This window comes from Enhydra lutris, unplaced genomic scaffold (assembly GCF_002288905.1).
Source record: "Enhydra lutris kenyoni isolate GAN:26980312 unplaced genomic scaffold, ASM228890v2 scaffoldscaffold22, whole genome shotgun sequence".
NCBI classification, from domain to species: domain Eukaryota; kingdom Metazoa; phylum Chordata; class Mammalia; order Carnivora; family Mustelidae; genus Enhydra; species Enhydra lutris.
The window spans coordinates 33,865,062-34,009,240 of NW_019154106.1; the positions used below are offsets into that span (position 1 = coordinate 33,865,062).

General features: G+C 38.3%; 2 protein-coding genes across 2 annotated transcripts; both read right to left on the reverse strand.

Moving 5' to 3' along the window:
* Nucleotides 1-26,134: 26,134 nt before the first annotated feature.
* Nucleotides 26,135-86,193, reverse strand: LOC111150087 (gamma-butyrobetaine hydroxylase 1). The gene is made up of 8 exons (XM_022507428.1): nucleotides 86,007-86,193; nucleotides 78,068-78,495; nucleotides 76,696-76,810; nucleotides 59,680-59,878; nucleotides 39,757-39,862; nucleotides 35,491-35,687; nucleotides 28,334-28,500; nucleotides 26,135-26,625 (listed from the first exon to the last, which is right to left on the reverse strand). The coding sequence occupies exons 2-8, from the start codon at nucleotides 78,284-78,286 to the stop codon at nucleotides 26,465-26,467; spliced, it is 1,164 nt and encodes a 387-aa protein (XP_022363136.1). The 5' UTR covers nucleotides 78,287-78,495; nucleotides 86,007-86,193; the 3' UTR covers nucleotides 26,135-26,464.
* A 43,506-nt stretch (nucleotides 86,194-129,699) lies between these two features.
* LOC111150248 (fin bud initiation factor homolog (zebrafish)) lies at nucleotides 129,700-131,818 on the reverse strand. Its single transcript, XM_022507676.1, has one exon. The coding sequence runs from the start codon at nucleotides 131,329-131,331 to the stop codon at nucleotides 130,696-130,698; it is 636 nt and encodes a 211-aa protein (XP_022363384.1). The 5' UTR covers nucleotides 131,332-131,818; the 3' UTR covers nucleotides 129,700-130,695.
* Between the last annotated feature and the right edge of the window lie 12,361 nt (nucleotides 131,819-144,179).

Here is a 144,179-nt window from a genome sequence, read left to right on the forward strand (position 1 = left end):
GAGGGCTGAGTGAGGGGGACATAATAGAAAGGTGTTTCTAAGAGGATGAGGTAGAAACAGAGCAGTTGGTGGTCTTAAGTTACCTGGAGATAAAAGTAGGAAGTCAGGGCCTGCCAAAGGACTAAATACTTCAAATAAAAGACAAAGCACAGGAGGAAGTAAATAATGCTTGGACTAGGGGCACCTGGGTGGCTCAGTGGGTTAAGGCCTCTGCCTTCGGCTCGGGTCGTGATCCCGGGGTCCTGGGATCGAGCCCCGCGTCGGGCTCTCTGCTCCGCAGGGAGCCTGCTTCCTCCTCTCTCTCTCTCTCTGCCTGCCTCTCTGCCTACTTGTGATCTCTGTCTGTCAAATGAATAAATAAAATCTTAAAAAAAAATAATGCTTGGACTATCTCTATTGCAGAGAAGGGTCTTTTGATGGGACTTCTAATTTGAATTGGGTATGGTTATATTCTATTCTAAAATGGAGTGAAAACAAGAAGGCCAACAATTTTGTAGTATCTAAATCTGGTGACATATTTCAAAGAATTATACAATTTTTCGATCACTGTTGCCTTCTAATAAAATACTTATTAAATCAAGATATTTTAAATAAGAGCAAAAAGGGAGTATCTTTGGACACATTTGGCTGAATTTTTGTCCATTTAATCAAAAAATATAGAAAAAAGCTAATATCTTCTATTCAGCAGATTTTGTTCCGAGTTTTCTAGGAAACTCAGCACCTGTAGAGAAAGTATTTTTTAATTCAATGTATGAGTCTACTGAGAAAAGTCAATTAAAGTTGCCAAGTTATTAACTACAAAATGCAATTGTGAAGTTTCCAGACAATTTTATGAAAAAAATTAAAGATAACATTATGTAACACAAGGCATTCAGTAGCACTCCAGTAACACGGTATTAGACACAGGTATATGTTCCAAAAATATTCTGCTCATTTTTCTAATATTCATATTGTCAACTTAAGGAAGCATTAAAAATTACTCAATATACATGGACATATGTCATCTTAACTTTTTAAAATGAATTAAAAATAGTTTTAAAACGAATCTATTCTATAGAGCCAGTAATGCAATAAAAGCAGTTTGTTGATCAGTAAATAACTATTGAAATAAATAATCAGACCCACTTTTGCCAAGGGGCTGTCAGGCTCAGCGTGCTCTTTGTGGACTCTGAGCTCCCCAGCAGCATCTCTGAGGGGAGGACAGAGCCTCTCACCCCCTACTTCCCTTAATACATCCTTAGGGACACTTTATCTTCCTGGTAGGAGGGCTTAAACCCCTATTTCTCATTGAGACTCTATATTGTACTTCATGTTCATTCTTCACCCTGACAGCAGACTGCTGATAGTTCTTCTTAAAGTTTCAGAAATTACCCATAGAACAAATTGGTTGGTCCCCTGAGGAGAAAATACTGTATTCTTTCTTGCTTGGATTATAGGTTATTCCTGCAGATGACATCCTTATGCTTTCCAATTATATGTTAGATAACCAGAACAGATAAACAAATAAAATAACTCCAGGTAGGAAACAAAAAAGAATGTGAAAGCATGAAAATTATAACAAAAACAGCGAGGATCAAACAATCAAATAAAATAAAACCATGATCAGGCCCTAAAAAGAATGAAGACAAGAAAGCTGTATAAATAATAACAAAAACACAGAGTAGACCAAGGACCATGAAAATACGGTAAAGAGTAAAAATGAAAGGAACAAAAGATTCAAAGGATAAATCAAGCCAAAAAAGAGAGGAAAGTAAGTTCAGGTTTTGATTTATAAAAACGAAATCAGTTGAAGACTGGGTGAGGACTCGGCCTCATTAAGAGCTCTTTGTCTCACCCTGTCACGTGAAAATAATCTTGGCCTTACTGGCTAAACCAGACCTGGAAATTCTAGAGCAAAACTGCAGATAGAATACTAATGCAGAGGGCCTTCAGTGCTACGGGGCGAATTCCAGAATGCAGCTTAAATCTATAAAGAGAAACCTCTGAAGTTTCCATCAAAAGAGACATAGGGGACCTTTCTTGGCAATACCGTCTGATTAGCTAGCCTGTCCAATAGAAGATCCTACTCTCAGCACCCTTTCAAATAATCCTTTTTCTTGCATCTGAAATTTTTGGAATTGACACAAGTTTGCTTGATATGCCTGATGGTCCATCAGCCTACTTGACATCCATTCCCTGGGCTGACTAGATTTGTGGGAGGGAGCTGAGCTGCAGAGCTGAGATGTGTCCAAGAACAGTGGTTTCCCATCAAGGGCACAGAAAGCCCTGCTGGCCTTGGTGAGTCAAGGCTGATGCAGAGGAAGGGGGTAGAGGAGGATAGCCCTGCAGAAGCCTTGGCTGGATTTGGTGGAGCAGATGGAGAAAGCTTGGAAAAGGGGAAAAGGTTGCAGAGAAGACTATGATCCTGGGCCAGCCCCAGCTTGGCTCAGCCACCGCTGCCTCTGGTTAAGGGGCCCCAAGCACAGACCCGGTGGGGTCAGAACATCTACGGTAAGACCCCGCTCTTACTTGCGCCGGTTCTGGAGTGAGGGGCTGTATTCATTCCCTATTACTGCTGCGACAAATCACCACACACTGAGTGGCTTAAGACAACACAAATTTGTGCTCTTACAGTTCTGGAGGTCACAAGTGTGAAATGAATGTTATGGGTCTAAATTCAAGGTGTTGGCAGGGTGAATTCCTTTTGGAGATTCTAGGGGAAAATATGTTTTTTGCCTTTTCTAGCTTCTAGAGACTGCCTGCTTTTCTTGGTTTCTGGCTCTGTTCTCCATCTTCCAGGAAGGTCATGTCTTCAAAGCGCCCCTCAACAGGTTCCCCTGCTTCTCCTTTTCCATTTCCCATGAGGACTTCCTACTCTACCCCCCCTACTTTGCTCTTATAAAGGCCTTGGTGATTACACTGGGCCAACTTGGACAATCCAGAATAATCTCCTTAACTCAAAATCCTTAATTTATCAGAGCTAAATCTGGAAAATCCCCTTTGACATGCAAGATAACACATGCACAGAGTCAGGGGTTTAAGATGTGGACGTTTTTGGGGAGTCATTCAATCTATCACGAGAGCTTCTATCCCTCATCATGTCAGGAGATGGCACGGAGTCCTTGCAGAAACGCCCACATTGAAGATGCCTGGTGGTCAGCTCCTGGTCCTCACCACTCTCCTGGTGGGAGCTGAAAGCAGACAGTGCTTCAAGACTTGAGTAAATGGTAAGTGATTGAGCCAGCTGTTTAAGTCCTAGCCTAGGACTCCACTTTCTCTTGCAGTTCTCTGCAGCTTAGGGCTCTGGTTGTTTAGGAGAACAGAGCTAAAAGTTGGCTGCAAAACTTTTTAGTACCAGACACATTCATTGAGCAAGTCTATACTCAGTCCTTATTGGGTACTGAACAGTAGGCTAGAGAACAGAACTGGTGAATAAGACCAATTGCTCTCAGATTTTATTGATTTTGCTTATTGTCTCCACACATGCTAGAATCTAAGCTACAATAGGGCACAAATTTTGTATTATTTACTACTAAATGCTGATGCCAACTTTTCAGGGGTTTTGATGGCAAATTCTCAACAAATTTTTGCTAAATTAAGGAAAGATGTGATTTTGACCTTAGTGAATGTATAATTCAATATACTGGACAAGGGGCGCCTGGGTGGCTCAGTGCGTTAAGCCACTGCCTTCGGCTCAGGTCATGATCTCGGGGTCCTGTGATCGAGTCCCGCATCGGGCTCTCTGCTCAGCGGAGAGCCTGCTTCCCTCTCTCTCTCTCTCTGCCTGCCTCTGCCTACTTGTGATCTCTCTCTGTAAAAAAATTAAATAAAATCTTTAAAAAATATATATACTGGACAAGAGGTTGGCAAGTTCTGGCCCTTGGGCCAAATCTCATCTACTACTTCTGTTTGTAAATAAGATTTTATTGAATCACTGCCATACGCATTTATTCAGATATTGTCTTTGACTGTTTTGCGCTACAATGGTGGAGTTGAAAGGCTACAACAGACTGCATAGTTTGCAACTTGGGGCTAAAATATTTACTAACTTGCCCTCTACAAATCAAGTTTGCCATCCCCTGGGCTGGTAAATGGTAACTGTGTTGAGTATAAGATCCATGATGGGAAATATACTATAGGATGCCTTTGGTTATTTTGGAGTGTCTCATGTTCCCAAGGTTGTGTCTTTAGAGAGGCCCTTTAGGGTATCAGTCATCTGTCCACAGTGGTTGTCATGAAAAACCCATTGCTTCAGTCTTCATGGTCCCTGCGGGTTTGTGATTTCATTACTCATGAGAATCTTTGTTGAGGTGGGAACCCTAACACTTAGAATCTAGATTCCCTGGATAGGCCATTCTCCCTTCCTGTCCAAGGTCTCTCCACCTTCCTGCTAGAAGGTGAGGGAGTAGGGCTTGGATTATTACTGTTCACAAACTTCTCCCTTCCCTGAAATGTCTTAGGATTTTTTTGCTATGACCTCATCATTTCTCTCCCTTACCTTCCAGACAGTCTAACATAATCTAATGTCTTCAAAAGGTTTAGATATTTACAGAAAACTTAAGCTTCTCATTTTTTTCTCATCAGAATTCCCAAGGCAAGAAATTGCAAAGTTTGGTTACTGGCCTGGAAAAGGTATTAGGTGGATATGGTGATAACAAACAAATACTGCTATTTTGCGGAATTATCCTGCCTTATTTGCATTGCTAAGTGGTTGGACTATACCCTGAAGGCAATACATTTTAAAGAGAATCAAAAGAGAATGGTTTTAAGGAAGAGAGTGACAGATGAGCAAAGGGCATGATGCTCAATATTTAACACGTAGTGTATGTAATAACTATTCCCACAACTGTTATGGCAAGGTGGGTACATAATGGCTGAGGATCAGCTGGATTTGTATGTTGGAAATTGATTTAGCTGTCAAAGGCAGAATAGATGAGCGGCATCCCTCCAAGATTAGAGGGAGGCTAGGGAGGACTGTATTACAGTAGTGTAGGAAGCAGGTGATGAGGCTTCTACTTGGAGAGTTGCAATGGGAATGGAGGGGGAGTGTACAGCATCTAACTTGATTTTAAATGTGGAAGCAAGGGGCTTAGGTGAGATAGATGCTGAGACTGAGGGAGGGGGAAAGGCATGGATTGCTCATAGGGCTTGGGTGAGGGGGCAGGTGATGGAGGGGAATATGTGAACATACCCTATATGTAGGACTCAGGGTAGAGAAGCAAGTGTGAACAGAAGGGAAGATGTGAAATTAACTTGCCTGGGGGATCGCACCTTCTGGCTGACCTCTGGAGTCCTTCCTTTAAATGCTTAGTGAATGACTTAGGCATCCCAGGAAAGAGAAGACCCCTTATGCAGGAATGGCAGACATCTCTGCATCAAGGGAACCATTTGTTCTGGGCAAGCCCAGGCCAGGGGGCTGGAAGGGGAACATAAATGTTTACTAAGTCATTTTTTTTTTTTTTTTTTGCCATCCTGCCAGAATTTCTGTATATAGAGTTTATTTTATTAAATATGGAGTCCTCCAGTCTGATCTCTTTCTTCTCTATTTTAGGTCCAGATAGTGCTATGTAGCATTTCAGATCACATGAAATCACACACACACACACAAAACCCTTTTCATTCTGATTCTATTAGGAACTATATTTCCTTTATTTTTTCCCCCCTTCTAAATAAGTTTTGCAAACCCCATAAAGTACAACACACAATACAAAATGGTTTCATTTACTGTGATTCTACAGAAAGATCTCCTGGCAGGATAATGCAGATAAGGCACATAGCAAAATTGACATTTGGCCTGTCTTTTATTCTAAACCTAAACATCATGAATAATCTCTCCCATAAGAGAGTATCTGACAATAGTAAAATGGCCGTTTTTAGGCTATCAAAGTATGATCTGCTGTAGAAGCAGAGGGCAAAGTAATAAAAAGGGAATATTTAAAAGTACTTTCTCCTCCCTCAGTTCTCCCACTTCTCCATTCTGTCCTTCTCTTCCTCCCTCTGTTCCTCCTCCTCCTCCTCTTCCTTATTCTCATAGGAGTAAGCACTGATGATCATACGGTAGCCTAAACACCCTTCTTGGCCTACCGTTCCCAAAATAGAAAATAAGGAGAGGTTAAGGGTTGCATTTACAATGGAAACTATTCAAAAATTTTCCAAGTAAAATTTAGTTTTTCATTCAGTCCAAATTCTTTTTCACTTAAGTGGTTGGATCCAACTTAGGATCTCTTCAGAGAGTAAAGTAAAATATTAAAAAGTAAAATACTTCTGGTGATTTAGCAATACTAGAGCCTGCTGTCTTTGTCTTTCTATTAGATCCATAGCCAGTGGATAGATGTGCTGAATGTGTAAATGTGCTTATTTTATAATGTGGTCTTTTATAATAAGACCACTTATTTTCATTTTTTATTTTTTAAATTAATAGCCTAATTTTTTAAAAAGATGTTTTAGGTTCACAGAAAAATGGAGCTGAAAGTACATAGAATTACTGTCATGCCACATACTTACACGTGAACAACCTCTGATACCATGAGTGGTACATTTGTTATAATCCATGAATTGACATGGACTCATAATCCCCCAAAATCTGTAACAGATTCCAGGAGCATTCACTCCTGGTGTTATACATTCTGTGGGTCTGACAAATGTATAAGGACGTGTATCCACCACTGGACTATCACACAGAAAATTTTGCTGCTGCGAAAATCCTCTTCCAGAAACACCTTCACAAACTCACCTAGAAATAATATTTTACGAGTTGTCTGGACATTCTGAGCCCAGTCAAGTTGAGAAATAAAATCTATGATCACAACAATATTTGCTTTAAACATTTATGTGTTTTAAAGACATTAAGAAAAGAAGCTTATTTTTTAGTTTACTCTTTTTACAATTTTGGGTACTTTTTGCTCATTCTTAAACACCTGTATTTACCTATGCTACAAAATCCTTCAGTCAGAAGAACTTTAGTATTCTTTGTATAGATTTGCTGGCAATCAATTCCCTCTATCTTTTTTTTTTTTTTATGTTCAGTTAGCGAGCATATAGTAGTACATCATAAGTTTCTGTTGTAGTGTTCAACGATTCATTAGTTGTGTATAACCCCCAGTGCTCATTCCAACACGTACCTTCCTTAGTACCTATCACCCCTCCCTTCCATAACCCTAAGTTTGTTTCCTGAAGTCCAGAGTCTCTCATGGTTTGACTCCCTCTCTGATTTCTTTCCATTCAGTTTTCCCTCCCTTCCCCTGTGGTACTCCACACTAAGTGAAATAAGTCAGGCAATCTATTCTCTTAGTTTATTTTACATGAAAGCGGCTTTTTTCACTTTCATTCTTGAAGATAAGTTCAGTGTATCTGAACTATGTTCAGCTATAGTGTTCTAGATTGATGGTTTAAGCAATTGAAAGATGTGATTCTACTGTTTTTTTGGTCCCTATAATTCTTGATAAGAAGTTCATGGTTATTTGAGTCCTCGTTTCCTTCTGTGTAATATGTTTATCTCTGGTTGCTTTCAGTGTTTTCATCTTTGGTTTCTGCAGTTTGATTATAGTATGCCAAGATATTATTTTTATTCATGCTTTTCCTGTTCAGTGTTTGCTGAGGTTCTTCAGCCTGTGGATCAATCGATCTATATCTATCTATCTATCTATCTCCTCTACTATATTTAGGAATTTTTCAGTATTCTTTCTCCAAATAGATCTTTCTTTCCATTCTCTCGTTTTTCCTTTTGGACTTAAAGGACCCATATGCTCTCCATTTCCTTGTTCTTCACATTTGAATGATTTTGGATTGTGAGTTTATGTTTCAGGACTCTGTATACTGTTTTAATGCTCCAAAGAGTGTTGATATTTTTGTTCTAGTGGGCAGCTACCTTGGCGAAACTCAAACTGGAAAGTCTGTCTTAACTGTGGTGGAAGTTTAAATCTCAGACTAATTCTCTTGGTTATAGGTGAGTTGTCTGAATGTGTCCAGCACATAAAGTTCAGCGTTTTTATGCAAAACTTGGGGCCCCTCTTTCTTTAGACTTCTCCCATCTGAGATCTCCTCTTCCCTTTCTAGTGCCTGTGGTTTCTCTGGGCTCCACTACTCAGTTTGTCTAGGGAGCAGGATAGAGGGGTTTCTATGAGTGGGCTAGTCACCCTGCATCATGTTGTGACTGCAGCTGGTCCACAGGCCAAAGAAGCAAAAATGGAAACACTCATCCTATTCCAGTCTCTCCTCCCAGGCTCTGATATCCCTTCAAAATTTGCCTGTCTTTTTCCTTCTGCAGACATCTCCGGTAGGTTTTCTTTCTTTCTTCCTTTCTTTCTTTCTTTTTAAAGATTTTATTTATTTATTTGACAGAGAGAGATCACAGGTAGGCAGAGAGGCAGGCAGAGAGAGAGGGGGAAGCAGGTTCCCCACTGAGCAGAGAGCCTGATGTGGGACTCAATCCCAGGACCCTGAGATCATGACCTGAGTGGAAGGCAGAGGCTGAACCCACTGAGCCACTCAGGCGCCCTGTTTTCTTTTTGACTCCTGTGTTTTCCCATGTTTATGGTCATCTGTTAGAGAACTGTTTTATTAGGGGTTTACTCTACCAAAGAGAAATGTCTCTTCCCTCCATTTGACTACATTATGTTTTTCATTTCTTCAAGGATTCACTAAATCCTGTAGCAGTTACTTAGAGCACCAAGAATCAAAAGGCATAGGAATTAAAATACAGACTTCGGAGTAGAAAGACTAGATTTGTACAGTGACTCTCCACCTTAGTCACCAGTGACCTTGGGCAAGATATTTACCATCTGTTTCTTAACCACATTTTCCATTAATAATTTCCATTCCAAATAATTTCCATTAATAATGGAAAAACGGTGTGAAATGCTAAGCAGTGCCTTTCACATTGGAGGTACTCAGTAAATACTAATGTTTCTCAGTTTGGGTAACTTCATCAACTAGAGGAGATTAAGTATATCAGATAAATATAATGCAAAGTGAAATAACTTTTGATAGAGGGCTGTATAGAGGAGCTATATAGGGGACCATCTCCCACAGCATGAAAAGAAATGGGAGAGCTTTCTGAAGCTAAGTTATAATTTAAAAACTAATTTGTAGCTTTTCATTTTTTCTCTGTAATATCATTTGTTAAATATTTTTACAAATATTTTCTTTCAGTCCATCATTTACTTTTTTGTCTTTATTTATGTTGGTGTTTGTTGTATAGAAGTTTTACATTTTTGTGAGGTCCAGTCCTCCCCTTATCTTCTAGGCTTTATATCTTGTCTATGAAGTCTTCCCTACTCCTTGATTATAAAACATTCTCTGATAGTTCTTATTTGTACATATATAATAACTCCAAAATCTGTTTGAAGGGCTTTTCTGAGTGTGTGTGTGTGTGTGTGTGTGTGTGTGTAGAGAGAGTGAGGTCTTGTGATAGAGATGGTCTGAATTTAATGCTTTCAAAATGGATGGCCAATAGTTTTCCAATATTGGAAAGAACATCTTTCTGTACTGACATAAAATATCACTTTTATAATAAATAAAACTGTGGATATGTTTCTGGACTCTACATTATACCATGAAGGAGTCTTCTATTCTTGTGCCAACATCATGGTTTCTGTTATTACAACATAGTTCTCTTTGACATCTGGTAGGGTAGAAGACCCTTGTTCTTCCTTTACTCTGTTTTTAATGTTCTTTGTTATTCTTACACATTTTATCTTTTATGTGAATTTTAGAATAGCTTGTCAGAGTTCATAAACGATCCAGATGGAGGGGCACCTGGGTGGCTCAAGTTGGTTAAGGGTCTGCCTGTGGCTCAGTGCCTGTTCCCAGGGTCCTGGGATCAGCCCTGCATGGGGCTCCCTGCTCAGCAGGGAGTCTGCTTTTCCCATCTCTCTCCTTCTGCCCCACCCTCCTGCTCATGTGCGTGCTCTCTCTCAAATAAATAAATAAAACAAATAAAAATGAATTATGGAATTATGGCTCTAACTTCATTTTATTATGAATTAATTAACTGAAACAGAACTGACGTGTTTACCACATGGAACTTTTATACCAAAGACCATGGTTTATCTCTATACTCTTTAGGTCTTTCAAAGTATGTTAGTAAGGTTAACATTGCTTTTTGTTTGAATCTTTTACATTTGTTGCTAGATTTATTTATTCCTATATATTCCAGGTTTCCTTTTAAATTGCTTCCTCTAATCAGTATTGCCAATCTTGTTTTGGCAAGATTTTATTTGTCTCAGAGAAACTGATTTGAGTCATATAAGATTCTGTTATGTTGAATAATATGGTAATATTAATTCTAACTAGAAAAAAATGTACTAGATTTACAATCACAAAAAGCGGGATTGTGCCCCACTATTTATTATATATAAATCATTGAACATTTTTATTGTTCTCTGTTCTCATATGTAAAATGGAAGTAAACATTTTAACTTCATACAGGGTGATCATAAGAATCCAATAAGTATCCATTTGGGAACATGCTTTATAGTCAATGTAGGTTATCAGTAGAATTCTTACTTTTACTAAAATCCTAAGATAAAAGGTAAGAGTCAACACATTTATGGATTTAAGAAGCTCTGGGAGATTCCTATAACTGAAATATCCCTACATGCTATAATATCCTTGTAAGTTAAAGAGAAATAAAAAATTGTCTGAAAACTTTTTCAAAAAACCCATTAGAACCACTGCAGAGATATATTTTGAGAGCTCTAGGTTGTGAATAGCTCTCCTTTACTGGACACCTTCTATGCTTGAGTTACAGCCCTAAATGCTTTACACATATTATTTAAATCTATAAGGTAGACATTATTACCTCCATTTTAAAGATTCTTTCCTTTCTCCTTTAAACTTACTGAAAAGTTGCAAGAATAATAAAAAGGATTTTTATATAATCTTAACTCAGATTCTCTAAAAGTTAAAATTATATATTTATATAAATATTTTATTTATTATATTTGCCTTTTCATTCTTCCCCTCCACATACTTAACCTATAATTGTTATGATTGTATTATTATTTCTCAAACTTTAGAGAAAGAACAAACTGAAGATAAAATGCCTTATCGCTCTTTAGAACTTGAAGAACCCTCTCCTGCAAAATCACTGGACAGCTGTTAGAGGCAAATAATATCGATATAATACCATTTTTCAAACCCAGAGCCCACTTAAATTTTGGCCCATTGTCTCAATAATGTCCTTGTAAACATATCCATTTCTTTTTCTCTAGGATCTAGGATCACCTGTTGCATTAAATTGTCATATCTTTTTAGTCTCCTTAAATCAGGAAGAGTTTTTCATTTTTTTCTCTTTGTTGTTCATGACCTTGACATTTTTGAAAAGTACAGGCAAGTTGCTTTGTAGAATGTTCTTCAGTTTGGGTTATCTGATGTTTTCTCATGTTTGAATTAATGTTATACACTTTCTTCCTTTGGCAAGAATAGCATGATGATACTGTGTTCTTCCTAGTTCTTCTTAAGGAAGCAGATGGTGTCTATTTGAAACATCACTTCGGATGCTGACTTTCATTAGTTAGTTAAGATGGTGTCTGCAAGATTTCTCTACATTAAAGTCCACTTACTGTGTTTTGTACTTTTGTACTCGTTAATACATAATTATGTTAATAAGTAATTAATAAGTTTTATGGGCAACTACTTTGAGACTATGCAAATATTCTTTTCCTCAACAAATTTTCACCTACTAGTTTCTTTCTGTTTTTGTTTTTGTTTTTGTTTTAAGATTTTATTTATTTATTTGACAGAGAGAGAGAGATCACAAGTAGGCAGAGAGGCAGGCAGAGACAGAGGAAGAAAGCAGGCTCCCTGCTGAGCAGAGAGCCTGATGCAGGGCTCCATCCTAGGACCCTGGGATCATACCTGAGCTGAAGGCAGAGGCTTTAACCTCCTGAGCCACCCAGGCGCCCCTATCATGGCATTTTAATTCCATTATCTCTTCCACACGATTAATGGGCATTCTACTGAAAGGTGGAGCTTTTCATTCACCTCCATCCATTTATTTATCTTAGTATGGACTCTGTGCTTTTTGCAATCTGTAGCCATAGTAATTTATTTGAGGTTCAAATTGTCCCACCTTTGGCCAGTCGAATACCTTCAAGGTGGCTCTCATTTATTTATAGAATGTCAGTTATACTGGGATTATTTTTGCCATCCTAATTTATTAAAAAAATTTACTCTATTGTCTTTTTAGCTTGCTCTAATCTCCCTAATGATGAATTTCCTAATCCATTCTTAGCTGAACTCATCCTGCTATTTGTCTCATATATTTTACTCTTTATTTCAACATTTTTTATATGTTATTTTCCCTAACCTTTTAAATAAATATTTATTGTTGCTTCATATTACTATTGTCTTTTCTTATCTCCTTAACAATATGTTTTCATGTTTATTCTAAGTTATTGGCCCCTCTGTTCTGGCTGGTTCTTTAGTTGTTTCTTTGCTTCTCTTTCACAGTGGTCATATCCTTAGGTGAATTGTTATTTTGTCTTGTGAGATCACATTGCCCTAAAGGTAACAATTACTCTGGAAATGAGTGTTAATTAAGGGCCAAGGCCAGGCTTTCATCTTTGTCTACCTCAGTGAGTTTGAGGAGGAAAGAATGAGGACTTTTACCACTTTTAACTCTTAGGAAAAAATAGCATCGTGAAGAGGTGAAGGCTATAGGTTGTAATATTGCCAGTCTTGGGGATTTTGGAAGTAGAGGGTAGGATCTGGGCAGTGGTACCCATTTTCAATTATTCTTCACCTTGTTAAGGCTTTTGAGCTGACGCCTGTTGCTCTGGCTATCGTTGATTTGGGTGCTGAAGGAACAAGCCATGATTTCCCCAGGGTTAACAAGGCTGAGACAAGAAGAAAATTAAAAATGATTTTCCCCAATGGATCTCCTCACTGCCTTCCAGACCATCAGTGCATGCTGCATTTACCCATTTCCTACCCAACCCTGGTCAAGATAATCATTTTTCTCTCCAGGGCTTCTTGCATTTTCTTGATGGTTTTGGGAACCCATATTTCCCCACTTATGTCTATGGTTTCATCAGGATTGACATTTGGCAGGGAGCCAGCAGCAGCCCCTGCTGGTTTGTACTCAGACAAAAAAGTTGCAAAAATTTGTTCCATATAGTCTAATGGTTATAATTTCTATTTTACAACTTCAAATTTTCAATGTAGATTGTACATGCATCTCCTAGGTATATCTTCAGGATTTTATTCTTTTAAAAAAAATAGAAGTCATTCATCTCTCTATAAGTTATTTTTGTGGATGGTGTAAGGTTGGGATGGGGAAATTTCTTTTTCTTTTCTGGGATGGGGAAACTTCTGTTTATTTTTCCAGAAAGATAGCCTGCTATGTCATTCTTAATAAATAACCCATCCTTTTACTTAAGAATTGAACTACAGTATTTGTCAATACAATAAGTTCTTTTACATGGTAGGTTTCATTTCTGGATTCCCTATTACATTTCACTGATCAGTTTGGCTATTTCAGTACCAATACCATAACGAATAGATTAAAGAGGATTTGTTATTAAGGTCTTGAACCACTAGTGGTGCAACTGTAGTTACTTTCAGGACTCATTCTGTCACAAAGAATGAGACACATACCCAGAGTCACCAATGATGGCTATGGCTCCCTATCTTAATTGGAAATATTTGTTGAATCACTTTTTGTGTGTGCCAAAATATAGAGGGTAAAATTTGCCAAAAATTAGCACTCAGTGTAGGGGCTGTCTGGTTTGGTTGGTTTATTAAATAAGTAAATCATGCTTTTTCCTATTTTTTTGTAAATACCACACCGTTTTTCAAATTTATTTTAAAAGGCTACGTAACTGGTGGTTGCTGCTTAAGGAAAGCAAATGGCATCTTAGTCTTCCTTATGAGGCTTCCACTTGGATCTTGGTTCAGTTTCTTCAGCAGATAATGCCAGGGGGAAACAATTTGGTGGTGGTTTCAGATGTAGTCTTCAGACTTGAGATCAGGTCTTCCTTTGGTTCCTGGGAAAAAGGTACATTATTCCTCACCAATACTTCCCATTGTGCCCAAGAAAAAATACAAGACTTTCGGTGGATTGTTAAATGTTAGCTTTCACCAGAGTTTCATTTGAATTTTTGTTGAATCCAGCATTTCAAAGACATTGCTTAAAATTTAAAAGCAAATTATATAGGGGAAAAATAGAAACCACTAAATGAGATTACTTTAATATGCATTGCTATATTCATTGCTTCTTTTTTTTCCCCCATCTGGTCCTGCCCCACCACTGGTCCAAGAATTAGGTCTCTCTCTGCATGACTTAACTCAAAACAACTAGGATTGCAATTTTGCCCCAGTGTATTAGAAAGGAAATGCTGTGATTTATGTCTCACAATAAAACCACATATTTATATGCATTGCATCTTCTTTACCCTGCTTCCCCACCACTAGCCAAAGGATTAGGTCTCTCCATGTATGATTTAACCCAGGACAACTCTGGTGGTAAGATCTGTAATTTTGCATAAATGTATTAAAAGGGAAACCTTGTGATTTATGTCTTTAAATATATAATGGACACTATGCAGCTTGGTCAGCATTCTGATATTTCTTGGAGAGAAATCATAGCAGTGTTTGGGTTTATCAAGCATCATTGACAGTGATTGTTTCCATATGGCTTCCTGAGAATGTAAAGCTCAGGCAGGGCCACTACTTACATCATACAAAAATAAGCCAAAAACACCCTTTATGCACTCAGTGTAAGTGTTTTCTCATTATATTCATTTCAGTAATTTGAGAACATTTACCACCAGCATCTTCCTGGGCACATTACAGTATGACCATTGGAAAAGCCACTTGCTCCAAAAATAAAAGGAAGGAAAACATTTCTTCTCTTCTACCAAATGTAAAATTTGAATTATTTTCAAAAGAAAAAAAAAAATCTATGCCCAAAGGTGATACTTTGCCTCTTTAATCAGCAACTATTCATGGAGTATGTCCTGCCTCCCAAATGTACTGCATATTGTGAATCTAACAATGTCCAGGGCAAAGAAGAGACCCTGGTTAATTAATTACCCAAAAAACCCTTTGATTTCAGTTTGTAGGGATGTTGGTGACCCCTAATAATATACAGTAGTGTAAGGAGACCGTCTCTAGGATGTCTCCCTTTGCTACTCCTGTACCAAAGGAAAAGAAAGGATGTCTTGAGCAAGGAGAACAGAGCAAGTTTAGACAATACGTGGCTTAAAGATTCCAGAGGCTTTTTTGGTCAGGACTGGAATGCTTCTTTGGGATCATGTGATCAGAACACTGTTTCTGAAAGTGTGGTCCATAGGCCACCTACATCCCTATCCCTGGGATACCTGTTAAATGTCAAGATTTGTAGACTGAGCCTACTGGAACCAAAGGGAGCTATATCGGGAGTCTACATTTTAAACAAGCTTCCAATGTTCTTCTTCTGCACTCCATAATTTGATCACTTTTGCACTGATTTAGATCCTCATGTTTATTAAATCCTCAAATGACCTTTGTCACTTTTGTCTCTGAATCATTTCTGGGATGACTTCAGAGGGTCAGAAATTTAGAAATACCAAATAGACAACCCAATTCCACAGGAAATTGAAATACTCATAGTGTAGAAAAGTGGAAAGAGGACTGAACTGGAAATCCATACTTGTGTTTGAATTGTTCATATAACAATATATGAACAATAAAACATGTTGTTATATATGATCATGAAAAGTAATTTCTCTTCTCCATTCTGCTTGCTTGTTCATAAAATGATCAGCATTTTCCAAACTTTGGCCAATGTGCTACCACCTTCAAAATAGTACCACCTATAATATTAGAAATATTTTTCTTTTAATAGTTACTTAAGGTTCATTTTCTAAAAACTTTTTCCTATTGCCACAAATGGGAGTCAATCATCACTTACTACAATTAGAAAGTCATAACTATAAAATATAGAACAATTAAAGAATTTTAAAAGTCTATCCCTGAAGCTCTAAAACAATTTACCTAGTGTTAATGATATTGTCATGATACTTTGGGAAACAATGAATTAAATACTATTTAAGACTAGTTTCTGCTTTATAAATCTACATGTTTATTAGACTATCATGCAAATGATTATTTCATTATTTCTGGGAGAAAAGAAGTCCAAATTTATAAAGCAACCTCTGAAAAATCAACCATAGGTGATTATCGGACAAAAATTCTATAATAAAAGCTGAGAAAAGATTATCTTTCTTCCTCAAAAGAAATGGCACTTAATGTTACTCAAATATTTAATTAAATGATTATATCAGGTACATAGTATTTAAGCAAGAATATTACATTTGCTAATTCCATCTGTTTCTTTTTTCAAATCATTAAAACTATAATGGAGTTATAAAAAATATTATACTTTAAGCAGAAATGAAATTCCAAATCTGTTCATGGTATACTTATAGTATATCATTTTTTCTCAACTTTATTGAGATATAATTGACATATAGCATTGTACAAATTTAAGATATTCGATGTTTTGATTTCTTGCATTTATATTTTATAATATGATTACTACCGTACTATTAACTAACACTTTTATAATGTCACATAATTACTATTTCTTTTTGTGGTGAGAATATTTAAGATATAATCTCCTAACAAATTTCATGTATACAGTATAGTATTATTATCTCTAACATACAGTGTTTGTCTTTCTTTTCTGACTTATTTCACTTAGCATAATGCCCTCAAGGCCCCTTCATGCTGTTGCAAATAGCCTTCTTTCTCAAGGCTAAATAATATTCTGTTGTATATATACAAATAATACAGATATATATATAGCATATATGTAGATATATGTTATATGAATGCAATTGAATATTATCTGTATTATTGTTTTTATACATTACTATATATTATGTATGTGTGTTTATATCTATATATCTATATCTATATAAAATCATCTTTATCTGTTCATCCATTGATGGACTTATGTTGTTTCCATATCTTGGCTATTATGAATAATGCTGTAATAGACATGGGGGTGGAGATGTATCTTTGATATCCTGCTTTTATTTTCTTTGTATATATACCCACAAGTGGAATTATTGAACCATATGGTATTTTAATTTTTAATTTTTTGAGGAACCTCCACACTGTTTTCCATAGTGGCTGCACCAGTTTGCATTTCTACCAACAGTGCACAAAGGGTCCCTTTTTTCCATGTCCTTGCCAAAACTTATCTCTTGTCTTTGAGTGATAGCTATTCTAAGATGTGAGCTTATATCTCATTGTGGTTTGATTGCATTTCCCTGATAATTAATGATGAGCATCTATTCATGGACCTGTCAATCATTTTCATATGTCTTCTCTAGAAAAATATCTATTTAGTTCCTCTGCCCATTTTTCAAATGGATTGGTGGTAGTGGTGGTTATTGAGTTGTCTGAGTTTTTTATATATTTTGGATATGAACCCCTTATATGAATCACAGCACCTAGATACACTAAGCAGATACTAAAAGCTCTAAAACAAGAGATAGACAATAATACAATAACAGTAGGGGGCTTCAATATCCTACTTCTAGCAGTGCATAGGCCATCTAGATAGAAAATCAAATCAATTATATTCAAGTTATAGCTGTCCCACAGTCCTTAGATGCTCTGGTCTATTTTTTTTTTTCTTTTCAGTTTTAGAAATTTCTACTTTCATATCCTCAAGTTCAGATATTCTCTCCTCATCCAGGTCTACTTCACTTATGAGCCCATCAAAGATTTTCTTCATTTCTGATGAGTTTTTTTGATCTCTAACATTTCTTTTTGATTATTTCTTAGAATTTCCACCTCCCTGATTATACTACCCATGTGTTATTGTGTGTTGTCTATTTTTCTATTAAATATCTTAGCAAATTAATTATAGTTTTTTTGTTTTGTTTTGTTTTGTTTTGTTTTAGAATTACTGGTCTGATAATTCCAACATGCCTACCATATCTGACTCTGATTCTGAGATTTATTCAGTCTCTTCAAGCTCTGTTTTTTTTTTAATCTTTTAGTAAGCCTTATAATTTTTTTGTTGAAAGGTGGACATGATATATGAGGTAAAAGGATTGGTGATAAGTAGTCCTTTATAAGGTAGTGATAAGATGTAATTGGGGACGGGAAGTGCTCTGTAATCCTATGTTTAAGTTTCAGTCTTTTGGTGAGCCTGTGCTTCTGGACGATGAACTTCAATGCTTCTCAATTTCTTCCCCTCTAAAGAAGTCTAGAATTGTGTATTTTATATCTTCTAGGTAGGTTAAGCTCTGATATAGTCTGATAGGTTTTTTCTCTTAGATTTGTCCATATTGAGCCTTCAGCAGTTTACCAATTATAATTCAGGTCTTCCTACCCTAGCACTGGTTCCTATTGAAGTTTCTATTCAGGTATGTTGTGATTCTGTTTGCCTTCTGTCTGTGCAATTTTCAGGGCAGTGATTTCCCCTATAACCTCACTTATCTGACAGAGCTAAGAGTTGTTGATTTTTCAGTGTGTTCAGCTTTTTTACTTGCTGTAAGGATGGAGCAAGGACTGGAAACTGGAAACTATCCGAGTATTTTAAATTAGTGAATGGACTGATTCTGGGAAAGAGTGGGAGAAATTGGGAAAGCTTTTGAGGCTAAAATTCGGTATGTGCATAGATAAAATGTGTTACCCAGTGGAGGCAGGGAAAGAAACGAGGTCCCGTCTGGCACAAAATATTGAGACATTTTTTGGATGAGATCCTGAGGATGGAACTTGATTTCATTGATGATGTAAAATAGAGAAATCCAAGAAACAAACACCTTAGTTCCTCTCATTAATGCCACAAACATTTAAGTACTAGAGAGACACAAATGAAAATATCTCTGCCTAAAGAGTTCACAATATATTAGAGACTGTTGGTTGCCTACCTGGCTTCTGGACTTACGGCCTTCCTTTATTTCTTCAGGGCACCATGCTGCCTTCCATATCAGAGTCCTTACTCTGTTCTCGCTGGCATGCTCTCCCTGCCTGCTTCCCCTTCCTCTAGACAAGTCTCTCCTAACTAGCACACACACTGGTGATTGCCCACATGCCATCTAACCTTCATGTTCAGCCCAACTTTTTAGTTATTCACTCCTTCTCCACACAACCTTGTGTACTAGAGATAGAAACCATCTCCTCAGCCCAAGGGCAGGCCCTGGCTTGTTTAAGTTTGTCATGGAAATCCCATTTCCTTCTACCAGTAGTTAGTTTAGGAGAGTGTATTTGACCTAACTCTGGTTGAGAAGGCATGAGGAGAAGTCTGTCAGAGGGGTTCTGGGAAAGTTTTTTATGCTTCAAAGAAGGAGACATAAGAAAAGTCTGTTTCTTTCTTTTTCTTTCCGCAGTTGTGTCTGAATGTGAGACCTGGAACTTCAGTAGCCCTTTTGCCAGCTTTACCAGAGGATGAAGCACACTCTTGAAGTAAGATAGAGCCAAGATAGCTACACAGAGGTGGGAATGGAGATATACAGTATGGGGAAGTTTCTGGACTTCATGTTTTGTAAGGTAAGAATTTCCTTACTGGGGCATCTGTGTGGCTCAAATGGTGAAACATCTGACTCTTGATTTCAGCTCAGGTCAGGACTCAGGGTTGTGAGATTGAGCCCCGTGTTGTGTTCTGAGCTCAGTGGGTAGTCTGCTTGAGATTCTCTCTATCCCTCTGTCCCTTCCCCCACTTGCTCTCTCTCTCTAAATAAACAAATAAAATCTTTTTAAAAAATTTTCCTTATTGTTAGGTTTAGAGATTCTGCTAATTGAGGCAAAGCATCATCATTGTATATCATTCTTCATCAAACAGCTCAAAAGCTGCTTCCTCAGGGAAGACTTTCCTCAGGTCCACTTTCTTTTTATTAGTCCTATCCTCTTATTCTATGCTCCTGTAGCTTCTTGGGCTTTCCATCCATAGCATTTGCCATAATTCAAAATTATTAATTTCTGTGATCATTTGATCAATGCCTGATATTCCCACTAGACCACTAGCTCTAAGAGAGCCCTTATGTCTGCCTTGCTCATCATGGTATTACCAGTGCACCAAACATTGTCTGGTACACAGTACATCATGCTCAAGAATATTGCTAGAATGAATGGATAGATATACAAACATGTATGTAAGGCTCAATGGAAGCCAGAGGAGAGGGGATACTTAAGCCATACTAGCAAAATAAGGAAGGGTCTCACAGGGGAGGTGAAACTTAAACTGAATTTTGAAGGAGGAAGGAGAACTTTCTAGGCTTAAAAGATAGTAGGGAAGAGTATTCCAGGCAGCTGTGCAGAGACAGAGAGGTATGTTCCAAGCCATTAAGTCCAACCAAATCACATTTTCTTTGCAAGAGATTTCAGTTCAAATGTGTCCTCAAGGGGCGCCTGGGTGGCTCAGTGGGTTAATGCCGCTGCCTTCGGCTCAGGTCATGATCCCAGGGTTCTGGGATCGAGCCCCACATCGGGCTCTCTGCTCAGCAGGGAGCCTGCTTCTTCCTCTCTCTCTCTGCCTGCCTCTCTGCCTACTTGTGATCTCTGTCTGTCAAATAAATAAATAAAATATTAAAAAAAATGTGTCCTCAAAATAATATTTAACATAAAGGGGTACTTTTGTTTATAAAATGTTTCCTCTTTCCCAGTTTAAATTCCTGAACAGTGAAATTACCCTCAGTGACACTTAGTTTCTCCATGGAATTCCTTTTTTTGCATAAATTCCCTGTACCAGTATTCACTTACTCACCTTTTAGTGGTTGGCTAGAGGGAGAAATAGAGACCAGTGAAGATACTCTGTGACATGTCATTCTCGTGACCTGTGGAGTTATTCCAATTCACCAGCCAAGCAGCTAATATTCTTCAAGTCAAATCAGAGCAATGGAACAGACAGTAAGAATCCATGCTGCCAAATATGGGTAAATTACATTCCAAGTTACCTCAGATCTATTATGAGTTTGGGGGAAAGTAAAATCTTTAGACCATTATATCCAGGAAACCCAATCATCTTTAGTCGACACCAGCTGCCGGAGCCCATAATATGTCATGTCCTATATAACACTTTAGAAATTGTTGCAACTGCATCCAATCCTTCTATCCCTCCTTTCCAGGGCAGAAATAATTCCTGACAGAGAAGGAAACAGCCAGGCCATGGGGTGCTGGCTTGGAATGCTGTCTTCTAACAACAAAATACGATATGTAAGAGGTCTAGCTGAGTTTGAATATAAGCCACTGCGGATTCTTTATGTTCAAAGTGTAACTGATTCCACAAACTAGGCCAATATCATTAGCTTATCATCCTACCATGAGGCTTGTGACCTTGGTCACAATCACTAAATGTCTCCAGGAAAACAAGTGATGATTTCATCCACCATCTATATACTTTCCAAATGGAGCGCTCCATTCCAGGTGTCTGTCCCGAGCTGTGTGTGTGCCTATACATCCAGCTGCCAAGTGGACTAACTCGGGGGCAATTCAAATTCAGTCCGTTCAAAAGTGGATTTGTTTTCTTGCCCACGAGCTTGTTTCTGTTGTTGTGGTTTCTCTCCTTGTACTTGGAATCACTGTTAATGTATCTTTCCCAAGTAGAAACCCAGGAGACGTCTTAAACCTCTCCCTCCTTTACATAGGTCCTCTAGATTTGGCTTCTAAATATCTCTCCTCTCCTTGTCCCTCTCCCAAGCATTCTCATTCAATCCTTCCTAATTACTCATCCAACTTCTTGCAGTAAGTAGATTCACAGTCTCACAAGTGGACTTATGGCCTCTAGTCTTGCTCATTTACAATTCTGTCCACAATGTAGCCAAATGCATCTTTAAATAATGGATATCTGGTCAAGGCACTTTAATACTTAAAAACTTTTAAATGGCTCCTCATTGCTTTCAAGATAAAAATAACAGCTCTTGGGGCACCTGGGTGGCTCAGTGGGTTAAGCCTCTGCCTTCAGCTCAGGTCATGATCTCAGGGTCCTGGGATCCAGCCCCGCATCGGGCTCTCTGCTCAGCGGGGAGCCTGCTTCCTCCTCTCTCTCTGCCTGCCTCTCTGCCTGCTTGTGATCTCTCTCTGTCAGCTAGATAAATAAAATCTTTAAAAAAAAAAAAAATAACAGCTCTTTAACGCAACATACATTTCAACATTTTTTTTTAAAGATTTTATTTATTTATTTATTTATTTATTTATTTATTTATTTGATAGCCAGAGATCACAAGTAGGCAGAGAGGCAAGGCAAGAGAAAGAGGAGGAGGCAGGCTCACCGCTGAGCAGAGAGCCCAATGCGGGGCTCGATCTCAGGACCCTAGGATCATGACCCAAGCTGAAGGCAGAGGCTTTAACCCACTGAGCCACCCAGGTGCCCACATTTCAACATTTCATGACTTGGCCCCATCTCTGTCTCCATCTTCATATATCTCTTTTTATCCTAATCTACCCTCTTCTTCTACAACCTCTGTTATTATAACTAATAATAGTTAACATCCATTGAGTATTTTTCACCTAGAAATGATACTAAATGCTTTTACATCAATATTTTTCAGACTTTTCTGATGAGGTATATTACCTGAGATCTTTGATAAAAATACAGTTCCTGATCCTTATCCTAGACCCACTGAATTATAATCCTTAGGGAATGAGACTAGGAAGTTGTATTAAAACATGCACGTTTGGGCACCTGGGTGGCTCAGTGGGTTAAGCCACTGCCTTCAGCTTGGATCATGATCTCATGTCCTGGGATCGAGCCCGGCATTGGTCTCTCTGCTCAGCAGGGAGACTGCTTCCCCTCCCCTCCATGCTTGCCTCTCTGCCTACTTGTGATTTCTCTCTCTGTCAAATAAATAAATAAATAAAATCTTAAAAAAATACACATTCACAGAACTAGAACAAATTCTTACATTTGTATGGAATCACAAAAGATCCTGAAGAGCCAAAGCAATCTTGAAAAGAGAAGCAAAGCTGGAGGCATCACAGTTCCAGACTTCACGTTATGTTACAAAGTTGTAGTAATCAAAACAGTATGGTACTGGTGTAAAAATAGACACATAGATCAATGGAACAGCATAGAAAGGCCAGATAAGAACCTACAAGTAAAACAAAACAAAACAAAACAAAACAAAAAAAACCTACAAGTATATGGTCAATTAATCTTTGACAAAGCAAGAAAGAATATGCAATGGGAAAAAGTCTCTTCAACAAATGGAGTTGGGAAAACTGGTCAGCAACATGCAAAAAAAAAAAAAAAGAAAGAAAGAAAGAAAAAAGAAAGAAACTGGACCACTTTCTTACACCATACACAGAAATAAATTCATAATGGATTAAAGATCAAAATGTAAGACCTGGAATCATAAAAATCCTAGAAGAGAACATGGGCAGTAATTTTTTTTTACATCAGCCATAGCAACTTCTTTCTAGATATATCTCCTGAGGCAAGAGAAAAAAAAGCAAAAATAAACGATTTGGACTTCATTAAAATAGAACCTTCTACACAGAGAAGGAAACAGTCAACAAAACTAAAAGCCAACCTATGGAATGGGAGAAGATATTTACAAATGACATACCTGATAAAGAACTAGTACCCAGAATCTATGAAGAACTTCTAAAACTCAACACCCAAAAGCCAAATAATCCAATTAAAAGATGGGCAGAATACATGAATAGACGTTTTTTCAAAGAAGATATCCAGATGGCCAACAGACATATGAAAAGATGCTCAACATCACTCATTATCAGGGAAATGCAAATCAACACTACAATGAGAGATCTCTTCACACTTGTCAGAATGGTTAAAATTAATAACACGAGATAACAGGTGTTGACAAGGATGTGGAGAAAAAGGAGCTCTCATACACTATTGATGGGAACATAAAGTTGTACAGCCACTGTGAAAAACAGTATGGAGTTTCCTTAAAACGTTGAAAATAGAATTACCTATGATCCAGCAATCACTCTAGTGGGTATTTACCCAAAGAATACAAAGACACTAATTTAAAGGGATACATGCTCCCCTATGTTTATAGCAGCATTATTTATAATAGCCTAGGTATGGAATCAGTCCAAGTATATAAAGAAGATGCGATATGTGTATGTGTGTGTGTGTGTGTGTGTGTGTGTGTGTGTGTGCGTGTGTATGGAATTTTATTCAGCCATAAAAAGTAAAATCTGGCCATTTACAATGACCTAGAAGGAGCTAGAGCATATAATGCTAAGTGAAATAAGTCAGTCAGAGAAAGACAAATACCATATGATTACACTCATATGTGGAACTTAAAAAAACAAATGAGAAAGGTAAAAAGAGAGACAAATCAAGAAACAGACTCTTAATTATAGAGAACAAACTAATGTATGTTAACTGGAATTAAAATAAAAACTTAAAAAGCCAAAAAAAATGTGTGTGCATGCACATAAACTTAACTTAAAAAACTTAAAAACAACACACACACACACACACACACACACACACACAAATCAATGTCTGACTCATTTGAGACGTTTGGGAAAACATTGCTTTACATGAATTTTCATTTAATGCTTATAAAAATTTAATGAGATAAGAACTGTTACTAGTCTCACTTATAGATAGAAAAACTGAGGCCTCAGGGGAGATGATTATATGTCCAAGAGCACAGTTAACTGTCATCATTAGAGTTTGAACCTAGGCATCCAGTCCCAGAGTTTACACCACTGCTATTCCATGATTTTTCACTTTAAGTCAACACATGCACTCTGTTCACTCTCAGTTCTCTGTGCCTCATCTGCCCTTCAACTTGGACAGTCACGTTCCCTTCTTTGCCTGAAAAACTACAACTGACACCCATTCAACTTAGACTGAAGCTTCAATCAATCTTCCCAGTCTGGCTTCGTTGCGTTCCTGTGAACCAGATCATCATCTATATCCTTGTCTGTTCCCCTACCAGACTATAAGCAGGCACATCTCAAGTCCTTCTATGTCCTTAGTCTAGCAGAGTGCATGACATATACCAGCTATATGATACATATCTGCTGAATGAATGAAATTATAATAAGTCACTTTAGCCTGGCAAGTGCTTAGGGTTTAGATGCTGTAAATGGATGAAGCTAGGTCACTCTGGAAAATTATTTTTAGGTATTGGATGCTGCCTGTTAGAATCAAGCCATGCCTCTATTGAAATCACCTGTTCCATAGGAGTGCCTTACGAGAGATGGGATTGAGAACCCAACGATTCCTTTCGAAGTTCAAAGACATTAATCATACATGATATATTACCATAACCTTGATCAAGACCAGATGATAGAAAAGGACAATGAAGGCCCAGAAAAAGGCAGTGTTGTCAGGGAAAGTGGAGTCTGAACTGGTGATGTGGACTCAATACCAGAGTTTAGAGAATCAGAGAGGTGTGCTGGCATGGGCTCATAGCACCTGCGATCTAGCCTCCCAGTACCATGGACACCCAGTGGGGTGCAAAGTAGAAGTAACACATGAACAGAAGTAGAGTTTTCAATTGGTCTTATGGCAACAGGTAGAGCTCTTCAGTAGTGACAGTCATTAATACTTTAAAAATAAGAGAACTTGTTAGGTCCCCACAAGTATTGACTAAAAATCTATGTATTACCAGGATTTCAGCAAATGGTAATTTGCTTCCAGCAGGGGTAGCAAGGGGAGTGGGCACAACAGGAGCGGGACTTCCATGGCTGAAAGTGACATCTGTGTTCCACCGTTGGAGACAAGGAGTGGCCATAGAGGAAGGCAAGATCAGCAGGTGAAGCTGTCCCAAGGTTAGTAGTTATTGTGTCTGTGTATGGAGGGTTACATGCACTTTGCTTGTGTGTTTTTAGTTGAAGGAAAAGTTTTTAGTTTCTAGTTGAAGGCAAGCAATGAGAACTGATTCACAGACAGGTATAAGCTATTCTGGCAATCCTTAGGAGTGTTTACTTAGAGCAAGAGAAATTTAGGGAGACTAGGTTTTCTCTTCATTTGACATGTTTGGGTTTGTGTCATAATCTAGCTGTTCAAGTAAATGTTGAATCACATGTTGTTGAGTTCTGAAAATTTGGATAATAAATATCTATAATAAAAGTGAATAAAACAGGTCTTTGAAAATACAAAGCCTTTTTCCAATCATGCCAAGGACAGTCACATGCAGTCATGAAAACTGAGACTCTACAGACAACAGAGCAGAAACACGTTTTATTTGAGACAAGTTTTATTTGAAACACAAGATTTATTTGAAACAAAATCTTTTTTAAAAAAGAGTTTATTTGAAAAAGTTTTATTTGATACAACTATTTGTAGGCATTCTGGAGACTCATATATAGGCAAAAGAAATTAGATCATACATGCAATAGAGCAGAAGAAATGCTTTGTATATAGAAAGAACACTGCTAAAACATCTAAAAAGTTGGCATTATATATGATTACAAAGAAAAGAAAACCCATCCAAGAAAGGTGTTATGTTCAATGTGAAAGAAATTAATATAGAAATGACATGGATCATGGTCTGTGAAGACAACCTTGCCATGTCTTATAGTTGGAATCTTACTGAAATTACAGACAGGAGATTCAGTTTCTATTCTGGATACTCTGCCTTAAGATACGAAGCCTTGACATGACCACATCCCAGTCGGCGTAAGCACCTTCTAGATGGCGGGATATCTCAGTTCCCGCTTCGTAGCTACGTCGGCCATGAAGTAAACGCCAGTTATCAAAAGTAATCACATCACCTAGACAAAAGATTTTTTTCAACGTGAATAATCATGAGTTTAAATGATTTGCGGAGCTAGAAAATGTAAAATGTAAGATAGCGTTGCTACTTTGTTCATATCAAAAAACAGTGTGCACAGACCTGTACTCCTGGGGCTAATAATACATTATATGTTTATAAAAAATTTAAAAAATTATAAAAAAAAGAAACTGTGTTTCTTTGTCTCATTTTTTGGTTTGTTCCAAGTTTTTATCTAAATTCTAGTTTGTTAACATACAGTGTAACATTAGTTGCAGGAGTGGAATCTAGTGATTCATCACTTACATAGTGCTCACCACAACAATTGCCCCCCCTTAATAACCATCACCCATTTAGCCCACACCCCGCCCACCTCCTTCCATCAGCCCCCATTTGTTCTCTATAGTTAAGAGTCTGTTTTATGGTTGCTTCCCCCCGTCTCTTTCTCCCCTCTATATTCATCTGTTTTGTTTCTTAAATTCCACAGATGAGTGAAATCATATGGTATTTGTCTTTCTCTGGCTGAAAACTGTACATTTATTTTTTCACAGAAATCAGACCATTGGACGCAAACTGCTTTAGACCTTTTGACTTTTAAAGTATAGGCATCTGTATACATTTTTATAATTTCTACTTAAAATATTATCTTTGTGTAAAACTTTGAATTGTTCTTCCTGGTTGTTATTTTGCTCTTACTTAGAAATATTTATTTCCAATTAAGCAGCTTCAGATAATTATAAAGATAGTGACTTGGTCTGTCTTCTATGTTCCTAGTATTTTGTGTACATTGTTTCTAAGTCTCATAAAAGTCCTGAAAAGAGTGTTAGCTCATCTTTTCGTGTGAGAAAACAGAGGATCCAGGAAGCTGAGGGATTTGCCTGAAGCTACACTACCATTACATAGTGGAGTTTAGATTCCAACTTCTATTTTTTGTTATTTTTCTTTCCTGGTATTTCAATTTTAAATGTTACTGCTCTTAAAATCAGCCTGTGGTGACTGCATATCAGTGGATTTATAAAGATTTCTAGTATCACTTTATCATGCCAAAGATCAATTCAAAAAATAATCAGAACTTAAGAATATCTTTCACTTGGCCACATCAGTAGTAGAGAGAAATTCTGCTTTTTACTTTAGATAGGGAAAGCCTCAAGTTTGAGGTCACTTCACTGAGTAGAGATGGTCCAGAACAAACACAATGCTTTCTGTTCCTTTATTTCAAGTAGCTGGACGACTACAAATACCGCTTTATTTCAGGTAGCACTGTCTCTTCCAGATCAGATAAGCTAAATGAGTAAACATGACTCATGTACTTCATGAGTGAGAATCATGGGGATAATTTTACTTTTTTACTGGGATAGAAGAATTAAGTAGAATCTGCCGTTCATACTGTCTGGTTATCAGGACAGAAAGTATAAGTCATCAGCCTTGACCTCAGACATGAGATTTCATTTGGCTTGTAGCTTGTCTTTCACATATTTCTTTTTTAGGTTGGAGGTTATTAAATTTCTGTGTGCTTAAAGTTTACCTAGAAGTTTGCTAAGAACGAATATTTTTATGTCTGGAGAGGCAACAGAGCAGGGGCTGGGGCTGCTCACAAAATTCTGTGTTTCACATGCCGTATTTGAGAGAAACTGCTCGAGATCTTGCTCTACACAGATGGTTAAGCTTGAAGAACATCCAGTTGTTTAAGAAAATGTGTTTCCACTGACCTGGATTCATCTTGAAAGTAAACTTGGATTCTTTACAGTTCATGAGGTCAACAAACTCCTTCAGAGCAGCATAGAAAGGCTGAACTCTTTCAACGGGTGCATCAAATACCGTGTCTCTGGTTGCATTATTGAAGTTGATGCGAACCACTTGGCCTTTATCATCTAATCTGTTTTTTAAAGAGAAAAAAAGTTAAAAAGCCATAAGGTAATTATTTACATTTCTGAGGGTCGATTTGTCTTGGAAGATGTGTCTGAAATACAGTATTAAAGAATCCAAAAACATGTACAAAAGGTAGTAGGGCTATCTGTGGTATGATATATTCATTTGTTCTTTATTCATTTAGCAGTTTTTAAAAGGTTTCCAATTCAGTATAGTTAACATACAGTGTTATAGTAAGCTTCACGTGTATAATATAGGGATATGGCAATTCTATCCATCATCCAGTGCTCATCAAGGAAAATGTGCTTTTACTGGGTGTGGTGCATAAACAATGAATTCTGGTACACTGAGAAGAAATTAAAAAATTAAAAAATTAAAATTAAAAAAAAAAAAAGGAAAATGAGGTTTTAATCCCCTTTACTCTTTCCCCCATTTCTCCACCCCCTTCCCCTCTGGCAACCATCAGTTTGTTCTCTGTAGCTAAAAGTTTGTTTCTTCGTTTGTCTCTCTCTCTTTTTTTTTCTTTGTCTTGTTTCTTAAATTCTACATTGTGGAGTAATTCTATTTTTAACTTTTTGAGGAACCTCCGTAGTGTTTCCACAGTGACTGCACCAGTTTGCTTTCTCACCAGCAGTGCACAAGGATGCCTTTTCTGCACATCCTCATCAACACTTGTTGTTTCTCGTGTGTTTGATTTTAGCCATTCTGACAGATGTGAGGTGACAGCTCATTGTGGTGTTGCTCATTATGGTGATAGCTCAATTGTGGTGTTGCTCAATGAGGTGATAGCTCATTGTGGTGGCATTTCCCTGATGATTAATGATGTTGAGTATCTTTTCATGTTTTCCATCCATTTAACAGGTATTTTTTGAAGATTTACTACGTAAGTGCTAGAGTGATTCAAATTAATTTAAAATAATTGTTGCTGAAAGATTCCAGTTAAATTTTTTTTTTTTTTTTGTATTTCAGGAAATGAATTCATTCTTCACTCTTTAAAATAGTAGCTTTTATGTATCGAAGTATTTTTAATGTTACAAGTTCATGGGTCAACCCTTTATTAGGGTTTTAGGTATAATTTTTTTTGAAGCATGATTGAGAAGAAAAATCTATTTTCTAAAGTTTGAAATTCACTGTTCTAATTCAATCCCTAGTTTACAGGTAGGGAAACCAAGACACAGACAAAAGAAGAATCTGCCAGAGATATGTTCTTCGTATCTCTCTATCTATACTCTGTATCTTAGTATATAGGCTTTTAGAAGACCAATACGCTATCTCATTTAATATTGTATTCTCAGAACAACATAGAGCCTGCATGTAATAAGCAGTAAATATTCATTGCATATGTGACTCTCTAAACTTTTTTTAGTTCCTTGGGAGAATACCAAGGTCTTTTTAGTACTTTTGAGATAGTATATTGTGATCTCTCTATCCTTCCTTAGAATATGCATCATGATCATGACAATGTAAGGTAATATTATTTTTGATGTAAAAACATATCATTATGTTTTAATTTAATCTATGCTTATTATCATTAGCACAGCATGAGCACTGTCTACACACAAAGCAAAAAGAAGATATATTTTTAAGCTTATTGGGAAGGTAAACTTTGAGCCAGTCCTAAAACATCTACTAACTCCAAAAGAAAGGATGGATAAAAACTGAAGGTGGGCAAAGATGGTGGCAAAGTGTCTAGAGTTGTTCCTGGGCCAGCCCAGGAGGTGGTACTATGACCCTACAGCTGTAGGGGACCAGACCTGATGGGTCAAACCAAAGAGACAGTCACATGTACCCAAGGGCTTGGTGACACTGATTTGGGGTCTAGATCACACTTAGCTGACTAATGACACAGAGTAAACCGTTATCAACAAGTCAGGGTATAGGAGGAAAATGTGATTGCCTGTGGTATATAAACTGTGGCTCTCTGGGTCTCTGTGCTTTGTCACTCAGATTAATATTCAATCCTCAGAGCCAAAGGCAATTGTAATGGTGAACTCTAAGAACTGGTCATTAGCTCTAACTCTTTGCTTTTTGATAGTGATGGAAAACTACCTATTGAACCCACACTGGGGAAAGAAAGGAAAGAAAGGAACCAGGTTTTCAATAGGGCTCTTGGATTCTTAAAATCAGAATTTATATATATTGATTAAAAAGCAAATATGTCTGAGTAGGCAAGGAGTGCTCTCCCTCCTTCCCCCATCCCCTCCACATAGATAAAGAATGCTCTGTGACCTGCAGGTTGCAGCTTGATGAACAAAGAGTCAAGGAAAAGGTCAGTCAGCAGAAGATATTGTGGGCCTCTGGTTTGAGTGGCACAAGGGCCAGTGTCTGACATTTCATTTGCTCTGTTAGCATTTACACTGCGGGTTTCAGACCCTTTCGGTCTGAGGCGATTTTGTCTTCTAATCTTAAGATTCTAGCCTTACTGCTCTTGGTTCACTTTCCCTCCTCTCTCCCTAAGCTATTTTCTATACATCTAATGATCACACCCTTTGTGCCATCCTCTGTGTCACTGACAAGGTTGTCATGACTTTGAAACTTCTTGGAGATCTACACAAGCCATGCTGGCAATCTGTTTCTTTTTTCATTAACACTCTAATTCCTTGATGGAAATGGTTATGCTAGTAACGAGCTCTCTCTTATAGAGTCCATGTGTATATCCTCACATATGAAAGGAATATGATGAAAGGAATTTTGGGACTCATCAGTTTAAGGAAAATCAGAACTGTGTGCCCCATGGACCATTGTATTACACTTTCATTTCTAAAGAGTTCAGATATATAGATAATAATAATCAATATTTTCTCTTTCTTTTTCTCACAGCGAGAGAGAGAGAGAGATATCAAGAGAGAGACATTCTCTGTCTCCTTTTCTTGGTGTTTACTATTTGAGAAAAAAAAATAAGATACAAATTCATAATTTAGCATTTTCAGAAATGGTATCAGGGGAAGTAGAAAAATTTAGTTTTGAGGTCTAGGGAAGACATTCTCAGGATGAACAGTGTTAGAGGAGAAGATTGGTTGACATCTCAAAGATCAACCCAAAATGCAAAATTGAGTCTCTGTAAGCATTCTGTGTGCAGCCAAAGAATGAAAGGGAGGTCCCAATGCAGGGTTACATGCTAAAATGTCTCCGAAGACAAGGAGTAACTGGTTACATTATAGCAATGCATAAGGGGCAAACGTTTAAACCTAAATGAGCATCCTACTGACTGCAAATCAGCAAAAGCAAAATGTCATCGTGATGCCAACAAAAGAACCCAGTAAAAGGACTGCAGTATCCTTTCCTGAAATCAGAGTTGGTGCCATGAATACTCCTTGTTAGTAACAGTAGTCTGTCTCATTGAGAGATGTGATATTTGATGGAACCACTTGAATTTGTTGTGGAGATATATGTATCACTGTGGTGTTGCCTACCACATCACATTTTACTGGGATCTGCAGGAGAAATTTATTTCACACTTTAGAAGTGTTTTGAATCTTGCAAATTGATTATGTTCCCTCCTTGCTTTGGTCTGTCGAAGCTCAGAGCTGAAACTGAAGTCTATCACTAGTAGTTGTGTTGGAGTTTATAGAATTAGCAATTTATTCTGCTCTTTCAAAGCCAGACACTGTGGTAGGGGAGCCTATCTATTGTCTCTATAGCTCCCACTTTGGTTGTATGTGGTAGGCATTAATATTACTCCCTTTGTACCGGCAAAGAGACAGTAGCTTAGCAAGCCCGAGTTATTAGACCATGACTGCACTGCTAATGAGGCAAGGAGTAGGAACGGTGTTCATAGGATTGAACTTGTAACCATGAGGATGCACTGCTGTAGCTTAATCTCACCATTATTATTTTTTTCCTAGTTTCTTTATCTGTTTGTTTTTCATTTTACTTCATTGTACCCTAACTCTGCCAGCAGATCTTTTTGGGCTAGATAGAACATAAATATCTCAAAGGAGTTAAAAATTTAGCCATGAGGAATATTAAATTAACCCAAACACACAGGTGACCCAAATCCCTCAATTAATTGAAAACCCTATTCATTTCACCCCCGTTGTTAAAAATACATTTTTGAGTGGATTAACATTAACCCCTTGATAATCTCTGGGGATATCCCCAAGACCTGAACACTTGACAATGGCCAAATTCTGGAATTCTACTACAAAAAATAACAAACACATATTATGATTTAGATGAGGAGCATTCAATTAATCTCACTCAATAACTAAGGGTTTATTTGCTTTGCCTCCATTTGCCAGCCTTGCAGAATCTGCAATTATATTCTGCCACAACAAAATTATGCAATCTGTTGTGAATTTTTAAGTAATTTTTGAACAGTTAAAACTAGGAATCCAAGAGTTATTTCTTTTCTTTTCCACCTTGGTGACTGACCTCTCAAGAGAACATTATTCTGAACTAGAATTTATTTCTGATGGCTGTCTCTCTCTCACACCCTTCATCCCATCTGTCAGGAAAATACACTGTTTCAACCTGCAAAACACATCCTTAAACACTTCTCCACACTGCTCCTACCGCCACGTGGACTACTCATGTTCTGGTTACCCTCACCTCCAGCCTGTCATCCTGCAGTGGCTTCCGGGCTGGTCTTCCTGTTCCTGCCCTTGCCCTTATTCACTATATTCAGCACAACAGCCAGGGTGACCCACTTAAAATGTAAACAAATTTATGTAAATACAAATGTTTCTCTTCTGCTCAAAATCTCACAGCACCTCCCCATTTCCCTAAAAGTAAAAGGCAATGTGTTTTTAAACAATGCATAATAAGGGTTGCATGATCCTACTCCCATCTGACCTCCTCTCTTAAAACTCTGCTCCACACCAGCCTCCTTGCTGTCCTTTGAACATACCGGATGTGTTCTTAGAGTCTTCTTAGGACATTTGCTCTAGCTGCTTCTGGAAAATGCTCCTCTTCTGGACAAACTCTTTACTCTTTTAAGTTTTTGCTCAAATATCACCTATTCAGGAAAGTTTTTCCTCACCACATATGAATAATGCAAGTTCCATCTCCCCTAAGTCTGTGGCTCTACAGATTCCCCTTATTCAGCCCTACTTCTCCTTTTTTCTTAAATACTTAATTTTAAGTATTTTTTTCTTTTAAAAATTTTTATTATATTTTATTATATATAATAATTATTTTATTTTTTTCTTAAATACTTAATTTTGAGTATTTTAAATACTTAAAATACTTAAATACTTAAACAAAATTAACAGTCAGTGTAATCTACTCATTTGTTTTAAAATCTCTGATTTCCTCCTCCCTCACTAAACTTTAAGCTTCATGAGGGCAGGAATCCTTGTTTTGTCCATGGATGTATCCCAACCACCAAGATGAGTGGCTGCTTTCAATAAAAACTTGTTGAATGAATAAATGAAGGCCATATGATATATAAGAAAGATGAGTTTGCATATTGGAGATTTCATAATTTGTTAAATGAGTTAATTTTCATATCATTTGGCTGTTTCTACTAAAAGAAGAATACAAACTCAACTTTAAAATTAGAAACCCCCCTATGATCCAATACTTACACTAATAGGTTTTTACCCAAAGGATACAAAAATACAAATTTAAAGGGGGTAAATGCATTATTATCAACAATAGCCAAACTTTAAAGAGAGCCCAAATGTCCATTGACTAATGAATGGATAAAGAAGGTGTGGTCTATATACACAATGGAGTATTTCTCAACCATCAAAAATAATGAAATCTTGCCATTTGCAACAACGTTGATAGAGCTAGAGTGTATTATGCTGAGTGAAATAAGTCTGAGAAAGGCAATTACCATATGATCTCACTCATATGTGGAATTTAAGAAAGAAAAAGGATGAACATATGGGAAGGGCTGGGGATCAGGAAAAGAGGGAAATAAACCATAAAATACTCTTTTAAAGATAGAGAATAAACTGAAGGTGATGGAGGTAGGTCAATGGGGGATGGGATAGATGGGTGATGTGTATTAAGGAGGGCACTTTTTTGGATTAGCACTGGGTATTGTATATAAGTGATGAATTACTGAATTCTACTCTAGAAACCAGTATTATGCTGTATGTTAACTAAGTAAAATAAATAAATAAATAAGATAAATAAAAATTAGAAACACCCCAAAATTCCTGAACTGAGGTCTGATTAAATAAATCATGTCCAAGAAAGACAAGGCAAGATAATTCTCAAATAGAAGGATAAATTTGTGGCCTTCGTAGGTACTTCAAAAACGTATGATAAAATAATGTTGAATGAAAAAATAATAAAATGTTCTATGTAGGGAAATGTGATTTTTGTTGGCTTCCATTTAGGCAGACATTCCTGTTTCATTCTCAGTCCATGTGGTTGAAATGAGACTGAGTTTGTTCCAGAGATGAACATGTAATCCAGGATTGGCCGGTCGGAATTCGCTGACTTCCTGGCCATGGTGATTGCTTCAAGGATGGACTCAAATACAAATCTGACAGTGAGTCATCTAGTTTTGTTATAACTATTGGGAAATAAGGGTTTTCTGTGTATGTGACTCCTAGCTCTGAGGACACTGCAAATGCAGAGCTTCTATTGACATCTTAGAAAAGGAAGCCAACACAGAGGATGACAAAGCTAAGAGATGTAGAAAAAAGAGATCAATATCAGATGACATTGTCTATCAGATTTACCTGATTTGAGTTAGAATCTTTTCCCCTTCCTGCTGAAAGGATTCTGACTACTACAATCATACTGATTATAATTCTGTAGAATTTGTATGTAAAAAAAATCAAGTGTATCTTACATCTTAATTATTTCTCTTACACTAAGTAAGAAGAGAGAGTAGAGAGAATTCATGGGATTTGATAATGATTTTTTTTTATGGAGAAAATATTTCTTTTTCCCTCTGAAATTGGATTAAACTGTTAATAAAAAGTAAGTTCTGTAGTTAATTGAAGCTTTCTTCTGTTTAAGCTTTAGGTTTAGGGAAATGAGGCTTTTGCAGTCAGCTATTTAATTGCTTGAGAAATGTATAAATGGTACTTACTCTATAATTTTGTGTTTGGATTGCACAGAGAAATCACAGTAATCCACTCCAATGTCTGTAAAGTCCACAAAAGTGGAGGACAAAATCTGGAATGCTCGAGGATTTTTTTCCCTGAGTTTTCGGCAAACGTTAAACCCATCTACGATTTCTGAATCACCCCCAGTGACTGTTTGCTTTATGCAGTGCAGAAACTGAACCTGTAAAAAGAATAGAGAAATGTGTTTTAAAATGGTAAACATTTACATTTTTTGACATTGTTAAAGATTCAGAAAGTTATGAATGCACTAAAGTCAACAAACCTCTTAAATCTCTTTTGTGTCAGCAGGGAAAGGGATTGGAGAGAGAAAGTTGCTTTAGACACTATTTCAGTGTGAGACATGAACACAGGCATGATAATGTCCATTAGTAAACAAAGGCACAGATCAAAATAGCTGTAGGGAGCGAACACTTCATGTTGGAGTATTTACTCACTTCATGTTGACTTTACAGTGGAGGTGGGATTTAAACTGGGCAAAGGAGGATGGGTAAGATTTTGGATATGCAGAGCAGAATGGAGAGAGCAAATCAGGTGCAGTCATAATGGATGTGCAAAAATGCACACCTCACTATGTATCAAAAAGTTTGGTCACAATAGAGGTTCATGAATGAAAAGGATAGATCCAGTTGAAAAGGTTATTGAAGCACTTATTATAGAGTCTTGAATGTCAGATGAAGAATATTGGATTTTCTCTTCTGCACAGAGGAGAATTGTTGAAGGGTTTCACATTACAGTTGTAATGTAGCCAAGACTGAGTTGAAGAATATTAGTCCAGTGGTGTTACATAGGACATATTTTTTTAAAGGAGGTGAGACAGTAACTACTCGAGAGTTAAATGAGATAGTTGAGGTATAAGGATAAGAAGGGAATGGAGGTTGGGTGGGGCTATGAGGATGGATAAACCTAAGAAGCTCTGGAAATAAGAAACCAAAAGGATGGTTATTTTTACTAAGATTTAGGGGGAAATGTTCAACATTATTTCATTTTGAAAAGCAAAAAAATGTAAAATCTGTTTATTTCTTTCTTTACTATTTTTTAAAAGCTTTTATTTCTTTATTTGTCAGCGAAAGACAGTGTATGTGTGCGACATAGCACAAGTGTGGGGGAGCAGCAGGCAGATGGAAAAAGAGGCTCCTCACTGAGCAAGGAGCCCAGTGTAAGACTTGATCCCAGGACTCTGGGATCATGACCCAAACCGAAGGCAGACACTTAACCAACTGAGGCATCCAGGTGTCCCCCAAATAGTAAAATTTAGAAATATATTTTTTGGATGGGGTTTCTGTGACTCCTTTAGTTAGCATGAGTGAGTGATTTTGAATAAGTTTGAATTTGTTGAATAAGCTTGAATAAGTTTAGACCCAGATTTTCTACTTAGAGAAATGAACACTATCTAGCTGTGAAAACTTTATTCTCAGTTAAACAAAAATAAGAGAAAAACGTCACCAAACATCCAGATTAGGGGGAATATGAGTGGAAAATATATCCACTTGGTTATTTCCATAAATCGTCTAGAACCGTGCTGTCCATTCGAACTTTCTGCGGTGACAGAAATGTCCTCCTCTACTGCCCAGTACAGTAGACACTAGTTCCACATGGCTATTGTAGCTTGAAATGTGGTCAATGTGACCAAAGAACTGCATTTTAAATTTTATTTAAATATAATTAATTTAATTTAAAATTTAAATGATCGTATATGGCTAGTGACTATATATTGGGTAATGCAGATCTACAACACAAATCCTGCCTTCTTCCTCAAACTGTTCACATTTTCTCAATATTTTAAATCTCACACATACTTGTTCTCAAGTTATGATTGTACACTTATCACTTCCTTACAACAGTCCTTAGAAGGTCAGACTTTCCTCTCCATTTTATGGTGGAAGAACCTAGACCCGGAAGTGAAAAAGTTGGCCCCTAGTAAGAACACGGCTACACATGGTGAAGCTGTCATTCAAACCTTTGTCTGTTTGCCTCAAAATCATCATACAGCAAGTTCTTTTCCTTTTAAAGGGGGGAAATTCTTTTATGGGACTCTAATAGTTTAGTATCATGAGTTGTGTATATATATGTGCTTTGTAAACTCCAATTCCTGTTTCAGGTTGATTATGCCTTATTTTCTGATGTTAGGAGAGAATTGGTCTACATTATTAATGGTTCCAACCTTAAACTGGTGCCAATTTTTTAAGCTCAAAAAAAAATGTGCACAAGCTGACCGAGTTGCTGTAGAAAACCATCTCATCACCAGGGCTGTGAAAGGTGAAGCAGCGTGATTAACAAGAGGATGAAATGGAAACATCAACCTCCAGTCTGCCAAACTCCAAGAAGGCAAAACAATGGCCCAACTCTGTCTTTGAGAGAACCAGTGTTCTTTAAATCCTCTTAGATTTTGCCATAATGAAGTCACAGAATATTTCAAATAAGAATCTTTAAAAAATGTCAGTTGATGTCTTTTATGTATATGGCAAGGCCAAGTAATAATCTTCTTTTATCTATTTATATTTTAATGCAATCTTATGAAAGAAAAAAAGATGATGGTGGCAAACAACACTTCTATCACCTAATTCAAATAGTACATATGCACCTGATGTGTATAAAATCAAATTCTATTTCATGTCATTCATTAAGAACCAAAACTATTTCCTTTCTAGATGTTACTTCATCTACCCATCCCAAGCAGCATGAGACTTGGCCCAAAGACAGTGAGCAAAGGAACATCTGTGCTTCTTTAAAGATGTATCACCTCATCCCTGCCCCACATGATCCAAATTGATGAAATTCAACTCTCAACAGGTAACTCATTATTTAGATCATTTCATCTGCATTGAAAAGAAAAGTGAATTATTCTGTTTGTTATAAAAAAGCTCAAGGTTTGTTACAAAGACCCCTGAACTATTCCAAATGGAAACTTGACCAATAGCAGAAACAGCTACCTACATTCTAATTATTCTCTTACAACAATCTAGACATTTTAGGAATCATCTGTCACTTAAAAAGCTTCTGTCAGGTCATTTATCTTTGAATGTGTCTTTTGCTGATGGAGACAGGCACAACTTTGTGGTATTTCTTTGCCTTTTTTATATCATATCTGTGATGTCCCTATTACATGAAATGTGCTGAGCTAAGCCTTAGTTTGTAATGTCTGATGATGTCTATGCTCATCGCATTATATAAATCATGGTAATTAGAAAGTCTAACTCAAGGCCAGCACAGTATGGTGAAAAACCTAACTAGACAGAGGCCTGGGCTCCGTTTTAAGTGTCCTATTATTCGGGTGTCACTCAGAGGAAAGCATTTAACGTTGCTGTGTGTGATTTTGTCATCTAACAGAAAAAGGCATGATCAATCACCTGCCTTACAGGAATGTTAAGAGGGATCAGACAAAGTAATATATATAGCATACTTTGAAAAAGTATAAAATGCTATGAAAATGTCAAGCATTATATTATACTTCAAGAATATTTAAAAAGCCATGTAATCACTTTTCCTTAGGCTTTCAATTTTAACCCAGAAACAAAACCTAACCTCACTTAAAACAGCAGATAATTAAAATATTAAATTAGAATTTTTAGTTTTCTAGTCTAATTTTTTCAAAAGGTTTTATTTATTTTTTTGAGAGAGAGAGAGAGAGAGAGCAGAAGTAGGGGGAGTGGCAGAGGGAGAAGCAGGCTTCCGGCTGACCAAGGAACCTAATGCAGAACTTGATCCCAGGACCCAAAGTTCATGACCCCAGCCAAAGGCAGACCCCACCCAGGCACCCCAGTGGTATTCTTTCAAGCCACTAAGTTATAAAGTGGTTTTTATGCAGTGATAGCTAACTGATATGAATGGTAGTCATGTGACTTTATGGGAAAACCCTACATTGTGTTCCCTGGTTTCATTTTCTCTTTTAACTCTTTTGGGAATGGCAAATATGCAAAAGGACCTGAAGATGTACTGCTATCATAAAATTTGTCTAAGCAAAGCAAAAAGTGCCAATAGTTATTTCCAAAAGGAAACAAAGAAAGGTTTTTTGTTTTTTGTTTTTTTTAAATACACAAAAATCTTCTATCCCTTGGAAATCTCAGGCTATTCAGGATTTAGGCACAGAGATTTCATGTTTGGATTATTCTTGAAGAAGGATCTATGTAGGACAAGTTAGCTAGTGAAACCTAGAGTCACTTAGACTCAAAATACAGGAGGATACTGGTCCTTGGCCTGTCTTGTGGAAAATATGTTGAGGCTCACCTTACCCCAGGTGGATGATGGAGGGCTGGATAATCAGTGTGAAAGCTTAGCTTCCCAGTTGTGTAAGCCACATTGTTTGCGTCAATTTTGTCTTGCACTTGCCAAGTATGTCTGTAAAATACAAGAAGCATATGTTTAAACGGTCTGTCAGTAATCCAGAGGAAATGTGTTTAGAATGAACTGGATACATGGGGGAAATGGAAACTTTTCATTTTATGAAAAAATTACCGTAATGATGTGAGCCAAGAAGAGAGCCTGGCTTTTCCTTGTCCAAAGTTACCATTTGAGAGTAGGTACCTCCTCCTTTCTTCTCTCTTCTCCAGAGAAAAGTACATTTACACATTCGTCTATCCCACAGAGCTTATAAAGAGGTATGTGTGGGATTGTAGGTTAGGTTTTTTTTAATAGCTTAGTGCATTTAAAATCATTTATTGAGGTGAAATTCACATAACACAAAATGAACCATTTAGTGGACAGTTCGGTGGCCCTTAGGACTTTCACAATGTTGGTAAGCATCACCTCTACCTATCTAGGTGCAAAATATTTCCATCACTCCACACGGAACCTCTTACCCATGAAGCATTTTCTTCCCATCCTGCCCTCCTCCCAGTCCCTGGCAAACACCAATATGCATTTTGTCTCTAAGGATTTACCTACTTGGGGTATTTAATATAAATGGAATCATACAAGGTGTAACCTCCTGTGTCTGGCTTATTCTACTTAACAGAATATTTCTGAGATTCCTCTGTGATGGACCATGTATCATTACTTCATTCCTTTTTATGGTCAAATAATATTCTATTGTATGGATATTCCATAATTCGTTTATTGACTCATCAACAGATGGACATTTGCACTATTTCTACTCCTTGGGAGATGTGATTAGTGTTGGCATAACCATGGGTATGCATGTACTTATTTGAGCACCTGTTTTCAATTCTTTTGGGTAATGCCTAGGAGTGCAATGATGGAATCATATCCTAATTCTACCTTTAACTTTTTGAGGAGGTACCAAACCATTTTCCATAGTAGTTGGACCACTTTACATTCCCACCAGGATTTTTGAGGCTTCCAATTTTTTCACATCCTCATCAACGTTTGTTATTTTCTGGTTTGTTGTTGTTGCTGCTGTTGTTGGTTTTAACCATCCTGGTGGGTGTGAGGTGGTATATCATAGTTTCTTTTTTTTTTTTTTTTTAAGATTTTATTTATTTATTTGAGAGAGAGCATGAGAGGAGAGAGGTCAGCAGGAGAAGCAGACTCCCTGCCAAGCAGGGAGCCCAATGTGGGTCTTGATCCTGGGACTCCAGGGTCACAACCCGAGCCGAAGACAGTCGCTTAATGAACTGAATCACCCAGGTACCCCAAAACTTGTTTTTTTAAGATTTTATTTATTTATTTGACAGACAGAGATCACAAGTAGGCAGAGAGGCAGGCAGAGAGAGAGGGGGAAGCAGGGTCCCTGCCAAGCAGAGAGCCTGATGCGGGGCTTGATCCCAGGACCCTGGGATCATGACCTGAGCTGAAGGCAGAGGCCCAACTCACTTAGCCACACAGGCACCCCCAAGGTATATCATAGTTTTGATGTGCATTTTCTCAGTGGTTAATGATGTTGAGTATCTTTTTATATGCTTGCTGGCCATCTGTATATTTACTTTGGACATATGTCAATTAAAGTCCTTTGCTCATTTTAAATTGAGTGGTTTGTCCCTTTTTAATTTCTATGAGCACTATAGATAGCCTGGCATGTGATCTGTAACTATTTTTACCCCTTCTGTAGGGTTGTCCTTTCAATTTCTTAGTAATGATATTTCATGGTCAAAAGTTTAAATTTTGATGAAGTTCTATTCATCTATTTTTGTGTTTGTTTGTGTTTTTGGTGTTAGACCTAAGGATCCATTGCCCAATCTAAGGTCATGAAAATTTACACCTATGTTTTCTCCAAAGAATCTTACAGTTTTATATATAGATCCTTGATCCATTTGAGCTAATTTTGAATAACATGTGAGGAAGGGGTCCAACTTTATTCTTTTTGCATGTGCATATAGAGTTGTCCCAGCACTGTTTGTTGAAGGGACTGTTCTTTCCTCATTGAAAGGTTTCAACACCCTTGTTAAATATCAGTTAGCCATAGATACATGGGCTTCCTTCTGAACTCTGAGTTCTATTCCATTAATCTGCATGTTTATCTTTATCCCAGTACCACAGTATTTTGATTACTATAGAATTGTAATAAGTTTTGAAATCAGGAAGTATGAGTCCTCCAACTTTGTTCTTGTTTGTTATTATTATTATTTTGGCTCTTAAGAACCCTTTGCAATTTCATATGAATTTGAGCATTGCTTTTCTATTTCTACAAGAAAACCACTGGAATTTTGGTAAGCATTGCATTGAATCTGTGGACTGCTTCAGGTAGTAATCACATCTTAACAATATTCTGTCTTCCAATCCATGAATGCAGGATATCCTTCCATTTATTAGGTCTTCTTTAATTTCCTTCACAATGTTTCATAGTTTTCATTTTATAAGTTTTTCATCTCCTTGGTTAAATTTATTCCCAGGTATTTTATTCTTCTGGATGCTATTATAAATGGAATTTTTAAAAAAATTTCCTTTTCAGATCATGCATTGCTAGTATGTATAAGCACAACTCATTTCTGTGTATTGCTCATATATCCTGCAAATTTGCTGAATTCATTTATTATCTATATTAGCTTTTTTGTGTGAATTCTGGGGGGTTTTCTATATATAGGATCATGTTATCTATGAATAGAGATACACTTACCTCTTCCTTTCTCATTTGGATGCCTTTATTTCTATATCTTGCCCAACTGTCCTGGCCAGAGCTTCTAATACAATGTTGAATTGCAGTGGTGAAAACAAGCACTCTTATTTTGTTCCTGATCTTAGAGGGAACTCAATGCATATTTATTTTATTTTATTTGAACTTAATGAATTTTCAATTATACTCTTATAACTATTACTCAGATCAGAAAATACAACTTTAAGGTTATATGTCTTGTCCCAGCCATAATCTCATCTCTCTCTTCTCCCAAGTAAGCATACCATGACTTCTGTATTTATAATTTCTTTGCATTTCTTTATATTTTTACCCTTGAATCTGCATCCTTAGACACTTTGTTTAATATTAGCAACAGTTGTTATGTATTTTAAGTGTCTTCATCTACAGGTTTCCCTTCCAGCCTGTTCTTCCTACAATTTATTGTTTGAAGAACTTAGGGAGTTTGACCTCCAGAGTTCCTCACAGTCTGGACTTTGTTGATTGCGTATCAATGTGTGGTTCAACATGTTTCTCTGTCTTCTGTGTTTCTAGAAAATTTGCAACTAAATGCAGAGGCTTGGACAAACTCTATTTTCTCTCTTTGGCAAAACTATAGATGGCATTGTGCTCTTCTATTAGAAGACACAGAATGTCAAGATGTCTTTGTTTTTGTGATAATTGTACATACTTATGCTCAGTGGCTAGATCCACTAATTCATTGGGAGTCCCAAATAGTAAAGTGCCAAATTAATAATTTCTTCTAATTTCTTTTTCATTTGTCAGTGCTTTTAAAAATATCTACTTTCCTTCATCTAGTATTTGGTTACCCCATGTAAGAGCTACATAGGGATACTGAGATAAGAACTTGATCCTTTCCCTTTATTTACCATTTTATTATGTAATGGATTAGTTTTCTACCATTCCAAGATGAATAATTCGTTTTCAAAAAATAATATTTTTGATGAAAATGCATTAAAACTAGATAGTGGTAATGGTTTCACAACATTGTCAATGTACTAAATAACACAAAAGTGTATGCTTTAAAATTGTTAATTTTATGTTATGTCAATTTTACCTCCAGTACCAAAAGAAATAGCTTGCCTTTATAGTTTAAAAAAATTAATAAATGAACTAGGGATTACTTGCAACTCTGTGTCAGGAAAATAAACCAGTATTCAGATTTTGTAAGACTTTTCCCTGAGAAGATTGAGAAAATGGGTAATTGGAAGAAAGTTGTGTTTTAAAATAAGGCAAATCTGGTTTGAAAAATATATCACTATAAATGCATGTCATTTTATTGCTGTCATAATGTCTATTTATTAATTTATATTCATATTCATCAAATCATTTTTCAATAAATTATATTGAGCCCCTATTCTATGTCAGGCATTGTTTTAGCACTAGAGATATAGCAGGGAACAAGAGAAACAAATGAACAAGTAATTACCAAATGTAATAACAGAAATAAGTGCTACAAAGAAAATAAAGCAAGGCAAGGAGATAAGGATTGGGGGCTAGTAGAATATCATGGCAGAGATAATGCTTTGAGAAGTGTTCCAGAAGACCTGGAAGAAAAGGAGAAATGTGAATTTCTGGGGGATGTATTTTAGGGAGAGGAATCTGAAGTGAGAGATAGGGTGTCTTCCCCATTCTCTGGGATTGAGGATGAAACTAGCTATTTGGCTCTGTTTTTTGGTCTTGTTTTGTATTGTATTTCATCTAAGTGTAAAATGGAGGGGCTGTAGAGTGTCTCAGTCGATTAAGCATCTGCCTTCAGCTAAGGTCATAATTGCGGGGTCCTGGGATAGAGCCCCACATCAGGCTCTCTGCTCAGTGGGGAGTCTGCTTCTCTCTCTGCCTCTGCCTGCTGCTCCCTCTACTTGTGCTCTCTCTCTGTGACAAAAATATAAAAAAAGATAGGGACACCTAGGTGGCTTGGTCATTAAGTGACTGCGTTTGGCTCACGTCCTGATCTCAGGGTCCTGGGATCAAGACCTGCATCAAGCTCCCTGCTCAGCGGGGAGCCTGCTTTTCCCTCTTTCTCTTCCTGCTGCTCCCCCTGCTTGTGCTCTCTCTCTCTTTCTCAAATAAATAGATAAATAAATCTAAAATAAATAAATAAATAAATTAATTAATTAATTAAAAATGGAAAGCCTGGTAAATCTTCCACCAAAGTTTAAGGAACCATCTCTATGTGGCTATAAGCCAGAGAGAGAACCTGTGAAAGAAAAAGAGTGTATGTAGCCTGCTCCAACTAATTTCAAATATGAATCCAACAATCCATTATACTATAGTGACTGTACCCAGGAATACATGTTCTCCATGAACCTCATGTCACTCCGTGACCCAAACCTAATGAAGATTCTGCCTGTTGTCACCATCAGCATTCCAATAATAATCAACATGTAGGAAAGGATGTAAGGACAGGAAAAAAGTAATTTCATCAAGTTGTAGAATCTATAGCATCTTCTAAGAAGATGATGCTTTTGACATTGTTAATAGGAAATGATTATATTTAGATTTTTCTTTTCAAGAGTGATGATGGTTTTGCATTGATTCACCTACCTTCCCTTTCGTGGTGTCTCCTATGATCGGGGGTTAAGCTCACTGAATTTTCATGCAGCCAAGGACTGGCTGAGATTCAAGGTGCACGTTTTAGCCGGGGAACGGATCTTTCCTTCGTTTGACATTAACTGGCTTCTACAGGGATGGGGCCTGTGACTTGGCATCATCAGAGCAGTTCTCCAGCCCTCTGCGCTAACTGGCAGGGGATGATAAACATTTTTCAGCCCTAAAGTGTCTCAGGCACGGTGTGGGATACATATCCTAAAAGTCTATGCTCACACATAATGATAAATCCCAGGAAAGGGGCTTGCCAATTCCAATCATAAAACATTCTCATAACAGTCATAGTGTAAGTCTGGAAAAATCCTAGAAATGTCATTTGGTCTACCTTTCTACCTCCTTATAGAAATGAATCATGCCAAGAAGGCTGCTGCTGATTGTTTGTGACCCTAAGCTTTCATGCATCCTTCTCAAATCCAAAGGAAAATACACCAGAAATAAATGCAAATGTGATCCATGGGCCTGTGGAGAAAGTATTTTTTAAAAGCCCACTTGTAGGGCCTTAGTGAGATGAGGGTGTATTTACAGGCATCTTTCATTAGAAACAGATTCTAACGCTCCTCCAAGTAAAGCAACTCAAGCAGACTGTCAGAAAGTATTGTGACCAAAGCAGAGGTGCAGGACCCAGGTTTTTCTAAAACCCAAGAGGCAGGCTCAGCATAGCATCTTAACCCACTGGTATAGACCTGCCTGGTGTTGTGCTGGGACAGGCAATTGGAACTGTGCACACAATCCTGCTTTTGCCAGTGATGCTATTTTAAACAAATCTAGGGATTTCCACTGAGCTACTTGTGTCATTCCCAAAATTGGATAGACCAAAACATGGACTCTTAACTCTAGAGAACAAACTGGTGGTTACCAGCAGGGAGGTGGGTTGGGGGTGAGTGAAACAGGTCAAAGGGATTAAGAGTCCGCTTACCATGATGCACACTGAGCAATGTATAGAATTGTTAAATCACTATACTGTATACCTAAAACTAATACAGCAGTACATGTTAACTCTACTGGAATTAAAATTTTAAAAAAGAAATGTCTTTTATATTTTCCACTTAAGGATTTTGTCAAAAGCTCCTGTATATTAAAATCATGATTTTTAGAGACTATTTTGTGGGCTTGGTTTGAATACTTATTCACTAGATCCACCCCGGTCTAGATGGCCAATCATAGATACTCATGATATTTCATGAAATTAATAGTGTTTTGTGACAAATTTGAATCATTTAGTGTTTATGGAGTGTTTAAATATTGTTTTTACTAGATTTGTTCTTATACCCTTGGTGATAGATTTTATAATCTTTTGGTTAGCGGATCACACCTGGAAAGTCATGCTGGATTTATTTTTAATCTTTTTCTTTTTTGAACTACAACTTATATGAAAAGATGTTCTACAACTGCAACCTGGATTTCTTATCACCAACAGCTACACTCTCTAATCTCAGCTTACTGCAAGCTGCTCTCATCAGGTAACAGAAGAATGCCTTCTTTTGACTATCATCACTTGTACTGTTGGACCTAAAACATAATGTTTATATGTCATTTTTATTTTTTAAGTTTTAACATAGACAATTATCTCTTAGGGGTGCCCAGGTGGCTCAGTTGGTTAAGTGTGACTCTTGATTTTGGCTCAGGTCATGATCTCAGGGTCGTGAGATTGAGCCTGTGTTGGGCTCCATGCTGAGTGGAGACTCAGATTCTTTCTCTCCCTCTCCTTCTGTTTTTCCCCTCCCCTGTTCTCACACACATACATGTGAGCACATGCTCGCTCTCTCTCTCTCTCAAATAAATAAATCTTTTTTAAAAAAAGACTTCATTTATTTATTTGACAGAGAGAGACACAGAGAGAGGGGGAACACAAGCAAGAAGAGTTGGGGAGGGAGAAGCAGGCTTCCCACTGAGCAGAGAGTCCCATGTGGGCCTCAATCCCAGGACCCTGGGATCATGACCTGAGCCGAAGCCAGCAGCCTAATGACTGAGCCACCCAGGTGCCCTCAAATAAATAAATCTTTAAAAAAAAATGATCTCTTAGCTAAAATAAACAAAAACATTAATAATCATCCAAAGGAATATTATGCTGTATATCATTTGTTTTCTATTTCTTTTTTATTTTTTGAAGATTTTGTTTATTTATTTGAGGTTGAAAGAGAGAGCAAGAGCAGGGGGAGGGAGAAGCAGGCTCCCCACTAAGCAGGGAACCCGATGTGGGTTTTGATGTCAGGACCCTGGGATCACAACCTGAGCTGAAGGCAGATGCTTAACCAACTGGGCCACCTAGGGGCCCCTAACATTTCTAACCATAGTTGTAACACATCTACCTATAACTTCCCAGGTGCAGTCACCCTTCTGAGCTTCAGATATTTAATTTTCCATCATCACTTATTAGACACACACACAATGGGCCAGGAACTGAGGATACAGACATGAACAGAACCGACATGGTACTTGCATCTCATGGAATGTACAGTCTCTGGGGAAGAAAAATCAGTGTGACTTACCTTCAAAGCTAAAGTACAAGACGTTATGAGAATAAGAGAGTAAAGATTAGGTGGAGACCTGAAGACTGAGTAGGATTTACCTAGAAGAGTAAAGGTCACTATGGGCAGAAGGCCCAGTGGAGGGAGAGAACATAGCCTCTCAGGGGAAGTGAGAGAAGTCCAATATGGGCTGCAGTGGGGACTGTTTGCTCTGTGGCTATTGGTTTTGTTTCAAATATCTGTTTCCCTTATTGTACTGTAAAGTTGTACCAAATAAAACCTCATTACATGAGGGAACTGAGCTGAAACATACTCTTTATCTCATAGCATTTAACCCACTGCCAAAAATATTTGTTGAATGAAGGCATGGACTGTAAAACAGTAAATTGTGTTATGTTCCTGATTGTCTAGCTATTAACTTTAATCCCGGCCAAAGCTATATGTTTTAGATATATTTAAATCATGAATAATTTGGCCACCAATCATTTCTGTTGTCTGATTCCTAGGGGAAGTGTTACAGTTGTTTGCAAACAATACTTGGCAGAACTGCTAGGCTGTGTTTTAAAAAGCCATTATCTTTTCAGTTCTAACTTATATTATGGACTCTCATTTACATTGCTTTTATTCCTGAAAATGAAAAACTCCATTCCATTTTTGATAAGAATATCCCCACTATAAAGTAGGAAAATGAAAGTAACCTGTCCGATATCTAGCATTGCTCTCACTCCATCCATTAAACTCATATGGAAATCTCCATGAAGCATGAAGATACAAAGCAAACAAGGAGGGTCCTGGGATAATCATGGTGACATAGTTCTTAATCTCTCTGAATTTTCTTCATGGGACATCTAGTGTGCAAACCCCCAAACTCGGGGAAAACATCTAAACCAAAATTAGGTGACAGGATATATCCATGAGGTCCAAAATACGAGTAGGTATAGAGACAGACTTTCCAAAGCCACAACATGCCATATCAGAAATGGTGCAGAGGAGGAAGCAGAGTGAAGCAACTAGGTATTGCATGGATCCGAAAAATTCCCAGATCACGAAGGGACAGTTTACTGGCGCCTGGGAGGGTATGTTCACATTTCAACGTAGCTGCCTATGAGGGGTCTGTGGTAAGGGACTGGATTAGTCATGGGCTCGGGAACTCTAAACACTCAACAGATGAAACCCTCAGCCATGAAGAGATTCCAAATTGAGCAGTCCAGGAACAGTAAGGACAAAGGAAAAAGAAGTTCCAGATAAAAGTAAAGGAGAGAAACCAGGAGGTCTGATAACCAGAAGGTTATCATCCATAGTTTTGAAATACAGTTTAAAACTGTAACAAAGTTTCTGAATCATATCTCCTTTTAATAATCAAGAAAAAAGTTCACATGAAAATTAGAAATATCACATGGTTAAGGTTTAGTTTCCTAAAGTTTATTTTAAGAAAGAGAATGAATAGCAAAATAACATACCTATAGATAAAACATGCCAGAAGGATATGGCCCAAAAGATAAAAAATATTCTAGTTTCTCTAACTTCTATTTTTCTGCTTATACCTACTGCTATTGAGTCCAGAAGATATTAATCAAATGATATAATATATGAAAGAATAACTTACATCAGAGATAGAAACCCAGAAATGGAGTGATATACTCAGAAAGGAAAAATTTTAAAAATCATTAAAAAAGAAGACTAAGCTAGAAGGGATGCAATATTGAATAAGTACAACAGATAACACGTTTGGATAATGAGAAGATAAAAAGGAGAAAAACTTAAATATCAAAAAAGACAGAGATAAGAGGGATTTGAGAGAAAGTAATAAATTTTAATAAATTTTAATTAACAGATGATTTAATATATACATAATAGGAGTCCTCAAAAGAAGAAATCCAGAATAAAAAGAACAAATATTAAGAACTATAATTTAAAAAAAATTCCTGAAATTAAAAAAAAAAACAAAAGATTTGAAACACTGAAAGACCAAACCATATGGTCCCTGAAAAAGTTGCCCCAGAATAACCAACACCAACATAGCCTGTAAAGTTCCTGATCTTTAAAAAGAAAAATCTTTTGGGCATCCAAGTAAAAATATCAAATTATTTATAAGGGAAGGAAAATTAGATTACCAATAAAATTGTAGAGACATATTAAAGATGTTGTAAGCCAAGAATTTTATATTTAGCCAAATTGATTTTTCAAGTATAAAGATCTTAAATTGCTGTCAACATGCAAGAATTTAGAGAATATTATTCTCATGGGGCCTTTCTGAGGAATTTACAAGAGAATAAGATTCAGACAATCAAAATGAATAGAGAGATGTTCACAAAGCACTGGTGCTGTAGTAAATTTTACTTACTAATAGAATTAGTAATAGGGGAGGAAAAAAAGATATAAATAAATCTAAAAAATTGAGAAACCAAACCACCATTAAGGAATGCACATTTTGGTGCTAATACTCTAAATCAGGAAAACAAGATAGTGAATACCAAAAAATTCAGGAGGGCTGTTACATTTGGGGAGAAAAGAGAGGTTTGTGATTGCTTAGAGTATGTGGATGGGTTCCAGAGTAGTCACTGTTCTATTTCTTGACCTGGATGGTGTTTCAAGAGCATGTGTCTTACAAAAATTCATTAAACTATATATTTGTCTTTGTGATTCTTCTGTGTCTGGATTGTATTTTACCACAAGAAGTGGCTTTTTAAAATTTATTTTGGAAGGTTAGTAATACTCCCAATAATAAAAGTAAAGACGGGTAGTGATGGAAAGATGGCAACTACCTCTAAAAACTCAAAGAAAAAAGTTACAGCAATTTCCTCCAAAGTTCCAAAGTCTTTCATTACAAAAAACTAAGAATACAGTGCATTGCAAAAAAAAAAAAAAAAAAAAAAAGTTTCGGAGAATTCCACATTAAGCATATTTAGTTTTTGGGTGGTGGTAGGTCAAATTGTGCTTGATTTATCTCAACAGAACAGGAGCTAGATGCTGGTTTAGATTTTTGATGCGCAAGGTTAAAATATAAACCTCATTTTCTCTTGTCACAAGTTTTCTGATTCCTTGTCGATCGTCACTTTCCCTTTGCATAAACAGTTGGCTATAATTTGAACTTAATAGATGGGATGGGAATGAATATTCTAGTGCTGTTGTTATGACTTAGTTTGAGAAATCTCTCTATAATCTTATTAAGTTGTTCCCTTGCATCTGAGCTATAAATATGAGTGGAAGCCCCATTTGGTAGTTAATAATTCCTACGGCATTAAGAACTATGGGGGGAGTGCTAGATAAACCACCATTCAAGCACAGTGCCAAGGAAAGACTGCAGACTGTTGAGTCAAGTAAACCTGGGTTTGAAGTCTGATTTTTCTGCCTCAGTTTCTTTATCTCTAAAATGGGAATAATGACTCTTATTAGAATTGTGAAGATTCAAGATAATCACTGTAAAGCATTGAGTTCAATACTTAGCACGTCAAAGGTGCTTAGCAGAAAATTATTTTGTCCCATCCCAATGCTCAGAGGAAAACCGAGGAGGTAATAAGGAGTCAGGGCTTGTGGAGAAGCAAATGGTTTACTCAGGTCTCAAAAATTTCCTCAAGTGATTTCTAGGAGAGCACGAGACAGAGAAATTATTTTTCCTTTCATTCATGAGATGACCTCATACTCAAGTGGTTTTGCTGGCCACAACTTTAATTACTGCAAAACTGAGTATTACAAAGGGAACACCAGGGACAGTCTCTTGGCTGATAACATAAGCTGGGGTTCACAATGGCTGAAAGAACACAGCTTGTTACTCTGCCTGGGAACCCCTAAAACAAGAATACACATTTTAAAGGTTCTCTTCCCCCCTACTGAAACACTTGGGTCAGTACTGAATCTAAAACAACTCATTAAGAAATCCCAGTGTGAATTTTTTACAAAGTAGGATGGAATTACAACTAGATTCAGAACTCAGAAAGGTTTTCTTTGTTTTCTTCCCAAGTCTAAATTGCTTTTAGGTTGGTTTTTCATAACTCAGAGCCATTTTTATTCAAGAAGGGCTATTTGGTTTTCTCAAGCAATTTCTTGTCTAGAAACTTCAGCAAAATGATAAACTTGGTTTTTCTTTCCCTGTTAAGTCTCCACACTTCACAAATGTTTTCTGGTAACACGTATATCAAACAAGTAGCTCTTTCAAAGTCAGGTTTGGAGGCAGTGCTAATGGTCAGAGCAATTTCTTCTAAAGGGCCAGAAGCCAAGGAATAATAATATTTTTTTGCTCATATACCCTCAATCTCTAATACAACCAAATGTGTGAAATGCTGCTGGGCTGGCTTACAGAAATGCTAGCAGAAATCCAGTGAATGCTGGAAAGGATATATTCTTGTACTCCCCAGAGGCCATTTCAATATTGTTAATTCTTAACCGGCCTGGCTGGTGTACTTGACAAACTGCCCACTAGAAACCTTTTTGTTTGACATGATTTTATTCCTCTGACGAAGCCCGCGTGCCAGGCGCTCATGCAGATGCAAAACTGGGCAGCAGGAGTCACCTCCTACATTTTCCAGCAACCTTTCATCTAAAGATTTCATAGGGCATGCCAGGTATTAAAACAGTTCCTGTAGAAAGAGAGAAGCAAGTCCTCAGTAGAGGAGAATCCTAGAGTTCCAGGAAATTACATGAAAAGCTTAGATCCCCTTCTCACCTACAAACAGCGAGTGTGGAGCCATGATTCAGCTGTGTTTCTCTATTGGTCCTACGGGCAGCTCTGTGGGCAGTAATGAAGTGCAGATGTTCTGGGATACTGGGTTCTCCACCCTCCCCCCAGTTTTTAGGAATGAAGTGTTCCAAAGTATTTATTTAAATTTTCCCACTACAATTTGTAACCTTGTAAGTTTTATTCCGTAATTGTACAGCTTCCATGCTTGTCTCCACAAGATAAAATTTGACTACTACCAAGATCCACCAAGTTCCTTTCATCCCTTCTCCTTGTTGCCACTGCCTATTTTACTCCTCATGTTGGTGTTTCAGAAAAACATATTTTTCATTTTCACCTCATTATTCTTATTAGTCTAATCCCTGCTACATGTGTTAATGCAACTTGCTTATGCCAGCAAATAAAACATTCTTAGAAGAAAATCTGAAACTACTCGACTGTGTTCTGGAAAGAAGACAGTCTTGCTAACTAAGGTTGAAATTTGTATGTTCTTCTGCTTGACCTTCTGATGAAGAAAGGTCCTTCAGAGTTGCTCACAAGGTTAATATTCTCACTAAAGGGCTTATCAATGTCAACAGTGCTAAGAGAGAATTCTTGACCAAATGAAGGCCTCAATATCTTAGCATATATGCCCTTTTATTAAAATTCCCTGAGTGCTCACTGTGTGTCAGACACTGAGCTAGTCCTGAAGACATCATCCTGATTAGGCCATCATTTCAGCCTTTAAGGAGATCAATGTGAGGCCGATGATAGCAATGAGATATGCATGCATGCCTTATCCTGTTACACGCAGAACAGCTGGTTAATACACAATACTGGTGGTTAATACTTTAAAAAATCGACACTGAATCTCTTCTTTCTCTCTGTGTCACACATGTATACACAAACACACACACACACACACACACCCCTTTATATGAACTTATGTAAATAACAAAACCTGACCCAGCCAATTTATTTAGTTGTCCAACTAGTTGGAAAAGGAGTATTTTCAGAGTATGATTTTGCCCTTTTAGGGAAGAACATCGGATCTTCTCAGTGTTTCCTTATCAGAGTTATGGTTTCAAAAGCCCATGACCAGTAAGCATTACTGTCACCCAGCAAATAGACAGTAGGGATATTATACAGCAGGATGGTTGGTTTTCTTCCACACTGCGTGCATCTCTGCTAAAAGCAGAATCTTAAAAAAAAAAAAAAAAAAAAAAAAGAAAGAAAGAAAGAAGAGAAATTGCCTTACTAGATGTTATGAATATGCAGAAGAGAGGAGAATTTCCACTTCTCTTTTTGAATAGGTAATTCAGAATGCAAAACAGGCTCATTTGGGTGAGGAATAAAATGCTTATTTTGCTTTATTTATTTGCCTGGGCTTGGAGATGAGGTGCTGGCAGCTCACAGACCAGAGGCTGGGAGAAAGTTGTCTTTCCTAGAGCTACAGAGACTACCAGATGAAGGGAGGCTGTCACAGAGGTGGTGGTTGGGAGGGAGGGGGGAAAATGCTAGTATATCAAGTGAGAAGAGCAAGAAAGGCCAAAAAGTAGCCAAAAACAGAGGAGGATTTGGGACAGGATGTGCTGTCTGTAGGCAGAATAAAGGCCAGGAGAAGGAAAAGCAAGGGTGATGCATGCGGGAAAGGAATTAAGTAGGACGGGAGGAACACAATCTTGGACAAACAGCTGAGAGAGTGATGGTGCTGTAGTTGTCCTTTACCAGCTCTCTCTGGTGGGATAGCCAGGAAGGAGGAAGAATAGCCTAAAAAAAAAGGCTTTCACCTGAACTGAATTAGTATGGAGATGGGAAGAGGGACCATCCAGCTTTATGAAGGCTTAATTAAATATATATTTATTCCTGCTGCACCTACTTACACAATGGTAGCCTGTGTACATTTTGAGGAGCCTGGCTTCATTTTCTCAAGCAGCCATGTTTGCCCATCTTTACTGTACTTTCACATGTTGGAGGCCATCACCCTTCACTGTCTTTTAACTGCCACTGGCATGTATTGACTACCACATTTCCTCATTTGGAATGTCAAAAGTCCAGGGTTGCTTTCCAGTCTGTTCCTTGATTTTATGGAATTTTTATTGGCTCCAATTATTTAGATGAAGTCAACTCAAGTATTGGTATTTGCCCACTTACAACAGTGACAAAAGATACTTTTCCATAAAGTAGAAACCCAAATCTAGGTCAGAACAAAATGCCTAACACAATGCCTTGCACAATGTAGCATACAGAAGGGTAAAACAATAATACCACCAATCAAGACATTCAGTGTGATCTATAGTGATTGTACTTCCTTTCAGATTTGTTCTGCTGGTTGCATTCTTGAAAACATTCTAACTTGGTATAATCATTGAAGATGGCAGTATATAGAAAAAGTATAGTTTATAATGACTCTTTCCCATTGGGCTAGATTGTGTCATAAATTCAGATAATTTCTTCAATTAAGAAATTATTATCAACACTGCAAGGAGATATCATCTCATACCTGTCAGAATGGCTAAAATCAAAAGCATGAGAAACAGCAAGTGTTGGTGAGGATGTAGAGAAAAAGGAATTATGCACTCTTGGTGAGAACCCAAGTGGGAACGCAAACTGATGGTAGGAATGCAAATAGATGAAGCCACTGTGGAAAACAGTATGGAAGTTTCTCAAAAAATTAAAAATAGAACTAACATACAATCCAGTAATTCCTCTACTGGGTATTAACCCAAAGAAAACAGAAACATTTTAATTTGAAAAGATACATGCACCCCTATGTTTATTATAGCATTATTTATCATAGCCAAGCTATGAAAGCAGCCCATGTCCATCCATAGGTGAATGGATAAAGAAGATGTAGTGTATATACTATGCTATAAAAGAATGAGATCTTTCCACTTACAACAGCATGGATGAATCTAGAGGGTAAAATGCTAAGCAAAATAAGTGAGTCAGAGAAAGACACATATCATATCACATGTGAAATTTAAGGAACAAAACAAATGAACAAAAAAAGGAAGAGACAAGGAAACAGACTCTTAAATACAAAGAATAAATTGGTGGTTGCTAGAGGAAAGTGGATGGGGAGAGCATGAACCAGATTAAGGGGATCAAGAATACACTTATTGTGAGGCGCACTGAGTAACATGTAGAATTGCTGAGTGTTATATTGCACACCTGGATTGAGTATAAGTCTGTAAATTAATTATACATAAATTTAAAAAAATAAACAAAAATTTAAAAGAGAAATTATTCAGAAAGATATTTTTATTGATTTTTTGGGGAGGAAGTTAAGGGGCATGAGAGGAGGCTCTTGACCCTACCCTGTAAAAACTATATTGATCCAACTTTAAGGTCTAAATCCTTCTGAAAATGTTATCTTATTACATAGTGCTGTGATTATCCCTTACCAGCTATCTCTGGTGGGACAAAATTGACAATGAGAGCTTCTTTACCAAGTCTTATTCTTTTCTCCCAGGTAAGCTTTCATCATCAAGCAGTAAGGTTGCTGAGCATTTCACAGAGTTGCATGAAAAAAATATTGTCTAGATGATGCACTGACAAAATAATGATAATCATCTGAGAAAATGTAGACATGGAAATGACATCTACTTTTGTCCTCAAAGCTATTACCATTTTGATTTAGTATTTTAATCTAATTTTATGATTATGAAATGCTCTAATAATTTTTGTATTCACTTGCTGCTTTATAGTTTTTTGAAAACATCTAGGTGTGTATCTATCATTAAACATTTATTCCTTACCTACTATATGCTAAGTCTATGCAAAATGCTGGGATCCACTGGTTTTGTTTGTCTAATCGATGCTTTAACAATTGAGATGACAGCCAAGAACCAAAAGTAGATATTATAATTCTCACTTTAGACCCATGCATTCAAATTCTCCAAACTAGTAATTCTATTTGAATGGGAAAGTGCTAGGTGGATATTTGTTTCCCAAAGAAGACATGTGTAAAGTAGCACCAAGCTATTTATATTTTTGGCATTTAAGCAAAAGTAGAAACCAGGCTTCTTGAAAAATCTACATGGGACGCAAAATTAGCCTTTAGCCTTCTTCTTCCCACTTTCCTTTCTCCATCCTTCTATCTATGGCAATCCCTCCTCTCCATTATTTATTGCCTTCATTTATTCATTGCATTCTCTCACTCACCTGCCAATTATTTTTGGACAATAGTAAGGCTCTTTGCCAGTGGAGAAACAAAGCTATTAAAGAAAGGACCACATTGAAGGCAGCTACTGAGTCTCTTATAAAGATAAGTCATGTCCAGGCATTACCACACCACAAAGAAGAGCATGAAAAATGACACTTGGTGTACATAACTGTGAGAGCTGAGAGAGTGTAAAGCACCCAAATTCTACACCAACTGAGACCTGCCTTCTTTTGAAATAATCCTCTTCTCAACTAGAGGTTTGTAACCTTAGCTACACACAAGAATCACCTGCAGGGTTTTTAAAATTCCTGATAATCAGGTCAAATCCAAATCCTGTTTTGAAAAATCCATGGAGAATGGGCACAGATGTCAGCATTTTTAAAACTGGCTATTCTGATGTGTAACCTCAGTGGAGAACTATTGCTCTAAATATCCCTTCTTTTGAATCTCCTGTCACAGAAATTTTAACATCATTTTCCACATTACGTGGGAGGAGGCAGAAAGGGAAAATCACTTCAGGAAAATATTCGTTTTTCTCATTCTCTTAAAAAACACATAAGCCACAAATAAAAACAAAGCAACAACAGCAAAACTGCCCTCTTCTATAAGTTCTTGAGGTAAAGAATTAAAAATTAAAATTGAAAACAAACAAACAAACAAACCTATAGAGATCTTGGTAATATGTTGTAGAAGTAGCAGTAAGGTTGTCAGAAAGGCCTTTCTTGGCCTGTGGTATAGTTTGAGAGATTCAGGAAAGAAATGTGATTCTCTGCATGGAAGATGAGATTGAGTAGGTTAAACCTATCCAGTTAGATGCAAAGGTCTTGGACAAAGGAAATGCAACGGTAGTAGGAGGTCTGATTTGTTTTTGACAACAAACCTTGAGTATTTATTCCAATAAACTTCACAAGATAAGATCAATTAGATCAGTGGCAAAATTATAATAAAACAAAACAAAATTCAAGTCATAAATCAGGACTAAGAAGCTGACCCTAAATGTGTTGGGTGAGGGGGAGCATTAGGATACTATAACAAAGAGACCCCTCCCCCCCAATTTGGCTACTGTTGTGAAATTGTGACATGTGTTGCATAGATACAAAAATCTCATTGTCAGCAAATAAAACTAAGCAGAAAAATATAGAAGAGATTTATTTTGAAGTATTCTGTTTACTTCTGATGACTAAAAGCATCCTCCCATGTTCTTCCTTAATATCATTGATAGTGAGGTGGATTAGGAAGCCCGTGGATAAAGCAGCCCCAGATTCTAACTCTGGTTCCTTTTCTACTACCTGTGAAAACTTGGGTTATAGTTTAATTCTCTGGAATTCAGATTCCTTATCAGTGAACTGGAGGAAGTTACCTATTTCAGAAAATTGTGAATGATAAATAAAGAACAAATAATTAGATGGAGGCTCTTAATAATTTCAAGACTATCTCCAACTCTTTATCTATTGTTACTTATACGATCTGCAAAACAGCTTAAATTTAAAAAAAAAATTATGTATTTTATAGAGAGAAAGAGTGCGAGTGCAGTGCACATGAGTGGGGGAAGGGGCAGAGGGATAGAGAGAATCTCAAGCAGACTCCCATGATCCTGAGACTGTCACCTGGGTCAAACTCAAAAGTTGGCTGCTTGACCAACTGAACCCCAAACAGCTTAAATTCTTGCAGATGTAGGGAAGATAAAAATTCAGTAGCTCACTGTGTGCTAATGGTAGCAGTAAGTTCTTGGGGTCGGGGTAGCAGTGGGGTCATCTAAGTCTACACACGATAGTCTTCTGCCATGAATAAACTTGATCAAATCATTGGGGGCAAGAGATTAGTTATTTTTGATTCTCTGTTTATCCACAGACAGGGTCTTACTCTAGATTAGGGGTGGCAAACTCAAAGGCAGGCAGGGCTCCTGCAGGTCTGAGTGGGGGTGGGGGGACCACACATGATTTGTGCAACTGGAGTGTGAGCACATGCTCTCTTCAAGGGGCAGCCTCCACTTACACCAAACAGACTCCTGGCATGCAGGGATTGAGTCTCAGTTGTTGCCAAATTTGATTTTTCAAGAAAAGTCAGATCCATATTTAATGTAAAATCTCCCAGTTTTTTAGTGTTGACAACTAATTCTTTTCTTTCAACATCCTGTGGGCCAACCAAAACATATCTGAATACAGCCTGTGTGCTACCAGTTTTGCAACCTTTGGATTTTAAAGGTCCTTTTCACTCCCAGTGCCCTCTGCTCCATGAGCCCAAGAATAATTATATACATCCCGCACGAGGGTTCACCCTACAGTTTAGAAATACACTCATACCCCCCACTTCCAAATAAGTGTTTCCTGTTGTTAGAGTTTCATTATCCATAATGAATGTTACCTCCCAGGCAATTCTTATGCAAACAGCTTCTTGTTCCAAAGTTAAAATCAAATACATTTCCTGTTCCTTGCCGAAGTGCATAGACCTAATTTTCTGCATATTAGTTTTATCTTTTTTAACACAGCTGGTGGCTGGTTTCAGTTCCCCAGGGCCCTATTTTTTTTTTTTTTTTCACCAAGTCTTGGGCAGTAAAACTTTAATGAACTTCGCATTTATAAAAGTCTTGGAGAAACATGGTCTTCCATGCTACCTGCTATGAACTGAAGGGCATTCTCCCCAAAATCAAATGTTGAAGCCCTGACCATCAACGTGACTGGATTTGGAGATGGAGCCTTTAAGAAGGTGATTAGGTTAAATGAAGTCTTAAGGTTGGGGCCCTTCTCCAACAGGACTGCGGTCCTTATAAGAAGAGGAAGAGATACCAGCAGTGCAGGGACAGACAGGAAAGGCCATGTGAGAACCCAGTGAGAGAGTGGCCATCTCCACGTCAGGAAGAGAGCTCGCACTGAAACAAAACCTGCAGCCACCTTCCTCTTGGACATCTGGTTTTCAGAAGTCTGAGGAAATGACTTTCTGTTGTTTAAGCCACCGAGTCTATAGTATTCTGTTATGGCAGCCCTAGGAAACTAACCTGCCATCTATAACTAGCCTGGCTTTGATGTCTGATGTCTTTTGGATTTTAGGATCCTTTAAAATCTCAGTTATTCTCAGAGAAATCCCACTTTTAGACATGTCTTCTCATCTGACTTCCTGCTCAGGGCATTATGAAAATTTTGTTATCTCCAATCAAAAGAGTCTCTTCCTTCTGGGAAATATACCAAACTTTATACTCAGTGGCAGAATACAAACTCTTTGGTAACTCACCCATAAAATGTGAGATAAAGGAAACCGATCCTTTTCCCAAGTTTTAAAACTTGTCCTCGTTTGTCAGATGCTCCCGTGAGTCGTACTATGCCTACTTTCTTGAGGGCAGAGAGCCACTTGTAGGCATGTTCATCATTTTTTAAAACATCTTCAAAATCCAGTGTGGGTAGCTGGAGCTCGGCGCCCCAGTACTGACATTCTGTGAATAAGAAAAAGAAGAAACCAGATGAGATTACATTGTTTCTATATAAAATGAGAACCTCAGAGAAGGGACTAGTTCATTGAAGTTGAGCTTTCATTTCTCGTGGGATTTACGAAATTTCAATCATACTCGAATTGCTCAAGCTACTAACTTTTCTTCCCTGGGGCTATGCCAGTTTACTATATACCTCCTGCCTACCACTGCCAAACCCATGACAGGTATATATTCACTAAGCTCATTTGTCGAGAGAATGTTTAGCTCATGGATAGCTCTTGAGCTATACATCCATAGGGCTTCTTTGCCTGGACTCTGCTTAGAAACGTCTCTACTGAGATACTGTGTATTTTAATGGCCACGTCACATTGTTCAACTCCAAATAGATGATAAAATCTGGATGATGGACTGAGAATAGTATATGCACATTCCTAGAGGTGGGAGGAGTGTTTGCCTTGGTGGGTACAGCTCCGTCTTCCTCTTATTTCACCTGATCAGAAGCTTTCTCTGAGGTCAAATCATTCTTTGGAGTAAAAACAAAACAAAACAAAAAAACCTATCCATGGGGAAGAAAAGATGAAAGGTGTGCTCCTGGGATGCATAGAAAATGCATTTTGCATTTTCTATGCAAATGATCCTTTGATGACAACATGACCGTAGATGAAGTCAAGTGCTTTCATTAGCTTTCTGATTCCTCATGATCAAATGCTCATGAGAAAAGTTTACTTGAAGAAACAGAAAGGAAATGAAATGGAAAAAATAATTTGCTTTGCAAACCGGGCTCTCCCCAAAGGAGGCAGAACACAGAGATGTCATTTTGCCAAAGGAAATAACTCAGATATTAACAACTGCATTCAGGAGAGACCTAGCTCAAGCTAATCCATTTGATTTTTTCAGTTTTAGAAGAAAGAACCTGCCTTAGGAAGGCAAATCTTCTGAATAAGTGACAGAATGAGATCTTATGATCTCAATGTCATCCTAAGCAAGCCTCACTTCTCAAACTGGGGAATATATATCGTGTTATGGAAAACAGCCCCAAGCTCCCAGTTTAAGAATGAGGAATGGATCAGTGTTCCTGTGTAGTTGTTGTAGACTGGAAATCATTCCCTTCTCTTTGATGTCCAACAGGGATTTCTAAGGAGTCAGATAGTAGCAATAGATTGTGAAAAGATGCGTGCAGGTTCAGGAGGCCACCTCCTGCTCTCCCATCAGCTAGTTAGCCACCAGCCAAACATATGCAGCTGGTACCATATGGACCAGGATATTAATAAGGTCAAGAACGGAGGCAGAGGGGCCTGGATTTGAATCATTGTCCTGCATCTTACTAGATAGTTTCTTGGTGTCCTTTCTGAGCCTCCATCTCTTAATTTGTAAAAGAGCCATAACTCTATTTACTGTGCAGGCCATTTGTTGATCAGGCAAAGAGCCTAGTATAGTGCATAGTACATAGTAGAAAACCACTATTCTCACCACCTATAGTAATAGTCGGTATTTACTGACTCCTTTCTAGATGTTAGGCACAGTGCTCGGTGCTTTCCATATGTTATTTCTTTTAATGTCCACAATAAAAATACCCACTAGATGCTTTCAGCATTCCCAAGTTATAAAGAAGGGAACAGCCATCCAAATCACACAGAGCTAATGATTTGCAGGGCAAGTTAGTCAAATCCAGACAACCGATTCCAAAGTCTATAATTTTAACAACTACGCATAAAATAAACAAGTGGTGCCTTGAAATACTGTTGTCACATGTATTTTTATGCCTTATGTCTGCATGTCCATCATTTATTCTGTCCCTTACAAAGGAAATCTACTAGATAAAAAAGAAAGCAAAGCAAGTTACACTTAGGACCACTTTGTCTGAACTTGCTCAGGTATGGGTATTTAAAGATAAACCTTGAATATAACACTGTGTGTTAATTATACTGGAATTAAAAAAAAATACTACACTTGATCTGAGCCCAAAAGCCAAGAAATGATGGAATTTAAAAAAATGAAAAATAAAGCTTGGCTTCTATTCAGGATTTTAGATGCAGAAAAAACACAACGAGTAGGTTTCATTGTACGACATTGCTGTCCACCTTTTGTGTAATGAACCAAGGCTGAAAAATCAGCTAGCTTCACTTCTTTAATTTATGCCAGTGTATTTCAGGGCTCCAAGCTGGTTTGGTTTTACTTAAGGCCATTATCACTTTCCAGAGAGTGTCAGTGACTGTGAGTCAGGGAAGTAGAATACACAGATTGAAAAAACATTTTCCAAAATGTGAACGTTTTAAAAACTTTGAGTTCATATTTCGAGTACTTTGTGGCTTCAAGGAGGGTCTCCTTAGGACACAAACTACATACATCTATAACATTTTTTTTAAGATTGTATTTATTTGAGAGAGACAGCGAGAGAGAGAACACAAGCAGGGGGAGTGAGAGAGGGAGAAGCAGGCTTCCCGGCTGGATGCTGGGCTCGATCTCAGGACTCTGGGATCATGACCTGAGCCGAAGGCAGATGCTTAACGACTGAGCCACCCAGGCACCCCCACTTATAGCATGTTTTAATGAGTTTTTGTTTCTATATGATTCGTTTTCCCATTATAGGACAACACACATGTGCATACACATGTGCACACACAGTATTTTTTTGTTTTAAAATCGCAGAATAACTTAGGTTCTTTCAATAAACTTATTACTCTTTCCATGTATAAAATTAACCATATTCACACTGAGACTCCAATATAAAGCAAGGCTCTCAGTACTACACACAGCGTAGTCTCTACTGTAAGTAATTTCAGATTTATAGGATTTTACTATCAGAGGGTGGTTACAATGCCTTTCATGTTCTGCAAAAGTTCACCATTTTCCAGCTCTAGCTCTCATTCTGGCATGCCCCGGCAAGGACTTTACAGAAATCAGCAAACAAGGGCCACAGCTCGTTATAGAACCTGTATCCTAATACCAACCACTCATCTGTTCAGTTGTGCTAAACGTGATTTTCCAAGATAGTACTCTGATTACCCAGTTTCTAAACTCAGCTTAGCATCCGCAATATAAAATATTTTAATTTGCGGTGAGAAATAAACTATGTTTCAATAAATCTACCAGTAAAATCACTTCATGTACCTGCACAGAAAATTTAACATTGAAAAAGTGATTTTGAAGCACCTCCACTGTTCTCCCCCAACCACAGAACAGAATTACTGTGGACTCAAGAGAAGACACATTGACAAGAGTAAATCATTTGTCAGGTGAACACATTAAAAGCAAATTTAAATTTCACACTTGGGTCTGGATACATAAACAGTATGGAAAATGACGGAATATTTAAGGCATGAACCACCCTTTCTAATTTAACTTACGGCCTACTAATAAATACTTCCTTGAACATGTGCTTCACACATCATAAAATTTATGAACACTCTACATGCTGGCTTTCAAGGAACGGTTTGTACAAGGTTTCCTTTTCAGCATTAGGCATCACATTCCTGGCTCTTGAGTTGTATTTCAAAAAGGGAAAAGACACAAAGAAGCTCTTTGCTTAAAGATTCCTGAAGGCACCAGGCTGAGTTGCAATGTGTTATTTTGGATTTAGAACCTTCAGTCCACCTGCACTGAACTGTGCTCTTGGCTCTGAAGTAGCAAGTCTAATACGCTAATATGGCCGGCCAATCACCTACTATCTCTTCCTGTGAGTGCTTTGCAGGGGTCCAGGCAAAACCCAAATCCGACCCTCGAGGAAGGAAACATGCCTGGCTGGTAGTAGGGATTTGAGTCTCTTCCCTGGGCTAAGGGGATCCTGTCTCTTCAAATATTCTTTTACTTCTTCTCTAGTGAACTTGGCATATCTTAAGAATCTGATCACTTGTTCTCTTCTAGACTGAGATATTCCAGAAGCTGACCTGAGATGAGGATCTGAATGCAAGCAATGTATAAGGGAGGGATCCCTGGAAGAACTAATAGGAGGTGGGGAACTAAGACAAGAAAGGAAGCCTCTGGAAATCATTTTAATGAATGGTGAACTGCTGGGGCTTCTGGCAATACTGAAGGCTGTATTTCAGAGTTGTCCCACCCAGGGGCAAGGGAGCTGGGATGCCCAGGCTACCTAAACCAACCCCACTTCTCTGGGCACCTTTGGACACCTTCTCCATGTGTTAGCCAAGGCAGAGAAACCCCTCTAGCCAAGTGACAGTCTGTGTTAGAAAGTGGTGGCATGCACAGGCAGAGTACTGGGTGGGGGTGGGGAGGGGGATGGGCTTTGGGTAGGCACAGCCAGCCTCTGAGATGCCCTCCTTTAGGCTCTGTAAGAATGAATTAGATGGCTGTCTTCTGTGGCCCCCCAGCACTGAAACACAACTCCAGCCCAGTGCTTGCCATGTTGTGTTGAAATGATCTTGCACTTATTCCACACATACTTGTAGAAAGCCTTGCGATTCTTGTAACGAACTATAGAAATGATCCCTGAAAGTATAGTCTTGAAAGCCTTGCTATCTAAAGAGATCACATTAGTGAATAAAATTGATGTGATTGCACATCCATTTTGTGAAGGGAAAAGTGAGTAAGCAAGGAAACAAACAAATAAATACATAAGAGCAAACATTGTAGCAAGCACCAAGTTACTGCGAGCGGGTTGGGGAATCTGTTTAGACATGGCAGTTAAGAACCGTCTAGCTAAAGAGATGCCTCTTAAGCCAGAGGCCAGGGTGTGGGAGAGGGCATTCATGCAAAGGGCAGGGACAGGAGTGTCTTGGCGGGAGGGACAGTAGGAAGAGGGGGAATCTCTTATCTTGCTGGGGGAACTCAGAGTCTCTAGGGCTAGAACCCAGGCAAAGAGAAGAGTGGCAGATGAAGTGGAAAAGTAAACAGGGTCCATCAGGCAGGACTTCATCTCTCTTTCTTGCACTAGACCACAAGTTCTTCTTTGCAAGGGATGGAGAGCATGTCATGTATATTTAATTCCTCACATCTACTGCTCCCTTTTCCCACTGCCCTCTAGCACAGAGCCCAAGGCTGGTACGCAGCAGATTTCCAGAAAACTATTATGTTCTGTATCATAAACAAATCTTTGCTTATTTTCTGATGGGGACTAGAGACTGGAGGCAATCCCTGAAAGGTGAGATTGTGTCTGAACACTCTTTAGTATTTTAAAAGATAGAGAAATCCATAAAACCTTTGCCCTGGGTGATAATCCCACCAAACTCAAAAAGTCTTCTTAAGGATGTATAAAACACACTTCTAGGGACACCTGGGTGGCTCAGTGGGTTAAAGCCTCTGCCTTCGGCTCAGATCATGATCCCAGGGTCCTGGGATCGAGCCCCACATTGGTTTTCTGCTCAGCAGGGAGCCTGCTTCCTCCTCTCTCTCTGCCTACTTCTCTAACTACTTGTGATCTTTGTCTGCCAAATAAATAAGTAAAAAAATCTTTAAAACACACACACACACACACACACACACACACACACACACACACACACTTCTACACAAGTTTATGTTGCTTAAAAGGAGAGAAATATGTTTTTGTTCTGGACTATTAGGTACTTGGCATATTCTGTATGCTTAGCCCTATGACAACAGTGGCTTTCTCGTTGGAGAATCCAAGAACACATGAGAAAATGAGGCAGGGACTCTAAAAGTGATGAGTACTTGAAAAGCGAGAACCATTTATGGAGCCGCTAGGATTCTGGGTGCCCTTCTGAGTACCTGAGATGGATTAATTAATGTAATCGTCACAACAGCCCTGTAACAGAGGTCCTAGTATTGTTCCCATTTTATAGACAAGGTGACATAGGTGTAAGGATCTTAGATAATTTATAAAGAATTACACAGCTCCTGCTCCTCAGAGCTGGGGAACCACACAAATAATTTGATTTCAGTTTTTAGAAGAAAGGAAAGCAATCACTTAAGGTGCCAGGAAGGGAGATGATAAATTCAGACTTCCTTAGAGTTTCAGGGCAAAGAGAAAATTCAGTTTTACCTTCTGTTCTTATTGTGAGTGTCCCCTATGACATCCGTGTAAAGGTTATGGAACACCCTCTTGGTCACTTTCAGTTATGTACACTGCACACATCTTCCTATGGAGCGGCATTTGCTGGTTCCAAAAGCTCCAGTTGTCACAAGCTTCCTCCTTATGTTAAAATACAATCTACCTCTGTCACCTTTCTTTTAGGCCCTAATTCTGTGCACCATAATCCCACAGAATATGACAGTCTTGGAGATGTATATAAGGAACTGTGCTCTTTTTCTTTCTAAGTCCAAATAGCCTTTTAATTCCCCATGTTTTTCATGTGTTATGGCTTCCAAGCTCTGCCCTAGGCTCTGTTCTCTGCTCTCCATTGTATGATGTGTTCAAGTCTGCTGACACTCTCCAACAGCACTGATGTCTTGAACCAGACATAGTACTATAGATGTGGTCTGGCCCATGCCTGCATGGTGGGCTCGCTACCACATTTTCATTTATGCAACCTAAATCTCAATCTTTTTTGGCTGTCTCGACTCTGTTGACTCAGATTGACTTTTCAGTCAATAAAAATGTGTAAAAATTGTCTGTCACGTCTTCATTTCCAAAGCTAGTTTATTGAGAATGTGTGAAGCATGTGTAGAGATGGGGATACAGGTTTGATAGGAACATTGTGTCAAAGTTAATAACTTGAGGTTTGAAGGTGACTCAAACCTGAATTCTGAAACTTCTCATCTGCAAGAACGTCAGAAAGTGATATAGTCTCTCAGTGCAGTTATGGAAAATGCAGGATGAAAATGACTTTGCAGGGTTGCTATGAAATTTAAATGATATGCTATCTATAAACAACTTAACACAGCGTATCTGATTAAATCTGCCCATGAACCAGAGCAGCTGAACCTGACTGAAGGAAAACACACCATGATGACTGGTCTCATTGCATGTCTACTATTGTCTGCCTCATTCTTTCTTACCAGCTGACCATTTCTTACATTCTCTATCCTCAACCCTTCTACCTCCTCCTCCTTATGCTCAGCTGACAGCTTTGCCTCTTATTTCAGTGGAAAAATAGAAGGACTCAGGAGAGAATTTCCATACATTTCCTCCACCTCATCCACCAATCTGCCTGTATCTGTGTCCTTCTTTATGGCTCTTGATGTGTTGTACACATACTTATAAATTTATATCTTATACATGGTGTGTGCATATATATGTATTTTTAAAAATTATTAATATCTTTCTCTAACAGAATGTAAGCTCCCTATAGATAGTCTTTCTCTGTTTTGTTCAATACAGCATCCCTGACACCTAGAACAGTATCTGTTCCAGAACATGGAAGACACCTGAATATTTGCGGTATAAATTCAAAGTGCATGGGAGGTATTCAATAAATGACACCTTTACTAATATTAATTATTTCCCTGGATTAGCCTCAGACTGGGGAAGAGAGTCAAATACACAATGACTCTGCAGTGTAATAATTGCAGTGACACAGAGAGTGAAGCCCACAGAAACTACAGCAACCAGATGAGAGCCATGGAATGGCTTTTACTAGAACAGATACTCTTTAGTCAAATCTTGGCCTCGCTATATTGTCTTCGCTACATTGTCTCTTTGACTTTGGACGACTTACTTAATTTCTATCATGTGTAAAATAGTTATAATATAATGCTCCTGTTATGAGGTTGTTGTTAGTATTAAATAGAACAATAAATATTAGGTGTTGAGCTCAGTGCCCGACATAGAGCAATGTTTTTTAAAATGTGAGGAAGAAGATCGGCGAATGAAGCCGGTAGTTCGGACAGGTTGTTGGTGGGGGTAGTAAGATGGGGATGGACTCTAGATTATTTTGCTGATAGGGCTAGTAGATTTTGTTGATACACTGGATGTGTAGTAAAAGAGAGAAAGAGGAGTCAGGCATGATCCTGCTGCCAGAGAGATGGAGTTGTATCAACTAAGATGGGAAAGAGCGGGGCAGGATTCTCTAAAATCATCTGTTCCTCAGGGTGGCTGTTTTTCTCTGCTTTCCTCATTTTTTTTAATTGCTCCAAGCAAATCACTTTATAAATCCCCTTTTTGTTGTCCATTGTATATTTGGCTTGATGAATTTATTCTTTTTTTAATAATCAGATTTTAGGAAGGACACATCTCATCATAAATACACATATTTTAGTCAATGAACTTGGAAAAGAACAGATTTTGATAGAGCAAACCAAACTTAGGAAATGAAATTTAGCTAAGTCACCTAAGACTGGTCTAAGTTTAGGTACAGTCCCATAATTCTTGTATAAATTGGCTGGGGCTAATGTCAGAGAAAGAAATTGGTGTTTTGTTTTTTTTTTTTTTTTCTTTTTGATGAATTTATTCTGGGCTAGAAACTTCTATTATGCTCTATTAAAGTTAGAGCTTAGAGACTGTGCTTCCTTCTTGCATGAGCACACTGTTCTTTTTAGGGACCATCCCTTTATCTTTGATTATTAAGATTATCTGTTTTTGTACGATCATGAGATTGTAGCTACCAAGGATTTTTTTCATTGAAGTGTTTAGCTCATATATGGAAAATATGTCTGCTGATGGTTGGTATACTCATCTGTAGCAATTCTTAGCTAATAGATAACACGGCCATTTTCCCCAAAGTTTGCTGATCACCCCAGCCTCTGCAAACATTTCTACATCCCTGATGGGAATTAGGTTCATAGTTGACCAGTCCTTTTATGGACTTCCTTAAATTTATTTAAGGAAACTATCTGCCATGTAGGTAAAATTTTGGCTCAGACTTCAAACCAATGTCTGAGCTATTAATATCCTTTTCATGACAACAATTCACCTCTAAGCCACTCTCATGTTTTTAGTCAGGAACAGAACATAATTATTTTCCATGTAAGGGAAACTCAACATAAGATGTTGTCATGTCACTGCTGTTTATTTCTTCTTCCATTCTTTCCCAAATACTATTTGCTATACCTCTGTTCCTATGTTTATCTATGTTCATGGTTGTCTAAATTGGAGGGAAAAGGGAGTAAGTACTTAGGTTTTATCATTTACTCTTCAAATTCCCAAATTGAGAGGTCTTGCCTTTTTTTTTTTTTTAACATATGGAAAAGTGAGGTACAGGTCATTTATGAAACAGTCAAGTTCACAGAGCAAAGTCAAAGCCAGCTGTGCTGATTCCAAACCTGCCCTCATTCCATAATACAATGCTGTTTCACAGGTGAAGAGTTTTCTTGACATACCATGCTTCGCTTTCTCTCCTAACACATTCTAACAACATTCCTTCTGAAAGATGCGTGTGCCTCCATTGTTATGTTACAGCCTTGCACTTTAGTATTACCAGTGAAATGAGATCTGTTTTCGGGGCTTTCTTTCTTATCTTTGTCATTCGGCTTAAGGATAATATAAAAGTAAGGTAGAAGTGTTGGTAAAGGGTTTCACTGGGATGTAAGGTGGGCCTTGCAGAATGGATAGGTGAAGTCTGGCCAGACAGAAAGAATGGACTAAGTGATCCAGAAAATAGGCAGAGTTTGAACAAAATCTACATGGTCATGGAGGGGGCACCAGATTCGGGGTTGACTGGAAAGCGTCGGTGAAGACTTAAGACTTTATCATGCTGCAGTGAGATAGCAGAGCAAAGGGGAAGAGAGAGGAAGGTGGGCATCAGGAAGATTACCCTGCAGGATTGTACAAGCAGGTGTGAACCGAGGCCATGTTATTTCAGTAATCTAGATATGAGATGATAAAAAGCTCCAACTAGGTTGTTGGCAAGAGGGACAACCCAAACATTTCTTCCTATAACCTGTTGATTATCAATCTTCTCTGGACAATGTTCATAGGAACAGGCCATGTCCATAGAAGCCTGACAGCCAGAGAGAGTAAAGGAGAAAGAATTTCACTAATAGAATTCTGCATTTTTCATTTTAAGTTTAATTTCTTTGTAAACTGATACACTGTTCAAGAACGTCAGGTCCCTGTCAGGGCTGTTCTCTAGTCATTTATATTGCTTTCAAGGGAGTGGTGTAAAGATGAAAGGAGTTTATATGAAAAGTGTGACAGTCCTTTTCACCCAACCTGGCACTACTTAGAGGTAATTAGGTGGTATCTCTATCATACAGATAAAGATTTTGGGGTATAGAAAAGTAAGTTGCTCAAAATTGCAAACCTAGCAAGGCCTAGGTTCAAGAGCACTCTGATTTTAGCGCTATATTGCTCTTTTGATTAAGAGCAAAGTTGCAGATTGATAAAAATATAAAATTTTGAGAAAAATAAAAAGTTAGAATAATGAATAATAAATAATAAATAATAAATAATAACATAAATAATAATAAAATTAGTTTGAATGGAGTAGAGCTTAAAAATTATATTTTTTGATTTACTAAGTTAGAAATTAGACAAATGAACAGAATGTATAAATAGCACATCACTTTTTGAAACTTTTTGTTCCCCTACGGGATAGAAACATTGAAAAAAAAATTTAATTTTTTCCATGGGCACATATGGAAGTTTGGGATTAGAATTTCAAGGAAGAAATTTAAGTGTAATGAAAGATCTATTATCCCGGAACTGAAGTTGTGTATTTCAGTGGTCTGCCATCTTGAAGAAACAAAGTAGAATCAGAAGTGAGAATAATTGGTTTTTTTAATCAGTTGTCCTCTTTTTTTTTTTGACTGGTGAATTTCCTGATGCGTAGGCACTAGCAAAGATGACAGGTTAAATATATAACTCGTGTAGGTTTGGTAAAAATGAAGCCAGCATATAAAGTAATCCAATTTTACTTCTTGAAATTGCCACCATTTGGAATTTTCTAAATTTATAAATTAAAAATTTGCTGTCCAGCTGCCTTATGCTATAAAGTCCATTCCTGGGCTATAAGAAAAAGTAAGTTAAGTTTGTGAGAAACTAAAGTTTTTCACTTGTTGAAGAAAGCCCACTCTACTTTTATTCTCTTTGGAAAAGAAAAGAGAAAAAGAGAAAGAAAAAGAAAAGGAAAAAGGAAAGAAAAAAAAAGGAAAAAGGAAAGGAAAGGAAAGGAAAGGGAAGGAAAATAATAAATTTACTTTAGTATAATAATAGAAAATTACTTTTCCAAAAGTAAAATCTTTAGTATATTTTCCTTAATTTTGGATGTGGTAAGTATACTGAGAAGACATGAAAAAGAAACATCCTGCAATAATTCTTCCTTAACATACATTTGCTTTAGGCTCTCAAATATCCTCAGCACCAGCTTTTCAAGGTCCTGTTTAGCATTAACTTTGGATGATGCAATGATACTTTGTTTTAGGAAGTTGTTAAGTAATTAAGAAATCATCTTTTGATTTCTTCAAAAGAATGTAATTAATGTTTCTTACTTTGAGAATTCTTTTTTTTTTTTTTTTTTAAAGATTTTATTTATTTATTTGTTAGAGAGAGTGAGCACAGGCAGACAGAGTGGCAGGCAGAGGCAGAGGGAGAAGCAGGTTCCCTGCTGAGCAGGGAGCCCGATGTGGGACTCGATCCCAGGACGCTGGGATCATGACCTGAGCCGAAGGCAGCTGCTTAACCAACTGAGCCACCCAGGCGTCCCTTACTTTGAGAATTCTTAAAAAGAATAAGGATATACAGGCTTTTTTTTTTTTTTTTTTTGCATTTCTGTCATATAACCAGTTGTAAAATAGATTTCTCTTGAATATTTATCTCTGAGAATGTGGTTATGTGTTTTCTTGCTGGAAGTATGGATGGAGATAAGGGTGAAAGGAAGAAGTTTTCACTTAATGTTTAGAAGTGATCCCAAACTAGGCAGAGGGCTGTGGGAACAGCCTCCACGTCCGTGGCGTCTACCTTATGGAGGGCCCTGCAGGGCTTTTCTCAAGCTGCTAGTCTCCCACCTCGGATACACTGACGGGACAATCCATGTAGGGACCTTACACTCTTTAACCATTATGCACGTTTGTCAAGCACAATGCAGACATTGAGTGGGCTAATAAATGACAGATAATTCGGAAAAAAAAAAAAAAGACACATTGGAATACATATGGCACAGAAGAATAATGAAGCAAAAATACCCATTTGTAAACTCACAGACATTGAAGATACCTTTATTCATTTCATCAACACCCCAAAGACATTTCTCTGGAACTCAGTAGGTCCATTTCAGAGAGAACAGGCAAAACAGAACAGAGACTTGCTTCTTAAACACACGAAGACTTGGAGCTCGTCTCCCACCTGTGCATCAGAGTGTGAGCCTGGATAATGGTAGGTAGGGGATGTCAACTAGGCCTTTCTTGGGAAGGGAATACATTTGGGTACATGACATGGTGGCTTGATTGTTCTGATGCAGCAGGTTGTTTTGTTTTGTTTTGTTTTTAAATATTTATTTATTTATGAGATTGAGAGAGAGAGAGAGCATATGAGCCAGGGAATGGGCAGAGGGAGATTCTCCAGCAGACTCCCCACTAAGTGAGGAGTCCCACATGTGCTCAACCCCACAACCCCAAGACCATGACCTGAGCCAAAATTAAGAGTTGGACACTCAACCGACTACGCCACCCAGGCGCCCCCGATGTAGCTGTTTTCACAGAGCTTTTCCAAAGTCGAAAGGACCTGGCAGCCCTAATCCAGTTGGAGCAGGCTGAGGCATCCTGAAAAAAACAAGCTCCCAGCGCTTTTTATAATTACCAAGTAATATATGAAGCAAATACCCTCCTGGCTCCATCCCTGACTTGCACGGCAAACTCCCACCTCTGAGGGTTCAAGGATGGGTCAAGTGTGGAGCAAGGCTTAGCAACATGGGTGAATTAGCAGTTGGAGTTAGACATACTGTGCTCATTACTTGCTAATTTAAAAAAATAGTGATTTTTTTTTCACAAATCTCTATAAAAATAATATCTGCACCAGATCAACTCTGTTCTTTGTGCCATGGGGTGGCTGGGTGATGGACAAAAATAAATAAATAAATAAATAAATAAAATTGAAAAAAGTCTTTATTTTCAAGGAAATGCATAGCAAAGAAAGGGGGAGCTCTGCTACTCCCCTACTCCCTCCGCTATGTGAGTGACACAGAGATTTTTAGAGGGCCCTAACAGTTACAAGAGAGTTCTGACTCCCTCTGTGGCACATTCCTCTTGTGAGGCAAACATGATAACCACTACACTACGGAAATGGCACATTCCTCTTGAAACAAAAGAGGGGTTTATAGCTATGGACCGATGGGTGGTAATCCAATTAAATGCGAGGGTTAAGATTTGCTTTGCTATATCGAATTGAGGGGAAATGTTCTTTTCTGACTATGCAGTATACTCAATCCCTGGACTGCTGAGAAAAGTGAGTAGACTGTTTCCATGGGAAAAAGATTTTCTTTGAATTATAATCTTTTAAACCTCAAGTTGAAATTACAAGTATTATTAAAGTCAGAGAACAGTACATAAATATTTTAGTACCAACTCAAAAAGATAGGAAAACAAGCATTCATTCTGACACTGAATGTTAGTAAAAAGGACGAATATTTAGGTTCCTATGTATAAGATCATACGATATATGGATTTATCTCATTTTTAGTTCTATCAATTATATTTTGAGAATTTTGCATCTCAAAGTGAAGCACAAAAATGAATGTATAATCATTTCAATTTGACATGGAAGCTAAAATACAACTACATTAATAAAATTCTTCATATTTCCAATGTCTTAAGTTTTCAGTTTTCATTCATATGTTTGGAAACATTTACATGCTAGGTTTCAATATTTAGCTTTTAAATTGGTGGAGAATATAGAACAAAGCAAGCAATCTCCTATCCTACTAGTCAATATATGTTTCTCTTGAATACAAATTCTTCCCCATCATCTCTGCTCCTTCCCTAGCTTAAATTCTCTTGTAGTGCCTCTTGTAGTACTATTTCTAGGCCATGCTATGGTTGCCCTGTTCCCTGTCCTCTCCCCACGTCAGCCCATCCAATACAGATGACCATGACCAAGAAATTGCAACACAGATCTGATTGTTCCACCCTCTTTTGGAAGATAAATACAAACCTAGAACCAAAAGGACCTATTGGGGGCTGGGAGAATGCAACCAGAGAAAGAGGAAGCAAAGAAGATATTCACAAGTGTGTAAGCATTTGAGAAATTATATACATCTGGTCAAAATCAGAATGATATACTGAAGATGAAAAATGCATTCAAAAGAAAATGAAGCAATCTTCTTAAACTTATAAAGATACTGAGCTCATTTCTCTGGCCCTATAGGAAGAGAATCAGCCTGGAAAATGAATGGAAGGGAATATACCTGAGTTCTATGTTGAGAAAACATCTTTGCAGAGTTTTGGACTGAGCTCCTTAGTAGGGCATGAAGCTGCTTCATGGTTTGGCCCCTTCCTTCTTCTCTGCTGCCTTAACAATTTTAACTTCACCCATATTAAACAAATTGAAGTTTCCAAGCATACTCTCCTATTTTACACATCCATGATTTTCTTCATGCCCTTTTCTCTGTCAAGAATTTCCTCACTATCTTTGCCTGACAAACTGATTCTTCAAAATCCAGCTCACGTGTCACCTGCCTTCCAAGGATTACTTTCTTGTCTCTTCCAATTCCTTCCTCTTAGTTATAACTAACCTTCTCTGCAGGCTTTCACGCACTTAAAATAAAATATTATATATATCTGTTTTCACGGCTCGGATCCCCCTCTTAGACATGATAAATGCTCGAGGACAGAATCTGTGTCTTTTTTTAACTTGGTATTTCCTTAGAGTTTCCAGCACGAAATAGATGCCCAATATATGTGCAACTTAATAGAAATTTATGAGGGAATGAGTGTTATCCATGTCTTTCCTTCCAGCTGTGGCTGTCCATTGACAAGAGTGTTTTTCTGGCTGATCATCACGGGTCTTTTCATTTTTGAGTTCAACAGCTAGTGCCAAGGGAAGATCAAGGAAAAGTGGTCTGCATCTTGATGCCAGATTTTAAAAGTCTTTCTTTACTCTAAGGAAAGAGCAGTAGGGGCAACATGGCCACTGAGTACAAAGAACAAAACCCCTTCACAAACGTAGTTGAGTTTGTTTTCATGTTCTGGAGTATAAATGTTTGGAAAATATGCAATGGTAGGACAATAAGGTGTCAAATTCTACAGGCAAAAAGCCATAGAAACAATATTCCAAAAAATGGCCCCCCCGCTTTCCCCTTTACCCGACCAACTGCACAGCTTGAGAATATATTTTAAAAATCTGATCTTGTTTTAAATCATTAAAGTATTTTCCAGTGTCTAATAGCAGCCAGGTCTCCTTATATTATTCATGACTGCAGCCCGTGACTGGTTTTTTCCACTACTTAACTGAGTGTGGCATCATTTCCATTTTGCTACTGCCTGATAGTACAGAGAAAGCTAAGCTACAAAGCTACATTCATCAAGAAATATTAATGGTGGAGGGTGGCTGTAGCTTTTTACAATGCTTAAGAGCTTAAGCTGTAATAATAAAAAGTTGGCTTTTGTTCCCTGAATTAATCAAAAGAAGAACTTGAAGGAAATGAAAGAAAAATCCAACAGGATTACAAAATTAGGGCAGAGTTAAGGAAAAATATTTTGAGTACCAGAAGAAGTCTAAGATAAATAAAAAATAGCAATACATTTGTGAAACAGCTATTTGACCCAGATCATTGCTACTGTTATGTAACTGGAGACTGCTCGAAGACTCTAACAATTCCCTCCCTGGGGAAAGGTAGGATAGACATCTTTCCCTGGATGCCCATCTGGATTCCACCAACTAGCTAGATAAAGAAGGTGGATTCCTGGCGGTTTAGACAGAAAGCACTAGAACAAAAACTTGTCCGTTGTTGGAATGATGAGACAAAGCTATAGAGGAACCTACTTCTTGACAACACCGGCCTGTGCCTGAACAAGAAGGGGACAATATCATGCCCTATTGATAACTGTAGGACAAGGCAGAGCTGTGTGGTTCAAGCTAATTAATTAGTAATATCTCCATACCCAGGAAACTCGAATTTAAAACCACTCACTATATATATTTGAGAATTTCAGTTCTGAAAGCAGTAGGTGAGGTGAGGTCTCTGTCTTGGTGTGTGACCCAGAATTCTCAGAAGGGATGTTACAGAATTCAACAAGGCTGGTCCAATATATCTGATTAACAGTGGAAAAGAAAGTTGAGGGGCATTTGCCTTGTTAGTGTGTTTGTAGAAGTCCAAATTCCGGAAAATACATAAGAATCATGACATTTATAGAATTGCCTTTGACCCACATAGTCTTATGATACCACTGTCCAAATTACAGAGGGTAAATAATTAACTTTTTACTTGTATTAAGTGTTTCTTTTATTCTGTCTCTCAGCTCAAGAATAGAGTCTTTTTCCACTGAATCTAACTACTGCGGTTTTTAAAAAAAAATATTTTTGTGGTCACAGATTTTCTTGAGACCCATTCTTCTCTCCCCGCACAAACCTGCTATGCACACACATGCATACATGCGCTCACACACACGCTCCTGTGCTCACTCAGTGCCGTGTATACCATTCCATGGCGTTCAGGGATCACATAATTTTCTCTGTGAATACCAGGTCAGAAACTCTGCTTTGTTGATTTTGTGTTGTTGTGGCTTTAGATAAAATTAAGAAGCCTTCCTCGTTCACCCTACTCCTTTGCAGCAGTCACTTAAGGAGTATCTGGTGTTCCAGGATTCATGGTAGATGACAAGGAAGGATACAAGTTTGTTGCACTTTTTTCTCTTGCTTAAGAATGTCTATATTTCCTTTCATCTCTACCCAAACGATTGGTGCTGGTAAATCATTAAACATCCTGCATAAATTACATAATGCTTTAACCAAAGCACAAGTGTTTGAATTTGCTTCTGAGCAAATTTCTTACCATACAAGTTTTAAAAGACATTGACGACCACAGCAAGGTTACCTGGCAAAAATAATTCTCTTTGGAGTTTTTCTCTGGCCTGCTGTGAAAAGCATCTTTTCTTCAGCCAGTCAGCTTCAAATTCACTGTAATGCTCATTTGGCCACGTGATACAAACCTTGTAACACAGAAAGCAAATATCATATGTATATGTATATTACATATATGTTTATCATGCTTCTATGTACTTTGGTTTACTATTGCTCTGCTTTTGAAAGTCAATGTAAGATATTCAGGGGATCCAATTAGTCCTTAGTCTTTTATTTTTTATTTTATCTTATTTTCACTTATGTGCACATAGACATAGAATACACCTTTAGAAAACAAGAAAACTGAAAGCCAAGGGGATACATCTGCGGTTTGAATTCCCTTAAATACCACACAAGAAATAAAAACTGGTCTGAAGTTCTTTTACTTGTTCTATGTCCTCTAAACCTGTTGTTTCCAAACTTTCTATGATGACTTAAAGTCAGGTATCATTGAATATCATATTCCTTCCAAGAGTATCAGAACTAGGAATGAGGATGACGAGACAGACTATCATCACCATAAGTAACAATGGCAACAGCATCCTGGGTAATGAGCACTGTAGACATAAGTCATCTAGCCTGCATACAACTCTAGAAAGAAGGTACTGCTAGCATTCACATTTTTCAAGTGAAGGACTTAAGAGTTAAGTAACAATGCTAAGGTCACACAGTTCGCAAGCAGTGAACCCTGGGAGTAAAGTCCTTGAGTCCAGATGAAGACAAGAGGGGAGAGAGACCCAGCTGTTCACACCTGCTCCTCTGATAACTATCCTAGTGAATGTTGAAGGCAGAAACACAGGCTGGTGGTGGCCGCATCCAGTTTGCAGTTTTGAGAGCTCTGTTTTCGGGAATCCTGCAACAAGGCTTGCATTTGACTCACTCATTTGACTAAAAATACATTAATCAATACATGTTTCTGAGTGCTCACCAAATGCCAGATACCATTTTGAACCTTTTTACCCATATTATCTCATTGCATCCTCATGTCGTCTGTATGAACAAGTTGCTAGTGTCCCTATTTTGCAGGTGAGTACACTGAGGCCCAGAAACGTTCTTTTAATTATAGAAATCGTCTGATTATGTCTTCAAGGCTGTTCGTGTACTGAAGGAATAATGAGCAACACTGCAATTTTTCTTCAAAATAGTAGTAATACAAATAGCAATAACAGTAACAGAAGATCCCACTTACTGAGCGTGCTGATTTTGCACCAAGCATAACACACACGTGGTGCTAGCTATAGTTATGTATACGATCAAATGAAAAACAATTCATTATTGAGGTTATCGGAGACTAGTCCCTTCACTGAACTTGGGAGAGAAAGGAGAGATCATTTAGAATGGATTACCTTTTTCCTGTCAAACGTCAAGCCTTGAATCCCGATGTTCACATCAAGAGCTTCGATGAGGAGCTTCCGCGCTTTTGCAGAATCCAGGTAGCAGTCGGGGCACTGGCAATTGTCTCGCAGCCATACAGCTGGATAGAGAGACTCCGTGCTGTCCTGCCAGAAGACCTGCATCAAATGAGCCCCGTCCAGCACGGCTGCCTTTTGGATGGCACAGTGCATGTTGCTGGTCCTTGCAGGGAAATCTCGTCAGCTACCTGCTATGACAGATCCTGGGCAAAAGGAATCTGACGCAGATCAAGCCTGCACTTGACTTCTAAGCATGTGAACAATGCAGGTGGACTCTGGCTCCTGTTCTTGGCTCAGCTGCCCAAGCTTGAGGTTTGCCTATCAGCGCTGGGACCTTTGTTCTGGTGAGAGTGTTTCATATGCTGTAAACAGAAACACAGTAATTAAAGTAAATAAGATAAACATGCTGAATCAGGATCCAGATGAAAAGAATTCTTTGTTTTTTGGGGTTTTTTCCCCAGAAATTTTAGATAATGAGTTTGGAACCAATGACACAGGCACTTTATAATTATGTTTGCATAAAAGGCTCTAAAAATTTTTTAAGGGAGAAAAATGCTCCACAGATTGAAAGTGTCACTAATGATATCTGTGCTATTTTAACACATATAATTGCACCTGTCTTTTGGGGAAAAATGTTTTTATGACACTAAATTAGTAAACTTGTTCTACTGAGGGAAATTTTAATGCTATTTATTTATTTTAAGAGGTGCTATAATTCAGTACATTGTGCTATTTCTATTCCATCATTTACTTTCTTACTTACACAATTCATTTTCTAAATGCAGTATAAAAGTTCCCAGGCTCAGCAAGGTCCCCATTCTTATCTTGCTTGATTCGTTCTCTGGGATTTTCTGTTTTAATAGAGTGTGCCTCGATAATGCACATCTAATCTAAACCTTTACAGAGTATTTTCATGAAATTTCACCTTACTTGGGAATACATACATTCTTTTTTTTTAAGAAACACACCAAATTTTGAGGGCATGAAGTATTTATAGGAAAGGAAATCAAGTGAAAAAAGAAGTACAAGGTATTACAGACTGAACACTTCAGTGTTGATTATGATTCTATTAATGACTACATGGGGGACCTTCCAAAATTCTGTCAATGTTCTAAATCTCACTTTCTTCATATATAATTTGCCAGGACTCTAAACATAGATGGAAGAAATAGAACTTAGCTGGAAAAGGTAGAATTTATATGGAAGAAATAGAACTTCTTAACTTGTTCCATGTAATGATTAGCTCATTAAGAGAAGGTGACATGTGATGATAGAAACAAGACTTCACTGTCTTGGGATGAAGGGCAGGCATGCACACATGGGCATGTACATACACACACATGCACACACACACGCGCACACACACACACACACACACACACACACACACACACAGAGTGACTGTTAACCACATTCCTTCTATGTATCGGGCACTGCAGTAGACACTGGAGGGTTCCATGACAAGAAAGACAAAACAGCTCCCAGTCTTTCTTAAACTTACAGAGAGGAAGACTTTATGTACCATTAACATAACTTTAAAAAATATACTACATTAAAATAAAACAACTTTTAGGTGATTATTTTACATATACTTCCTCAAATCATTAACTTGGATGATTTAGTCAGGTTATGAAGCCAGCCAAGACAAGAAAAGATTGCTTTCTCCAGTTAGCTCAACCACACTGAAGTTACCTAATGATAAAAGAGAAACACAATTCACAGGGCCCCATGCCAATGCTTACTCAGGAACTCTCATCCGTTTTTTTCTTAATAATTTATATAGCAACAGGGCAGCACTACTTAGAAAAATCATCAAAAATATTATTTAGTTCAAACTTGGGGGTTTACCTCATAGATTTTGAGTAAGGGGACTTCAGAAAGTTCAAACATAAGTTCCTATGTGGAATGGGTAGGATGTTTAATTTCCCTGATAGGAGAAGGGGAGGCTGGCAGGTTTTTTCTATATGTGGCTTCAGGGACAGTGATGGTTCCAGTAAATACAGTATAATCCAAGCAGATCCATAAATAACATATGATACACAAGGACAAAAAGGAGAAATGTAGTAACTCTTTAAGTCAGGGTTGACAAATATTTTCTGTAAAAGGGCAGATGGTACATATTTTTGGCTTTCCAGGCTATCTATAGTCCCTAGCACATATTCTTGTTTTATTTTTTAAAACTTTTGTAAGACTGTAAAAACTAGTCTTACCTCATAGGTTAGAAAAAGCAGGCTGTAGGCCATACTTGGCCCACAGGCAAGAATTTACCTGGCCATGGGGCACCTGGGTGGCTCAGTGGGTTAAGGCTCTGCCTTCAGCTCAGGTCATGATCTCAGGGTCCTGGGATCAAGCCCCGCATCGGGCTCTCTGCTCAGCAGGGAGCCCGCTTCCCTCTCTCTCTCTGCCTGCCTCTCTGTGTACTTGTGATCTCTCTCTCTGTCAAATAAATAAATAAAATCTCAAAAAGAATTTGCCTGTCCTTGACCGAGTTATGTAAAGCATGCTTTTATTACAGTGGTAGACAATCATACTTAAATATGGAAAATAGTTCACTTCTCCTTATACATAAGGTTAAACCTATTCGAATAATACTAAGCATCTTCTTTTTGCCTGAAATTCTGTATCAGAAAGTTCAAATTTCACCATGAAGCTCCAGAGTTCAAGAAAAAAGTAAGATAATTATTAAAGTAAACAAGGAAATAAGGCTGGAGACAAATAGCACAGAGAGTCGTCTGAGAAGCTCCTGGACACCTGCTTAGAGAGGATATCTATTTGAGGAAGTCTTAACAGGATGTGATCAATGCTTCTGAATGCATATGAATTCCTTGTTCCCATAGATAGCCATGTGGAGATGTGGATATGTTTACCAGAATGAAGCTATAACAAGTCGTCTTAGTACAAGGCTATGGTTTTTCAGTGGGTGGCAAGCTGATGAGAGACAGAAAAAGTTCTGGTTTCACAGCAAATAAATATCAACATGGATAATGGAGAGCCCACAGGCAAATAGAAGCAGGAAAAAAATACATGCATATATCCTAATTTGTTTATCTTGTTATTTATTCGTTTTGATACTTAACCTGATCTATTTATAAAGTGATGGATTATTCACTTGCTAAAATCACTTGCCAAGAATCAAAGGCAAAAATACCTCAGAATATCTACACACACAAGATAAACATATGTAGTTTTCGGCTCACTCTTTTTATATTGAGAACATAGCTACATGTTTGGGGGGCGGGCAGAGGGAGAGGGAAAGGGAGAGAATCTCAAGCAAGCTCCACCCCCAGCACAGAGCCAGATGCAGGGCTCAGTCCCACAATGCTGAGATCATGACCTGAGCCAAAATCAAGAGTCAGGACACTTAAGCTACTGAGTCACCCAGGCACCCCAACCTGGCTACATTTTAAAATACATTTGACATATTGGGCCTGGTCTGATTTCAAAACAGTGTAGAATGTATTTATTCCATTGTAATAGTCCTTCACATACAGTGAACTGAAATCATATGTCTCCTTCATTCCCTATCTTCTCTAAATCTACTCCATTTTTCAGACTATTCTTTATATGATCTCTTGATTCTATACTTTTCAGGATGCATGGTTACTTTCCAGTTTTAAATGTCTTTCAAAATGTGGGGCTTCAAATTATACAGTATAGCAGAGATATAACATTTCTAGTATAAGGAAAAGGGGAATTAGTACCTTAATGAGGAAAGAAATGTTATAACTTTTATTTATTTATTTATTTATTTTTACCTTGGGAGTTTGGAAGAATAGTGGTAACTGTTTATAGGTCTTAAGAAAGACTAACTAGCTTGGTTGTACAATAAGAATATTGGTGCTAATTATATTGATGGTAAGATTACAATACTAGTAATAATAGTAAAAGTTTACATTTACCAAATGCCTTCTCATGCCAATCATATGCTAAGGGCTTCACATACAAGCTAAGGACTTCAGATACAATAACCTATTGAATCTTCATCAAAATCCAATGAAAAATACGCTGCAATTACCTGAATAAGCAGCAGAAGAAAGAGGCTAGGGAATATCAGCATACAGATGGTAGTAGAATCCATCGTAAGTTCTCCAAGGGAGTAAGACAATTAAGAGGAAAGATTCTTTTCATTTATTTTTATCATCACAATTCCATGTATGTCAGTGTATATTTCAGACTCCACTCATTTCCTATTTGTTCATTAGTGGGTTTGAAAAGGTTTTGGTTGAAAGGATTTTTATAAAACTTGAAACTTGATACATATATAGGTAATGGATACATTGTTTTCCCCTATAATATACATTGTCTCTGTACTTAAAGATGGCACTGTGTCCATGTCCCACTTACCATTGAAGTGATCACACCTTAGAGACATCTGTACCAACCAACACTAATTATATTCCAACCTGCATCAGAAGCTTTCCATTTCTCTCTCTTTTTTTCTTTCTTTCCTTGTTCTATCTAACATGTTTGAACTGGAAAGGAAAAAGCATACTTCCAGATATAGGGGAACCTGACTCTTTCCCCCAGCCTGCTTGGCCAAATGGAGATCCTTTGGCGGATATTTCAAGAGAGGAGGTGCCGTCAGGACCAGAGCCTGATGGGAGCTGCCCGAGGCACCAGGGAGAGTGTGGAAGAACTGGAAAGACTTGGGTGTTGCTCAAGTTAAATTGTTTGGGTATCTATCAAGGAGCTTGTTGGGTCATTTCTATTCTTCACAATTCCTTTCTCAGTTTATGATAAATGTGAACAGTAAAAAAAAAAAAAAAAAGAGCAGAGAGAAATGGGAATATGATTCCCTCTTTAACTTAACCTTGTTTTACTTAAAGCTCTACTGGGACAAATGTGATGAATATTCAAAAAGAAAGAATAATCAAGAATCATCAGTATTTAAAGGCAAATTCTTTCTGAAAGTTTATAGGTTTGTACATAAGTGTGACTTGTTAAAATCCATTTTTCCATTTAGTCCAAATGATCTGTTAAAATTGAGCCCTGTTGAAGCATCATAGACTTGTACCTATCTGATAAACCACTGTGTTTCTTTGAAGAAGAGAAAAAAAGAGAAAAAGAAAAAAGTAGGTATTCCTAGGTGTGTGTGTGTGTGTGTGTGTGTGTGTGTGTGTGTGTGTGTAGAGAGAGAGAGAGGATCTCTCTATATATAATATATATTTTACCAGGGGTCCTCTTTGCTAAATTAAAGGGCACCTATAAAACAAAAATGCTAATTTATTTTAGGACTTAATTATTATTTGGCTTCTTACTCACAACTATAATTTTGTTTTTAAAATATCAGATTGGTTTGGGTAGGAGGGAGTAGATTTCCTTGTCCTGGAAAACAAATCTTGGGTTAGGGGGATTCTAATCTGATAGGATAGAGTTCTTTTAATTTAATCCCATCACTTGTGTGTGTGTGTGTGTGTGTGTGTGTGTGTGTGTGTGTGTGTTCCTTCCTAACTGACTCACTGTATTTTTCCCCTTCAGAGTTACGGAAGTTTATTTGGGACTCCTGTTTGGCACAACTAAATTGTCTGTTTTAGAGATTATCCTACTTCGGCAATGGGTGTGGTTTTGTCTTTTTAAAAATTTTATAAATTCAAGTTCTTTCAGCTGGTTTTCTCTAGCACTGTTTGGAAACTCAAGAAAGTAGTTCTGAAAGTTATTTCATGCATTGTTCTTGGAAATAAAAGAATTTAGAACGAGAACTCTCAGAGCCTGAAAGAAACAACTCATGATATCACTGGGCTGAGTGCCCTCATCAGATATGCAAGGATAATGGAAGCTCAGAGACGCTGGGTGTGATTTGTTCAAGCCAGCAATGCTGGCTAGTAGGAGAGGTTGCTCCAAACCTAGGTTTGCTAGTTCACTGTGCACATATAAAGTAAACATTTCCTAGTTCTAATAAAAGAGAGCACAAAATTTCCTCAAACACTAATTAATTGTATTAATTTGTACCATGGGTTTTGGATGGGATTCTCAAGAAATTAATGTAGAAGCTCCACAATTACTATATATAAAAATTAAATCGAATGGAAATTAATAATGTGAATCCAAGAAGCCTGATTCATCTACTGGATTACTGACCCCTAAAACAAAAGGCTATAATTTTTTACTTATTTTTTTTTTTTTGTAAGAGAAGGAAAGAATAGAGTACTCATGTTATCAAAGGTCAGTATTTGTTAATTTCCATCTCCTCTTCCTTAGGTAAGTCATCAGACCTGCCAACAGACCACAGGATTCTCTTAATGTGTCTGTCCTCCTGCTTCTAGGTGGTAGGATCAGAAAATGATCACAATGCAAGAAACATGCAGAATGCATGGGAATGTGTGTGTGTGTGTGTGTGTGTGTGTGATGTATGTATAAAATCATTTATTTAGCACTTATTATGTTCTGGCCTCTCTGCTAATGCTTTTGATTATATTAATTATTTAATCCTCCAGAAACACTGAGTTCAGTGCTGTCACTGCTATGTTACAGGTGATCTTGAGCTTGGACAGGTGAAATAACTGACTTGAAAGCAGAGGAAATAGGAACCTGACCACTACACTGAACTACATCATGGAGAATCTGTGGCTAAATAATTTCCCAGGCAATAATTTTAATTTACCAAAAATGTAATATTAAAATAGTAGCCAGATCTCAAGTTTGTTGGTTGTTAGTTGACCTCACCATCCGACCACTGGAAGAACAGGACAGGGCGTTTTCTGGACATTCCACCATAAAGGTTTAGGAAGTATTACTATTCTTTTATATATCAACCTTTAAATCATAAAACTCAACTCATTTCCATTTGGTAAGGTAAAGGTTGACCAGGCTGTATTTGAGTGTTTGTGTGTCTGAACTTTAGTATCATTTGAATATATGCACACTCTACTCATTACACCTGCTACCTAAGGGCCTTCAACTTAGAACCTGTTGTTTTTTATTTTTATAATCTTGATTTAGTAAGTGGCTGAGCTACTTAATAATTCACAAATACACTCCTGTGGACAATGAATTCTACAAAGCCGTTAGAAAAAACTCTCCATTCTCGTGAGTACGTTTAACATTCTGCCTGCTACCTTGTTTAAAGTATCAAATTTTGTGTAAACACTACCTTCATAAATTATAAAAAAGAAAACTTTTTATAAAAAGCCTCATTCTGGTAGAATTACCACATTCAGATTGAAGCTCCTATATCCAAGTATCTGTTGACTGGTGTAATGAAGCATACTGGATCTAGATTTTAAGATTTCTAAATCTTTGAACCAGGACATATATTCATTATGGGAAATCCTATGTTTTATAATAAAATCCATTCAAAATACCTGTTATGTCTCTTCTTGAGCTACATTTGGGGAATAAAACAACTGAAAACGCACACCAACATCAGTCTTACTTGACCAGTATTCTTGAGAAGCATTCTCATTAAGTCTTTGGACTTAACAGAGGGCCAAGGTATAATACGCAGTCCCCTTCTGTGGTCTGGATTGTGGCTTATTCAGTGAATGTTTCCAGTGCAGCCAGAGCCCTCCCTTTCCCACCACCAAGTCTGCTTTTGAGACAGTATCCTCTCTGTCCCCTCTGCAGGCTTTCTAGATCAGCTTAGGGACTGTAAAGTAACTTGACTACTAGACTGAGCCAAACATGATTGGGAAAAGAAAGCCGCCAAGAAGCAATCAGATCCACTGCATTCCAAAATCAAGCTTACTCCAAATGCGTGATGGGCCATCCCCTTCGCAGCCCACATGGCTGTGCGACTCATGTGCCTGGATTTCCAATTAGATGCTCCCCCCCCACCCCCAATCCACAGACCTGAAGCTCTTCCAACAAGGCAAAGTGGAGCTCAGTCCTCCCTGTTCCCAGATGTGCTTCAGGCACCAAACCATGCAAAACTTACCAAGGACAGCAGCTTTGATCCTCACGTCCTTTGGGGAGGGATCCTTCTGGTAACCAGCACACCCCAGTTGATCTGCCCGCAGTTTCCCTACATCTGACATGTGATGTAGCACTATTACTTGGGAGCCTTTCTTTCTGCTCCTGGCAGCTCCACGGAAGCCCTGCCCCCAGACACAGCTGAGGTTTGCAAATGAAGAAGGATGTCCCAATCTGAAGGTGTAGCAACTCCTGAAGGGAGCTTGGAGGTAGAAAGAGAGAGAGAGAGAGAGAGAGGTGGTGGGGCGAGAGAGAGAGAGGGAAGAAAGGAAGGACAGCAGGAAGGAAGGTAGAGGAAGGGAAAGGAAAAAGAAAGAGTTTTATGGCCTAGAGGAGAAGCAGTTAGAAAGAGAAAACATTTGATTTCCAATTAGTGCCTGAAGCCACAAAACCCCAGGACTCCGTGCAAAGCACTGCCTTAGTTCAAAGTCTTTCCTGGTAGAAGGTAGAGCAGTTCTCACCTGTTTGTTCTCCTGACCCCGAGCCAGCAGCAGCAGTGGAAGCCAGTGAAGGAGACTCCTGTCTGATTGGTTCACAGTGACAGTCCTTTCAAGGTCAAGCTCCCTTGGAGAAAAGACACTGAGATGCACAGTTAACAGGGAGAACCCACCAGCTCCCACCTCAGCAGAGGTGAGGTGGTATTTGCTTGCCCATAGAATATTCCATTTGAGCCTCTCTGAAGGATGCTGGACTACTTCTGGGACTGGGAGGAAGGTTGGGATGAGTCCCCTTAAGCCCGATGCCCTCCTTTCAGGGCAGCAACAGCTGAAATGAACAGTAGCTGCCTGAGAACACGGGGTTTTTCTGAAGGCACCCGATTGCCCAGTGACTTGACTCACAATTACACAGGCCTGAAGACAACAAAAGGGAAAGGCGGAGGTGGGCGGTGGGCCAGGGACCCAAAGCCTGGCTGCCAGACATGCAGATGGAGAGTGCCCAGTGCAGAGGAGGGCTGGAAGACAAGTCTCAAGTCGTAGTTCCTATCAGAGTGGGAGATTCCACTAAAAGGAAATCTGCAGGTGGCAACTGAGGTCCAGGAGAGAGCCACAGGAGCCCTCTGCCCTCCTCCCACAAAACCACCCTACCCACAAGACACTGAAGCCGTCTCAGCCAGCAACTTGTTGCTTCTTGCCTGAAGGACTCTCACAGCTGCGAGACAGGCAGGAACAAAAGAGCTAACCCAGGAGAGAGAAAATGCAGCCCAACTCTCCCATAGCTTCTGCTGTGGGTTCCTGCCCAGGACAACTGCCCCTCCCAGAACTGCAGGGTCCCCTCCCTCCAGGATGCCCTGTCGGTTCCTTTCCCTGGAAAAGTTAAACCATGTCTCTTCATCTGTGTGGTTCCCTCCTCCATCTTCCTTCTTCCTTTCCCCAAGTCCCTAGGTCAAATTACTGACACCCAGCGTCCAGTGAAAATAATAGCAGTTTTTTGTTTGTTTGTTTGTTTGTTTTTTTCCCCAAGGGTGGGAGGAGGGTATGTGCAAGTGAGGTGCCCCCATACATGTTGCCAACGTTTTAAAACCCACGGTAACTGAGGCTATAGGTGTGCCAGAAGCAGTGGGGTTAATTATGTTCTAAACATTCAGATGACATCATAGAAACACATTGCACTAATTTTTCTTTCACACTTTGTGCTTTCGTAACCATCACTGGAATAAATTAGGTAAACTCAGCTCCAGCTTTAAGAAAGTTGTTGAAAAAATGTATTGCACGTACATAGCTTCTAATAGAAGAGTAAAACCAAACAAAACAACACACACACGTGTCAACAGTTCTAGTTTTAAATCCTGCACCTAAAGAATGAATTCCCGCACTGAAAACGAACAACGAACAAACAAATCGTACTCTTGACTGCGAGAAGCCTCTTTAAGATTAACAAATAAATAAATAAATGAGCATTTCTCGAGGGCTCTCTCCTATCTGTGCCCCTCCTTCAGAGTCTTCAGCTTGCTTTCACATATGGCTGTTTAGGGTTCTATCTGGAAAGTAGCAAACCATATCACGAGTCCAGATTTTAGATGGAGGAAACGAGACCACAGAGGTTCATGAACCACAAATGGTGACCAAATGTGCAGGAGGTAGCATTGGTTCCAGAACCAGAACTGTTGACACTTTGCCCATCTGTTTCTTTCCTTCTTTCTTTTTTCATATTTAAGAAGATTATTCTTTTTTTAAAAATTTTTAATTTTTTATTAACATATAATGTATTATTAGCCCCAGGGGTACAGGTCTGTGAATCGTCAGGCTTACACACTTCACAGCACTCACCATAGCACATACCCTCCCCAGTGTCCATAACCCCACCCCCCTCTCTCTACCCCCCCTCCCCCCGGCAATCCTCAGTTTGTTTTGTGAGATTGAGAGTCTAAGATTATTCTTAAAATTAAGTGCATGTCGAGTGCAGTGAGTTGAACTTAAGTACAGCCAGTGTGTTACACAGGAGAAACATGGAAATATATGATGAGCGTGCACCAACAAAAGCGGCTCTGGATTTCTTGAAAGCCTTCTTCGGTATTGCCCCTGCAGAAAGACTGGATGGGACTGAGCACGATCCCACTCAGAGATCTGAAGGTGGGTGCTGTTTCCGGGGGAGAAAGCCTGGTGACTTCAGCGGCGGCAGACGTACATGGTGTTATATTTAACATATGGTGATGCTCAGGGAGTTGTCCTGGGCTTAAGAAGCTACTACAGATGGCAGGACTCATTAGCGTCAATGAAATCTAGGATCTATGGAAAAATTCTGCAGCTTACACAATTTCCTATTTGGAAGAATGAAAAACAGCAGGATTTATGAAAAATATTTACAGTATAAGCAGTTGATATATAGCATCATTCTTTTTGTTTAAATTTTAGTCATTTTCAAAAGGTTTACAAAGCTCAAAAAGTGTTTTAATGATATGAAAAAGACTGGGGCGCCTGGGTGGTTCAGTCAGTTAAGCGTTTGTCTGCAGCTCAGGTTATGATCCCAAGGTCCTAGAATCAAGCCCGGCATTGGGTTCCCTGCTCAGTGGGGAGTCTGCTTCTGTTTCTCCCTTTCCTTCTGTCCCTGCCCCCTGCCCCTGCTCCTGTTGTCTCTCTTTCTGGCTCTGCACTCTCTCACCAATAAATAAATAAGATCTTTTTAAAAAAAAAAGACTGTAATGATTTATAATTTTATATAAAGAAGGAAACCAAGGCCCATAATCCGATTGTCCTCACATTATTGAGAAAAATATAGAAAAATTAAATGAAAATTAAGTCTGTCTTCTCCTTCTTTTGGATTCCTTTTCCCAAATATAATTAGTGGTTTTTTGTTTGTTTGTTTGTTTGTATTTGGCCTATACTGAGGTGTTTACTATAAAAAAGGGAAACTGAGCAGTGTGCTATTAAACAATGAATAACTAGTTCTTGGTGCCCACATGGTCCTAATCCTTAGATAAATAACAAAAGTGTTTTTACCACCCATGCTGACAGGTCCCATGAGTAAAGAGCAAGCCCAGTCTGGAATTTACAAAAGGATTCACCCAGGTAGGTTATAAGAACATTTGCCTTGAGTGGGAAGCTATCCCAAGTCTGTCCCATAACAAATACTGTGATGCTAAATAAATATTAGGAATCATTTTGCTAACTAAAATCAATAGCTAGAAGATGGTGGAGGGGTAGGAGTCTTGAGTTTCTTTTGGTCCCAGGAATTCAGCTAGATAGCTATCAAGTCCTTCTGAACACCTGGGAACTCGACCAGAGATTGAAGAAAAGAATAAGTGCAACTCCACAAATAGAAAAACTACCACTTTCTGCAAGGTAGGAGGTGGGAGAAGTGAATCCAAGGTGACATATGGGAACACAAACTGTGAGGGGAGGGAGCCTCCACAAGCCGGTTACTGGAAAGTGATAGAGCAGCGGAGCACAAAATCAGAGCTTTTAGTTAGAAGTCTGCTCTGGTGAGGGACACCCCTGCCTGAAAGGTGTTCAGGTGGCAAAGCGGGGGCGGAATCATGGGTGGGACAGTGTGGTCTCAGGATCCTTTGGGTCACAGGCAGACTGGGGGTGGCTGTGTACAGCAGAGCTTCCAGGCATTGGAGTGGGGGGCTGGCGGCAGAGTGAGCCCAGGAGTGGGCTCTCAGCTCACTCCTCAAACCACGGCAGAGTTGGGTGACTGCTCTCTCAGCAGGGGCCCAACAAACACTGAACCAGTGAGACCCCTTCTTCTTCCCCAGGAGGAGTGGTGCAGGAGCACACCACAGGAGCGTGCATGGTTTGGAGACTTGAAATGAGGTCTTGTGCATGAGATAGAAATAATTGGTCACAGGCTGGGTGAGCACAGAGTGCAGCCAGAGGCCACGGAGACAGGAGTGATTGCTTTTCTCTGAGGGTGCACTGAGGAGTGGGGCCATGAGCTTTCGGCTCTGGGGCCAGAAATTGGGTGGCTGCCATCTTCATTCTCATCCTCTAAAGCTATGCAGAAAGCATTCAGGGAGCAAACCTGAGCAGATTACTGAGCCTGGCCCCCTGGCAAGGTGGTGCAATTCTACCTTGTGCAAAAACACCTGTGAATCAAAGCAACAGGCCCCTCCCCCAGAAGATCAGCAAGAACATCCAGACAAGACCACATTTACCAATCAGTGAGAATTGCAGAACTCCAGTGCCAGGGGAATACAGCACATAGAATTCATGGCTTTTCCCCCCATGATTCTTTAGTCTTTCATTTAGTCTTTTTAAAGGTTTTTTTCTCTTTCCTTTTTCAATGAACTTTTTATTTTATCAACTCTTTTAAAAAACATTTTTAATATTCATTTTTTTCATTTACATTCTATCCCTTCATTATATTTAATTTTTTTTGTGTGTGTGTATATATATGTGTGTGTATATATGTGTGTGTGTATATATGTATATATACATATGTATACATATATATACATGTATACATATATATGTATATTTTTTTTCTTTCTTTACAACTTTGGGTGCAGTTTCTTCTAATAGACCAAAATACACCCAGAATCTAGTGTATGGCTCTGTTCTATTCACCTGTCTGATCATATTCTCTTTTTTTCTTCCTTTTTTAAAATTTTATTTTTGTTTATTTTTGTTTTTTTGTTTGTTTTTTTTGTTTTGTTTTGTTCTTTTAAACTCTTTTAATTTTCATCATTACATTCTATCTTTCCAATGTATTTAATTTATATATATATATATATATATATATAAATTTTTCTTTCTTTACGATTTTGAGATGTAGTTTCTTCTAACAAAGTGATCAAAAAACACTCAGGAGATATTGTATTGCTCTGTTCTAGTCACATGTCTGTTTATATCCCTTACTTTTTATTATTGTTGCTTTCTCTTTTGTTTTTTTCTTCTCTTTTAATTTTCATTTTTACAGTTGCAGTCTATCCTTTCATTGTATTTAATTTTATTTTTGTACATATGTAAGTTTTTCTTTCTTTACAATTTTGGGATCTAGTTTTCTAAAAAACAGATCAGAATACACAAAGAATCTAGTGTGTTGCCTTATTATATTCACCTGTCTGATTAAAGTCTCTTTTATCTGTCTGTCTGTCTTTCTTTCTTTCTTTTGGTTTTGGGTCCTTTCTGATTTGTTTAGTGCATATTTCTCTGGGCTCATTTTTGCCATTTTAATATTTTGTTCTCTTGTTCATCTATTCTTCTCTAGATAGAATGACAAGATGGAAAAACTCACTCAAAAGAGAGAACAAGAGGACATAGTGACTGCCAGGGACCTGAAGAGTATGGACATTAGTAAGATGTCAGAGCTAAAGTTCCAAATGATTTTAAAGATACTAGCTGGGTTTGAAAAAGCATAGAAAACACTAGAGAATCCCTTTCTGGAGAAATAAAAAAATTAAAATCTAAACAAGTTGAAATAAAAAAGGCTATTAATGAAATGCAATAAAAAATGGAGGCTCTAACTTCTAAGATAAGTGAGACAGAAGAGAGAATTAGTAACATAGAAGGCCAAATTATAGAAAATAAAGAAGCTGATGAAAAAAGATATAAACAACTACTGGATCATGAGGGGAGGATTTGAGACATAAGTGATACCATAAAGCAAAACAATATTATAATAATTGGAATCTCAGAAGAAGAGGAAAGAGACACAGAGATAGAGACAAAGACAGAAGGTATATTGGAGCAAATTATAGCAGAGAAATTCCCTGATCTGGGGAAGGAAATAGGCTTCAAAGTCCAGGAGGCACAGAGAATTCCCCCCAAAATCAATAAGAATAGATCAATACCCTGACATATAATAGTTAAACTTGCAAATCTCAGAGACAAGAGAAAATCCTTAAAGCAGCTCAGGACAAGAGGTCTGTAACTCAAGGGTAGAAACGTTAGAATGACAGAAGACCTATCCATAGAGACCTGGCAGGCCAGAAAGGACTGGCATGATATATTCAGGGTGCTAAATGAGAAAAATATGCAGCCAAGAATGCTTTAACCAGCTAGGATGTCATTGAAAATAGAAGGAGAGATAAAAAGCTTCCAGGACAAACAGAAACTAAGGATTTGTGATCACCAAACCAGCCCTACAAGAAATATTAAAAGGGATCCTCTAAGCAAAGAGAGAGTCCAAAGGTAACATAGACCAGAAAGAAACAGAGACAATATACCAAAATGGACACTTTACAGATAATACAATGGCACTAAATCAAAAGACACAGGGTATCAGACTGGGTTAAAAAAGCGCAAGATATTCATTTTAGACCCAAAGACACCTCCAGATTTAAAGTGAAGGTGCTAGAAAAACATTTATCATTCTAGTAGACATCAAAAGAAAGTTGGGATGGCAATTCTTATATCAGACAAATTAGATTTTAAACCAAAGACTGTATTAAGAGATGAGGAAGGACACTATATCATACTTAAAGGGTTATCCAACAAGAAAATCTAACAATTATAAATATTTATGCCCCTGACATGGAAGCAACAAATTATATAAACCAATTCATAACATAATTAAAGAAACATACTGATAATAATAAAATAATAGTGGGGACTTTAACACCCCTTCACTGCAATGGACAAATCATTTAAGCAGAAGATCAACAAGGAAATAAGGACTTTGAATGACGCACTGAACCAGATGGACAGATATGTTCCATCCCAGATACATCCCAGATACATTCCATCCCAGAGCAATAGAATACACATTCTTCTTGAGTGCACATGAGTCATTTTCCAGAAGTTCACATCCTGGGTCACAAATCAGGTCTCGACTAGTACCAAAAGATTGGGATCATTCCCTGCATATTTTAGGACCACAATGCTTTGAAACTGGAACTCAACCACAAGAGGAAATTTGGAAAGAACTAAAAAACATGGAGGCTAAAGAGCATCCTACTAAAGATTGGATAGGTCAATCAGGAAATTAAAGAGGAATTTTAAAAAATAATGGAAACAAATGAAAATGAAAACACAGTTGTTGAAAATGTTTAGGATACAGCAAAGACAGTCTTAAGAGGGAAGTATATAGCAATAAAAGTGTTTCTTAAGAAACAAGAAATGTCTCTCAAATGTACAAGCTAAGCTAACACCAAAAGGAGCTCAAGAAATAGCAGCGAATAATGCCTAAACTCAGCAGGAGAAGAGAAATAATAAAGCTTAGATAATTAAAAATATGAAATCATGAATGAAAGAGGAGAGATCACAACCAACACTGAAGAAATACAAAGTATTAGAACATACTATGAGCAACTATATGCCAACAAATCTGACAATCTGGAAGAAATGGATGCATCCCTAGAGACTTATAAACTACCAAAACTGAACCAGGAAGAAATAGAAAACCTGAACAGACCCATAACCAGCAAGGAAATTGAAGCAGTAATCCAAAACCTCCCAAAAAACAGGAGCTCAGGGCCAGATGGCTGCCCAGGTGAATTTTACCAAATATTTAAGAAGAATTAATACCCATTCTTCTGAAACTATTTCAAAAAATAGAAATGGAAGGAAAACTTCCAAACTCTTTCTATGAGGCCAACATTACCTTAATCCCCAAACGAGACAAAGACCCCACCAGAAAGGAGAATTACAGACCAATATCCCTGATGTATCCACAGATACAAAATTTTATCAAAATACTAGTCAATAGGGTCCAACAATTATGGTAAGTAATTGAATTTAAATTTAAAAAAATTTTAAAAATTTACATTAAAAATGAATAAATAAATAAATAAATTTTTTAAAAATAAAAGCAATAACTAAGCTCTGAGTTTTTAGTCATTCAGTTTCCAACAATTTAGTAATTTCTGAGTAAATAATAAGCTGTCAACAAATGATAAATATTAATTTTTTTTAACTTGGGCTGAAAAAAAGTGGTCATAATATAGCCAATTTGATCTTGGAAATAATTTGTTTTAAATACTTAAACTGTTATATTTCCTCTTAGTGGAACATGAACTCCATGAGGACTTTGGGACTTCTGTATTTTGTACCATTTTTAGAATAGACAATGGTGCCCTGTGTTTTAGGGGTCTCTACTTTGGCACTCCTTCATCTGTACCATGTGTGATCCATCTGTGAGACCAAGGGATCCATCCAGAGCCTTCACCATCCCTCCATCCTAGATAATGCTCTAAAGCCCAGGCCCTAAGATTTCAGACCTGCGAAGACTTGGGTCTTCTTCTAGGTTCTGTGAGTGACCTCTTCTCTTTCTCTAGGCCATAGAGGTTGTACTACTGCCCTAGTATAGACACACTGAGGCCAGTGGAATGAGCCAGTGGTGGCGGTATATGTGTGCAGGATGTATGGATAGATGAAGCGTGGATGTGTATTCTGGAGTATCCACACTGTCTCCCTCCCTGTGCAGGGTGAAACTGGGGTAGAATGAAAAGTGGAGGGGTCTGTGGCTCTTGGGCTGCAGGCTGGGAGCTACAGTCTAGGGACTGGCTTTCCCTCCCTTCCCAAATTCTGGTATGAAACAACAAGATATCTGGGAATTCTATTTGTGTGTGTGTGTGTGTGTGTGTGTGTGTGTGTGTGGTCATTGCTTCAAGTTTTTATTTAAATTCTAGTTGGTTAGCATATAGTATAATATGGTGTCTGGGAATCCTAAGTTCAAACTTGGACTTCTAGATATATTTTTCAAGGTTGGAGGATAAAACATTTTATTCAACAGTCAGATTATTATAAGCAGTGGTATTCTGGTAAGAGTTCAACGAGATGCTCCCTGAAAACACCACCCATCACCACCCCATTTGTAGCATTTGCCATTTGTTTTGGTGTATAAATGCTCCTGCCATGGCCAGTTTCAAGGTATAACAACATTACTGAATGTGAATTTGGGAAGAGATAAATATAGTTGGCTCTTCTGAGCTGAGAAAAGCTGGATCCAGCACATCACTGTTTATAATTTTAAATACATAGACATATGATATAGGGGCTTCACTTCGTACTCTCATCCTTGGCCCTCCAAAAGTTAATGACACACCTCAGTGCATGGAAAATTGTTGGCATGTAGTAGACCCTTAATAAATACTTCTTGAATAAAATAAGCCCTATTAGTTGTGTGACTTTTCAGATAAGCCATTTATCTCTAAGGTAATCTGTAGTCTATAGTTCCTGACCAAATTATGCAGTTTATGTGAAAGCATCTGGCATAGTTCTTGGCACCTTATACACAATCAATAAATGTTGTTGAAAGAATGAATAATTGGCATTCAATAAATTTTAATATCTTTTTTATTATCACATTTGGGAAAAATTCAAGGTTTTTAGTTTAAGCTATTCTTAGGTGTTTGTAATTTTCTGCAGTTGTCTCTAGGTCAAGACAAATGCCCATTTCTTTTAGGGTTTTTCTTGGAGAACACTTTGAGATAGACATCTCATTTTTACACAGTTCCCAAGGGAACAGTGCTCACACAATGTTACTCATTTTAGAAAGTTTGGTAAAATTCCATTTGGCTACAAGTCTGTTATCTGAGCCTAGGAGAGAAAGGCTATGTTTTTTATGCTTTGACTTTGTTCTCAGCTGTCTTTTGTATCCTGGGATAGTAGAGAGAAAAAAAAATGGCTTAGAATTAATACTAAAGATTTAGTCATCCCATATGTTACTCTCAACGAGGAATATATTGAGTTTTCAGGATGAATACATGAGAAATTGGAAGGCTAAGGGGTTCAGCAGTGGCATTCTCTCTCTCACTTGCTCAGTTAATCAACTGATAATTTCTGATAATAATTTCTATTTGAGAATGCTGTCACCCATGAACATATTCCATTGGCTGGTAATTGATATATTTAGTATAAGAATTGTTTTTTTTCAGTAATTCCTAAATAGCAGGTATCTTATTTCACCTGAGGATGTTTTCTTCCTCCCCAAATATTTCAGTGTTGCTACTGTGTGCTCAATGAGCCATTTTCCCCCCTCCTCAACACATTTTTAGAATTCGATAGACATCTTTTTCCCTTCACAGGGCCACAAGTAGTCTTTTGTTTTACCTACCAATTCCTACCAAAATGTTGTTTAGTTGAGCTCTGTTTCTATGAACTCAAAACTTTGGAAAGAAATCTCTTGTAAACATAGAAAAGATCTTGTCTGGGAATCTTCCCTTACACTATTAAAAAAAATATCTTCAAAAAGGAGTATTCTATGATCAGACCCCAAAAGAATGGAAAAACTCATCTGAAATGCAGTTAATGAAACCACAGATTCATCGATATGACATCAGCTTAAAGGCAGAGCTCAGGAAACTCAGTTAAATGTAGAGCCTAATTTCCCATTTGGAAGAATCTTAGACATCTTCTGATCTAATAATCTTATTTTATAGTGGCAAATCTGAAACATTTCTAAGCTAAAAACAAAAACAAAAACAAAAACAAAAAACCAAGATAATCATCAGGAGATACTCCAGAGATGTTCACATCTTTATTAGTGAGAATAGGTTAGGTTATCATGCATAAATAAATAACTGCAGAAGCTCGGTAACTTAAGACAATAGAGGGATTGGTATTTCTTACATGTGACATGCCCATCACGGGTGGGTGGTGAGGTGTACTGCATGAGCTCAAGGATCAGGATTGATGAAGTTCTGGAACATCACCAGATGCTATGGTAGAGGGAAAGTAAGAATGGCTAATCATGCCTAGAATTTAAAGGTTCCCACCTGTCAGTGTCACATATCAGTTCCACCCATTTCATCAGCTAAGCAAATCAACAGTCATGTATCCCCTCAAGGAGGTAGGGAACTGCAATCTGGCTATGTTATTGGAAGGAGGAAACTGGAATATTTGTGAACAGCCCCAATGTGTACAAATCATTATTACTCCTATAGTCATTGACAATTTTCAAAAGTGTGAACTCAGTTATGTGTATGAACTCAGTTATTCCATAAACATGGAATATACTAGAGTATAATAAGATCTTTAAAAAGGTGATTAGAGAATGCAATTATAGAAAATTAATTCTAGAGAATTACAATGGAATTTAATGGTTAACTGGCTGAAAGTTTCTTCCATCTCTCACCTAGCTAAATTAATAAGACAATGAGTTGCAGGAAATTGTTGTAAAGATGTCTAAGGAAGGGATCAGTTGAAAGGTGAGGGAACATTAAAAAAACAGAAAGTAGAAGAGGAAAACTGATATCGTCCCTCCAACACCATCAATGGGTCTGGAGGTACAGATGGGTACATTAGTGTCTGGTAGCACATTCTCAATAACATTTGACATGCACAAATAGTTTTCTTGCTCACCAAGCCATTTTACACCAAAACTTGATTCTCTTGGACTTTTTTCTTAGAGGGACTTCTCAGGCTAATGTGAATATTTGACATTTTTAACTTAAGAGTTCTTATTCTTTTTTTCTTTTTTAGATTTTGTTTATGTATGTGAGAGAGAGTGTGTGGGCATATGAGTGGAGGGAGGGTCAGAGAGAGAGAGAGAGAGGGAGAGAGAATCTCAAGCAGACTTCACCCTGAGCAGGAGACCCAAGACTGGTTGGATCCCACCACCCTGAGATCATGACCTAAGTCAAAATCAAGAGAATGCTCAAGTGAATGAGCCACCCAGGTGCCCCAAGATTCTTATTCTAATTCAACAAGTTGGCCTCTAGTTTATATGCTTTAGTTTGGATATTGCAAGCCTGCCTCACTGAGTCTTATCAACTCTGGGAGATTGACATTTCTGGATCTACAGGGCTAATAATTGATTGCGGGAAATTCACTCAGGAAATGCTACTGGATATGACTTTCTACTCACCAGTCAGGTAGTCTGGCAGCATCTGACCTCCTGTCTCAGTCTTCCAAAGACAGTTCTTGCCCTCTGCATTGGCAATGTTCTCTTCAAAGTATGATGTGAAAGATGCTAGTTAACTCGTCTTCTTCATATGATCTCCTTTTTGCCCAAAGAAAGTCCAGTTGTGGTGTGACCAGGTAGTGAATTGTACAACTCCTCTGTCCTTGACTTCTTCAAGGATAGAATCCAGTGATGAGACTTGATAGAGAGTTAAAGAGAGTTAAAATGGTGAAGGTTTTATTTAGCAATGTGAAAATACTCTCCAGTCGTAGGAGCAGCCTGACTGGGAAGGTATGCTAGCAGCCTGTTGAATTCCACATCGGGTTATTTTTATGGGGGTCTATTGGGTCTTCTCCTTCCTATCTTGTCACTGTCATGCCACCCTATGGATCTGCCCGTGTTTCCTCACCTCCAACCTTTGATGCAGGCTCATGTACACTCTCTTCCCATGAGCACCTAAGCAAAACCACTGGGGGGTGGGGGGAGGTGGCTAAAACTGCAAGGTATACGATATTATGATATTAATACAGCATTTGGGTTACTAGCACACATGGTTTTCCTTAAGTGTACATTCTCCAAAGTTGGGCCACTCCCTGCGGCCCCTATCTCCTACTTACCAAGCTGTGATAAACCACAAAAGGGGTTGGTCTAAAGGAGACAGGGCAGTCCCTGGGCAGAGACTGGGTAGTCCCAGGCAATCTCCCACCTGCCATTTGGCTTTCTTCCCTCCTGCTCAGGTATAACTGCCTACTCTAACAGTGGGTGTTGTCCTACTATAGGCAGTAAGATTGTTAAGATTGAGTCTCTTCCTGATCTTTTCAAATATGCATGTCCTTTGAGAGAAATCCAACATTGTCACTAATGTTTACTGAGCAATTTTTACAGAGCAGAACCTTTGGTATGTGTTTGTGCTTTATTTTGTTTAATCTTCATAAAACTCAGTGAAGTAAATACTATTATTCCCACTTTACAGATGAGTAAACTGAAGCTTAAAGAAACGTGGTAAGTGGTCCAATTACTAAGCTGATAATTAGCAAGGGTAGGATTTGAATGTAGTTATGAGTTCAAAACCTCAGCTTCTTGGGGTGCCTGGCTGGCTCAGTCATTAAGCGTCCGCCTTCCACTCAGGATATTTTCTCAGGGTCCCGGGATGGAGCCCCGCATTGGGCTCCCTGCTCAGCGGGAAGCCTGCTTCTCCCTCTCTCACTCCCCCTGCTTGTGTTCCCTCTCTCACTGTGTCTCTCTCTGCCAAATAAATAAATAAAGTCTTAAAAACCAAAACAAAACTGAGCTTCTCATTACTATGTAGCAATGGAGAGACTAAAAGCAATTGAAATAATCATTTACCCATTTATTTAACAAGCATGTTTAAGAGCCCACTATGAACTCTTCAAGATGCTTCTCAAGGAGCTGTTATTCCATTGAGGAACACATGCAATAGCAAATAAGTTAATGAGATGATTTCAGTTAGTGGTAAGTGGTATAAAAATACTAAACAGGGTAATTGGATGGAGAAATTTGAGTGAAAGGATATTAGTGTGCTGGTCCAGGGAAGCTTTTTTTTTTTTTTAAGTTTTATGGAGAAAATGCTTAAGCTGAGACCTGAGTAATGAAACAGAGTCAGCTTTTGGGAAAGGGTGAAAAACCTTCCAGGCAGAAAGAACAGAAGGATAGGAGACAGTGTGAGAACATTCCAGGCAAGGGAAAGGGCAATGCACAAATGTTTGAGATAGAGGGGAGGATGGTGCACTTGAGGAACAGAGAGACCCTTGCAGATGCACAGATAAAGGGAAAGTAGAAATAATCAAAGTTAGACAGATGGACAGGAAAAGAGGGGAACAACATTCACTCTTGGATGTAACTAAAAGGCTCAAGAGGGAAAAAGTGAAGAGTCTTGGAAGGCAGAAGTTTTTATATATACATGTATTTCTTTCCAGGGGCTAGCCCTGCTGCTAGGAATGCTTAACTTTTATCCCCCAAGGCCCAGAGGTATATACCACAGTTTTGGCTGTAGATATGCAAACCATTGTATTCCTTCAAACACCTGTTGAACACAAAACAGGAGATAATGTACAGTACTGACAATAGTTGGGTCCAGCAAACATTCTTTTTTTTTTTTAATTTATTTTTTAGAAGATTTTATTTACTTATTTGAGAGAGGGAGAGAGAGAGTGTGTGCATGTGCATGAGAATGGGGGAAGGGCAGTCTTCACACTGAAAAGGGAGCCCTAGGTGACTTGAGCAGAAGGCAGGTGGTTAACTGACTGAGCCACCCAGGGGCTCCTCCAGCAAACATTCTTACAAACATCTGGACCTCAGCCACCTCCTCCTCTCTGGAAGTTAGTGCTTAGAATTTTTACATTTAGAAGGATGTGTAACACACTGATGGTGGCTGAGGTTAACTCAAAAAGCTGGAAATAAGACTAAATGAATGTTACCTGTGGATTTGAGTACAGTAGCTGATACACTGTTGACTTCCCAAGGTTATCAAATGGCTCTCAAACCAATATCATAACTTTGGTAATATTGGCCTGAATCCTATTGGCCTACCTTGAAATTAATGAATTTCTTTTGAGTCTTTGTACAAAGTTTCACGTGATCTTAATGATGGATCATGCTTTTATTCTTTAGCTAAATTTTAGGAGTGCCAGTGGGACCCAAGGAAACTTTCCATGCTGTTTTCCTGTAAGTGTATCTCCTGCTTGAACCTTTTCTGGAAACCAGCAATCAAATTACTTCAACAAAGTAAAAAAATAATTCTGTTTGCTGAGTTGTTGTTTAGCAAATGAAGTACTCTCCAGGGTGTTTGAATATCTCAACAAAACACTTCAACATATGCCTGGGAAAATGGATTTAGGATTTGATAATATGTTGTGGAAGATGAATTTAGAATGTGACTGGGGAAAAAATGCTACATTGAAATCTCTTCAAGAACATTGTCCAAATGTGTGTAATTCATGGGCAAACTTGCATTCGGGAAAGCATATTAATGTCTTTTGCACACTTGAAACTAGATCCTAAATCTTATATTCTTAGCCAGATGTATTTACAATATGTTTTATTTGTTCTTAACTTTATAGGGCTTTTTGTTTTTCTTTCATGATCATTTTTCCAATTAGCTCACAAGGCTCTGATTGCATTTTTGGCTTACAAGAGTGTAACTCCTTACTCACTGAAGGACTGAAACAACGGGAGAAGAGGATACACTGTTTATATAAAACATTTGAGAAGCAATGATTTGTATGTTTATTATTTGTCTAGCCAAATATCAATTTCTCAAAATATTTGATTTTTTTCCTACTTCAGAGAATATGTCATCTTGAATATCAAAAGCCACTAAAAAATGCTTCATCCAGACATGTGTACTTGATTTGCAAATATATGAGTATATTTCAATTTTGAGATGCTTTTAGGGATAAATTAGAGGTATAAAAACATCTCAAAGGAGAAATTATTTTAACTAGAGGATTAATTTTGTCCATTAACAGCTTCAAAAAAAAAAAAAAAAAAGGATAAACACAGAGCTCTGAGACTGAAAACCTCCTGAAATACAAGTGGAAATCTGGACTCATTTTTAAAAGATTTTATTTATTTATTTATTTGAGAAAGAGAGAGAGAGCGCGCATGATTGGGGATAGTGGTAGAGGGAGAGTGAGACACAGGCTTCCTGCTAAGCAGGGAGCCCAACTCAGAGCTGGATCCCAGGACCCCAGGATCATGACCTGAGCTGAAGGCAGATGCTTAACTGACTGAACCACCCAGGCATCCCTGGACTTACTTGTTTTAGAGTACATTAGCACTACTTTGTTACTCCCATGTGCCTAGTTTAGTGATATATTTATCACTAATTAATTAATTAAAAATTGATTAAAATTGAAATTAAAAATTTTTAGATTTTCTTAAAAACTAAAAAGATCAATCATTAATTAATTAATATCACTAATTAATCACTAACTAATTTATCACTAATTAATCACTTGATTAAAAAATCAAGATTTTAAAAATTTTGTCCCTCTGTAATTAGTAAGAGGATTATTACTACTGACTGCCTTATCAATAAATAATTTTACATAAAATAAAAATATTATTTAAAATAAAAACTTAAATAAAATAATTAAATTTAAGTTTAAATAAATAAATTTAATTAAATAAATAATGTAATTAAAATTTAAAATAAAATAAAAAATTTTTAACTTACTATATTTGATATATTACTAAGTTGAATAATATTAATGTAAATGTCAAGCATACAAGAATTGTGATATAGCACATGACTCAGCTAACTTATTTCTCAGTGAAGACGAAGAAAAAAGAAATCATTAAATGGAGATTATAGCTGCATAATTCAGGAAAATGAAGATTTTTGTTTTATAGTCAAAGAAACATTTTTATCTGTATCATTTCTTCTGTTATAAAATTTTTTAAAATTTAATTTATTTATTTGACAAACAGAGATCACAAGTAGGAAGAGAGGCAGGCAGAGAGAGAGGAGGAAGCAGCTCCCTGCTGAGCAGAGAGCCCGATGCGGGGCTCCATCCCAGGACCCTGAGATCATGACCTGAGCTGAAGGCAGAGGCTTAACCCACCGAGCCATCCAGGTGCCCCTCTTCTGTTATAAAATCTTACATGATCATAAAATTTTAAACAACGTGGAACTAATGAAGTGCACAAATTCAAGTTTTCTCTTTATTCCCTTGTCCTCAAACCACTTTGTAAGAGAAAATCATGGTAAGAGTTTGGAGAATGTTTTTCCATATTTAAATGTCTATATAGACTTACATAAAGATATGCCCACACATGCACACGTACATGTGCACACATTTATACATTTATACATGAGGCATGTATATAGAAGAAATAAGATCATATTACATATTATTTTGCAACTTGATCTTTCACTTATGTTGTAGAAACCCTACCATGTGTGCACACATAGTAATGCTTTGCTATTTTCAACTGATGATATTGAAACAATGAGATTTTTCCCTCTCTTGGTATGGTAAAATTGGAAAAGATTGTTAAGTCCTGTCCTTAGGAGGGCATGGAAAAATAGGTCCTCTATTGGCATGCCAGTGGGAGGGCATGTCAATAGTGATAATATGAATAGTTACAACAGCTTTCCAGGTAATTTTGGCAATGTATAACAAAGTCTTAGTGTGCAATACCTTTGAGCAGAAATTCCTCTGCCAGTTCTCTAGCTTATAGAAATAATCCCTCATATGCACAATGATATATGGAAAGATGTGTTCATTGAAGCAAATTCTGAATTTAAAAAAAATGAAAAGAAAAAACCTAATGCTTATCAATACTGTAGAATGGCTAAATTAACTCATATCTATCCAATTATTTCCTACATTGCACCAGTTGGCTGGGCTCCAGTTGTACGAGACAGGGTTTGCTGTAGTTCCTGAGTTGTGTTCATGTCCTCTTCATGCGTCTTCCATCCTTTTCGGACCAGTGACCAACTGAGGCATGTTCTCGTGGTGAAAGGCAGGAGTGAAAAGGGGCCAGCCAATCCACATAAGCGCTGTTTAAGTTCTTGCTTATACCAAGTCTGCCAATATCCCATATCCCATATACCAAAGCAAGTGCCATAGCCATGACCTAATGAATGGGCAGGATTCACGTAATTCTCCTCCAGCCTATGGCGGAGGTCAAAGGGAAGGGAGTGACCATTTGCAAATAACCTAATTATTATGTTAATAATCTAAACTACTTTAGACAGATCTGAGAGGTTTCCAGCAAACTTTAAACACAAAGAAGGGCAATCCAATCTAGTTTAATTTAAGGACTCAGTGTCATAATCAATTTGTTGCTTTTGTCCTGCTCTTTTGCATCCAACTTCAGATTGACTCGGGGCAAAGATCTTTCACTTTTCTGTCTTTCTTTTCTTGGTCTCTCTCATATGGAAGAAGGTGGAATAGGACAAGTGTCTAACTTAGCAGGTCACTTCAATTCTTCATGTCTCTTGGCAGTCTCTGAGTCTCTGGCTAAGACCGGCTGGCTGCTGATGCAAACATTCAATGTTGGCTCTATTCTGGGATGTGAGAGGGCCTTTGAGATTTCCTTATTGCATAGTTCTCTAATATGAGATTTTTTCTAGTTTAACTTTCTTGAAATCATTCAATTTGTACTCCTGGCAGTTTATCCCACAGCTTCTTGATGCTCTTGGTATTTACTGAGTGCCCAGTCCTCTTCGACAAAAGTGTTACCAGCAAGGTATTTCCATTTAACTACTTTTGTAATGTCCAAGTAACCTTGCTATTTTCACACGCCTTTGGAATTCTCACCATCGATGCGCCTATCTGCTTGCTGCCATTTTTCCTTAGTCCCTTTCCCATGCTGAAGTAGGTAGATTAGCATGTGTATTGCTTGAGAAAGTCCAACTGAGGGATGAGATGACAATTTCATACTACTGTAGGTACCCCCAAGTTCTAATGTGGTTCCCCAAGTGCCCTTATGATTTGGTTTGGGGTGAAGTTAAGGGGCACTATCTCCCAGCCCAATGACTCCTTACTCCCACGCACCTCTGCTCTAACATTTTCTTTATTTGGGCTGGAGGTTGGAGGGAATGGGGAGAGGAAGATGAATTCATGTAGCTGAGACATGGTTGGGTTTGGAGGAGCCAGGTCTATTGCTTCTAAGTAAATCTTAGAAAGAGTCTGGCTCTACTTTGTTTTTCTTTCCTTTTTAAAAAAAATCTAATTTAATTTGATTTTGTGTGTGTGTTCCAAAATTCATTGTTTATGCACCGCACCTAGTGCTCCACGCAACACGTGCCCTCCTTAATACCCACCACAAGGCTCGCCCAACCCCCACCTCCTTCCCCTCCAAAACCCTCAGTTTGTTTCTCAGAGTCCACAGTCTCTCATGGTTTGTCTACCCCTCTGATTTCCCCCAACTCACTTCTCCTCTCCTTCTCCCAATGTCCTCCCTGAATTTGTTATGCTCCACAAGTAAGTGAAACCATATGATAATTTTCATTAATTTAAAAATGTCATGTTTTCACCATCAGCACTTAGTCAATTCTAAGGAAATGAGAAAAATCCCATTCAATTTCATATTACATAGTATATGTAAAATGGATTTCCTGTCAAGAGCAGCCATGCTACTAAGGAAATTGTTCATCCTGAAGGATATAACTTGAGTGTCATCGAAAATATCCCGTATTGTTAGAAACACACATTCTTAGGGGTGCCTAGGTGGTTCAGTTGGTTGAGTGTTTGATTTTTTTTAAATATTTTATTTATTTGACAGAGAGAGAGGGATCACAAGTAGGCAGAGAGGCAGGCAGGGGAGGCAGGGGGGTGAAGGAAGCAGGCTCCCCGCCGAGCAGGGAGCCTGATGTGGGGCTCGATCCCAGGACCCCGAGATCATGACCTGAGCTGAAGGCAGAGGCTTAGCCCACTGGGCCACCCAGGTGCCCCGAGTGTTTGATTCTTGATCTCAGCCCAGGTCTGGATCTCAGGATCAGTGAGTTCAAGTCCCATGTTGAGAAAAATACACTAAAAATTCTAAACTGATGGAGCCTAGGGATAAATGTTGTTTCCATAAGGACTAACCCAAGAGAATATCTCAATCTTTTCTATTTTCAATTCAGCTATCAGGGACCCTGTTTCTTGGGTGGGCCAGAATTGGGTAGATAATTGGAACAATCTTGAGATACAAAATGCAAGGATATTATCTATACTCACCATATATAGTACCAGCTGTAGCCTTCCCAGTAGAAAAACTTGCATCAAGATAAGGAAACTTATTCTTTCCAATACACTGTGGATAACATTACTGACTCAGAGCTAGACTTTTGGCTGCTTATCATGATGGGGAGGAATAAAGGGGGAGTGGAATGAGAGAAATCTGCATTATAATCCTGATGTACTGCTTCCTAGCTCTGTGATTTCAGGCAATTAACCTTTCTAAATTCAGTGTCTGCATCTGAAAATTACGAATCCTAATAACTACCGGATGACATCATTGTGGTTAAATGGCGCAGTGTATATAAAGCTCTTAGCACACAGTTTTTGCTTAACAAATGGTTACTACTATTATTTAGAACAGTAAGAAAGCAGATAAATCATTGGGTTAGTAGGACATGGACATGCTTAGCTGGACAATATCTGCTACTGTCTCCCAGTAATGTAGGCTGCAGAAATTGTTTGAGAAGGCTTCTCTTTTTATGTCTTAATTTTTAAGAACTTATTTAATATTGATAATTCTTGAATGCATTAGACTCTAATTGACTATCTGGCCAAAACTAAAAAAAAAAAAAAAAGAAAGAAAGAAAAGAAAAATTCTATATTTGGTGAAGCAATTCCCAGGAAAGGTGGTCTTAGATGATAATGAACATACACTGATATTCAATGTTATGATTATTTCTGTTTCTCATTATCTCCCTCTGTTCATTCCCATGCTCACACACATACCACCTCAGTGTGGTTTCTTCTACAAGTTGCTAATTCCAGGGTGACTAGTTCTCTGCATAATGCAGCTGGTTAGTGAGCATCCATGGATTCAAGCATAATAAGGAAGCACCTCACAGCTTTTCTTAGGTTATGTTTTCTCTTCTCTAGCAAACTCGGTCCCCAGGGAGCACATGCTCCCAAACATCACAGAACTTGTTGCTCATGACCTGCCATTATCAAGGGATTATCCAAAGTCATTTTTGATCTCCAACATTTATCTTTACAGGAAACAACTTATATTACTTTGGGAAGACCATGAGATTTGGAGCCTGTGGTGGAAGTCACTGGCTGGCCACTCAAATTTACTCTTCCCACATGGGCCAGCCTCCCCCACAGTTAAGTATGCTCATGTGACACTTTCTGTAATGCAACTTCAATGGGTAATGACTATTACTCTAAACCTGGCCTGTACATCTCCCTAGTGTGTTCTTTCATGTTCTTTCCCACATATAATGGTAAGGATCTAGAAGGTTATGGAGCCACAGGGGGAAGGAGTTTAGGCCATGGGATGACCACATAGAGGATAGCTACTCCAGTAACTCAAATGATGAACCTGAGACCCTCATGTGTATGAGAAGTGAATATCTATTGTGTTAAGCCACCTAAAGTTTGGGAGTTAGTGTCACTGCAGCTTAGTCCAACCAACACATAATCAGAGTTACATCCAAATCTGATATTTAATTTTTATTAGATGCTGGGCCGTCATTAGATGTTGGGCTGTTCACTTATCCTCTATGAGTCTGTTATTTTGTGTAAAATATGGATATAAAAGTAGCTACATGGGGTATCTGGGTGGCTCAGTTGGTTGGGCATCTGCTTTCCCCTCAGATCATGGTCTAGAGGTCCTGGGATCGAGCCCTACATCGGTCTCCGTGCTCAGCAGGGGGGTTGCTTCTCCCTCTCCTACTCCCCTACTTGTGTTCCCTATCTTGCTGTGTCTCTCTCTGTCAAATAAATAAGTAAAAAATTTTCTAAAAAAGTAGATATATCACAAATTATTATTAGAATTTTAGATGAGTTATATAAACCACCTAAGTTAAAGGTATATAAAAAAAAATTTCCTTTTGTGTTGCACCTAGAAGCACAGCATTGAATTAATCATCGTCTTTGGCCATGAAGCACTCTCATCACTGACTCATGAACTTGCTTAGTTGTTTGCTTATTGTTCATAATTACTTATTTGTACAGCAATCACTAAAGGATTCACCACTCAATATGAGAACCAGAATTTGACTTGCAAAGTCCACTTTGGCCACTCTATATGGTGTAGGTCATAGTAATCTAGCATAGCTGATGTCAGACCACAGAAGATTCTGGTTCTTGGGTTGTAGGAATTTAATCTCTACAGTTGATGTTAATCTGCTCCTCTCCCAATGTGATGAGAGTCCAAAGTAAAATAGCAAAGTGACATAGCAGAACTTTTAGTCCAGCCCTGTCTTACTGGTTGAGTCTTCTTAGTAGATTGTACCATCAACCTCTCTCCTGCAGTGATCAGGAGGTTAAGTTCCCCATCTATCCCTTGTAGCTGTAGGATGATGTGAGTGAATGGCAGAATTTGCTGCCTGACATGAGTATTCATGTTTTCAGAATCACCAGTCAATCACCGGGCATAATCAGGATGCTGTGTTCTAAGCCTTGGGGTTAACTAGAATTGATGTCACCTTAAGTATTTGTCTAATGCTGGTTTCCATGGTGCTTTGCAGGAGGCCAGCTCCACAACTGGGAGATCAGTCTTTGAATTGATCGCATTTTGAATTGGATTGGTCTTTGAAAGTTAATCTTTACCTCTCAATCCTATTCATCTAAATTTTTCTCAACAATTGGTCATTGTTAAACATTAACATTTTCATTTTTATCATTTTGTTTAAGTTGCAATTTGTATTTTCCAGATATCTCATGAAACTAAATCTTTCTTCTTATGTATATTGGCAATATATTTCCTTTATCTTCAAGTGCTTGTTTGTGCATTTGACCGTTTGTTATTGTGTTATGTGTGCTTTTCTTATGATTTACGTATTAAAGATATCTTCCAGTTTATAAGATGAATTTTCATTTTCCTTAATGTGTCTTCTCATTAGCAAAGTGCTCTTGATTTTAAGACAGTTAAATTCATCCCTTTATTTCATACATGTTAGCACATTTTGTGTTTTAAGAAATCCTTCTCTCTCTTAAGGTCAGAAATAAATTCACCCATATTTCCCACTAAAATGTTCACTTTTGACACTAAGATCTTTAATCCATCTGGAACCGATTTTTGTGCGACTGGTAGAAATCTAATTTTATTTTTTCTTTTATGGATAACCAGTTTTTGGTGGTTTATCTATTACATCATTGGTAATCTTTGGAATATTGGTTAACCCATATTCTATGGGTTAAACTTATGCATGGGACAGAAGAGACCACCACATCTTTTTTTTTCCTTGAGACAAAGTCCCTATTATACTCTAACCAAAAGAGGGAGGGTTGTCTCCTCACCAAGGCTTTTTTGTTTTTTCTATAGCGAACCCAGTTGGACTTTCTTTCTTACATTTTTCTTAGTGGTGAAATTATTTTATTTGTTTTGCTTTAAGCCATTTTTCTTAAAGAAGTTCTTCCAGGGTGATTTTCCTGGACCTGGCTAGGTCCTGGACCCCCACAACCTCCCTGCCTAATAGTCATCGGTGACTTAAGATGAAGCATGTGTGCCTTGGGTGTCTTAGCTGATCGTACTCCCTCCATGGAGGATTGATCAATGACATTCCAGGGTCATTTTGACACTTCAAGGCTTGAGTGTTCTGCAAAGTTGGGGAAGGATGCACTGGGTTGGGAATGAAAAACTGCTGAGATGGTACTGTTTCCATGGCATCCGTGTGCCTGATAGAAGCATGGGGTGGTGTCTAGCGAGTTCTGTGGCCTTACTGATGAAGCTCAGATCTCTGTGGATAGCAAGAACTGGTGGTTTTCAATGGCAGTTCTCTTCAGGGAGGGAAGTTCATAGTCAGGAGGAAGTAAAAATACTACTTGACAAAGTTAGAGCATAGTCTTATTTTGGTAAACTTTTGAGTCACATAAATTCTTGCCTTTTTTCCTCTTTTTTTTTTAATCAAAGTTGATTCTTGGGTGCCTGGGTGGCTTAGTGGGTTTAGTGTCTGCCTTCAGCTAAGATCATGATCTCAGGTCCTGGGATAGAAACCCACATTGGGCCCCCTGCTCAGCCAGGAGCTTACTTCTCCCTTTCTCTCTGCCCCTCCTCCCTGCACTTTCTCTCTCTCAGATAAATAAATAAGATCCTTTTTTAAGAAAGTCAATTATTAATATTTTTAAAATGTATTTTACTGAATAAGTCGCTTAAGAAGAAGTTTCCAGGAACACAACTGCGATCTCTCATTTTTATTAAACAGACTTTTGCACAACTGCCAAGTAGAATTGATATAATGCTGGATAAGGGAGGTACTATAGAAATCCTGTAACAGAGGGAGAAAACAATTTTTCTCTGTGCTTCAGAAGGGAAAAACCAACCCACACTATTTTCTGAAATTCTGATTCAGCATACATTCTTCCATCTGATTCTGCAAACCAATGTCACTATTGAATCACAGTCTGTGGTGGAAACCAAAGGCCCAGACTAACTGCACAGTCCCTTACAGCCACTTCACGATGACACACTGCCAGCAAAAACACACAGTTGCTTTGGAACAACATGACTTGTGGATAGAAGCTTGCCAGAACTCCTAGTAACAGTGCAACACATAATTTGTCTAAGAAGTGTTTAAATAAAGAGTTGCTGAAATTTTATTTGTCAGGATTCCAGAATGTAATCTTGTGAGCAGTTTTCTCAATGGTGGTGAAATATTCTAGTTTCGTTGTTGCTATGGGTCTGAGCAAAGCCTGTTCAATTCATTTCAGTTCAATTCAATTCAACTCTAGTTGCTGAATACCTAATACACAATAGGTCAATTATACAGACTTTATTGAGCACCTATTATGTAAAAGGTACTGTGCTGGGGAGGTGATGAGAAGCCATTTTGCTGCTTTCATAAAGAGACTAAACATTTCTTGGCAGCTAACAATAAAAGCCCAATACTTGAAGAAAATGAATTTAGTAGAAGAATTTCAAGAGATCGTAGAATCAGAATTATTTTCTCTTATCATTTATAATGCTCATATGAGCAAATAGCCATATAAACAAAATTCATATAACCACTAATGACTTAAATGTACATTTGTCATTGTACATCTGTCCTCCTCTCCATATATTCATTTTTGTAAGATGTAGGACAAAATAAACATCAAAAGTTTACAAAAACAATTTTGACTATAGGCATCCTTGTTTCTACTTTGTAGAAGCCAGACAAAAAATTTGAGAAAACATGAGTAATGGTATATAAGTGTTATTATCTTTGAAATAACCTGAGTAATATTACTGAAGATCTCATGAGCAGGGGACATGGTGTAGAAAATTAGTCTTTTGTTGTTTTTCTTCTGTGAAAAATCTATTGATTTGTACTGTATATTAAATATTTATATTTGATTTGTTTCAGTGCAAATGAGATTGTTAGATATGAACAACCAAATAAAGTGTTGAAGGGATTTATAGTTTTGATAAATCCCATAGTTGGCAATGGAGTTGTTTTAGAGAACTCTGATTTCTAGTGCAAAAAGATTACCTAGCCAAGGCTTCAAACTCAAGATACTTATTCAAAGTGTCCTCAAATGTGGGGCCCCTGGGTGGCTCAGTGGGTTAAGCCTCTGCCTTCAGCTCAGGTCATGATCTCAGGGTCCTGGGATCGAGTCCTGCATCAGGCTCTCTGCTCGGCGGGGAGCCTGCTTCCCCCTCTCTCTCTGTTTGCCTCTCTGCCCACTTGTGATCTCTGTCAATTAGATAAATAAAATCTTAAAAAAAAAAAAAAGAAAAAGAAAATGTCCTCAAATGCAATGAAAGTGTTACAATATTAAAAAAAATATATAGTAGAAAGACAAGGCTTAGAAATGGTAGAAACCAATGTGTAATATGTTATGACATAACCTAATGTAACATGTATTATAATAGATATAATACATAATATGTAGTTTGTATATTATATACTTTGCATTTATTATATAAGTATGTGTGTATGTTTATATAATACACATTATATATATGTGTACATACAAATATCAATCTACATATATCAATCCAGAAACCCAAGATGCAGTAAACTTGGACTATTTGGCAAATACCAGCAGCATTCTGTATGACATTGTAGTGACTGCTATTCTGTCCTCCCATATCATAAGAATGCCCCCTGAAAATCCCAAAAGCTTCTGATTGACTGAGATTTGGCCACATTCCTAAACTGACTGAACAAAAGTCTGGTCCATAGTTGGAGGTAGGCATTTGCAAGGCAGGAATTAACCTGTGCCATCAAATTTGGAGATGAATTAGAAGACTATTACTGTTGGTGAAAGATGAGATAATGATGAGGGACCCTCTAAGAACACACAGAAAGTGAAATAGGATGGCCACGGAGAGTGAAGCCATAAAACAAGGACTTGAGGTTTGATGGATCAGAGAAAAGCAGGGTTACATAAGAGACAGTTGCTGCTCAGGCCAGTTAGACAGGACTGAAACCTGATTGAAGGCATTATCTTATCAAAGGAAAGAATGTGTCATTCAGAAGGATGTTGGCCAACAAGAGAGAAGCAGACAGACACAAGCCAGAGAAATGAGTGCCCTGATTAGACAGTATAAACATCCTTTTTTGTTTTGTTTTGTTTTACAGGCAGATGCCTCCTTATCCTGGAAGCAGACACCCTTGGAGTCATTAAACATTCCGATCACTGGAGTCGACTACAAGAGATCTAGTTCTTTGCCTACTAAGGTACCTTCTGATAAACTGGCTTCCATGTGACTTTTCTACTGGGAAAGAACATGCAAAAGAAATAGTTTGTTCTATTTCTCTTTTTACACATATACCCTGGGTTCTACATCCAAATCAGCATGAGTCATCATCACAAATGTAATCAACTTCGAGAAATTAATAAGACCAAGCTTATGAGTAACTTTGAAGAGAGGACTCTCAGAGAAATGATGGCCAGGTAAAGCCAGACTTCAGGGGGTTAAACCATGAAAATATCTTAATAAAACTTCTTGTATGCGTTCCTGGTGTCATAAAGTTTTCAGAACACTTTCACTTACATTATCTCATTTGACTATTTTGTGAGGGAAGAATTTCAAAACCCACTTGAAAGTAAGGATTCTGGCCTTTAGAGATGATATAATTTGCAGGTGAGAAGTGTGGATAGAGAGCTGTTTCTTCTTTAGTGCTTTCCCTTTGGTCTACACTTCCTGTAATTTCTTAAGTATTGTGGTGATCACCGTGGGATTGTAAAAAGTGGGTGAGACAGTTTCTGGCCCACGAAGAGCAGGCAATACTACAAAGTAACGTGCTTACATAGTTTATTTTGTATTTAAACCTGGAGAGGGATCAATTCAGTCATCTACCAATCCAATCTAAGCACCAGAACTGTCATGGAGAATACACAGATAAGAACTTGCCCTCATCAACTCTTCAAACATGGAAGGTATGGGGTTTCTACTTCCTGCTTGCTTTGGAGCTGAGGAGCTTAGAACTCTAAAGTATTGAATGTGTAGGACTATGCACAGTTCCAGTGAATTGTATGAATTATTTTACAAAATTCTCTTACCCACTTTATAAGGGAAATTTCCCAAATGAAAATCTTTTGTGGGGATTCTCCTCTCACTTATCATCTTCTTTGTAAATGTGTCTCTCCCCAAACTATGAACTCCATGAGGGCAGTGGCTAGCTGTCCTGCCCACAGCTGTAGTCTCAGATGCTAGCAAAGAAGGTACTCCATAATATTTCTTGAATTGAATGGAAAGAACTTGCCTTTCAGAGATAAATAGCTTAATAAATTTCCCAGTTTCTAGAGATTGCAAGTGGTGAATCAAAGATTCAAACAAAAATCCAAATGAATCCAAAGTCTGTTTACTTGTTGATCTGAATCTTATCGCTCTGTACATCAAGTGACAGTATTTTTTGCTCAGACTCAACTCAGAGTTATGTAAGTATGAATATCCATCCCATTTATGCTAAACAATTTACCTAATCTTCTGTTAAGACAGACAAAACTAAGCTTTGAGTCAAGATCAAAGCAGTGATTTATTAACATATAATGTATTATTAGCTCCAGGGTACAGGTCTGTGAATCATCAGGCTTACACACTTCACAGCACTCACCATAGCACATACCCTCCCCAATGTCCATAACCCAAACACCCAATCCCTACCCCCTACCCCCAGCAACCCTCAATTTGTTTTGTGAGATCAAGAGTCTCTTATGGTTTGTCTCCCTCCCAATCCCATCTTGTTTCATTTATTCTTTTCCTACCCCCAAACTCCCCACATTGCCCCTCAATTTCCTCATATCAGGGAGATAATACGATAATTGTCTTTCTCTGATTGACTTATTTCATTAAGCATAATACCTCTAGTTTCATCCATGCTCTCGCAAATGGCAACATTTCATTTTTTGATGGCTGCATAGTATTCCATTGTGTATATATACCACATCTTTATTATCCATTCATCTAAAACAGTGATTTAAATAAAAATTTTAAGACAAATAGAAACCCAAGATGCATATATGTATATATTCATAGATATTACATATATGCATATATATATATATATGTTCACATGTATTTTATTTGTATAAATACATATATATAGATAAGTATATATATATTTGTATGTACATGTATATATATTTATATATATTTATTATATGTATGTGTGTATGTATATAAAACCAACATCGATGGGGCACCTGAGTAGCTCAGTCTGTTAAGTGTCTGACTCTTGGTTTCAGCTTAGGTCATGAACTCATGGTTGCAGGACTGAGTCCTGCATTGCGCTCTGTGCTCAGCATGGAGTCTGCTTGAGATTATCTCTCTCCCTCTGTCCCTCCACCTGCTCACACTCTCTCTCTAAAACAAACTAAATCTTTAAAAAAAAATTATAAAATACATAAAAGTATAAGGAAGAAAATAGACTTATTTAATTTTACCACCATCCCGATATATATTTTACACACACATCAAAAGAGACATTAGTTGTATTATTTCCTTTTTACACTTTAATTCTTTTTCTCTTTTTGATCTTCATTTTCTTATCTTCATTGTTGGCTTTAAAGGAAGGGTCTTAGCTGCTTACTCAACATCTCACTCACAGCCCTGAGACAATGTGTCCACAGCATTCTGGTGTTTGGATCACTCAACTTTGGACCTCTTCTGCTTTCCTCTTTCCCAGCAAGAATTTTCTAGGAAGAAGGAGGAAAGATATTTCCATGTTTCTCTCTTGCTGACTTCCTCTTTTAAGAACTCTTTCTTTGGGGCGCCTGGGTGGCTCAGTTGTTAAGCGTCTGCCTTCAGCTCAGGTCATGATCCCAGGACCCTGGGATTGAGCCCCACATTGCCCTTCCTGCTCAGCAGGAAGCCTGCTTCTCCCTCTCCTATTCCCCCTGCTTGTGTTCCCTCTCTCGCTGTCTCTCTCTCTCTTTCTGTGTCAAATAAATAAATAAAACCTTAAAAAAAATCTTAAAAATAAATAAAACCTTAAAAAAAATCTTAAAAAAAAAAAACCAACAACCCTTTCTTTATGTAAAGAAATTCCCAAATGAACTCTGCTTTGGAAACAAAATGCTCTTTTAAAAACTTTCCTCACACTTAGAAAAAAGTATTGCTTCAAATTGAGCAAGAATTTTCTTTTTAATTTCAATTTCTAGTGGAGTAGTAGAGCAGATTCTACATCTTCTTTTCCTGAGCAATTTTTGTAAAATGAATTTCTGATAGCTTAGGGGATTCCTTACCTACTTAATTAATTAGTAGCTGTATCCTTAGAAGGTGCTTTAAAAATAGTTTTAAAAATATTCTAGGCGGCACCTGGGTGGCTCAGTGGGTTAAAGCCTCTGCCTTTGGCTCGGGTCATGATCCCAGGGTCCTGGGATCGAGCCCCACATCAGGCTCTCTGCTTAGCAGGGAGCCTGCTTCTTCCTCTCTCTCTGCCTGCTTCTCTGTCTATTTGGGATCTCTGTCTGTCAAATAAATAAATAAAATCTTTAAAAAATATTTTATATTCTGCCTCAATAGAAAGTTTAAAGTGATAATATCCCTTATGAGATAACAGTTAATTGAACAATAAACTAGGAAGAAAATAATCCCCACTCTCCTGCTGGACATGATCATGTGAAGATTTTATCAAAAAAGTCATATCTTCTCTGACTTCCCTCACCAGTTCTAATCCATTTATTTGTTTATTTACTTAATGAATTTTAAAGATTTTATTTATTTATTTGAGAGAGAGAGAGAGCATGAGCAGGAGGAAGGGCAGATGCAGAGGGACAAGTAGACTTCCCACTGAGTGGAGAGCCCAATGCGGGTTCCATCACAGGACTCTGGGATCATGACCTGAGCAGAAGGCAGACTCTTAACCGACTGAGCCACCCAGGTGCCCTTCTAATTTCCTCATGTAGAAACTGTTCCAGCGGGGTGCCTGGGTGGCTCAGTGGGTTAAAACCTCTGCCTTGGGCTCAGGTCATGATCTCAGGGTGTTGGGATCAAGCCCCACATCGGGCTCTCTGCTCAGCAGGGAGCCTGCTTCCTCCTCTCTCTCTGCCTGCCTCTCTGCCTACTTGTCATTTCTGTCTGTCAAATAAATAAAATCTTTAAAAAAAAAAAAAAAAGAAACTGTTCCAGCAGCATCTTCTTCTTAGTTAACTTCATCTATCCTAGTTGCAACTGTCCATCTATAATAAATGTAATATAAATATTTAATATTGTAATATAAATATTTACAAATATTTATTGAGCATTCAGTTCTATGCCAGGCATTGCTCCAGGCACAAGCGTTACAGCAAGAAGCAGTACAGGCAAAGTCCATGTTGTCAGAGTTTTTCTCTTGTTGTGGGAGACAACAGAAAAATAAAGAAAATAATTTTAGGTAGCAATTAGAACTTTAAAGAAAATAAAAAAGGGTAATGTGACAGAAAGAGAATGTGGTAGAGGTCTACCTTAGATATGATGTATTTTTGCTATCACCATGCAGCAAATGACCTGCATACTTTGTGGTTTAAACCAATGGCAATTTAAATTTCTCACAAGTCTTTGGGTTGACTGGGTTCAGCTGGGTAGTTTTCCTGTTCCACATTGTGAGATGTGTTTGCTGATGTGGCTACATTCAGCGGGGAGATCTTTCTGCCCTGCCGTGATCAACACAGCTTCTCACCTTCCCCGGTCTCTCTCCATGTGGGCTCCTTTATTCAACGGTCTAGACCAATATTCCTCACCCCTTGATGGCTAACTTCCAGGAACAAGGGTGGAAGCTGACAGGTTTTTTACAGTTTGAGTCCAGACCTGGCTCAGTGTCACTTTCAACACATTCTGTGGATAACAGTAAGTCACAAGGCCATCCAGATTCAAAGGGAGGGAAGTAAAACACCACTTTTGGATGAATGAAGTAGTAAAGAAATGGGACTGTTTTTAATGATTATTTGATTACTGATTTGTTTTACTAGACTTTAAGTTCTAAGAACATAGAGATAATATCTATTGTTGTTCAACTGTTGCTACATAGGTAGGTAGCACCGATACCAAAAATGAATGACAATGTCAATAAGTGTCAGGAAAGGATAAGGAAAGCCGATAGTGGAGTCACGTTACCTCCTCCCCATCTTGTAATCATGAAAGGCACTACATTATGAACCATAGAATTTTTTCTCCTCTAACTTTAACAAGACTTTGAGGCAGTGATCGTAGTAGCTTTTACCAATCAAAGTTTTTATGCATTATATATAACACTATTGACAGGATCGTCAGAGAAACTTTTATGGAGGCTTTTATGGGTTGCACAAACTTCCCATGAGTACAGGGAAACTGAGAGCGTATTTGGATAGGAGCAGTTACAGGGAAACATAAATGAAGGTTATTCTTGAGTCCATCATTCTCAATTCTAGAGCTCCCCTTTCTTATAAGCAATGGTCTTTCAGGTTGAAGATTCATACCTATGACTCTTTATTTTAGGCCCAGTTCTTCTACCCTGTTATCATCTGGGTTTACAATGATGACTAGCAAGTATCCAACAATGATTATGATTCCTTCATGTCAAAACCACCAAGTGAAGAACGAAAGCACCAATCAACCAGATGTTTTGTCTACATCATGCCAAACTATTAGTTAGACTAAATCAACACCTCTCATCCCCTTTAATTGTCTTGCCAACGTGTAGAGGAAGCCCTTTCCATTGGTTAAAATGGAAAGAACAGAAATCTAGCCTTTTTGTCTATAGAAGCCAAGGAGATAAATTTAGCCTGTTGAAAGATGCTTTCACTTTTCAGCTAGGTGTTGGGGCATTATAACCATAATACTATGTAAAATATATGAATTTGCATCAGGATACTTGGGAACTCTCTGGTGTCTCTGTGCCCTAACATATTAGACAAAACTTTGTAATACACATCTTGCTAAAATTCTATTTTCTTCATACCTTGAATCCTGTAATACACCCATTACCTTTGGGAAGGATTTTAGTCTGATATTCAAGATCTTCGGTCTAACTAGTACCTCCCCCTACCCCCCGCCCCTGATCCCACTATATCCTTAGGTTCTACATGTTATAGGTCAGGGTTTCTCAACCTGGACTAGATAATCCTTTGTTGTGGGGATTGTTCCATGCACTGTAAGATGCTTATCAGACTCTTTGGTCTCTTCCCCCACTTTTTCCCTGTGTCACATTTTATCCTTCAATGCATGTGGTTCTTTCACTTTGATACAATTTGTTGGGAAGTGGGGTGGATAATGTGTCAGTGCCGTGTTTACTACCAAGAGCCTGGAGAGAGATAGGAGGAGGGGGAGGAGAGGTCAAACAGCCAAAGAACAGGAGAAAGAGTATGGATTCCAGGTATTAATTATTTCAAGCCCATTATACTAATAGGACAAAGGTTGATTGCTGTATGTCACTTTACACCTCATGAAATGGTATAACACCTGTGTCACACCATATACCAAGCTGGATTCTTTTATTTGATCTTCTTCAAAATCTCAGGAACTGTCAGTCATTTACCACAGATAGCCCTGATAATCAAAGGATGAGCCATGACCAATGCAAATCAGGTTATCTGTTGGTCTCTCCTCGATATTATGCTAAACTTTATAGTGATTTAGGAGATATGATCCTTGAGATACTTTGCTTTGGTTTCATCTTCCTGTTATTGCAAGATGGATCACCTGGGAGAAAAAGACAATTGAATTCCCATCTTCCCTGTGTATTTCCATTCCAGGCTTTCATTTGCTTTTAATGGCTTTCTCAGGCCTTCCTCCTGAGAGTGAGGACTTCCAGGGCTGAGCTCAGCCCAAACATGAAACTTTTGGGAAAGGGTTAGGAAAGTCTGTTCAGCTGTTTTTGTAGAAGGGGGAAAAAAAAGATATAAAGTACCTTTTCTCCCATTCCCAAAATAACTTCGTGTTTGGGCTTTCAAATTAGTATGTGGTCAGACCTTTATAGAACGTCCAGAATCAGTTTAAAAAGACTTGAATTTAAGACTCTTCCCTCCTCTCCCCTTAATGAGCAGAGTCATGAGCATGAAACACACTGCTCGTTAGATGGCTGATGAACTTGTGATAGAGTGGCCCGCACAGAGGAGCTTGTCAACTGTGGCCCCTTTGGGTTCTCATTTGGGTCTTTCTCCTTTATATTTCCTTTGGCACTCTCCTCCACAGGGAGTTCTTCAGGTTTGCTATTCATTCTATAAAACTTCCTTATTAGCCCCCAACCAGGAGTTCATTCATTCATTTAAATAGATTTTGAATTCCTATGAAGTATTAGATACGATGCTTGGAGTTTCATGTATAGCCTTTCATTTATTCACCCCAACAGCACTTTGAGGTGCATATTGCCATCACCGATTTACATAAAAGGAACCCATGGTGTGGTTATAGGAAGTAAACTACCCTTAGACACTGATGTTGTAAGTATAGAACAGATTCAGCCCACAGGTTTATCTGTTTGCAAAGCTCATGCTTTTAACCATCGTAAATCCTTGTTTCTTGTAAAGCTAGGAGAACTTGGTTATTGTTTAAATTACAAAAGGAAGGGTTGGAGGAACTTGGGATATTGAGCCTGGCCAAAGGAGCTGCCAGGTCTTTGATTAACTTGACATGGAAAAGGGATAAATGGGGGCTGTGGGTCCCTGAATGAAGAAAGCCACATGGGGAGAGATTGCAGGTCAAAATATGGAAGCACTTCAGAAGAGTTGGGACTATCCGACAGATGAATGCACTCCTCCAGAGATAAGAGAGTGCCCCATAATTTGAGGAGTGCAAGTGTGGGCTCTATAATCACTTGGCAAGGCTGTAATATTGTAGGGAAGATTCAGGCAGCCGATGACCTGGTGAATATTGAGCTTGGCTCTCTGGGTTGTAATTCTGTGTTACCCTGCCCTTAAGACCATGAATTTATCTGACCAGGAATATGTATCTTTACCTGTTTAGACTTCAGATTCTCCATGTGTGAAGGTTATTTCCAGTTCTGAAGTTTTCAGCTCTCGGGGCCAAAACTATATATAGGGATATAGTTACAAGTACAGTTTTATTACTCTTTTAACCTGACAGAGGTTAACATAATGTTGAAATCTTGGGTTTCATTCTCAGGTTGGCCAGCTCAGTCCTGGGAACTTGAGCCGGGGGTCAAGGTTCTCTTTTGCTAATTTCCTCTCATTTTGTTCTCAGTTAAATCCAAAGTTTGTTTTATTTAGCTCCCTGGGTTACTGAGGAACAACTTTCTCCAAATATTCCTGAGCTCCTGATTTAAAGACTTCTTGATACTTTCAGAATAAGGGTTCCATTAGAGGACAAGATGGTCCAGAAGAGACTGGTGGTCAGCGAAGGGACTGTGGGAAGGCTGACAACAAGGGTTGGCACAGGCATCAGGTGACATTCTAGAAATGTTGCTGAGCAGTTTACAAGAAATACTTGTGAAGGTCGTTACAAAGATTACCTGTGTTATATATATGTGAGATGTTCAGAATAGTGTGTTGGGCACATGGTAAATAGCATAAAAATACTGTATGGGTTTTAATGTTATTGTTATTGTCTTGCTTTATTGTTATTACCATTATTATTACAATTATCACCCTCTGAATCTAGTCCAGTAATTGTACATAGTAGGTACTCAAGAAACATTTGTTGAATGAATAGGAAAATGAATGAATAGCTTTGAAAAACATGAAAAAAAAATGAAGGAATAGCTTTGAAAAGCAGCGGTTGAAAGGCAAAGTGGTGACTGCATGTTTTGGTAATGGTAAGGCTTTTACAGAGGAAATGGGAAAGCCCTGTAAACTCTGACATCCTGTTAATATTATGTTGTTATTGTGAACTGTCAGTCCAGATTTTTCTCTGTGACTCTTTTTAAGGTAAAACTCTTGGAAATTAGAGGGTCTATGGAAAATGTGATTTAGGATAAGTATTTATCATTAGTCTGCCCTTTGCCAATTTCTAAGCCTGAATGAGTTTTTGTTTGAGCCAAACAGTGAAAAATTGTTCTGCTTCTGAAGTGTTCCAAGGGACCAAAATGCCTCTAATTGAAAAAGAAACACTGCTTATTCCACCCCTGTATTTATTGCTCAATATATGCACATATTAGTGTTCACTGAGCCAACGTGTCTGCTTTCTTATTGAAGAGGATGTAGGTTCAAGTCTCTTCTGGGCCTGAGTTGCAGGGGTCAGCGTGCCTTATCCTGAGTCTGTATTCAGTTGAGTCAAGGCCTCTTCCCTCGCAGACCGGGGAGAGGTTGCCCAGGAACAGGAGCAGGTGAGTTACAGAATTATGAAGCTGCCTCCTTACTTCAGAAAGTCAGCAAAACTATAAATGCCCCCAGGTACTCCCAGTGAAACCCACTTGGATCATTCCTTTCTATCAGTGCTGGCAAGCTCACGACCTGGAGACTCTAGAAGCCTGTCAGGCAGCTGAGGACAGCAAACCACACAGAGAGAGTCTGGTTTTCTAAAGACACTCGTGTTTTTACCCTACTGCTTTCCATATTGAGACCACTGCAAATAGTGTCTGGCCTTCAGTCTTAGAGGCCTAACAACTGAACTTTTCCAAGGTACCCAGAACCAAATATGTAATTGGTGCTCAATAAATATCAAGAATTAATATTCTTATTCTTTCTCACCTGGTGGACCCATTCACAAGTTTTGAGAGTTCTCTCACGGTAGCCACCTACATGCTGAGCTTCCCGTCTCATGTACCTTCGCCTCATGCTAGAGGCAGAGAGCAGAGGCACTGTTAACATTTGGAAAGGAGAGGTAAGCAAGATGCCTAACTTATTTTCTGCTGCAGAATTCATTCTCTTGGCATAAATAGCGAGGAATGTTTGTAATGCAAACACCTGCATAGAGCATCTCTTATATGGATGGGAACAAATGCATCTTTGGCTTCTGAGGTACCTGCCGAGGATGGGAAGGAAGCCCAATACTGGTCCAGGGGGCATACATAGAATGTCCAAGGTTTATTTGAAATACATTTAAAAAAAAATTCAACTTTCTTAAAAGATTGTCCCTTCTCAAAAGATTGTCCTTTCTCAAAAGAGGATTTTCCACGAGACCTGCATGGTCAAACAGTGTGGGATGAGTGGCACTTGCTATTGTGCAGGATTTTGGTAACTCCTTTCCATACATGGGCTCATCAAATCTTCACAAACACCATGCAAACTATGTGTCATAATCCCCACTGAAGAGCAGAAAGAATGGAGGCTCCCAGAAGTTACACAATTTGCTTTGGTCCTGCAGTTAATAAGTTGCAGAGGCATTATGGGAAACAGAGTTTGCTGCCTCAACTTCCCACCAAGAAGAGGGGAAGAGAGACCAAAGGAGGAAACAGGAGAAGAAGAGCTTGGCTATGGCAAGCAGGAGGGGGAACCCAGGACAGAGAAAACTGACACTTGAGGGGTAAAGGGAAATATAATTCAGAGCAAAGCAAACCCACTAGGTTTTCTGTTCTTTATAATTTAATTCGTAGTAGAATCATGTGGAAAATGTTAGTGGTTGACTCAGTGGGACTGCCAGCAAAGCATATATTTTGAAAGTTGAGTGGAGTGCCCACATTTGCTTGGTCTTGGAATGAACACTGGGCAAAGATCAAAGCAAGAGAAGACATTAAGGAAACACATTTCTTCAACTGCCTGCAGGAGGAAACTTTTCACAACTGGAAAATGCACGCCATTACTGCCAATCTTGGAGCATGGAGGTTTTACTTCATTAATCACAACTGTCAGGTTCCTCTCTGTAAACAGCAAGCTGTTGACATACAAAATATCTTTTGGTGACTTTTTGGGTTGTGTGTGTGTGTGTGTGTAATAGCAAAAAACAGGAAGTGGTGCATTGTACAAGCCTTCTGAGAAAATGCTTCCTAGAGTCAAAATAGGATACTCTGTATCCTAATGTACTGAATATATGGCAATACAAAATTCTGAAATCATCAGAAAGCCTCAAGAGAAAAGTTTTATCTTTAGATATAGGTTATCTACTTAAAGTGTCTGTGAGGAAAAATGCAGAAATACAATGATGCTGCTTGACATCATTAGTAAAGAGAAGATAGATATTTAAGCTTTAGTGCAATCACAGTTATTTTTGTGTACTTGTCAGTCATGTGAGGCATTCCCATGGTTGAGTGCAAATCTCCACCTGCAGAGTGGTGTTATCCCAGGCCATCAAGTAGGTTAGACGGGGCTTGGGCTGGTGGGTCCGAGTTGGGGCTTTGAGTTAGAGGGGTCCGCAGGGGTCCGGATATATCTTGATGCAGTCAGGAAAGCAGCTGAATTCAGTTCAGACATATCCAACTACCTTGGTGGGGGAGGGGAAGGTGGTCAAGAATCTGAGGGATCAGTGCTGTCAAATCCAAAGTTGGGGGAAGAGAAGAAATGAAGTTAAGAGTTAGGGAGTTGGGGGGGCGCCTTGGTGGCTCAGTGGGTTAAAGCCTCTGCCTTCAGCTCAGGTCATGATCCCATGGTCCTGGGATCGAGCCCCGCATTGGGCTCTCTGCTCGGTGGGGGTCCTGCTTCCTCCTCTCTCTCTGCCTGCCTCTCTGCCTACCTGTGATCTCTGTAAAATAAATAAATAAAATCTTTAAAAAAAAAGAGTTAGGGAGTTGGAATAATATATAAGAAGATTGAGAAGAATGATGCACATTCTTCTGAGACAAAAATCAACAATGGGACATGTGGAAGATTGAAGTACATTTCTGTCACCTTCACCACCCCAACCTTAGAGCAAACCTCCATCATCTCATTTCAGATGACCTTTCACCAAACCACATGGTCTTCCTGCTTCTGTTCTTGTTCCTCTACAGAGAATCTTCCCCAGACTATATGTAAATGTCTGGGAAAAATGACTATCTTTTTTGGGTATCAAAGTGATCAAATCACTCCTCTCCTTAGACCTCCATGTATTGAAATTAAAATGGAAATGAGATCGCTGAAATTTGAATAATATCCAAATATTATTCATTAGTACTCAAATATATTAGTTACATATATTATATAAAATATGTTAATTAGTATTCAAATATGTCTTCTCCTTAGATCTCCAGTGTATTAAAATTAGAATTATATCCAAATTTCTTATGATGGCCATCTAGTTCCTATATTACTTAGTCCAGATCTCCTCTCTGACTTCAAGTTCACTAATTCCTTCTTTGATTTGCTCTGCTATAGGCCCATTGTTTTTTTTCCCTCTCTTCTCAAACATAAAATTGTCTCTGTCTGAAGGAATTTGAATTTGTCTTCTGTCTGAAGAATTTATTATTCTTTTACCAGGAATACTCTTTCCTCTAACATTTATTTTCTTGGTCTTCTACTCAACATTTAAGGCTCTGTTCTAATATCTCTTATTTACTCAGAGAGGTCTTCCTTAACGCCATCTTAACTAAAATAGTATATATCACTGCCTAATATCCCATTCTATAGATATTTTCATTTATTTGTTATCACCCCACAAGAGGAGTCCTAATGATTCATTAAACTTGTATGTTTCCATATAAGATTGAGGAGAACATGGATTTTGTCTGACTGCTGTATCCTGAACAGGGCCTGATACCCAGGAGAGATTCAATGGCTGTATTTTTTTTCCATTTTTAGTATACATGTTAGCAAGCACTCAGTGAGTGTATTTTGAATGGATGAATGGATGCATGAAAGGCAGAGCTATAAGGTACATGGTGCCCAGACAAGGAATCTTTCCATCTGGCATCCGTCCTGACTGAGTAACTTGTCTAGATATGAACACTGGGCTCCCATCACCAAATGCTAAACACCACAAACTGTCCTGGCCAGTTCAGCATTGATAATCATTTGTTGTCAAATGTGATAATATGGCTGGAAGTGCTTGGAAAATACAAGATTTAGCAAGAAGCCGGTTGCTCTTAGGCAAAGAATCGTGGAGCGACACATGCATGTGAAGGAGATTCTTCATCCAACATAAAATTAAGCAGAGAAATAAGTTCTTTGAGAAAAACTGGGTTTGCATTTTTTTTTCAATTAAGAAAATCATATTAGGAAAATGAAATATTCATTTCATAGGCCATTTAGAATAGGTAGGGAGTTAAGAAATCATGTGTCTCGTCTCCTACCTTTAGAAAGGAAAAAACTTTCATCATTAGTGGTTAGTAGAGGAGACAACCCGTCTGCTTTGGAATCTTGACTCCATTCCTGTCTGGCTATGAGACCTTGGGTAAGTCACTTAACTTACTCTTTGTGCCTCAGTCTTTTTAGTCAAAATTTTAGAAAATATAACAGCTACCTAAAATATAACTCTGGGAAGATTATGTCAGATAATGTATTAGAAATACTTTGAGCTGTGCTTGTTTAATAAATATTGGCTATTATCTGCATTTTGCAAACAAAGGGTTGGAATTTCAGATCACTTAAGGGATTTATTCAAAGTTGTACAACTAATACATAGTAGGACAAGATCTAGAAACCGGAACCTCTGCCTCCTGAAGTACCGTGGGGGAGATTTAAGCATTTTTTAAAGATCTATGCTACCTAACATAATGAATATCTAAAATAGATACATGCTACAAAACAATGTATTACTAGGATATCATTTTTTCCCAAAGGAAAATACAGTTATATAGGTATGCATTAAAAAATACTAAAGAAGTAAGTACACTAAAATGCAAATAGTAGGTGTATGCTGGGGGAGTTTGAGACTAGGAATGATTTTGTTTTCTTTGTGTTTTGCTGTTTACACGTCATTAGAATACAACAGCTATGGCTTGTATAGTTGGAAAAAAATGTTATTTAAGAGCAGAACAACAATAATACCAACAACAATGAAACCCTTATGTCTTTTGAATGTATGATTATACCAAATCCTTATTTTATTTACACTGCTTTACATTTCCCAAACAATTCTAGCTTACATTCTTGCTAAGCTCCCATAGAAGCTTGTACTTTGCCAATCCTACATGGTACTATGATCTTTCGTCTAGCTGTCCTTTTTCTCACATGTCTACATGCCATTTTCTATCATGGGTACCTTATATGGTGGCTTTTTAAAAATGCTGGATGAATGACATACCCATCGGGATCTTGACTCTGGAGATAGTATTCCTAAGGATAACCCCAACTCCAAAATTGCTAAGATGATGTACAGAATCTCATTTTCTAGATCAGCAAATTGTGCTTATGCATTTCTGTATTCTATTTCTAACCAAGACTTGTCTCCAGTTGTTCTTTATGAAAACACTGATTTTGTATGAAAACACTGATAAACCACAGTTAGCATTTATATTTCACAACCAATTATTGTTTCTTATCAAGAAGATTTTATTAACATCCTCGGAAAAATGTCCCAAGGGAAGCATCCTAACCATTTAGAATGATTTCCTATCTTTAGTGGTTTTCATGGACATTTTTATTACTTGCTAAAATAGTTTATAATCTATGTTTCAAGGCTTCTCTCAGAAATCTTTGAGCCTATTTCCTTAGCAGAGTTATAAGAAAGAATTTAAAAGACAATGAAAAGTATGTGATCTGTGGCACAGCCTCTCCCTGCTGCCTTTCATAACACATCTCCACCAGCAGGCTTCTGCCAGCTTCTAGGAGTGTGGCTTTGGGTTGCAGAGGCTAACACGGCCTGGTGTCCTTTATCAACAGACTCTAGACAGACAGACACCTATGGAATGTTTCAAAGTAGGGATATGGAAATTTTCACATGATCAGTTTGGGAGAGTGGGGAGTAGTGGTATTTAACAATGCATCACACAGAGAAAGTAGCAGTGAGAAATTCTGTAAACACAGGAGCCACTCAGCTTCTGACTGACAGAGGTCAGACATCTGAACTGTTGTGGGATGTCAGCTGACAGACCTATAGGGACAACATTTGCAGTAGACAGCTGGTGGGCCCAGGGTACCCCTACCCTCCACATTCTTCTTTTATTTGATCTATACTCCACTAGATAACCATCAGTTTAAAAGGGGAGAACATAGTGAAGTATATAAGACACAGTTCTCACCTTGGGAAAATTCTCTAGGCTTTCTGGGCTCAATTACCAAAATAATCATAATAATAATGAACATTTATTGAGGATTCACTCTGTGTCAGGTACTGTTTGAAGCACTTGGCATGGAATAATTCCTTTTCTATGATACTTTCCTTACACAGTTTGTTGCTAGAATTAAGGGAAGTATTTCAGGCAATGTTCTTAGCACAGGCCCTGAGTTCTCAAAAAAGTTAGCAGTTTTGTTGTTAAAACTAACCAAAACTTGGGATTCCTGGGTGGCTCAGTCAGTTAAGCGTCTGCCTTCAGGTCATGGTCCCAGGGTCCTGGGGTCCAGTCCTGTATCAAGCCCTGCATTGGGCTCCCCACTCAGTGGGGAGTCTGTGTCTCTTCTGTCTCTTCCCCCATCCCCTGCTTGTGCTCTCTTTCTCTTTCTCTCTCTCTCTCTCATTCACTCTCTCTTTCAAATAAGTCAATAAAACATTAAAAATAAGCTAACTGAAAACTATAACAATAACAAAAATGTCTCTTACTCAAATAAAACTCCAAGAGGCTTTTTAAAACTTTTAGTTAGATTAAGTCCCATAGCTTTGTGGTATCCCAGAATTACCCACAACCTAACTCCTGATGCATGCTAAGGGATGCATGCATCCCATCCCTAAGAGATGCAACCTACCTGATGCAAGCTAAGGGATTGGTATTTATAAAAATAATGCATATCCTAAATTATATGGATATTTTTGTCAGATTTCTCAGGGAAGAAAGTATGTAGTCTTTTTCAGATTCTCAAAATATTATTTCATGGTCTGAGAAATAAAGAAGCACTATTGAAAAGAATCTGTCACCTGGGGAGTAAGGAGGTCCTAATAAGCATAACAAGGTAGTCCAGAGGAAAGAGCTGAGTGGGTCTGCCCCCCCCCCCCCCCCGAATAAGAGGATTTGGAAAAGACTTGAGATGTTAGTCTCTGGGTTGGTATCTAGGGCGGCTCACTCCCCCCACCTGGAAATTCTCATTTGCCCTCTAGGGCCATTTACATAAGACGCTGTGGGATTACTGGCTGTACATCTAGCTTTGAATGGATGATTCAATGTCAGATAATTTCGTTCTGGTTTTGCAGGACTCATAGAATGTTCGCCCTGGAAAGAACCTCATACATAATCTGTTTCAGGGTTTTCAAATTTGTAGCAGATGTGCCACTGTGCCTCCTTCTGCACCCATGGAAGGCATCTCTAACTGGGGATAGCCTTCTTTACATCTGTGCCTTTTAAATCCTTTTTAGCCTAATAGTGTATGCAGCCTGTTACGGGTTGATTGAAATTAGCATGCACAGTGAAGCCAATTTTCTAACCATGTCATGTGCTTAATATTCTCCTATTACAGATGGGGAGACTGAAGAGATGACATTTAATATGTCCATGGATTAGACTTGAGTCCTGTGAAGTGAGTGATAGGAAAATTTTGAGATATTAAATGTTGTAACTGCAAACTACAATCATTTAAGTGCCAAATGTCATCTCCTTTGCCTCTGCTGTTTTTCCCTCGTCTTTCATAGCATAAAGAAGGAAACACTTTTCAACAATCATTTACGTTCTCCCCACACACCAGTATAGAGGCAGCTAAAAGCAGTCTCCTGAGTGATGCAAAGAAATTACAAACGGTTATTTTAAGTATTATTCCATGCATTGTTCTTTTATATTTAAACAATGAGGTAGCTATGCAAAGTTTCAGGCCTCAACATCCTTGCAAGGATCACGTTAAGAGTCCTCAAGCTGTTACAACAAGGGTCAGCCATTCTGGGTGTCAGTATCCCCTACGGTAATATACTGGACACATTATAAGAATAGAAAACTGGATTCTTCATGCATGGGAGAGAAAAAAATGCTTCAATGTTGAAGAGTAGATTATGAACATTTATTTATTTTCCTGTGTGTGTGTGTGTGTGTGTGTGTAAAAGGAAAACATATTTAAGGTGAGAGGGAGAGCCTGGGGAAAGATATGAAATAAAGGGCATTTCCACCTTTTGAAATCATTAGTCAATAACACAGATCTGGCTTCAAAATTATTAAACATCATTATAGTTCCTGTAACTTAGAATGGGCCCTCCATCTGCATTACGGGGGCATATAACTTTTGAGCCTTGTCATAAATTTTCCAGTTGTTTCTATGGGAAAAAGTGGGGGGAAATGGAGTTTTTAGGCAGACCAGCAGAGATCAACTTCTGGCAAGACCTAGATTTTTTCTTTTGAGGATGGTAAGGGTGGCCAGGGAAGGGATGATTGCCAAATACGTAGCCATCCCTCTGCCTTCTTCATCAGATACTCTGAGTAAACTGGCTTAAATCCCACCCTTCTCTTTCCTCTTGCACTGTACTCCTCTTTGCACTTTGAAAGTTATGGATATCAATTAGAAAATAAACCAGTATTATACGAGAACATATTTATTGGCTGAATAATAAAACTAAGTGAAGGAGTTATTAGAATTAGAATCCCCCCAACTTGAAGTACAAGTTTCCAATACTCAAACAGAAGCAAAACCCCCAAACCCAGAACAAATACATTGGTAACCTACATCAACGGCATTCAGGGGTGGGTTCAAACAATCTATCTACTTTTTTGTAACGGACTGTAGCTCTGAGGACACAGGCATACAATGAGAGACACAACAAATCAGCTCAGCAACATTGAGTCTGTACCCACCACAAAGCTTGGACTTCTTAAATGTGGCCACTTCAACTTAACACTCACAGAGGCCCCTTGGACATGCCCTGCAAAGGATGATTTGCGTACAAATTCTAGGCGATACTCTTACGAATAACAAAAAACAAAACAAAACAAAACAAAACAAAAAACAAAGAATGCACAAAAAACCCCCCAAACAAAAAACAAAACCTTGGAGACCATGGTTAATAAATAAGAGAGAAAAAGAGAACAAGAAACTGGCAAATTCCATCAGCTGGCAGGAAGGCTGAGCAGCACCTCAGACTTCATCTGTAAAACAGACAGCTGACAAGTTTCAGAGCCCAAGAGTGAAGGCTGAAGGCGAAAAGGAGCTCTGCACTATCCTCTCTGAGTATTTTCACATAATCTCCAGGTGGGGAATTTTAATCGCTCCCTACTGCACAAACTGCGTCCTTCTAGATGTGGCTGAAACAGGTGTCTCTGCAGAGTTATAAAGTCCTCTAGCAAAGGCAGGAGGCATGGCTTTAAGTTGTTCTTTCCAAGTAAATCAATAGCAATCCCATAAATAATGTACAAAAATGAAACAACTCGACTCTCACTTATTTCCTTCAAAGATCACTTCAGATCATTCTCCAAGTGCAAATCCAGATATAAAAAATAAGAAGTACAAAAGAAACGTTAGCCCTGTCTCCTGTCCCTACCCTCCACAACCAGGCTCACTTGGTGCCCTCTCCCTGGCAGTTTGCCCTTCCACCTACACCTTAAGATAATCATTTTTCAGCCGACCTAGCCGGGTCCCATGGCTCCTGATGGTGAGGGCCAGTAGCTCGTATTTGTCCCTGAGCCCCACAGAGATGTCAAGCGTTTCCTTCAGCAGGGACCTGGTGTGGACCAGCATCCCCAGGAAGTCCTCGTTGAGCCTGCTTTCTTGCCGGCTGTCCTGTTCCTGGCCCTGCTTAAACTTGCTTTCCAGCTCAGTGAGGGACTTGTCCGAGTTGGAGTAGGCATCCCCGATCTGGTGGGACTCCCGCCGCAGGTACTTGCCATAGCTTTCTTCCCCATCCAGGTCATAGGAGATGCTCTTACTGATGCCCTCCAGGACACGCCCAGCATCCTCCACCTGGCGGCCCAGCACGGTGAACTCTTCCCGAAGGGTGAGGCTCAGCAGACTGCTAGCCTGGCTCCCCTCCCCCTGGGAGCAGCGCCGGTGGTCACTCACCCTGAAGAGCAGCTGGCACTTCTCAGGGTCATCATTCTCTTCATAGTCCCCGTCAGGCACGAAGTAGTGGTGCAGAGTCCCATTGGACATCTCCGGGTAGAGAGGGCCATCGAAGTAGCCCTGACACAGGTGGCAGAAGAAACCCATCCAGAGGAACTTCAGGAACACCATCCTGGATAGTCAGGGTGACCGGGGACCCCGGGAGAAGACCGTCCGCCCAGGCACGAAGAAGGGGGGTCCCCCTGGGAGTCAGTGCCTCCCCAAGATGGCGACAGCCTCAGTTCCTGCCGGTTTGCTGCTCCCTGGCCCCCCCTCCCCAGCAGGCTTCATGTGGCTGTGTCACCGGCGCCTGGGGAGCACGGCCACACAGCACAGGGTGCACCCAGGCTCTTGCTCCTGTGCTCTGGGCAGGAACGCTGCCTGCTCCTTCCAGGCGGTGGCGGTGGGATCACAGGCAGGAGGGGGAACCCCTGCTCTGGGGCTCTGGTGCCCACTCTCCCTCGGAGTTCCCCCTTGCTCCTGAGAGATGGAGCGTGTAGCTGGAGAGAAAGGCTCTTGCCTTCTGATACGATTTCAACTTCTGGACTGGGTGGGAATGTGGAGCTTTTCCTTTGGCTAATGATATCCTGAGGATCTCTCTGCTCTCAAATTACATCTGGTTTCGTCACTTAGAAGCCAGGGAACAAGTTTGGAAAGAAACCTCTCACCAGGTCTCTGTTATTAAAGGTACAGGATCTTTTTTTTTTTCTTTTTTCTTTTTTTTTTTTTTTTTAAGACTGGAAAGGGGACTTTGCAAAATAGAATTTAGCTTGAAGGAGAAAATGAGAACAGAGTAAATAGAATGCCCACAACAGAAAGACTGATTTGCTATTAATGTCTTAGGGGAAGCGTGATTACCCTGGAGAAATACTACTTCACATTTTAAATAAGTACCCGTTTGATTAGATTTGTTAAGTATGTCTATTTTTATCATTAAAAATTTAACATTAAAAGATTTGTGACTTCAAAGGCAAATTTGCAGTATAGGACATGGCAGCTTTATTTGGAAATGGTTCGTTAATTAAAAATGTTAGTAACAATACTTTGGAAGCAATAGCAATATAGAAAACTGATTAATGCACGGTTGCTAGCATGTACGGGAATAAAAGCTGAAAATGGTATTTTGCCAGTTTAATGAGTAAGTGGACAACTGAGATAATTGTTTAATCCTATGAAAACGCATCCGTGCTAAGCTTTGGCAATGTATCTTTAGCCTAATGCCTTTGCAGTTACTGTCTCTTTTGAGATACTTAAAAGTTTTTGAAGAATGTAGGGCTGGCACTACTATCTCCATTTTCCAGATGGAGAAACCAAGGGACAGGATGGGAAACAAATTGTTTGTAGTCACAATGTTAGACTGTAGTGAAGCCAACACAGGGTCTTTTCATTTAAAAAGTATTTTTTTTTCCACCAGGCCATTTTAGTTTCTGATCTATGAGTTAATTAACAAATTGGCATCCATCGGGCCAACTCATCTGTCCAAGAAATGTTTATTGATCATTTATTCTACGCTAGAGTCTATTTTAGATATTGCTACCAGAGCTGTGGAAAAAAATGGAGACGAATACTTGCCCTCTTGGAGCTTACATTCTAGGAAATTGAGAGAAAATTAAATTAGTATAAATAAAGACGATACATTGCACGTTGACAATGATAGGGTTGGAAAAAAGACAGGGAAGGGATGGAAAAGTGGAGGCAGCATTCCTCTTTTCGTAGTTATTTCCTTTCAGCCTTGAAATGTAGCTAAAATACTCATGTGATCTGCCTGTGTTAGTACTTATCTTCTTCTCCAAGTCATAAGGGACTGGTATCATTCAGAGCTATGGTGCCATATAGTTCTGGGGTTGACATACTTGTTACCGTCACCTTCTGACATAAACAACCGAGACTTGTGGATAGAGGAGAAGTCTGGTTAAGTAACTGGATATTTCGTCACTGTGGTGCCACGGGCCTAGATTTTTCGAGACATGTTGACTGCACATTTTAATTCTTATCCAGATATTTGGCATCATGAAAACATGATCAAAAGGAGTTTTCTTAGTGATTACTCTAACCAAAAGATGATGACTTATTTTCACTGCATTCCAGCAGAAAACTACCACCTTCTCCATTGGAGAGACTGGACTGTTGGACTCAAGAGCCATATTACTTCATTCTTTTTTTTCCTGGGACATTCACAAATGACAACAGATGGATTCAAATTGGCCGCTTGGCCAAAGAAGGGAAGAGGAATTTACTCGGATTCACTCCACTTCTTGCACAATCCCTCCCTGACTTAAGAACCGATTCGGTTAAGCAGACCTAAGTTAAGTACTTATTACTACTTGCTCCTTTCTCTGTGCAGGGCAAGTGTTGAGTTAACTATAGAAACATTCATGTGCAATAAGAAGTTTCAGCCTACAAAGAGTTTGCTCTCTGGTTAAAGAGTCAGGCATATATACACAAATAATCTTGATATGAATGACTGAGAGTATTTACTTTTTCCTACAATGACCCCATCTAAAGATATAAACTCCATGTCATGTATCAGGAAGGCATCACTTTGGTACAAGTAACTGAAAGTCTAATTCAATCATGCTGAAGTCAAAAAGGAATTCACTGACTTACAGAAAGTCTATAATTAGATTTTCAGTCTGCGCCTGGGCCAGAATCTAGTTTCTCTCTCATCATTTTTGGGTTCTATTTCCTCAGCTTAAATTCATTCTTGAGTAGTCTTTTTCATTTGTGGTTCCAAGATAGCTATCAGTGTCTTCTGCAGTTACAAACTTCCTTGATCCTATAGAGTAGGAATGACAGGTTATGAATGGCAGGTCCTTCAAAATCAGCCTCAGTGGCCATGTTGGTTCAATTTGGACCATTAATTCATCCTTGAACCAGGCTGACAGTAGTCAGAGGTTCAGGACTGGCCACTGTGCTTGAGACAATAAGGGTCCTGTTCTGCACCTGAAGGCAAGGGACCATGCAAACTACATAAATGAAAAATTTAAGGTCTTATTGAGGAAGGGGACATTATGAGAATGGATTCTGGGGGAAGTTAACTACAAATATTCTCCCTATGCCATGCATCTGTCTTTATTAACCACTTCCGAAAGACACCAGCACTCTTCCAGTTGTGTGTAGTCAACTATTTAACAGCTGGCCTATGGGAGAAGAAAGCTCTCATAGCATTTGCCGATTTCCATGGTGTGAATACACTCACCACGCCTGGGTCACGAATGCCGTTAGGAAGATGTGTGCAATGACAGACCATTATATAGCATTTCCATCATATGATACATTCGATCCAGATAATCCCAAGAGCATAGGAAATAGTAAAGTAATTACAAAGTGATAAGTTTTACATACACATTCCCTTTATTTTAATATAACTTATTTAACTATATATTCAAGTACCATAATTTTCAATAATGACTCTGTTTAATAACTGACTTGCTAAATTCCTAAAAACCTAACAGTTGGTTCTCACGAGCCAGTGCTAGTTAGCTCCAGCATGCCATAGCTTTTTGCACTAAAACTTCATCTTGCTCATTTTTAAAAGTTATTTATTTATAAGGTTTTCATAAATGTACGATCACGTCTTGGGCTGATCTACTAGAGTCAGAGTTAAGGTGGGCTTCTAACGATTGGCCTGAAGTAAATGGAGCCAGAGGAGATGTCCAAACCCAGATATACAAGATGAAGTCAAAAGGCAGGAATTGGGTAAATTTAAGAATAAAAGAGGACCCCAGGAGCAGTGGCCTGAAAGCGCCCTCACCCAGTAGCAGCTGTTTACTTGCAACACTTGCCATGCAGCGCCAGCAGGGTTGGCTAGTTTACAGCTTGTGTATCCTTCTTTTCGGTGCACTTTAAAATCTTGTTGTTCCTTTGGTCCAGTTACCACTTCAGAGAAGGAAGCAGGAAATCAGGCTGACACCATGAGCCTAAAGACCTATAAGATTTCCTAAGCTCCATGATTTCCCCCTGCCAAAGATTTTTATGATCCCCTGCCTGTTTCTGATTATGATAATAGTGGAATTTTTATAGACAAAGAACTTGTATTAGATGAGGTCCCACTATGCAGTCTAGACATTCAAAGGGTGTCTCTGGGAAGTGGAAGCTCTCTCTCAAAAGCTCCCCTCCCCCAAACTATCAGGCTGAATCCCTAAACCATGTCAGAGAAGAAAAAAAACAAGGGAGTTAGTTTGGACCAGAGTAGGGGTTCTGGGGTGTGAGAAGAGAGAAAAGGAAGACAAAGGGGAGAAGATAAGAAAGCCCCAGTATTTAGCACGTTGGGTATTATTTTATCAATTAACAGGTAATCACTAGTATTTATTGAGCAACCATTTTTTTTTTTTTTTTTTACAGCGGGTGGGAAGGAGAAAGGAAGTGAAATGGTTGAGTAGGAAAGAAAAGAAAGGAAGAAAGGTAGCAAGTAAAGGGATGGAAGAAAGGAAGCAAGTAAAGAAGGAAGAAAAGGGAGAGAGTGGAATAAATTTTGATGATATAATCTTTTATGTGTCACATTAACTCAGTGAAGAGGTTATTATTATTTGCTATAAGAACATTGGTTGGGGGCAATTCTTAACAAAAGCAATCACAAAGTTCCCAGGAAATAGAGGCAATACAACATACCCATGCAAACATAATAAGAATGCTTACAAGGAAATAAGTATGTGGGAAAAGAGTCTGATCAGTTCTCCCAGTCTGTCTCCATTAGTGAGAACAGGCTATGATATGCTGTGGTAACAAATGTCACCAACATGCTAACACCAAATTCAAGTCCACTGCAAGTCAGGGTGACTCAGTAACTCTCCTCCATGACTTAGCTATAATGGCATTTCCTCTAAAAACCCTTCCTTGATTCCCTAATTTTAATTAGTTCTCCCTATCGGTTCCTTTTATACCACTGTTTCTTCCCTCACGGTACTTTCTATTGTTTATAATTGTACTTTAATTTATGTATTTATCTGTTCTAGTTTGTCTTTCCAGCTTAATTTACACTACAGAGAGACAGGAGGGGTGTTCCCTTCTATCTCTCACGTGCCTAATACAGTCATAGGAAGTGCTTAATGAATATATGTTAGCACCCTAGGTGAAGTTGGTCACTTCCTATTTAGTGTTTCTGCAAGATGTTTTATGCAAACTAATGTTTCTTTTTCTTTTCTTTTCTTTAAATTTAAATTCAATTAATTAACATACAGTGTATGTTAAAGTTTCAGAGGTAGAGTTTATATAAAGCATTTATAACATATAGTGTATATTGGTAGTTTCAGAGGTAGAGTTTAGTGGTTCATCAGTTGCAATGGAGTTAGTGTTTCAATGGTACTTTTTCTTTGTTCTTCTATTAAGTGTGCTGCATTATATTGGATTATCTACGAACTAGTGTGTCTTCCCCACTTGATTGGGAATTCCTCAAGGGTAGGGGTGTATTTTATTTACCTTTACATTCTCTGTGATTAGCACAGAGCCAAGGATATAGCAAGAGCCAAATATTTGTTGTTGTGATAGTTAAACTGTAGAATTTAAGGAATTTCATTATTTAATGACGGTCAGATAATCTATCTATTTGAATACACATTTTTTCTGGCCAACAGTCAGCCAGTGATGTCTCACACTTAATTTGGCAGGAGAGAAGGGGAAAAGTCCTGCGAGTTCCAATATTCAGAACATTCAAATGGGAGTATCACCCATAAGGGAGACTTTTGACCCGTCCTGAGTAAACTATGCAACAGGCTGTACATATGGTCCCAGAGTGTTCTGGTCTGTAAACTACAGAAGCATCAGACCACTCTGCAGGGTACTTTGCTATTTACTTGGTGAAGATTTTCACTTTACTGTTATTGGAAGTACATGTCCTGGGTTATAATTCAGCTAATTCAGAGAAGAATCAAACTTCAATTTTTCCCCCTCTCTGGGCAATGTTTTCTTTTTCCTCATCATTTCAATCATAAAGACCAATAGAACTGGGGGAGATGAGAAAAGGCAGAGAGCTAGAATAAGAGAGAGGATATACCAGTTTCACTTTGATTCTGAAAAGCCCTTTGTTCAGCAGCCACATGGGAAAACAAGGAGAAGCAGAAGCAGCTGTACAATCCACTGAGAGTGCAGGGGACATGGGGTGCAAAGAGCCTGCACGTGGAAGTGTCTGATGAGGATCTGATGAGAGGGGCCTGCAAGGAGTGTGATGATTTAACAGAATGAAAGCTCACATCTGAGCTTGGATACAGGACAAGTGTCATGAAATTTTTAGTCCAAGAGCCACTGACTGAGGTTACTGATGAACAATGGGGCTGAGTCAGTCCCCTTATTCAAGGAACTCTGCTGGTTCTGGTCTTAATAAAACTTATAAAGGAGTCCACAGGATGGCTGAACAGATGCCCCTCAGAAATCAGTTAGGGTGGGGAGTGGAGGGATGTGGCAGGACTAGTAATAGCATTTCACTTTCTGTGTCAGAAAACAAGAACATCTTCCATGTTTGTATTCCTTGGTCCTTGGCTGCCTTTTTTCAAGGTCTTGGAGATTTAGAAATTGTCTTGCAGTGAAAAAGTCCTTGATTATATGTTTTGAATCCAAATCCAAATCCAGTTTTTAATTCTAAAGAAATGCAGTTGGAAGAGGATGATAGGGGTTATTTTGAAGATGAGTCAAAATGGGCTTGTCGATATTGCCTTTGGGAGGAAAAGTCTGAATGCACTTCAGAAAGCTTATTAGCAGATCCTGGTTCCAGGCTAGACCCAATTTCGTCCACTTCTTATTCTGCAGCTTTGTTTATGCTGCTTAATGAACGCCGACACTTAATTTCTCACTCCCGTTAACTACTCCTCATTTGGCCCTTAGTGCTGATGACCCTAAATGTCGAACAGATGAAGGCAGAAGAGTAGACTCACAGAGACATTTGAGATATAGCAATTTACTTAAATACGTATTGAATCTGTTTAGGGCATGCTCTTGGTTAAACCTGGGATACTCTTCAATCTGACCTAGGTCAGAGTAGGTGCTCTGCAAATATTTGTTGTTGGAGTTTATTAAGCCAACGATTATAAATGAGGTTACCAATTTAATACCGACCATATGTTTTGAACCACGGACATGAGAGGGCTCAATGGGACAGCCTTAAGACACAATTCATTAGAGAGATTAAGACTCTTCCATAGGATCTAAGGATCCCATAACAAAAGATTCTTTAGACTGGGGAAACATACTCATTTGCTGACAACCTTTTCTGGCAAAGCTTTTGTTCATAATAAACAACTCTTAATTTGTCAAGAGTGAGTCTGGGTCACAGCCTGCCTTGTCTTTAGTCTTTAGTTTGTCTTTAGTTTTCCTTATTTTAGCTCACCAAAGAACAAACAGAAAATAAAAAAATGTAAAAATCTATAAAAAGAAAGTATGGTAGATTTGATTACATACAAAAGCATATGTGAAAATTGTTATTGTCACAATTGTGAATTGGGACAATTACAGCACATTTTGATAAGAAATCTTTAACATTCTTAGTATATATTGAGTTCATAAAATCCAATAAGAAAAACACTAGAACCTCAGAAGATAAATGATCAAGTGACACAAGTAGGCAATTTTCAGTAGAGAAAATTACATTCCTATTTAACATATAAGGTAGGTAGCCTTGTAAATAATGAAAAACCAGAAATGAAAGTAACAGTAAGATAGTATTTGTTCTAATATTAGTGTAAAATAATTATACTTCTTAATACTATAATGACATAGAAAGATAAGTGTTCTTATGTATTGAAGATGGAGATATTAATGGGTTTGACCTTTCTACAAAGCAATATGGTTATTTGTATTGAGAGAGTTAAAATTTTTTCATATCCTTGGACCTGATATTTTGCTTTTAGAATATATGCCAGAAACATAAATATGTACAAATATATAGAAAGGGGCACCTGGGTGACCCAGTCGGTTGAGTAGCTGCCTTTGGCTCAGGTCATGGTCCCGGGGTCCTGGAATCAAGTCCTGCATTAGGCTTATTGCTCAGCGGGGAGCCTGCTTCTCTCTCTGCCTCTGCCTGCCACTCTGCCTGCTTGTGCATTCTCTCTCTCTCTCGCTGATAAAATCTTGTTAAAAAAAAAGAAAAAAAAAGAAAAACATAGATTTATAAACAAAGACATCCACTACTGCATTGTTTTTATAATAGAAAGGTAAAAATAAGCAAAATGTCCCAAAGAGGAAAGAAAAAGAAAAACTAAACTAAATACCTGGTGTTTCCTTATGTTGGAAAGATTTTACATCTTTTGAAAATCAAATTTTTTGTTAAGATTTATTTACTTGAGAGAGACGGAGAGATACCCACGGGTAGGGACAGAGGGAGAAGGAAAGAGAAACCTAAGCAAACTCCATGCTGAGTGTAGAGCCTGATGTGGGTTGCAATCTCATGAGTGTGAGGTCATGACCTGAGCTAAAACCAAGCCTAAGAGGCTTAGCTGACTGCACCATCCAGGCACCCCTGAAAGTTAAATTTAAGATATTTTTAATAAAATGGGAAAGTGTTGTGATACAATACTATATGAAAAATGATTACTAAAGAAAACAGCAAAAACAATACAAGGCCAAGATGGTAATATGACAAAAGGTCACATGCTTATTTCTATGGAGGTTATATGTATGTTATTCTTTAATTTGGTCTGCCTTTCTTGCATTTTCCATAATAGGATATGGTATGAAATTTAGGAAGAAAAGAGAAACAAAGGAAGGAAAATAGTACCGAGAGGCAGAAAATCTTGGGCTACATTCTGAAAGCACCCACCTCACAGAGCTCCTGACTTTACATTCTTTAGGCAGAAAGCTTCTCTGTTATCCTGATCCTGGGACTGCAGACAGCAGACATTCATTTACATTAGTCTCCTAAACCACTTGGCCCTGGAGCCAGATATCCAAACACTTCGGATTTGGTAACCTCTAGTAGATTCATTCCACTGTCAAAATAAAAGCACATTCTATTACTGTGGACTTTGAGGTTAAATTCCTAGATTTTTTGGACTGGGATTTTCATTGCCAATATTAAGGATTGGGCTGGAGGGCAAGGTAAGGGGGCATGCAATCTGCAAGTGTTGGAGAGTGTTATTTTGTGATAAAGCGTCTCTACTCTTGGGTAGGATTTCTAACCAGAAATCCTAAAATCCAGGGATTACAGTCAAGCTAAATAAGTCAAGATGACTGGATTTTAATTTTTTTTCCTTTCTCATGTCCAAGTCCCTTGTATATTTATTAAGACTGCTGCTTCCCAGATTTTGCCTCATACCACCACCTAAATGAAGGAATTTCTATTATGTAGCTTCAGAGGCTAAATTATATTCTGTAATGTACATGAGAAAATTTTAAAAAATCTACATCATTAGATACTTATCATATTTTTTCCTCTTTCATTTCTTTTAATGTAAATGATGTTTTCCTTCAGGGATAGTTAAACCAAGTTTGAAGATGTGTGGTTGTCTACATGCAAATGTTATAAGGAAAACGGGAGGAAAAGCATAATTTCCCATTCTCAATGATGAAAAATAAAAAAAGGGCAGGTTTTAATAAGATGTAAGAAAAAAAATCTGTCTTGGTCCTAACACAATTCACTGAAAATATCTTTTGAAGTGTTTTTTAAAAGCTGTATAAAAATTAAAAAATGAAGTTTGGATTTTAAGAAAGTTTAAAAATAGAGCATATGCTACCAGGGAGGTCTGTCAAGTAACCAAGTAACTGATGATGTTTAGAAAGTCTCTTAACTGTATTTAAAAAAATAGAGAATCCTTTTTTTCCCCCCCAAAGTAGGCCAGTGCCTGGTATAAACTGACAGCAAACTATAATTTATGAATAGTGGAAAGACTTGTGACTTAGAATAACACTGTTGTGACAGCACAGTAATATAATAGGATTGAGTATTTAATGTAGAGAGAACACAAAATAAAAACATTCTCAGTCTTAGAGAATTTAGTTAGTATCAGGTATACTGAGCCACTTCCCTGTGGGGTGTGTCACTAGGTCCATGTATGTTTAGATAAGATGAGCATGGGGCTTTCTGCCTAGGATAAGCCATCTTTCTTTTTTGTCCTCCCAAATGGTTTATTGATAATGGCTTTATCTCAAAAGTAAAAGCCAAATGGAAAAGGACAAAATGATCCCCAGAGAAGAAAAATATTTCTGTCAGGAAGAATATAAACAAGTTTAAAAATAACTGAAAGTGATTTGCCATTAAAATTACTAAATTCTAAATTCTAATTCTAAAAATTAGAATGAATTTATACTCTCTAATTAGAAAAAAAAAAGTTTCTTATTTTTAACCTCCTGGACCCTCCTTGGTTCAGGTATGGCTACATTCCAAAGCTGTTTGAAGAGAAGAAAGGGATTAACTTTGGGATGGTGAATTGTCTGTAGTTTGCACTCATGGATACTGAGCTCCAACAGCTGACAGGAAGGAGAAAAACTAAGCATTCAGATATTAGGTCTATATGAAATCAAACATCAGACTACTTGGATACATCCAGATTTTAGATACTTGGCAATGTGTAAGAAAAATGTTTTTGTGGTTTGCTCTTACTCTAGATATTTTATTTTATTTTTAATTTATTTTTTAAAAAGATTTTCTTTATTTATTTAACAGACAGAGATCACAAGTAGGCAGAGAGGCAGGCAGAGAGAGAGAGGGGGAAGCAGGTTCCCTGTTGAGCAGAGAGCGGGACACAGGGCTCAATTCCAGGACCCTGAGATCACAACCTGAGCCAAAGACAGAAACTTAACCCACTGAGCCACCCAGGTGCCCCTCTAGATATTTTAATACATTGGGATCTTAGCTCTAGAATCCTAAACATGAAGATGTTTATAGACATTTTAATTTGAGGAAGAAGGACTATTGTTTGAAAAGTACCATCCCAAACCATCCCAGAGTATCATCAGAATATATGAACTCAAATAAGACCAGTAAATTTAAGACACTAGAAAAAAACATTACACTATTTTGTGATTTTGTGCTTCTTGCTAAGATGAGATTTCAGAAGATGAATATACCCTCCAACCTGAAATGACTACAACATCTGACATGGTACATTAAATAAGAATTTTCAAGGGCCACCTGGGTGGCTCAGTCAGTTAAATGTCTGACTTCAGCTCAGGTCATGATCTCAGGGTCCTGGGATCAAGCCCTGCATTGTCAGGCTTTATACTCAGTGGGGAGTCTGCTTTTCCCTCTCTTTCTCCCTCTGCCCCTCCCTCGGCTCATGGTCTTACTTTCTCTCTCTCAAATAAATAATTAAAATCTTTAAAATAAGTTTTCAAAACATTAGGCATCAGGCAAGGAAGACAATGGCCCCAGAAATTTGGGAAACCTGAGATGGTATAAGGAAGGGGGTATCAGGTAGAGAAGGGGGGCTGGAGGTTCAGGGATACTAGGTTGACTAGAGTTCACAGAGCAGGGTCGTGGAGAGGCTAGAACCACACAGAGAAGGACCTCCAGAAATCTGTAGAGGGTCTTCCTCAAGTCTTCAGCTGAGTAGTGATCAGCACATGCATAAAAGGAAAATACCAGAAGTGGAGAAAGAACCACTGAAAGGATTAGAGGGAACAATCTCTAGTGCTCACACAGGGCTCTTGCCATGATGGTATAAATCATGGACCCACCAGACATACCACATGGTAAATCCAGCAGTAGAATGATAGCAGGGTGAGAGGACAGACATGGTAAGGACACTAGAAGGTCAGCATAAAACTGGCCATTTACCTAGCCATCTTTCCTCCCCTTTTATATGCTCTGGTAGCATGGAAGATTAGGAAGCTCTTGCTGTCCTTCAATACCTCCAGATGCAATGGGCTCCCTACCACAGCTACTACTGCTGTCCTGCCAAGTGTGAGATATTTCTTTAAGGTGCTTTTCATTTTTCAAGGCTGCACCCAAGAAAAAAAGGCCCAGGAGTTTTCTACTCTTGGATTTGAGCTTATATTAGGGGTTCTAATATTTTCCCTTACTCCTACTTTAGGACTCTATTCTTGGAGTCAAAAATATGCTGGCTTACCAAATTCTGTCTAGCTCTTTTACTTTCTCTGAAAATGTCCTTCTATTTCCTCCACCCCATACAACTTTTGTGTATTCTCTCTGCAGTAGGAAACACTGGTTAGCTTCCTGCAAATTCATTGTTTATGCCAGAATCGGAACTATTGGGAGCTTAAAACTTTCAAGTTGAGTTATTTTATTTTTATTTGCATTTCCTTCACCGCATCCCTTCACAAACAGACTGTAGGAGACCAAAAAAACCAAAACCAAAAACAAAACAAAACAAACAAACAAAAAGAAACCACATGTATTCAGGTTATCATTCTGTTAGAATTGCACATGTTTTCTCCTGGCATGTTGCCCATGTTTAGTTTTATTCTGTTGTTTCATAGCCAGCAGAGAGTCAGAAGAGTACTTGGAAATGCATGAACATGTGTGCATACCTACAATGGTTATTAAGGAGAAAGAGGATAACATGCAAGACAAATTTAGACGATGGGCAACATTCCTCGAGGGCTATTCCTGGTTATGATCTTGAGAACCCTCTCTAATGCCTGCTTTGGTCTGTCGACTATTACTCAGATGGGGAGCTTACAGCCCTGACATCAAAAATCTATTGAGTCATTTCTTAGATTAAACAGGCACATCTGTCCTGTGTCTGAGCTGAGAAGTGTTATCAAAAGTTCCCCAGGAGAAAAGTCACCGGAGACTACCAAATCTTACAAGAGATGGAAGAAATAGGTAAATGACTGAATATTTAAATTTTGTCTAATTGCTTGGTCATTGTTGTACCTATTGTAAAATGGACACTGATAGTTATGGAGCAACTTTCAAAGTACAAAGTGACATTGTCTTCTATCAATAAATGTTTTTTATAAAAAAGGACTTTTGAGAGAAATCTTGCTAACGTTGCAGAGATATGACTCTAACAATAGCTAACTCTTATCATATTTCATCCAGTCTAAGATGTTATCAGCTTTAAGATGTACCATCATTTTGTGTACCAAAA

What these genes read in the sequence shown, in the direction of transcription:
- LOC111150087 (XM_022507428.1), bottom strand. Translation starts at nt 78,286, where the DNA reads ATGCACTGTGCCATCCAAAAGGCAGCCGTGCTGGACGGGGCTCATTTG. An exon ending in CTTTATCTCACATTTTATGG is followed by an intron (nt 39,863 to 59,679) that starts GTGAGTTACCAA and finishes TGTATTTTACAG; the next exon opens with ACATACTTGGCAAGTGCAAG. An exon ending in CCCTCCATCATCCACCTGGG is followed by an intron (nt 35,688 to 39,756) that starts GTAAGGTGAGCC and finishes TTCTTTTTACAG; the next exon opens with GTTCAGTTTCTGCACTGCAT.
- LOC111150248 (XM_022507676.1), bottom strand. Translation starts at nt 131,331, where the DNA reads ATGGTGTTCCTGAAGTTCCTCTGGATGGGTTTCTTCTGCCACCTGTGT.